Here is a 132553-nt window from a genome sequence, read left to right as displayed (position 1 = left end):
TTTGCACATATTTGGACTTGAAGCTTTACTTCAAATTAAACCGGAATTTGGATTGGATTCAAATTAAACCGGAAATTGGAATTGGACTTGAAGTTTAAGTAGTTTGGACTAGAAGATTTAGACATGAAATTGGTCTTAAAACATAATGTTAAGTTTTTATTTGAAATTGGACATGAAATTTTACTAAAAATTGAAATTGAAATTAAAATTGGATTTGAAATTTAGTTCGAAATTGAACTTAACATTAGCATTGAAATTGAACTTGAAATTTGATGTAAATTAAATTTAAATTTGACTTGAGATTAAGAACTTTTTGGTCATTATTCAACTTACCTTCTTTTTCCTTCCTTCTTTCTACTTCTTTTTCGATCTTCTATCCTTTTGGTGCCCGTTTCATGTTTTTGTTTTTCTTCGTTTTATGTGACATTTTTCTTATTTTCCATGTTGCTTTTGCCCTTGTTTTTCACTCGTTTTTTGTTAGTTTCTTTCCTTTTTTCGTCTTTTCACTTCTTTCCGTTTTCAGCTTTTGTCTCTCTCTACCTCTTTTTATCTATTTCTTTCTCGTTTTAAGTTTCGTTTGTTCCGTTTATCTGCCATTGGATGCCTCGTTTTTCATATTTTCTGTCGCAGTAATTTGGTACTTGCTTCCTTTGTTTTATTTTGCTTTCCGGTTTTCTAGTTTTTATCATTTGTTTTTCCAATTCTACTCTCCCGTTTCACATTATTCTTGGATTCTTTAGAAAATTACAGTTTATTTCTTCTTTTTCTGTCCCCTTTTCCCGTTTTTGTCCCATCTTGCTCCTTTTATATTTCGTTTGATCTCTTTTTCTAGTTTTCCTCGTTTCCTCTACCGGGTTTCTTTTTCTCTCTCGATATGCTTTGCTTTTTTGGTTTCTTTCTTTTCTTTTGTCATGTTTTTTTCTTTTCCTATACCGTCCTTCCTCCATTTTCACTCGTTTTTCTGCTTTTCGGTCAGTTGTTTCCTCTTTCTATCTTTCACTTCCTTTTCTATCTCAATTTCGCTTTGTTCTCCTCTTTACCTTTCGTTTTATTGACATTTTCAATCTTTTTTCTCTTCTCAACTCTTTTTGATTTTTCCTTTTCCGTCTGTTTCGTTCTTATTATTATGTCCACTTTTTTTCTCTTTTTATGTCCCGTTATTCCTCCCAATTTGTCACGTTTTTTCGGTTTTCTTATCTCTTTATTTCAGTTTTTCTTTTTTTTTCGCTCTCTCGCGTTTTCCTCTGTTTTTATTCCGGTTGTTTGGTTTTGGATACATGTTTTCTTTCTTTTTAGTCACGTTCTGTTTCTTTTCCGCTTTCTGCTCTCGTTTCTCCTGCTTTCGAAATTTGTCTTTTTCTGTTTTTACCTTTCTAACCCGTTTTGTCATCTTTTCCGTCAATTTCCTTTGTTTTTTTTTGTCCAGTCTCCTGTTTTTTGCGTCTATTTTCTTGTATTTATTTGTTCCACTTTTTTCTCTTTTTGTGTTTTATTTTCCCCCATTCTGCCATGTTTTTTCTTTGGTTTAAATTATCTTTTTATTCCAGTTTTTCTTCTTTTTCTCTCCAGTTTTATCTTTTTCTTTGATTTCATTATTTTTCTTCTGTCCCATTTCCACATTTCTAGTCTAATCTTTCTCCTTTTATGTCCCGTTTAACATTTATTTCCTGTTTTCTACGTTTCTTTTCTCTTTTGGTTTCACTTGTATTCTATTTTGTCTCCCATTTCTTGTCTCATTTTTCCGCTTTTTCTCTCCCGTTTTTTCACCTTTTTTGTGTGACGAAACCGTCTTCCCTTTATTTGTCTCGTTTTCGCTCCTTTTTCTATCCGCAGTGCTTTTTCTCTCTCGGGTTTCTTTCCATGCCGATTTTTCTCTCATTTTTCCTTTCCGTTTTCTCTCATTTTGGAGCTAGTGTAATCTTTTTTCCTTTTTTGACTTCTTTTCTATTTTTTAGTTATCGTTTATTCCATTCTTACTCATATTATATCCTCCTTTTCTATCACGTTTCCCTTTTCGTTCCTTTTTATCTTCCATTTTCATTTTTTTCTCAATTTTCTTCTGTTCTCATTTCTCCTGCTCCTTTGTCTTCTTATTTCTTTTTTCCTTTTAAGTCCATTTTCATTCTCGTTTTCTGCATCGTTTTTTCTTTTCCTGATTTTGCTTCTTTTCTCTTAACTCTTTTTTGTTCAGTGATCTTTTTTGCCTCTTTTTAGATTTACTTTTGTTCACTTTTTTCTCTTTTTATGATCCCGGGAGGAATCATTTTGTCACGTTTTTTCGGTTTTCTTATCTCTTTATTTTAGTTTTTCTTTTTTTCCGCACTCTCGCGTTTTCTTCTGTTTTTATTCCGGTTGTTTGGTTTTGGATACATGATTTCTTTCTTTTCTGAAGAGCAGCAGGAGATGGTGATCGTATTCACAAGCTAAGAATTTTTTTTAATATATATAGAATGAAAATTTTACTATCAAAAGATTGGAGATTGACAAACAAGAAAAAAATATTCCAAAAATTGCCATCTCCATAATTTTCCGACTTTTCTTTGGAGTTTTCCACTTAACATAATATTGGACTTAAAATTGTAAATGAATATAAGGCCATTACAAATATTTTAAAAAGTTTTTGTCTTATCGGTGTTGGGCTATTGAAAGGGGGTGGGGGAGGTCGAAAAAAAAACAAAGAGAATTTTTTAATCGCGCAAAAAAAATGGATTTTAGGCATTTGTATTTTAAGTTTAACCGTGAAAACCAAATCTATTCTTGCTTTTAATATATAAGTTGTTAATTTCCATGCAAAAATTTACGAAAAAAAAGACAAAAACTAAAGAAAATTTTTTTGGCCGATTTTCGGACATTCCGCTGTTTGAATTTCCATTTCTGTTTCATGCTAGAAGCGTTAACTCAACTCGTACATCCATTTTTAAAGTTTTTCAGGCTGTACAGCCCATAGACAATTGATTTTTTTAATGTAACTCATATCCTACATGTTATTTTTTTGACCCCCGGTTTTTTAAAACCAATTTCCAAGGGGGGGAGGGGGGCGGTTTGACAAAAACTTTTAAAATGATTTGCAATGGCCTAAATTGGATAAAAATGATCTTGAAACGGGATATAAAGTCGGACTCAAGTTGAAGCTTAACTTTGAAAGATTTAAATCTAGACATGAATTCGTACCTGAAATTAAACTTGAAGCTAATCTTGAAATTTAATTTCTAACTGGACTTGAAAAAATAAAACAGGAAATACGGAACATCAAAAGGACAAACGATAGAGAAGAGGAATACGACAAATTAGCGTAAAAACCAAAAAAGACGATAGAAGAAAAAAAGAAAACATGGAATTATTTTTATGCAAATGCAAGTAAATACTTATCACACAAGTAGTGGCAGATTAAATTACAAACTGGTTTACAGTCATTATTTTATTTTATATCTAACTTATATCAGCTACCCCGACAAACTTCGCATCGCCACAAATAAGACTGCGCTGTACATAAATCGTGAATCTCGGAAGACCTTTGCCACAATCTCGAGTTTTGGAAGTTTCTGAGGAGTTCAACCTTAGATGATTCATTTTAGCAGTTTATTTATTTATTTATTTATTTATTAATTTTCTATCCATCCGACCTAATAGGTCTACATGGAGCAATGGTTGAATGGGGAAAAGTCAAGCTGAGGCCATCCTCACGTAGGCATAAAAACCCCATCATCTTCACAAAAATACATAATTACAATTCACATCACATACTACATAATAAATAAACATTAATTGTCAAGTGAGTAACTAACTTAAACTAAATACAAAAAATCATGGTCACTTATAAAATACTAGAATTAGAAATCTTTTGGAAGAATTTGTGCGATGGTTCTCCGAATTCATACATGTGCTCCACTAAAGAAAACGTTCGAATACACGCTGACATAGGTTCATTGAATCCGAAAGTTGGACGGTGCGATAGAGGTTGTAGCAGTCCAGCAGAGCGGAGAGAACGCTGAGGAGCACGGAAGTTCAACGTTGAAAGAATGTTCGTTGAATCAATTTCTCCATTCAATATTTTGGCAATAAACATGGCTTGCTGAATTTTCCTACGGCGTTCTAAGGTGTCAAGCCCAATAAGGCGACAGCGATCAGGATACGGAGGCAGGTTCACAGGATCTCGCCAGGAAAGATTACGTAATGCAAGACGAATGAACCTCTTCTGCACTCGTTCAATTCGTAAATTCCAGGTTAGTTGATATGGAGTCCAGATAGGACAAGCGTTTTCCAATAGAGGTCTCACCAGGGAACAGTATAAAGCCTTCAAGCAGTATGGTTCCTTGAAATCTCGTCCAATTTTCGAAATAAAGCCGAGCTGCCGAGTTGCTTTGGAGATAATAGCCGAGTGATTTAGATTAAAATTAAGTTTGGCATCGAGAATAACGCCAAGATCATTGACATGTTCAACCCTTTCAAGTGCTTGACCATCAATGTTGTATTCGAAAATAACAGGGTTAGCAATGCGATGGAAAGTCCTGACATTTTGAAATACTAACGATCAGCCAGTTCTTGCAACACCAATTCACGTACGTAACTATGAAAGCATGGGTAGTTTTATATAAAACTTTTCAATTCTTCCTCACAGTAAAGTAGAAGTGCGTACGAATGGTTAGACTGGAGGGAGGCAAACTAGATGTGAGATTATCTAATCGTGCACTAATAGTTTAATTGTCAAAACACTTGGGCGCAAACCGAGAGAGTGTGGGTTATAGTCCCAGTCAGTAATTGAACTACGCAATATATTTTTGGCTCCACATCAAAGTTTCGCACTACATATCATCCAGTGCCTCCAAAGTCCCCCACATGCCAAATTTGATTCCATTTATTTGATAAGTACTCGAGTTATGTAGAAATTTGGGAGTATGGGAGTCCCCACTCTTAGAGAGGGGAGGGATATCTAACCATCACAAGAACCTTCCCCGGCCCTAAAAACCCCTGGATATAAGCTTTTGCGCCGATCGGCTCAGTAGTTTACGAGTCTATAGGGAACATACAGACAGACATAAATTCTTTTTTATAGGTAAGTATTGATTTGAAAGCGAAGGTGGGGCAAGTGTCCAGCGTGCCACAGCCTGGAACGCCAGTGATCACAATAATGATTAAGCTGAAACAAGCGCATTCATTTCGCATTTGGCAAAACCTCAGTTAGATTAAATCATCAAAATTTCATGTGCAAAATATCAAAAGTACTTAGTAACAATAAGATATTCCCTTCATTTCCCAAGTAACAATGAGGGAAATTGGTTAACCTAATACCTAAGAGTGCAATAAAACTCAAATTGTTGCTTAGCTTATATCGTATCTTGAACCCAGTATGTGCAGAGATCTGAAAGGCAATTTTTTTGTAAACGAGTGTGGTGTTGATGCACTTGGACGAGCACCTAAACGGTGAGATAGATGGAGATGGTACAAATCCTTACAAATATCTGTGACTATTAGACAAATCTTGAAGAACTCTAAATAAAATGTCTAATGATAATCATTTGAAATGAAATGACCCGAATAAAGAAAGCTTACATTCCTCTGTTTAGTCGCAAAAAAAACTTTTTTGAACTAGAACATTTTTTATTGAGCCATTTTTTGGAGTAATCAAGCCACAGTAGGTACACGTAAGGGAGAAGCGTTAGCCTCGTCTAAAGAAGTAGGTTGCATGACGCTTAGCCAAATTGTCCGCAGTGGCAACCCGTGGTGGAAGGTACTCATTGGACACCAGCGTTGCATCATCCTTCAGTTTCGGTGCATCCGGTGCCACATAATCCAGCGGCAGTTTCGGTTTCTCGTAGTGATACGGTCCTTGATAGTTCACATGGCCGGCCGTCAGCTGAACGGTTTTTATTGCCGGTTCGATCGCTACAAATTCTCCATGAGTTTCGCCATTTAGTGGTAGCACTTCTATCGCGTCCACGATTCCAACTCCATCGTTGATGAGTGCGAACGGCACTCCGGCCGGTTCTTCGACCTGTACGGTTTCATAGAAATGCGGCAGTGTTGCCGGCTCGTGTTCGAATACGGGATTGATGCCGTTCGAGAGTAAACTGTACGGTCTGGCTTCCAAGTGCTCCGGAACCGGTTGGGGACGTTCGGCTTTCGATTCTGTTGGCGATGGTTTCGAGTCCGATTTTGTATCAACAGGCTCGGTAAATGGTTCCGGTTTGTATAGAAGCTCACTTACGTCAGCATAGGCTGTAAAATAGTTAAAATTAGACTAGGGTTCAAATCCTTACTGGAGGGAACTTACCACAACCGAAACACAATACTGTAAGGAATAGATATTTCATTGTGTATATCCGAAATAATTTAAAATAGAAACTAAACCGTTTGGATGAAAAACTTTTTGGAACTGATTTTGAAAATTCAATATCGGCACTACTTATAGTAAACGGACGAAGTTCGTGAACCGTAAAGAAGTGCAAATATTTCTCACCTACCATTCACGGTAAATTGCATAGAATTTAAATTAAACTAGCGTAAATATACTGTACCTACTCAAGAATAAAACCATTAGCCGCTAACCATCAATCGTTCGGCAAATATTAGAACAAACACCCGGCAAAATTAGATCACTCACTGCTTCGGATGCCTAAGGAGTTAATGACCGTCGCCCGCGGAGTGGGAATGCACTATAGAAGTTGTGTGTGAACTATAATACACTTTCGCTTATGGAGTTTGGCTGTTTACTTTAAATAAACTGTGGCAGTCGTCTGCTGTTGAAGGTTATATTATTGTTCAAATAACATTTTGGCATTATGTAATGTTCGGAAATCCTATTATCTGTATGTTTTCGCGCAATTTTTTATTCCATATGATTGGGGCCACTACAGTATTTGTTGCAAATTTATTAGCTTTCCGAACCTTACGTTGTAATTCGCCAATTAGAAATGCGGATCGGAAGTGTTTAATCGATTTATACCTACAGAGCAGCAGCCTCCAAATGAGGGTTCCTCAACGTGTAGATGCTATCAGAGAGTTTGCAAATATTTTTACAGTAATAGTAGACAATTTGATCATCGAAAGGTATCTCTATAAAAATTAATAAAATGAGTCGTAACTCTTCAAGCTTTGACATTACATATTTTTATATAAAATACCATCAAAGAGATCGCGGCAGAAAAAACGTTGAAACCGCTAACCTTTCGCTAACCTAGCGAAACTCATATCTTCGATTTCTGTTATATTGAAACCACGTGGTATAGGTGACTGTTATACAGTGAGACTTTGTTTACGCCTGAAGGTAGATAGTGAAACTACTGTCTCTTCAATACAATACAGTCATTCAGCTTGTAGTATGAGCAATGTTACTTAGTCGGAGGAGGAGGTTTGTTGTAAAAAAGATGAAATTATTAATATAAAAAAATTATTTACATGATAAAACATGTTCAGAACTTTTCACAATAGACGAATTTCTCGTCAACTCAACCGGAGGTTGGCATCACCCTTTGGGAATACAATGAAACTTGATGTGTGTAAAGAGTTCATGTAAACAAGCAACTTACATACTTAGTTTTTCCAAAGCTGGTCAAAACTGGACCTTAACTTCTGGAAATTGGCTTAATCTTTATTTCTCTTTTTTTTATAAAAAATATATAACTTGAAAATTACAGCATTTACAAAAAATGGTGTATGAGTGATTTTTAGAAAATATACTGAGTTTTCATTATTTTCATACATTGCGTTGATGTACGATTTGGTACTAGCTGGAGTAGTTTGATGTTTCTTAAAAGTTTTGATCACTTGAGATTCGGTTAAATGATCGATTCCGAGGTGTTTACCAGTCCAGCGATGAGCCTTAAAACTATTGAAGAGAGTGTCCATTTTTTTTCATTGTACATTTTGTCATGTTTAGAGCAATTTTCCACAACTCTTCAGTAGACACAATTTTAGAACAACAGCTGATTTGATTAAAGATTTTCAAATCGTCGGCGAAAAACAAACGAGGAACTTTCAGTTTAAAATTCACATCATTGACGTGAGATGACTAGTGAGATTCAAACATAACCAACTGATAACTCTGACGCCGAATCCTAGCTTTCCCAATATTGGCTATGGAGATTACAGGGTGAATACTATTAAAGATTGCTGGTAGAACGAAATAAATTGTATTAGTTTGCTTAGAGTGATTAAAGCCATCAAAAGATTGGATACAGTAGAGCGCTGAAGCAACAATCCAAAAATGCGGTCCAATACAGCAAACTCAAAAAGTTTAGCAACCGAGCTCAGGGCAGATATTCCCCGATAATTTTCAATATGCATTTTATTCCCATTTTTATAAACAGGAAACCTAAACAAAGCTTGAGTTACTTATCTGGACGCAAAAAAAGAAACTTTCTCAGAACTTTGCTTGAGTTTCAGCCGAGAACCGGGGTGGCTCTTGCCGTATCAAGATTCCTCTCCAATGTACTCAGTCCTCGGCTACTCGTCACCAATTTGTTGCGCGTATCGACACCTGCAAGTCGGCTGCAACCTGGTCGAGTTATCTAGCACATTGGGCCCCTCTGTTTCTGGTGGCGGTGTGGTTCTTGAACAGAACGGATTTCACTACACCGTCGTTCGGCTTCCTTGCGACGTGGCTGGCCCACCGTAGTCTCCCAACTTTCGCCGGGTGTACGATGGGAATCCCCCCAAGTAGTGCCGGTAGCTCGTGATTCATACGCTTCCACCACTCTTCGCTTTCCGTTTGTGCTCCGCCAAAAATATGTAATGGTTTGTTCAGTGATTATTCACAAGCTTTAAATTTTGTGGACCATTTACCGTCAAGCTTGATATACATCGCATCAAGCAGATCAAGTATCGCCTCAGCAGCTATAAAAGAGAGCGACCGGGCCCGATCGAGGAGAAAGATTTTGACTGCTGATCGAAGAACAGCAAGATAAAAGCCTGCATCCATCAGGACGCAGCACGTAGCCGTTTAAAGTGTAATTTCGAATCAGCGATTGTCATCGCTTAAATCTCGAAGATTGCAAGTCTGCAACCTGCGAGTCGCAGCACAAAGCCTGTAAGTGAAACACCAAGTCAGCGATTTTCATCGCTATAGTACTGAAGACGAAAGTGACCTGTGAACAAATATTATCACCGTAGTAAAACGGTGTCGTGCTTAGAAGAACCAACCGGCCGGTTCGCGGGCTCCAGAAACGCTCTAAATCAAAGGAGCGCACCGTGAAAGCCAGCTAGCTTCGCGAGTGTCAGAGAAACTTTCGTTAATACGCACGTGCAGGGCAGTAGACCAGTGATTCTTGCTAAATTGTGGTGTAAATGAGGTTTTACGGTGCGTCCTGTGTGGAATTTGTTAAGGTAAGTTTGCGAAATTGTTCCTGAACAAAAGTCTCAAGTAAACCCGGTCGTTTCGAACCAACGACAGCCGGCGAGCAAGCTGGGCATCCTCTTAAGAAAACGAAATTTGGCAATCCGTAAGGATTTGGCGCTTAAGTCAAATTTTTAGTAAAGGGTTTTGTTCGGGATCATTTTCTGCTTTCTTTTCGATTTAATATTGCGACCACCGGGAGAACGTTACAAATAGTCCGCAACATTTTTCGTTCAAATACGGCAAGTGCACGTATGTCTTCCGTAAGCAAAATTACTGTCTAAGGTCCGTAGAGGACTTCTGGTCTGAATAGCGTTTTGTACATCTTCAGCTTTGTGCGGCAGCGTATGCTCTATTAATCAAATAGTCTTACGGAGGAACACTAGGCTCGATATCCAGCTCGAATGCGTCGTTGAATCTCCTTACTCGTATTATTATCAGCGGTGACCAAACGGAGATCCCAAACTAATTCGTCAACCACTTCCAGTTCATCGCCGTCAATAGTCACTGTCCATGGGAGGCAAACATTGCTTTCTCGGGAGCCTCCTCCTACCATGAATTTGGTTTTCGACGAATTAATTTGTAACCCTATCCTCCTAGCTTCCGTTTTTAGTCTACGAAGGCTAGGAGTTGGCTACTCTTGCTGAATATCGTACTTCTCGTTTCGATACCCACTCATTGGATCACCGATGTTGAACAGCATAGAGCACAGGCCGTCATCTTGTCTCAACCTTCGCCGCGTGCTAAAGGGATTCTCGAGATGCGCACGACACACATAACTCAATCTCATGTAGCTCTGATTAGTCGGGTCAGTTTGTTCGGAAAACCGTACTCGTGCATTATCTGCCATAGCTGTTCGTGTTCAACTGGATCGTATGCTGCTCTGAAATTTACGAAAATATGATGCGTAGACACGTTGTACTCCCGACATTTCTGGAGGATTTGTCGGAGAGTAAAAATTTGATCCGTAGTAGCACGGGCCCCATAAAACCCGTCTGATTCTGCCCTACGAATACTTTTTTCTTTTTCTTTTTTATTATTAATCAACGGGCTCGATTTGGCCCCAATGATTGTCAGGTTAACATAAAAATAGTCAAGTCGAATTAAGTGAGTAAAATTCTATCAAACGTATACAAACAGATCTTAAAATAATTGTATCTTCTTCGAGGTTTACCTTTCCCGAAAAAATCGAGTGAATCTGCCCTGTAGTAACCGTCGTGGCAGATGAAAGTTGAATAACGACGACACTTGATTAAAGGCCCGCTGCAAACCGCCGATAGCGCCGTTCATACTGTAGTTAGTGCGACGAGGTGGCAATCTCAACATTGCATTGTTCCGCAACGCTCGTGGTTGAACATTTATGTTAATCTGTCCCAGCAGCGCGGGGCAGTCTGTTCTCTCTTGTAAGCTATCCGCGATAAACAGTGCTCTGGAGCTAGCCCGACGAACACGGAGAGGTTCTAGATCGATCGGTTGACAGCGGCTTTCATAGCTAGGAAGACGGAATGGGTTTCTCCATAGCAATTTTCGGCTGTTGTTAGGGTTCCGATCACAACGGAAAACTTCGTAATCGGATCCAAAGACTTGCCTGGAAGTCGTCTGAGAGTTAAGCCACGTATCGCAAATGACAATGATATCATAGCAGCAATCCGATACGACTAGTCGGTAGTCTTCAATATCGAAGTTCATTCCACCGGCGTTTTGATAGAAGACTAGGACATCTTGCTTGCGACTTGGGGTCGGAGTACCATTTTCCTCGATAATTACGAATGTGACGGAAGAATGCTGTCCATTAGCGTAGCTGGAGAAGCCCCCGCCGCCGTCGTTAGGCTGTGTTATCCTCGCGTTAGTAGAAGGCCGTGCCGAGACGGAGCTGTCTACGCTGACATAAACGTTGCCCGCAGTGCTGTGAATTGGATTGACATCAGACAGCGAACGAACTGATTCTCGAGTATACTTGCCAGAGGAAGCAAGTTGGAAGACTCCTGATCCACATCTAGCCACAGTTCTGGGACGACTTAGCTGAATACTGGCGGAAAACGGCAGGACTGAGTTAGAGGAACCAGGAGCTTCCAAAATGCAATCTGATGAGCGTCCCGGAGATGAACAAGGGTAACTCGGGTGGTGAAACGGGTGTTTAGCATCGATGAAGTTATTCGGTTGCGGGTGAGAATTGCACTGCGAACGAGCAAGCTTTCAAAAAGCGAAGCTGTACTGGTATTACACTGATACTTGCCCAATGAAGCAAGTTGGAAACCCCCAACACCGGCACCGACCACTGGAACGGAACGGCTCTGATGGCAGGAACTAATTGCATGATCGAAGTTTAAGCAGCGCTCGACTGTGACGGGCGGGCTGAGAGTTTCCATGATGCTATCTACAGTGCGTTCCGTTGTTGAAGTTGAGCCGGTGATACGGTTAGAGGGTGGCGCAACTATTGCAGAGTCGTTGTTGCAATATCTTGAGGGCTGGTCCGCGGCATCCATAGTACTGAGAACACGGCATGGGTGAGTGGGAGGAATGAGGTAAGCGTAATTGTACTTGCTGGGAAAAGTGTGCTGGAAGCCTCGTTCTCCGTGTGCACACGTAGGACCGGGACGACTGTTGAGCGCTGGTGGCGGTGGCACGACTACGGTGGAGGAGTCAGAGACTTCCATAATACTTTAGTCGTTGCGTCCCAGTGTCCAATCGGAAGATGGTATTGCAGAGGTATCAGTGCCGACTAGTTGAGCTAAGACTCCATTTGTTGAAGGTTCTGTTCCGGAGATACACGGCTCTTGCGATTGGGAATAGCAATGCAATAAAATCTGGCAGAGCACCTTACAGGTGGCGTTTGTAGTGAATAGCATTGGAAATGTAGAATGTGAACAAGTCAATGACGTTCATAAACATAAAATAGAAATGACAATTAAATGTTAGCACTACTCAGGCGCTAATGAAGTCTGGCGTAGTATCTGGCAACCGAGTATATAATTCCTTTGCGTGTGACCAACGTATCCCGTAAGGTTGAATAATGATAGAAATGTCAGAGACGTCATTCTGTGTGCTAATTTTGAGAACGGAAGACGTGATTTAGTTTCGGATACGACATGGCGCAGACGGTAGGTAAGTGAAATGATAATTTAAAATCGAACTCACCCAACTAGGATGAAAAACAAAAGAATAAAAAAATTGTAATTTTGTGGGCGAAGCGGTCCCAATAGTAATGAATGAAAATGAGCGGAGCGATCTCAGCAACAGAAAAAAAAACCTTGAGCGAAGCGGTCTCAGTTGCAAAAAAAAAAAAAGTTGAGCGGAGCGATCTCAACAGAGAGAAAAAAAAAAAGAAATTGAGCGGTGCGGTCTCAATCAATTACTAAATTAGCTGAGCGAAGCGGCCTCAGCAACAGAAAAAAAATAAAACCTTGAGCGAAGCGGTCTCAGTTGCAAAAAAAAGTTGAGCGGAGCGATCTCAACAGAGAAAAAAAAAAGAAATTGAGCGGTGCGGTCTCAATCAATTACTAAATTAGCTGAGCGAAGCGGCCTTAGCATCCAAGAAATGCAAGAAAAATGCTTATTTTGTATTTTGTTCAATAAATGGAGGTAAGACGAACAGTGTAAGTGGTAGGTATGATGCGTGAATTGCCAATTGCAATTGCTGGTTACAGGTCACAGCTGTGGCGGAGGGCAGTGATCGCGAAAAGCAAGAAAACTGCTGATTTTGCTCCATAAATGAAGGGAAGAGTGTGAGTGGTATAACGCGTAAATCGGCAATTGCAAGTGCTGGTTACAGCTGTGGTGGCTGTCTTAGTCTAATACAGTTCGAACTTTGAAGTACGCAAATGTTTAGTGTCGCTAAGTTTGCACCGAGGGAGTCAAAGATCTCGTTCGGCATTGATTATTCAGATTGTTATATTTTACGCAAAGATTTTACGGAGATCGTCGTAGGAGCTTGGATTACCAATCAGCAAGGTAGTAGTTGCAGGAAAGCAAACAGAATACTCATCCATAGCTGCTGGAGGGTTTGTGTATCCTTGATAGACTGATTTTCACTGTTAGTCCTGGATAAGTAGAAAAGGTGTTTTGCACCGAATGTTTCCGTCATCACTGGTGCTGGCACTAACACTAGCATTATTGACGTGGCCGATCTAAATCTTGTATATTTGTCTGCGAGTGATGGCCGGAATTGGTAAACCTTACGATTCCGTTTGGGTATACGAATGAAATGGTTTGAGGCATTGATTGCATATGTTGCATGGATTGTTTCAGAAGGACTATTCTCGCGATTGTGGGGAGTATGACAAGTTTATTGCTTGAACTGGGCGTTCACTTCGGGTTGAGGATGTTTTGGAATTTTGAAACGATTTTGTGTTTGACGTTTACGATGGTGGTGAAATTTGCTTTACTACAGTGGTGTTAGTGGATCCCGGAATGGGAGCTGGATTTTCGTGGCTTACTCGCTGATACCGTTCGTCGGAAACGCGACTACTTAACCAATTGGTAGTCGGTGCGGTGCGCATTTGTATGTCATGCGAGGTCACGATGAAGTGGTCCGATGCATCACGTCTCAGCAATGGGGGAAGTTGAGCAGGACGGTCTCAGCATAACTTAACGGCAAAGAGGGGTTGGCTGGACACCTGAAAAAGGATTGTAAGAGGGTTGCTACGGTTTTGTAACAAGATCATCAACTGGTAGTCGTTGCAGGGTGGTGAGCCTCTCCGCTACGTTGAGTGAATTTGAAATACGTGTTTTCTGGTTTCATGGAGGGCCGCGAGTGTGCATGTTCGTGTGCATGTTGTATTCGAGTCGAAGAGTCTGAATGGTTTCGATACGGTCCATCTGTTTTTTGGTACTGCTGTGAAACCATCGCATGGTTTTACTACTATGCGGTACTAAATGGTAATAACAGTAATAGTTAGTAATTGACTGTCTTAGAACTGAGATCAGGTTCTAATGACCGAACAGTGTTCAGATTCACGACAGCAGGATAAGTCGCAAGGGAGTGAACTGGAGTTGTCCTAAATTACAAGCTGGCACAAGATCTCCATTCGCTGTGATGGGCGGATGTGATAAGGTACGCAATCACCGATGAGCATAATACTTAAAGTAAACACATTAGTTGTTATTGTCAATCAGAAACAGAATAAATTTAGTGTCCAGCGGTGAGTTCATCAGTATAGGTGAAAACGAATTCGGTACACTGAAATAAATTACTAGAGAAAGTATTGGATGACAAAATAAAATTAATTGTGTATAATACGATCGGAATAATGAACACTATTTTAACAGTTTAGTAGCAGATAAAAGATATTCTGATGAGTCAGTATGTGACTCAAGTAGCATATGAAAAGACCAAATATTTTTTTTTGATTTCTTTCGTGCAGTGTGACACCATACCATCATACTAACAAAATTAATGGCACACAAGACAAAACATAAGTTTTTACAAATTGACACCACCATGTTAATGTTTTTTTGCAACTTAGCATTTGCGAGAAAGAGATACCTTGCCATTGCATACTTGTTTTCGGCAATTCGCCTTGACGAACGTAAGCTGCTGCCACCTCCAAAAGTTTACTGTAGGGGTGGAAACGGAATAGGAATTTCATAAAGAGCGCAAGAGATCGAAACATTTTGCCAGATTTTCACCCACACGTGCATACGGGCATTTCTATGAGTGTGCAAGAGATCGTTTAATGCCATCAACGCTAATGTTGGTAGCTCACGATGCATGCTATTTCCAAAAAGGTTCTTTTAGTTAGGTATTGTCAGTTACCTTGACTAAAGATATAGTTCAGTATGATACTAATAGCTTACTTCCGCTTTACGATGATAAGGAATAGAATAAAATTTCTTTCTAACACTCTTAATTTAAGATATTTATGAATAAGTTACAGAGAGTATAGCTGAGGGCGGATGTAGTGAATAGCATTGGAAATGTAGAATGTGAACAAGTCAATGACGTTCATAAACATAAAATAGAAATGACAATTAAATGTTAGCACTACTCAGGCGCTAATGAAGTCTGGCGTAGTATCTGGCAACCGAGTATATAATTCCTTTGCGTGTGACCAACGTATCCCGTAAGGTTGAATAATGATAGAAATGTCAGAGACGTCATTCTGTGTGCTAATTTTGAGAACGGAAGACGTGATTTAGTTTCGGATACGACAGCGTTGACTAACGTTATGCCACGGTAATTACAGCAATCTAGCCGGTCGCGATTTTTGCAGATGGGACAGACTACACCTTCCATCCACTCCTCCGGTAGCTTCTTCTTTTCCCAAAATCCTTGAAATTATCCAGTGAAGTGCCGTTGCCAGCGGTTTTTGGTCATTTTTGTAGAGTTTTGCCGGGAGTCGGTCCTTTCCGGCGGCTCTATTATTTTTCAGCTGGCCGATTTCTCACCGGTTCTCTTCGGGATCAAGAGCCGGCGCGCTATTGTCGTTTGTAGGCACTCCGAGGTTAACTTCCGTTACGTCTCCTTCTGCTATATCGCCGTAGAGGTGCTCATCGAAGAACTGCTTTACCCTGTCGACCACCTCGCGCTCGTTTGTGATTAGATCTCCTCCCTTGACTCTACACTTGTCAAGTTTAGGTGTAGAGCTCTTACAAATTTGGTTCAACTTTTCGTAAAACTTACGCGTGTCATTACCCCAAAATAGTTGTTCCAGCTTGTCACGATCGCTGTCCTCCTTCAGGCGCTTTTTATTCCACTGTTGTGGTCAACTCATTCCGTGTTTTTTCTTCTCTCTCGCTTGTAGGCAGGACCAGAACCATGTTAATGAAATGAAAATGTTGAGTGCTCAAAATGAGGGTCATTTATTGTACTTTAGAGGAAAAATAACGTAAACGTTATTCCGATTTGGTTTTGATGAAATCTGGAACTTTTCTTCGAATACCATACCACCATTTTGGACACTTTAAGCGGCCATTTTGCTTCTCCATCCCTTGATCTCTGTCGCAGTTACCTTTCCACTCTTCTTTAACTTCTGTTAGATAAATGCCCAATATTTTTAATTGGGCGGAATCGAGGGCATTTGGGTAGATTGATGTCCTTTTCGAAGAAATCCACCCCGTTGCCTTAATACCACTGTAGGACTTCTCCGCTGTATTGGCAGCTAGCCAAATCAGGCAAAAAACTGTACGGCTCCATTGTGAGCATAGCATTAATATACGAAAGTATTCGTTTTTTCAGGCAATCCTGCTTGTACATTTTGGATTTCACAGTCTTGTTTGTCACCTGTTTGCCTGATCTCAAAACCGGGCTGCCCGGCTGCCTGATCTCAAAACCGGGGTTTTGGGCAGACGGCGGAGCCACACGGCCTTGCTAATAGGTAAGCCTAATTTAGTTATTTTAATTATATTTTTTCGTTTTAGCTTATGAAGCTCTTGCTATTGCGGATTGGATCTCTTGCTATATAGTAAAAACTTTGGCCAAAACGAGTTTTAATACTGCACATGGATACCAGAAAGAAAAAATTATCAGTATCGTTGGTCAAACAAGTCTCTCTGAAAAAATTAAATTAAGTATTAGAAGCACTTATGGAACTTCAAAGGACGCTATTCTATTTCATACGAAGGACTGCTGTTGAGATTGTTCTATTATAAACCACACTTCATTATAACCCATATATACCACATATCCTCTTAATATCATATTATTAATAGTATTATTATTGCTATCATAAATGTGGAAGGCTGGATGATGGAGTGGATTGCCAACCTGAATCCTTAAAGTCTGAAGCAAATATGGCACTTCACAACTCAAAACAAACAAATCATCACGTGGGTTAAAGTTGGTACAGCGAAATTGATTATTGCATGGAAGGATCCTAATGCTGGAAGGCGACTCTTATAACCCCGGAATGCGCACAAGTGCCTCTGCTTGTGGGTCCGCCCAATCCCTTTTGGCCCTTCTGTAACAGCATTAGTGTGAAATTCATTTGATATTTAAATTTGGATCTACTGTAATTCTACCTACATACATTGGCAAGTCCTTGAACTAATGGTGGCTTTCCCCTACTACTACTACTAGTACTACTGTTTTTTATGTCCGCAACTGTAGGTACTTTGCCAGGTCATAAGCCTTTTTGCGAATTTATCGAAAATCTTTTTTAGGTATGTTTTGTCGTTCTTCGGGGAGCATCCTTCGTATTACGTTGTAGGCATTAAATCCAATCCTTCAATTTTATTACTTGTTTGAATATGTTACGCTAAGAAGCTACGAATTCATGAGCCGATTGTCCCTCTTTTTACATCACCACGTTGCCTTTTTGGAATCCTTCTAATTTGCCGCGAGGAATTGGTCGCCAGATCTTACGCTCAAAAACACCTAGAGCACGTTGGTCACTCTCTTTCAATGTTAACGCTTCATGTCCCTCGAGTACCACCAGAAATGGTAACATCCACACACGAGTTTCGAACGAAGTTGCAAGCTGCTCTATTCGCAGAAGGCTTTATCTCCAGCCGCTATCCGCCTTTTACTTTACGGTTCATATCGTTGAATTTACCAAGAACCATGTTCAAGCAAAAACCTCCATGACTCATGGTGCTTAACTTAATCATACACCGCCTTGAAATCTATTTTAATTAATAATGAGTTTGCAAACTGAATCCTCGAAATTTATCGAGTATCTATCGCAATGTGAGCGTATGGTCCATCGTGAAGCATCCATTTGCCGACAAAAGTTTCCTGCAACGGGGTCATTCTACGAAACAGGACGCGGAAGAGAATTTTGTATACAAGATTAGAGAGACTTATGCCCCGATAATTACTGCATTCGAGTTGATGGCCCCTGTTTTAAGATAGGGTATATAAGACCTTACAAACAATTCGTAGGCGATGAATACAGAGCATAACAGTCGTTCGCTATTGACTTTCAAAAGCTCAGCTGGTATGCCGTCCTTTCCAATTGCTTTGGCGTTGTTTTGGTCTCTACCTTATTTTTCATTTCGTTCAAAAATTGGTGAGTATACAGCTTGTCTATTATTTCTAATCATTATCTAATTTCTGTTGACATTTTTATGTTGTTTATCTATTTACAGCTCATTAAAATGTTGTTTTCATCGCCTGACTACCTCTGATCATTCGATTCAGGTTCTTCTTCTTATCGTTGCGCATAACAGGAAAGAACAGGAAGTAATTCTTCGCATAGTAATGACCGCAACGCCGTGGACGTGCTTTCATTATTGTTCGTTCGGGCCTTTTCCAACTCATTCACTAATCCGCAGCGTTCTGTTTGCGCGAATAACCTTTACCCGTATCGTTCTCTTTGGTTGCGATTTGAATACGTTGAACAGTCGCTCGAGAATCTTGTTTACTATTACATAACGGTCGGAGTTGTCGTTCGGTCCATGAAAGGACCGATTGTCTGTGATATTCGGATGATACCGCCTGTGTTTCGAATACCTGTAAACATAGCTTTCAGTCTCTTATTTAACAACTCCTATCATTACCTCCTGCAGGTATCAGTTGGGATATGAGCAGCTTTAATGGAGGTCATGTATTGATTTCCTAATCCTATTGAGCGTCTGTACTCTAGAGAACGGCTCACGACAACGTCTGAACTGGAGTGCACTACTGAATTAAGAATAGTTTTGCGCACTACCAAAACTTAGACGGTAGGCATGGATATTCAGCCAAGATGCAGGCAACGTAATAAAGATATAGAATGGAAGATAGGTATGGCATACGTATTGTACCTATAGGTTTTGTATTCGATAATTTCACCGAAAAGAATATTCTCGGTCTAGTGGATTTTTCAAATAAAAAAAATACAGTTCCATTCCTTAACTTAGTAATAATTTATTTCAGAAATAAATTTCCTCATTCATTCGTCATATCAGTAAAAATGCAGCTCGGTATCGACGTTTACTTCGAGAATATCACCCAAATCTTACCTCTAAGGTATTCGAAACTAATCGTAATCGTGTGTGTGTGTGTGTGGTCGAAAGTATTTCTCACGGTAACTGGCACTCCCAAAACACGGGAACGAACGTACCATTCCACTAGATCCACCACCCGGGCGTACCACCTCTAACCATTAACATTATCAAACGGACGCAGAATTCCCGGCGGTCCGCCGAAACTTCCGGCAAAGGCTCCTCCTCCGACAGTACTCGAGCTGTGGGTGGGTTTCGAGCTTCCCGTCGTTGCTGGCGTGGGACCGGTTGGAAAACCCGCGGCGACCACTCCCGGTGACGATGGCGGTAGAATGCCTCCGTCAGGTTTTACGTGCGTTCCCGGTTGTTTCTGGTTGCCCAGCAAGCCCGGTGCTCCACCAAAGCTGCCACTGAATTTATTTCCGACGTATTGACCCGGTCGCTGGGTGGTCGGACGTGGTTGCTGCGGTTGTTGCGGTTGCTGCGGAGGCTGTTGATTGTTGTTGCTGACAAAACCAAATCCACCGGTGTAGGTTCCTCCGGGAGGTTTAGTCGGTTGAGGTTGCTGCTGGGGGAAGTTTTGATTGGTCGGTCGTTGTGGTTGAGGGCTGTTGTTGGTGAAACCGAAACCGCCCGTATAGGTTGAGCCTGGGGCTTTCGTAGGTTGAGGTTGTTGGGGAAAGTTTTGTGTGACGGGTCGTTGCGGTTGAGGATTGTTGGTGAATCCAAAGCTGCCCGTGAAGGTTGAACCAGGCGCTTTGGTTGTCAGTTGCGGTTGGGGTTGTGGTTGGAAAGGAGTTGGTGTTTGGGGTAATTGAGGAGGAGCAGGCTGGAAGGAGACTGGTTTTGGGGGAGTCGAAGGTATAGGAGTAGTTGATTTGTATGCTGTTCCGAGGTTTTGCTGGTTGCCAAGAAAACCGGGAGCTCCTCCGAAACCTCCGGTGTACTTTTGCGTCGGTGCCTGTGTTGGTTGTGGTGGTACGGATGGTCGTGGAGGAGCTTGAATTATTTGCGGAGTTTGCTGAGGAGTTTGTACTGGTCCTGAGGGAGGAGTGAAAGGCCGCTGGTTGAAATCAACTGGCGGTTTGTCGTTGGGTAGTCTCAGTTCGGTATCCAGGGGTGCACCACTAAACGGATCTTTTGCGTATGGTGGCGAACGTTCGGTTCCAACTTCGACGTTATACGTCGGTCCTTGTTCTCCGGGGAACAGTGGCGGAAGTAACCCGTTCAAAGGCTTCTGAGCGAAGAGAATTTTTCCTTCTTCCACGGTGGGATATTTCACATTCGGTATAAGTTGAGGTGTTGTACCGCCACCGATTGAAGGTTGTGTGTACTGATTCTGTCCGTTGTTGTAGTTGTTCGGTGGCAGTAAAACCGGTTCTAAAATCCCGGATGCATAGCTGGGAACCTTGAAATTCAAGTTGCTAACTTGATTAGTCTTCGAACTATGCAAATTCTCTTTATTAACATCGGTTAAAAATCCGACCGATTCCAGTCCGGTCGATCCCAGGTCCGTGTAAGGAGTCACCGGATTTCCATAGCTATCTTTTGCCACTGTCGAAGCTAAGGTTACCGGAGGCTTAAAATCCGCATTAGTCAACTCATTGTTTAGCCCTCCGGGGATGGCATTCAGAGAAGCATCCGCTGCGAATCCTAGATTCCTCGCGCCTCTAGACCCGGATATTACCTGCGGCTCAATAGTTTTAATCGATAGCTTAATAATTTTGCTATCCGCTAGCGGTACTCTGTTGGGAGACTTTCCGATTGATCGACCGGAGATCGCTGCAAGTTAGAGGAAAACAATTATTCAACACGAGCTTTCATAACTCATCTCCATCTGGTTCGTATCACTGCAATTAAATTACCTGCTGGCTCGACCGTTTTGCTTGCTTCGTGACCGGTTTTAGTGGGCGTTTGCACATCAGCATCGCTTGCATCCGACGATGACACGGCTGTAATTGAAAGACACGAAAGGAGATGGTTAGAAGCGCAAAAGCCGTCAATTTTATATGATCAATTTATCGCCCGCGAGGTAAGGAGCGGCCCGGACGTTCCCCGACAAATCTGAGCTGAGCTGTAAATTAAGATGTCAGCCTTCGAGCCTTCGAGGGCCATAAAAACTGTAATCAGCAGTAAACAATTTGATTTCGTACGAACTAGCGGTAGATCCATCGGTCAATAACTGGTTTGAGCAAAGCAAAGGTCTGAACTTGACCTTGTCGGTGCTGTCGTGCAGCGGACCTTCGCCCGGGAGGCTGCGTCTAACGACGTTCCTTCGATGTCAATGTACGACTGTACGGAACACGGAATGTTGTACTATTATTAACAGTCTTGTTTTGGCAAAACTTCCTCTCCGTGTTAGGATTCTGTCTGTCTGCACGTTCGGAAACTGTACGCAGCTGTTCGGAGTAACGTTATGAGTAAGACGGTGTAAATTTAGTTTATGATTCATATTCTGTCTAAGAACGCAGTTGTCGTTTTATAGCTGTTTAAAGTTAAGAATGTTTGTTTTGTTGCAATGTGTTGTTTACCATTTGGGAATTGTATAATCCGGAAGTAGACTGTCAAATAAGGATGATTGATTTAGACCTATACAATAGAAGATCAATATTTTCTCGATGTTTGCTACATTTAAAGACAATGTTGAATATATCCTTCCAATGATGTTAAATAATGTGTATTAGTTGCTACCAATTGATTCAATATGATTCTTATCTTATTGTCGTTGATAAACAGGTATTACTTGCATTGCCAACGGTTAAATTTGCAAAGCTCATTACTACGCAGTGTTATCAAAAATCTTTCGTGACATTATTGCGTTTTCACAACTTTATTTCTTTAAAATCAAAAAATTATTGTGCTTAGCAACATTGCCGTTGTCACTTACTGTCGTTCTTACTATGGCGATTTCTTTATGTCGCGCTTTCTAACTACCATTTCTTAATTGTTGATGAAAAAATCTCTACTTTCCAGAAAAATCATAAAAAGTATGAAAACACAAAAAAAACAAATATTTTTGATGTTTTTACGGTCACTGAAAACTTTTAACTCCAGCCCATATTTTGTCTAAAAAGCTTGTGAAACTAGCTTTCAGCCATTGTCAAAATTGTTAAAATCAATTCAGTGCTTCAAAAGTTATGAATTTTTCACAAAAAAAGGGATGACAAAAAGGGTGAATTCGCTAAACACAAACATCCTTAATCATGAGCAACTAATGAAAAGAAAAAATACAGGTGTAAAATTTTTAATAGGGGTGATTACTAAAGTTGGAGCACTTTTAAATTATGATATCATTTTTCATGGAACTGCTCTTGTTTAATATCAATAAAGTATTCTTACATAATTTTATCAAAATTGTATTACTACAGGATAACTTTGAAAAATCTAGGGTTGGGAGTACCGACAGCATTTTTGAGAACCGGTATTTCGGTACCGGAAGGTTCAGTACCGGTAATACCGGTACCAAAAGTTTTTAAAAAGAAATTCCGTGTTCTTAGTAAAACCTGCTAATACTAATTTATTTGAGGCACAATTCTTAGGTCAACTCACCCCACCTTGCTGTCACCATTTCATTTGTACTGTCATTTAGGTACCCGGAGTCACCCAGGGGCAAATTGAAAATCTCTAGGACCTTTCCTTACAAAGTTATCGCTTTTGACTCTTGAAGTTAAGGAAAAAGAAAGCTTACATGTGCGAACATCTACGAACACAACAAAATGGACGTGTGCCGCTCAAGGCTCAGCGAACGCGATACACATAAAACTTATCCACGCCGTACTCTCATTTGGGTGGTTAGGGACAATCGAAACCTATACTAGTTTATAGTACTCGACTTGAGCTTTAATATGAAGTGCTGATTGTATAAATCCGCTTGCCCCATTTTACCCCATGGGCTCGTGAAGCTATGGAAATTTAAAGCTTGAATATGCGATAACTCAGCAAGTAAAGGTCCAAGAGAGTTGCGGTCTTCTGTAAAAATGTGTATTTTGAGAGTTTCGATAATTGCCTAGAACATTGTATTCTTGTAAAATACAACTTAGAAAAGCTAAGTATGAAAAACCAATTTTTAAAGAAGTTTTAAAGAATATGCACTATAGTTCAGCACTCGATAAAGATAGAAATTTTAATTCTTCAGCAAAGTTGCTTATTTGTACAATATTTACAACTTTGCCGAAGAAACTATGTTTATATTTCCTAACCTAACACAAAAAAGTTATTTTTTTATTTTCATTATAGTAAGCGGTGACTAACTTTTGACAGTTTTAGATTAAGGGGATACTGATACGAACAAAAGTGCTGAAGACCATAAATGGTAAAATGAAAACAAAAGACACTAGGAAAAAAGTTCCGCTTTTCGCCCTTTTGGACTAAGACTGTGCACTGTGCTGTGAAATGCCCTGATTGGAACTCAGAAAGCTTTACCGAGGCACTAGATGGCCACTGTGAATCTGTAAGATTGACAGGGTAGGTATTTGAATTATTGTGAATGAAACTTTAAATACAGTTTCTAAAGAGATTTGCAACACTTGAAAATATGTACGTAACATCGAAGTAAATTCTACGTTATATCGAGTGACGTTGTATCGAAGGTACGTTATAACGATGGTACGTTATATCGAAGTTCCCCTGTACCAGTATTAACCAGTAAGACCTATTCTTATGAAATTTCGCAGATATATTCGGAGCGGCCGCCCAGTTGGCTTCGAGGTATGACGCTGGCCTAATAAGCCAGTCGTCGTATGTTCGAATCTCGACTGGGAGATGCAGTTAGTGTCAATAGGATCGTAGCAACTGGCCCTGCAATTGTCCTTCACTCTAACAGCTGGCTACGAAGTCTGTCGTATAAAAACAGGAGGTCAAGTTTCAATAACGGAATGTAGCACCTTGGCTTTGCTTTGCTATTCGGAGCGAGAAGACCTCCCGTTTGATAGCAAAACCATTGAAACAGGTTGTGTGAATTGCGTCGGTTAAAAACAAATTAAGGTAACTATTAAGGTGTCTTTCCAGGGAATCAAAAATCACGAACGCACAGAATGTTTTCTACAAAAAACGTGAAAATGTTTATAGGATTAGTTTTCGCTCTCCGAGTCACAGTTGCGAAACAGTTTAAGCTTTTGTTTAACTTCAATTTCGTTGCGCGCACCCTGGAAGCAACCGGGCCGCGCATTCGGAAGATGTTTTACATTTTTATGCCAACGTTGGTTGTTCCACACCAACGCGGCTGGTTATACTTTGCATGGATTGACCAGGATTTAATCCTCTGGGTTCTGGCTAGATTTCTGAAAACCATTAGACAGAGGGTAGGGTCGTTATCCAAGTCTGGGTACAGTGCTGTGAGGAAAATATTAGATAGATTTTATAGATTTTAAGAATCCCTTCAGGTTGGGTGGAATTTCCCGAGAATTCCAGGTTTTACCAGAGTTAATAACAATCCCTGAGAATTCCCGGTTTTGTAGGTTTTTTCAGGTAATAGACACACTATAATAAACAAACACATGCGACATACATATATTTTATTGCATTTCACCGAAAGTTATCCTGCTCATACCCGTGAGGCAACATTTGTTTGTCTCTGGTATGAATAATGATAATCTGATTCCATGGTCTTTACACTACTGCTCATAACTGAACAGTTGGGAAAGGAAAAATGCTTAATGCGAAACCTTCGCCAAGTCTATATTTTTGGCCTAATATCAAGAATTTTTCAGTTTGCCTGAGTCTACATTTTCGCATTAAGCATTTACTTTTCCCCAACAGAAAGGTAAGCCGTACCCGTTGGATGAGCGCTGTTGACAAGGATGCTAGAACAGCGGGTGTTAGAGACGACTGGAGAGTGGCAGCCCAAGACCGAGTAATGTGGAGACAGCTCCTGAATTTGGCATGGATTCGATAAGCGGATTGTCGCCGAAAAAGTAAAGTAAGTAAGTAAGCGAAGAAACAGGGCCACGAAGCGAAAGTGGACGACGAAGGCTTTCGACAAAGACCTCTTTATTGAAGTTAGCACGTTAGCGAAAACATGCAATGCAACAATTCCGAGGAAACGGGAACCGAGAAATAAGTGACAAACTAGCCTATTGGTGTTGGTGGAACGAAGCACTTAGCGTTCCCATGTCGGAGCGCGTCTCAACAGTTATCGGAGTAGTGCGATGGCACATTCTCCTCCCGAAATTATACTGGGAAGGTAATTTCCGGAAGGGTTGGAAGAAGAAAAACCATGGAGCTTTTAAAGTGGTTAGGCACAAAGCGCAGAATTGTGAATCCCACATAATGTCGCAAAACTACAGGCCGGACTTTTGAAGGTTTTTTTCCTGGATAAAAAAATATACAAAGAGACAGACAATGCTCAACTCTTCGAACCCTACCGATTGGTAGATGACACTTGGTCCTCTGGGGTTGGGATCTATTTTGCGTTTTTCAACCAGTTTCTATACCTTTGATATAAATTATAGCAAAGGTACAAATAATGGTGGTGTTCCAGACATGACCGCGCGGTTGACATAAGATTATGCTTGGCAGGTTTTGCATTGAACTCTTGAAAATTAAGAGATTATCAGATATCTACAGTGTTGGATGGGTTCGCCTACGGCGAGTCTTCGTCTACTTTCTTGACATAGAGTGAAAAAACCAGCATTACAACCGACTTTGATACGATTTCCATTCCAACTTACTGGTCATTAATATTTATGGATTGCAAAAAATCTGTGTCCGCTTGGTTTTCCTACCAATTTTAAGTATGACGAAGAGAATCTGGTGATCGCTCGGAGTAACTACTTGAAGTTTTGAGCTGTGATTCAAAATATTTCCACTTTTTGTGGAAGTTGGATAGCTCGTGCACATGACTCAACGAATACCTAAACAGATTTTTGTAAACGATTGTTGTTTGTCCATGGCTGGCGAAAGAAATCTTAGTTATGATAAAGTGCAGTTTCCGTATGATGAACTCCCGCGCTGGCCTAGTGTTGGGACATAAAAATTGTTTTATTATTTGTACAGGCATGAAGTGTGGAATTCATCTTGTGCCAAAAATTGAGCAGCTGCAGATATAATTCCTTTAAAAACTCGAACGGAAGTGTGGATCGTATTTAACTATGTCGCAGAGGGTCAGTCACCCTAGCTATGTAAAACTGAAATTTATCAGTTCTTTATCAAACTTGGCATACATATTTCTTAACATGACAGAATCAGCACAGGGAGATTAATAAAAAAGGACTTGGTCTCTCTCCCGATTTTTAAGGAAGAAAGCCGTTTTTGCCTACCGCTGTCATCATTCCGTTTGGTAATCTGATGCTTCTTGAACATCTGATTACGTGGGATACGGTTGAGTGTTCGATTCTGAGCTGTTTAGCGCTCCGTCGATGAGAAGCATTTGGCTTTTCGAAGAAAGTACCTAAAGTTTTTGCGTACTTTCTCTTGCTCCAAAGATATTACTGTAATCTCTTAATCTATTTTGGTAAAATTCTACCGACATAAACAACTTTACTTTCAACTATTTTTAGTCAAAATTTCTGTTACGTTTACTCACGCGGCAAAAAGTTACTAACTAATCAGTGCGTCCAGTTTTTTCGAATACAGTTTTGCCTTTCTACTATCTATACCTATAAAGAAGGGTTTCTGTCTGTCTGTCCGTATGTTCCTTATAGAATCGAAAACTACTGAACCAATCGGCATGAAAATATACATGTAGAGGTTTTTTGGGGCCAGGAAAGGTTTTAGTGATGGTTATAAACCCCTCCCCCCACTAAGAGGGGGGGCTCCCATACAAATGAAACACAAATTTCTGCATAACTCGACAACTAATCAAGCAAATAGAACAAAATTTGGCATGTGGGTGTTTTCAGTGACAAGAATTTATTCTATGGTAAATTGAGACCCCTCCCCTCTTTATAAGGGGAATTATAACTCCTCCCCCTATGGAAGGGGGGGCTTCCATACAAATTTCCTCATAACTCGAGAACTAATCAAGCAAATGGAACCAAATTTGGCATGTGAAGGTTTTCGAGGGCAAGAATATTTTCTATAGTAAATTAGGACCCCTTCCCACTTTAAGAGGGGGGGCTCCTGTACCAAAGAAACACAATTTTCCTCATAACTCGAGAAGTAATTAAGCAAATGGAACCAAATTTGGCATGTGGGTGTTTTTGGAGACAAAAATTTTTTCTATGATGAATTGGGACCCTTCCCCACTTTAGGAAGCGGGGCTCCTATACAAATGAAATGCAAATTTCCTCATAACTCGAGAATTAATCAAGCAAATGGAACCAAATTTGGCATGTGAAAGTTTTCGAGGGCAAGAATATTTTCTATGGTGAATAAGGACCCTCCTATACAAATGAAATACAAATTTCCTCATAACTCGAGAACCAATCAAGCAAATGGAACAAAATTTGGCACGTGGGTGTTTTTGGAGACAATTTTTTTTTCTATGATGAATTGGGACCCCTCCCCACTTTAGGAAAGGGGGCTCCTATACAAATGAAATGCAAATTTCCTCATAACTGGAGAATTAATCAAGCAAATGGAACCAAATTTGGCATGTGAAAGTTTTCTAGGGCATGAATATTTTCTATGGTGAATTAAAACCCCTCCCTACTTTAAGAGGGGGAGCTCCTATACAAACGAAATACAAATTTCCTCATAACTCGAAAACTAATCAAGCAAATGGAACCAAATTTGACACGTGGGTGTTTTTGGAGACAAAATTTTTTTCTATGATGAACTGGGACCCTTCCTCACTTTAGGAGGGGTGGCTCCTATACAAATGAAATACAAATTTCCTCATAACTCGAGAGCTTATCAAGCAAATGAAACCAAATTTGGCATGTGAAAGTTTTCGAGGGCAAGAATATTTTCTATGGTGAATTAGGACCCCTCCCCACTTTAGGAAGGCGGGCTCCTATACAAATGAAAAACAACTTTCCTCTTATCTCGAGAACTAATCAATCAAATGGAACCAAATTTAGCATGTGGGAGTTTTAGATGGCAGAAATTTTTTCTATGGTGAATTACGACCCCTTCCCCTTTTAAGAGGGGAGCTCCCATACAAATGAAATTCAAATTTCCTTATAACTTGAGAACTAATCAAGCAAATGGAACCAAATTTGGCATGTGGGAGGTTTTGGAGTCTTGAATTTATTTTACGATAGTTAGCAACCTCTCACCCCTGTGGTAGGGGGATATGGACTCTCATACAAATAAAACAGAAATTTTTGCGAAACTCAAAAACTAATCGAACTCGAGAAATTCGAGACTCTTCCATAAAACATTAGTCAATACAAGACCACAAAAACTATCTATAGTAATACTAGATCATTCAGGACGAGACGGTCGCGAGTGTTGCCGGTGACCCGCCGTCGGAAGCGCCGCCCACTGGGGGGCTTGCAAAACTCGACATTGTGACAAAGATCATCCGAGATTCATGATTTATGTACAACACAGGTTAATTTGTGGCAATACGAAGTTTGTCGGGTCAGCTAGTATAAATATATAGTATAAAGGTATAGCAATCACTCGGAAAACCGAATTTCGAAAGGAGGCTCAGCGGAACGAGTGTCTAGTACTATTCGACTCAGTTTCGAAAACTGACCATTTTCTGTGTGTGTGTGTGTGTGTGTGATTGTGTGTGTGTGTGTGTGTGATTGTGTGTGTGTGTGTGTGATTGTGTGTGTGTGTGTGTGTGTGTGTGTGTGTGTGTGTGTGATTGTGTGTGTGTGTGTGATTGTGTGTGTGTGTGTGTGATTGTGTGTGTGTGTGTGATTGTGTGTGTGTGTGTGATTGTGTGTGTGTGTGTGATTGTGTGTGTGTGTGTGATTGTGTGTGTGTGTGTGTGATTGTGTGTGTGTGTGTGATTGTGTGATTGTGTGTGTGTGTGTGTGTGTGTGTGTATGTGTGTATGTGTGTATGTGTGTGTGTGTGTGTGTGTGTGTGTGTGTGTGTGTGTGTGTGTGTGTGTGTGTGTGTGTGTGTGTGTGTGTGTGTGTGTGTGTGTGTGTGTGTGTGTGTGTGTGTGTGTGTGTGTGTGTGTGTGTGTGTATGTATGTAACGCTTTTTTCTATCCCACTTTTCTCAGAGATGGCTGGACCGATTTAGATGATATTAGTCTCAAATGAAAGGTCTAGTTGTCCTATTGTTCGCTATTGAATTTCGGGATTTTAGTTCAAAAGTTATGTATAAAAATACAAAAAATACGAGACCTTATTTTCTCGGAGGTTCCTCCGTATATCACACGATTCCAGCAATAATGAAAACTACTGTTTACAGCAAGTTTGATTCGCAGACCAAGATCTCTTAATCGTTGGACAAAGTTTCATAAGTTTTTCGCCAAGTGGCGCTAGTATTCGAGTAAATTCTGTTCTGTTTTAGCGTACCTATGAATCTAAATTGGTGCGAATTACGAAAGGTTAAGCGTATATAGTGGCATCTAGATCTAGAAAAGTTGATTTTCCCATATAAATTTATACAACATTCAAATGAATTTCGTGCTTATAGGACCGCTCATGCCATCAAAAAACACTAGCGCTGGGAAAACAATCATTTTTCCCATGCTCAAGCATATTTGTGGCGCTCTTTAATTTCCAATTTTCTACATATATTCATTCGCTCACATAACTCGCTGACAAGCCAAGCTCGAATCTCGACTGTGCGGTCAGTAGGATCGTTGCACTAGCACCGTAATTGTCCTGTACTCTAATAACCGGCTGCGAAGTCTGTCGATAAAGAAGAGTTAAGTTCTTAAAAACGTTTATGTCAATGGATTTGCTTTGCTTTGTTTATATCCATCGATTTGGAATGAATGTGTCATTCTGGTCCACAAAAATTAACGGTAATATTATAAAACTAAATACAGATAAAGTGAATTAAATAACGCTTACAAATAATTACGCACCCTAGGAAAGATACTATAATTATTGCACGCAGTACGTTCTTGTGAATTATACTGTTAAATCCTTAATTTGATAACTGATAATTAAAAATATAGTCAACTTAATTATAAATGATTCTGAGAAACTAAAAAAAATATTGTTACAGTAGAAAGGGCAGGTCACACCACTAGGTGGATTAATTCAGGTTTTTAAAAAACCCACTACTCAAAAGCGAAAGGTTGAATTAATAAAGTGTATTCGGATAAGTTGTTAGAAATTAAATGTAGTTATTAGAAATTTTATAGAAACAGTGGAGCAACTGGAGTACCATGTGAAAAAGACGTGTTTAATATAAAAAATGAAAATAAATCTTACTTTTTCTCTGAATATCTCAAAAACGGCTGCATTTAGAAAAACAATTGTTATGACCAATTTTGTTGTAAATGACATAGGGATGCTTTGTTGTAATTGCCTATTCCCGTCCTATCCAACACAAATTATTAAAAATATCAGCATTTTTATGACACACAATGCAAAACTAGTTATTCCCTAATTTTTTAGTTCGTTGTCTATCATACGCGGTCAATCAAAGTGAGCAGAGATCTATTTAAATGCTTTTTGTCCTTAAAGAAGTCCTATCAGCCCACGTTTTTTTCGTGCGACGAAGAAGAAAATGTCGACTAATCGTTTTAATTTCCGTCATTCATAAATGAAAATAACTCACGCAACGCATTGTCGTTATACTACAGCCAGAAAAACTTGACTGACCTGCAGAAATTTTGCAGAATAACATTTGTCATGCCGTCCTACACAAATACATGCGCGTTAGCATCGTAAACATTGCTGTAATTTTTAGTTCGGACGATGAAAAATTTTGATGGTCCGATTTTAAAACGGTACGACAAATTTAAAAAATAAAGTCAGTTGCGTAATGTCAATAATATGCTTTAATAATCGCTTTTCAGTGATTTCAAAGTTCACGTGTGTTTTAGTCAAATCAGTACAAGAACTTTTGGAGTATTCTTTAAATCCATCCAACAAATAATGAAAATTAAAATGGCTTTACTTACTACGACGGGAACTAGAAATAAATCCTAAAGAATTGTTATTTGTATTACAAATCCATATATTACTTGAAAAATCCCAAGTTGAAAAAAAATCATGAAAGTCGTTCTACGAAGTCCGTCCATGAAAGTTGCTCCATCTCAGAATAACTTTTAAAAAGTTGCAAATTACTTCAAAATGGTATATTTTTGATATCTCGATTTTTATTTTCGAAGTTTTATTTTCAAATTATTGAAAAATTGGTAAAATATTTGTTTCAGTGCATATTTTTTTCATGTTCAGAAATCAATTTTCTAAAACTTTTAATTAGACATAATTTTTGTAAAATCGATAGTTTTCGAGATACAATCTTTCAAACATATACACATGAAAATAAATACGCCCTTCTTAAAAATGAGTCTTGAATCAAAATAGCGCCAAAACCTGTGAAAAGTGCATATTTCTTCGTATCAAACATGCTTGTAAAGTTTAATCTAAATCAGAAAGGTTCATATTTTGTTATTTACCTATTTCACGTGAAACTGCTCAAATGCCTTTAACGCATCTTTTTCGCATCAAACGGTTGTAGGTGTCATAAGCTAGCGAATCGTTAAAAAAAATTACAATGAAAAGCTTCTACGCCACGGTGATAAGCGTAAGAGAGGTGACACGAAGAAAGTTTCCCATATGCAGATAGGACCTACAGTCAACCAAAAAAGTATTCGGACAGCAGCGCATAAATTTTTCTTTTAGTAATTTTGCGCAGTATTTTTGCAAAGAATGGAACCACATATTTTTTAAAACAATGTTTATCTAAAGCATATTTAGATGCACAACCAAAATTCGGATAAAAGCTTTCCGTTTTGAAGATAGAGCACATATACCGTGACCGCTCCGAATTCTGCGCAGCTCCTAATTCTGCGCATTTTTCTTTATATAAGTATTTTTAACATTGTGCATAACTATGATCATTGCATTATTTTTTTTATAAATGTCTGTTGAATATTACGCCATTATTCACAAACGGACCATAATATTTGAGAGCGAAATAATTTAACGTGAAACTGAAAGTACTTTATATGGCAGAAAACATCGTCGTTAGCACCAACGCTAAGATTGTCCTTCTAGCAAATTAACAAATTTATGATCGAAATTCTTTGCAATGATCAAATTACCCAGCATAATTTGAAAGAATAATTAGTTTTAGTCAGGTTTTAGACAAAAAGAGTGATTGCATGCATTGCTTTCCTTAGAAAAATGCGATGCAATAATGCGCAGATTTAGGCACAGATTTTTTATTCATGTTCCAAATTCTGCGCAGTAATGTATCATACGAAGAATTCGCGAAAGAATACGCAACCTCACCCGAATGGTTGAGGTACAGAGGCGTGAAAATTCAAGTAGAATCTTTAACTTGCGTTGATTGGAATCCTGTGCTGTGCCTCGGGGTCCGAACCTTCGAGGGCTAATTCATGAAACCATGTCTTCTATTTTTTTTAATGGGGCTGTCAGAGAGTGGGGAAGTGATTTGTATATTAAAACCCAACTTTTAGTATTAGTCTAAAGTGTAATGTTCAGTATGCAGAAAACCCGAATCAAATTCGCCCTTCACGTCATCCAGAATAAAATATTTAAAATGAGGCAATCAAAATGATAACAATATTCCTTTTCCACCCGGACAGCACAAGAAGGCCGGATCATGGATTTAATTATGGTAGTGGCTAATACCGGATTTTTTGGTGTGCCTTCAGCGTATAAAGACATAAACAGCATGCCAGGAGTATTTACTGTTACTTTTTGAGTGCGCAGAATTGGGAGCAAACATGCGCAGAATTAGAAACATGGGCAATGAAGTGCGCAGAATTAGGCACCGTGGATAAGTTTACAAAATGGAAAATATACTCAATTGTTGGTCGACTAATAATTCCCATATTTTTTACCAGATATTATAGACAGTAGCACTACACGTTGCTGCTATCCACGTTGTTAATTTAAATCTAGTATACTTAGAATAGCGGAAGAATCATAAAAATGTCTTAACTGCGCAGAATATGGTACGTTCCTAACTACCGTGAAACAACAAAAATTCGGATAAAAGCTTTCCGTTTTGAAGATAGAGCACATATAGTTAGAATTGCCCAAAAATGCAGCCAAAAAAAGTATTCGGACAGTTAACTATTAGTTGAAACAAATGTCCTTTCTCGCTCAACTACTACCTTGTAGGACTATTTACATTCTAGATGACCTGTTTTAATCTGTTTGGGATAAAATTAACAATTTTTCAAATATCCCTCTGTGCATTGCTGACCATTTTTTTTTACAAGAGCTCGGTTTAAGTCATTTTGATAAGAAATCGAATGATATCTCATTATAGAAATGAAATTATCTAAAAAGATGTTCAAAAGGGTTCAAATCTAGACTGAATACTGATGTTTCGATAGCGCTAGGACAATTGTATGGTGCCTACCGCTTACAATTGTCGACATTATGTTCAAATGACACTAACCACATTGCGTGTTTACTTGCTGACGAGTGATTTTTCCTCTTGTAGTCCTTCTCTTTTAGTTATTCCTGCATAAGGGTTGTTGGTGTCATACCTTGTTGGGGTGCATGGAAAGCTCCGAGGTAACAAAGATATATATTTTTGGATAGAACTAAGTGTAAACTTAATTATCTGAACAATTTTAGGCAAAATTAAAGCAAAATTGTAATAGTGTGGTACATACTTATTGTACCGGGATGTTGAATCTAAACATACTGTCGATAATTGTATGCGGTAGGCACCATACAATTGTCCTAGCGCTATCGAAACATCAGTATTCAGTCTTGATTTGAACCCTTTTGAACATCTTTTTAGACAATTTCATTTCTATAATGAAAAATCATTTGATTTCATAGTAAAATGACTTAAACCGAGGTCTTGTAAAAAAATGGTCAGCAATTCACAGAGGGATGTTTGAAAAATTGTTAATTTTATCCCAAACAGATTAAAACAGGTCATCTAGAATGTAAATAGTCCTACAAGGTAGTAGTTGAGCGAGAAAGGACATTTGTTTCAACTAATAGTTAACTGTCCGAATACTTTTTTGGCTGCATTTTTAGGCAATTCTAACTATATGTGCTCTATCTTCAAAACGGAAAGCTTTTATCCGAATTTTGGTTGTGCATCTAAATATGTTTTAGTTAAACATGGTTTTAAAAAATATGTGGTTCCATTCTTTGCAAAAATACTGCGCAAAATTACTAAAAGAAAAATTTATTCGCTGCTGTCCGAATACTTTTTTGGTTGACTGTATTGGAAAATCGGGGTTTTGTAAGAGAATTTCGTGTAAGAATTGAAATCCATTTCACTTCAACGACCATCCTCCATTTTTACCATTAGCTGGCACCAGGGCCCCGGGGAGGTAAACGATATCTTTGAAGGTTGTTGTCAAGATAAGATAGGGAGCAATTGATTGAGGAATTATTAATACATAAATTCCTGAAAATTTGAATGGATTATAGCGCCGTAAATTTGATTGAGTAATCCTTTGTATAAGAGAGCGTTTATATTAAAGCAATGGATAAGTATCATATCCGCATCCGTGGAGTTAATTGGGCTCACCTTATTAGTACTGCCTTAAGTAACTGGTATCGCAGGGACCAGTCTGAGTGGTTCAGTTATAAATAAATGAAAGGCAAGCGACCTTTGATACAATGAAACAGTTATCAATTTGCTACAATAATGTCTGCGACGATGACACGTTAATAATCACAACTAGCATGTGATGGATTTATAAGCGATTGTACAATTGTGACAATTATCAATTCATTATCATTACGTTGCCAGCAAAACGACAGTAGCGTTTAGCTTACGAACAAATGGGCAAAAATTAGAAAAAGTCCCGTGTCTTAAGTGGTTCACTAGATCCATGCACGAGTTAGCTCAGGGTATTAGAGCAGATTGAAAACAAAATTTGATATCTTGATGTAACGGATTTTGAATACTCGGTGTGTTTTCATTTTGGTCGACTTAGCGGTTAAAATATCAAAATTGATTGCAAAAATTCCACGCCGTGAAATTAAATTGAATACTACTTTTGCTATCAAAAATATCAAATAGAATACTAATCTTGCTATTACACAATATTAATAGGAAAGCAGAATTAGTTATCATTTTACTATCATATGATCATTATTTTGCTATCATCATATAATTTGAACCAACCATTTTACTAGAAAAAAATTTAAGTGAAAATATATTAATTTAAATAGGGTAGTTGATCCATTAGTTGCGCTACTAAGCACAATATAACTTCATTTTGCTTGTTTATTGAGGTATATGTTTCAATTAATGCTTGTGAGATATAAATTTATCAAATACAAGGTATTTGTCACAAGGCAAGACAATTGCTTTCGTTGTACGAGAAGCTTTATAAAGAAAAAATGAATTTTCCGATTCAATTATATTGTACCAACAGTTGCGCTAATGTTTCCTTCATTAAGTTTGATGTTCCTTTAATTGTGGTATTCCATATACATTGCTAGGTTGCTAAGTGAAAAAACATCGTAGCAAAACTATAGATGAGCGCCTATAGTTGTGCGCTCCAACTGCGCGTTGGATTTTGGAAAATTGGCATTTTAGCAAATAATGCTTTAATTTTAAATTGTGTAGTCTAACTACCAATACTTCCAAAAACCTGTTTTATATAATGAATGTTATTATTTTATCTAAAATGCTACGGTGACGAAAATATGCATTAATAATGAATAGTAGCGTAACTATTGGTACTACCACAACTATTGGATCAAGTACCCTATTGAAGGTTTATTTACATCATATATATATAGAATATTCCAACATATTTTCTTTCAATAAACATGAAAGCAAAATGATAGCAAACTCAGATACATTGGTAACAAAACATGTTTTCTAGTTGATATCAACAGCAGAATATGTAATAATTTTGAAATACTTTTGTTGTCAATCCTTGCTCGGGTAGGTACCTACCTACAATAAAGTAGGGATAATCCTTGCACTTTGGAAAAAACGGAAAAATCCGCGCTTGATCCAACTCAAGTGGTTGTTTAGAACATTCATAAACTTTAGAGTATTTACAAACTTGTTTTCAATTTTTAATAAATGTTTTTTATTAAGACAATATTCTAGAGTACAGGTTTAATCTTATCCACGGACATTTTTCTACTGCTTGGAATGTTACAACCTAACAATTTATAACTCTGCGCTTATCAACAATTTTCACGCGATTTTCCTCCCTATTTACAACTCGATTGGAATGAATGGAATGAGTTGCAAGTGCAACGTACTTCGGCTGTAGGCCACAGTGCAGTTGCTAGCCGCTTTGAACCGAATCAAAAAATCTGGTGACACGGTTTTTGATGGTTTGCTACGATACTGGAGAAAATCTTCTAGAATCTTAACACTCAGCATCTCAACCGAACACTCAGTGTAACTCACTCTAGTTTCGAACTGCGTTTCTACAGTCAGTGCGAACTGTAGAAGGTATATCGGGTGTGAGGGTGAACCGTCGTGACCCGTGGTCCAGAGAGGCATTCCGTCAGGCCTTATTCCGTTATCGGCTGCGTCACTGTCACTCTCGCTTTTCCCACAGTGTTCATAAAGCTCTTATCATTTGATGAATTGGTGTTATTGTCACAGCCGGAGACGTGATAATTTTTAACCAGGTACAACCGTTTAGCAGCTTTCAGTAAGCGGATGGCTCTTTGAGCGACCGGAACGCGTTTTTCTCGTCAGCAAGAGCAAAAAAAGCAGAACAGACACTTTAAAAAAACAGTTACTCTGTTTGGTTAGGCATTGTCTAGGCGTGAAATGGTGATCAGTTTATCGTAGTCAATAAAAACTACAGATAGGCAACGTGAAACATGACGGAGGAGGATTCGAAGAATGGAGGTTAGTGGATGCTGCGTTTACTATTGTTGATGTGAGAGAAAAAAAATGACACCGGCTTCTCAAAGTTGATGCAAGCGAAATGCGTCTTGAACAGTTATTATATATAACTAGATTATATATAACTAGATGTTTGCAAAGATTTATTTCTGGAGATAAGGTGAATTAAACGGAGCAAGTTCCAGTTTAACTCAACCGGTATTTACTGGTTGTTGTTGATCATTCTTAGTGTGCAAACTACATGCAATGATAAACAGTTTTGTTGTAGAATAGATTGGCTTCGGTTCAACTTTGCTCGAGTATTTACGAAATTTTGATCTAAATTCAGAAAGAATTAAGGTAATCAGAAAGAAAGTCGGAAAAGAAATTATACTGTTTAAATCTGGTAAGAGTTATATAATAGAAAAAAAAATTACATTCAGATTTTTAGATAAAAATCAATGAAACTCAACTGAAAGTTTGTTATACTTTTCACTTAGACTGGGTCTTTTCTAGATGATGTATCTTTCAATGAAGTTTTGGCATTTATGAAACCTGTTAAAAGGATTGTAATTTCTAAGAAACTTTAAAATGCACCAACTAAGCTAAAGCAGCTTTTTTCAATCCTGCGGATTAGTTTCAACTACCCATACTACCTCCCTCTTCCTTACTAGAAAGTGGTCGAAAGTAACGCAATCAACTGCAATTAAATTTTATAGCACTCGATGGCTGTATCGTTGGCTACAGTGAAAATTATCACCCTCATTGTGCGCCATTCAAAACCGCGATTGGCCGAGATAGCTTGTACAGGCTGAGAATTGGGTTTCCAGACGATTGTGATAATCTATCATGCTTATCGGTGAGATCCTTCAAAAGGTTATGAGAAAAAAAAATACACTTGCTTGCGGCCGGCCCCGCTCCGATACGACTTTTCCATACACAATAGAATCTATCGGAGCTTTATTGTCACAGATTTGCAGCACACGCATGGAGCGCATTATATCGGGCCAATCAACCGCCCGCCAATCTTATCTTATCGGTCGAAGCTGGAATTTACAGGATTATAGAGCACAAGGTGTCGTATATTCCCGTACACTATCGATAGCGGGTATTTAGAGCTTACCCAAAATTATGCCGGCGGCGAGCAGGCCAGAGGTGATTTACACGTTATTGCCAATTATCGAGATTGACGACGCAATTGATTGGACAGTTTTAGTGAACTTGAACGATCCCCCGAATGTAACTTACAATTCGTCACGGCGCAGTGACGACCTGTTACTAAAAACACAAAAATTATCATCGACCTTGCACTTTATGAAAGTACAATTAAGTGCATTGCGGGCTGCTGTCCGTCGACTAACGTTGATAGGTTAGATGATGATTGATTACTGAATGTGTTGTTTACTGGTTCGACACTGTACATAATACAGCTCAGAAAAAATCGGTTGTCTATGCGGGGGGTTTTCGCAGCTGAGTCAGGTTCTGTTATGAAAAATGTTGTTTGCAATATTGATCTAAAATAATTAGCACTGTGGATCGGAAGAACAAATTTTCGAAAAATAAATATTACGAACATGATCATAATTAATCAATTTGATGTCTCTAACGAAGTTTCTAATGTGTTGAAAATAGAATAAACGTTAATAAGTTACACCAACAGGGAGGTTATTTTTAAACTTCAGCTGAAAATGGGCGAATTTTTCGCCTACATGTTTTAAATGATAACAACACTTCCTTCACACAAAGAGGTTATTGACCGGATCGACTGGAGGATCACCTCAAAATTAAACTTAGTGATTAAAAAGTGTACTCTTACAGCGGAGTCCGAAAGATGGAAAAAGAGCAGTGACTCACAATGGACGATTGTTTGTAGAAACAACATTTTACAAATTTAGAACTCTAAACAATTTATGGCAATTCATCAATTCATTTGTATCATTTTCAACATTTAATCACGTGCAAGCGATAACATTCAAACGTGTATTGTAACGGAACAGTAACGGAATGATTCGCAAAATGAGACATCTCGCACAATGATTCTATCGGGATGGTGACTTAATCCCAGAAAAAGCGATGAGTGTTTCATTTGATTCATCACAGCATTCAGCTAAATATTTACTGGGATCTTTTTATACATTTTCAGCCCGAAATTTCTGTTCGAAAAGGAGTGATTAATAAGCAGTTGAAAAGTATAGGTATCTGAAAGAAAACCTACAAGATGTAAAACACACGAAATTAAACTCCTGTAGTTTTGGCTGGAAACGTGCTTCCAATATTTTTCACGGCCTGCAAAATTGTATTTTCTATTTCGTTCCATTTGTTAATCTTCACAAAAACATTTACTGTTTCCATAAGCTATTTGATATATTTATCGATCTGTTGTAAGAGCATAATCCTTGCGTAACTTTTCAAAACGACCTAAGTAGACTCTGAGAGACTTTCTTTGGTGTCCCCCTCTTCCGATTTCAACGAAAGAGCTTTATAAACATGACCGAGAAATGCTGGCAACGGCTCTGTACTGGGTTATTTCCAAAATTTGTGAGAAAGAGAAACTACCGGAAGGATTTGCGATCTGTTGGCACAAGCGACTTTTGAGCAGTTCCATGCCAAATCGGCCTCAAAAAGTAGAAATCTAAAATGCACCTCTTTGATTTGGATGAAACTTTACAAACGTGTTTGATAGGAGGAAATATGCAGCTTCCACAGGTTTTGGCACCATTTTGATTCAAGACTGATTCTTAAAAAGGGCGTATTTATTTTCATGTGTATTATATTTGAAAGATTGTATCTCGAAAACTATCGGTTTTACAAAAATTATGCCTAAGCCACAGAGAACAGACATCCAAGCGAAAGGTCCCCACTTGGATAAAACTTATGTCAAATTAGTTGGGAAACTATAGTGAAGATGTCGCTAAAGGCGCATAAAATTTTACACTAAACTCACAACAGCTAGCTTCTGGCGCTAGCATAACGCATATAGTCCATATATACTACCGCCAGAGGAGCCAAAGGTTGTCAGTATGCAAATCAGAAGAATCATTTAGTTGGGAAACTATAGTGGTGGTGTCGCTAGCATATTAGGTGATTTTAATTTGAAATTTTATCCAAGAATTCCCGAAAAATTTGTTCCTGAATGGATGTCTGTTCTCTGTGCCTAAGCTACAGTTGTAGAAAATTGATTTCTGAACATGAAAAAAATATGCACTGAAAAAAAATCAAGATATCAAAAATATACCATTTTTAAACAAATTTTTGTTTTAACAAAATTAAGTAATTTGCAAGTTTTTAACAGTTATCCCGAGATGGAGCAATTTTCATGGACGGACTTCGTAGGACAATGACTTTCATGATTTTTTGAAGTAATATTGCAATTTGTAATACAAATAAGAATTCTCTATGTTATTTACAACAAAATTAGTCATAATAATTATTTTTCTAAATGCAGCCGTTTTCGAGATATTCAGAGAAAAAGTTGGATTTATTTTATTTTTTTTTTTGTTAAACACGACTTTTTCATATGTTACTCCAGTTGCTACACTGTTTCTAAGAAGTTGTCAATAACTACATTCAATTTCCTACAATTTAACCGAATATACCTTATTGATTATATCTTTCGCTTTTGAGCTGTGGGTATTTTAAAAACTGTATTCGAAAAATCAGTTAGTAACTTTTGCCGCGTGACGAAACATCAACGCCAGCAACCTTTGAGATATAGAAATTTCTTTTAAAAATCACTTGTGTGCATCATAAAGGTTGAAATAGTAATGAATGACCATCCCACAGATTATTGTATTAAATATGATTATGCGTAGCTTGACATGTTTCAATAATCTTACTTTAACTCGCTTGTGGCCTTTAAAAGGGCTATTTGTTACAAATAACATTAAAGCCAAAGCACGTTCATCGAAAATATGACGTGTCATTCGAGTGTCCTTCTCTTTTGACATGAATGGCAACAGGCACGTAAGTTAACGGCGTCGATTCACTGTCTTTTGCTTCGAGAAGGTTTAACTAGTTTAGTTTCACACCTTACCGTTTGTCACATAGCAGAAAATATGGCACATACACAAAATTTTCTGTTTTATTTGTATGAGAGTCCTTATCCTCTTAGCACAGGGGTGAGGGGTCTCAAACCATCATAAAATAAATTCATGCCTCCTGATTAGTTCTAGAGTTATGAGGAAATTTGTATTTCATTTGTATTGGAGACCCCCCCCCTTTTAGAAGGGGAAGGGGTCTCAGTCAGGGTTGCCACATGCACATATTATTCTGTGTTTAACAGATATTTGAAAGAAATCGCCTGTACAGAATCTTTCGCCAAATTACACAGATTAAACAGATTTTTGAGCTTTTACATGAGAGTGAAACAGACGGAAATAGTCAGCAAAATGACTCCCTATCTCTTTCACTCTCATTTGTTTTGCATTGGACAGATTTTTGTACAGATATTTTTCCTCGCCGTACAGATTGTCAGATTTTTCCAACAAAAAACACAGAATCATATGTGGCATCCTTGGTCTCAGTACACCATGGAAAAAATTCTTACCTCCAAAATCCCTCACATGCCAAATTTGGTTCCTTTTGCTTCATTAGTTCTCGAGCCCCCCCCCCCCCTCTCCTATAGAGGGAAGGGGTCATAATCCACCATAGAAAAAATTCTTACCTTCTGAAACCTCCACTTGCTAAATTTGGTTCCATTTGCTTAATAAGTTCTAGAGTTATGAGGAAATTTGTGTTTCATTTGTATGAGAGCCCCTCCCCCCCCCTCTTAGAAGGGGAAGCGGTCTCAGTACACCATAGAAAAAAATCATGCCTTCTGAAACTTCCACATGCCAAATTTGGTTCCATTTGCTTGATTAGTTCTCGAGTTTTGAGGAAATTTGTGTTTCATTTGCATAAGAGGGGGGGGCTCTTACGCCCTCCTTAACCGTTATGTGTTCGACAGGGTACCCGGGTACCTTTTCAGCTTTCAAAGTACGAAATTCCACAGTTTTCTTTGATCAAGGATACTGAAACTCTATGACATCTCGGAACTAATTAAATTGCAACTTTTCATAAAATAAGTTTTTATGTAGCACTTGTAGACGATAGAACTTTTAATTTCAAGAAACTCTTCCAAAGGTTTCATAAACCTAAAATCAATTTTTCCTACTCAAAACTCTAGGGCGCACATATTTTTGGTTTTGGACAACTGTGAAGCCCCACGGGAATATGTTCCGGAATGGCCATGCCGTGGCAAAATCATCAGACAGAATTAAAACAATGAAAAATGACCTTCTGGAGTATTTTCATGAATTTAGACACCCATATTGCCAGTGTTGCAAACCAAACAGTTTTATGGCCACAGGAGGTCCCACGGGAACTTGTTGTAGCATGGCCATTCCTAGGATATATCATTATATTGTTTTAAAACAATGAAGAATGACCTTTCGGGGTAATTTGAAGAACTTTGGACACCTATATTACTATAATTACATCCAAAAATATAAAAAGTGCTTTAATTCCGGAACACATACTCGGAATGCCGGATTTCCGGCAACCAGATGAACCACGTCCGGCTTTGACCTAACCACACAGGAAGTGGATAAGTTTCTGAATCTTTAGGTGGTAAAAGTGTCCGAATCGGTCAAAGATTGCCAAAGTTACAAGCGTTTCAATATGTGGGTACCCGGGTACCCTTGTCGAGCACTTAAAGGTGTTTTTTTTGTCGAACACATAACGGTTAAAATTGCTCTCTTAAAATTGCTACCCCATAAAATTGCTGGTCAGTTTATCTATCCAACGACATATAAATTGTTCAGTTTCATGCAGTAGTTCAGAAATTATTACAATTTGAAATCTTTCATTCAAACGTTACACTTCTATTTTCGTTTTCACAAAGTGCTACCCAGTCCCAGGATAGTAAGCAAAGACGTAGTCCTACGTCAAAGCAATACAACAACAATTATTGGAACGATTTTAAACCAAACAGCATAGTCGTTGTTTCGTTGTTTGCCCAAACCATCCTCTTATGCGACACCGTCTAACGAGTCGGCAATAAGATAAATGTCACAATCATAAATCATCGTTTGTGTTAGTTTATAGAATATGCGTTCGATTGATGCGTTACCTTCTTCAGTTGATCATTCGATGGATTGGAGATTCTGCCTATCTTAGAGAAATTGCTCAAACAGTACTTGTCGTACTCCCCAAGCGAAGACATCAAATTGGACTAGCTTTAATCGTGGTGTTAAGAAATGTTGTTGAGACAAGAAGACTTTGTTGTTTGTTCTGGCTTACTTCCCAAGCACAGATATCAAATTGGTCTAGGTTCAATCGTCGGAAATAATCTTCGACCTACTGGGACGGGGAGGTTAACTTTTCTTTCTAAAGACAAGTTGAAACTATGATAGCGTCTTTTCCAACCAATCACGAAGCGAAGATTTCAAGTTGGACAATGCTTCTTTATTTACACTTGACGTGTGGATGCGTAGATTTTCTTGCAAGATTAGACTTGCAATTAGGCATGAAATTTGATTGAAATTAAAGTTGAAATAGAACTTAAAATTGGAATGGAAAGTGGATGTAGAAGCGGAAGTGGATGACTTGGAATTTAATTTGAAATCAGACCTGAAATTGGAATTCAAATTGTACTTTGACATTAAATTGGAATTAAATTTGACTTGAAATTGGGCTTAAACTCGGACATGCGATAGGACTTGAAATTGAATTTGCCATTGGACATTAAATTAGACGACCAAAGACCACGGACATTAAATTAGGACACCAAGTTTCACATGAAATTAGGATTGACACATTTCGTCTTATTTTCTCACACTTTTTACCTCTTTTCTGTTTCTTTTTTCTCTTTCCCAGTCCAATTTACCACTTTTTGTTTTGTTTTCTATCCTTTTCTGTACCGTTTTCTTGGGTTTTGCTCTCACTTTTCTTGTTTCTGTTTTGGGTCTTCCATTTCATTGTTCGGGTTTTCCTCGTTTTCTGTCTCGTTTTTCCTAATCTTTAATCCTATTTTTTCTCTTATCTTTCACTTATTTGTTATAATTTTCTATCTCCCTCTCCGTCTTTTCTCCCCCCTTTATTCGTTTCCTGTTTTCGTTTTTTTCTAACTGTCCTTCTCGTTTTGTGTCGTCCGTTCCATTTTTCCTCTTTTAAATGGACCGCAGAATTTCACGCTCAAAAACCCCAAGTGCTCGTCGATCAGATTCCTTTAGCGCCTATGATTTATGTCCGCAAAGGGCCACCGGGAGGATTAGTGTTCTATAGAGCGCCAGTTTTGTGCGAATTTGCAAACTACGGGACTTCAGCTGGCTACGTAATCCGTAGAAAGTCCGATTCGCGGCTGAAACTCGTCGTTTCATTTCGCGGTTTACATAATTGTCAAGGTCTATACATTCCTCCACTACTTCATATCATTCCCCATCTAATTCCACTTCGGCACCAATACCACTTGGTCTCCCACGTTCCCTGCCAGCAATCATGTACTACCTTTTGGTGGTGTTAATGGCAAGCCCCAATCTCGCCGCTTCCCTTTTAAAAGGCCTGAAAGCCCCTTCCACTGCCTTGCGGTTGATTCCGAGGATATCGACGTCATCCTCAAAACCAAGAAGCATGTGAGATTTCGTGATGATAGTTCCATTCCTTTCCACGTATGCTCTTCGTATTGCACCTTCCAAGGCGATATTGAATAGCAGGTTAGCGAGTGCATCCCCTTACTTTGCAGTTCAACGTCACGACAGCGGATGAGGTCTCCCCGCTATTCCAACGCATGATTTGGTCCCATACGTACAAATCAGCGTAACTAGTTTTGTCGGAAAAACATGTTCTAGCATTATCTGCCACAGCTCATATCGTTTGACTGAATCGTACGCCGCCTTAAAGTCCATAAACAAATGGTGTGTCTACAAGTTGTACTCCCGGTACTTGTCTAGCAACTGACGCACGGTAAACATCTCTCACGGAAACCTGCTTGGTACTCGCCGACGAAGAACTCTGCTAACGGTCTCAGTCTGCAGAACAGGATACGGGAGAGCTCCTTATAGGCATAATTGAGCAATGTAATCGATAGTTTTTACACTCCAGTCGATGCCCTTTTAAAAATTGGGAAAATGAGACCGTCCAACCACACCTCCGGCATTTGTTTTTCCTCCCAGATCCTAATAATGATCCGGTGGATAGCATCGTAAAGCCGCTCGCTTCCCGCTTTTTGAAGTTCAGCCGGGATACCGTCCTTCCTAGCAGCCTTACCGTTTTTCAGCTCACTGATTGCCTTCTTAACCTCCTCCTGTGTTGGTGACTCCACAGCTTGGCCATCGTTTACAATTACTATCCTGTCCCTGCTGATCTCCGCGTTTATCTCTCCATTAACCAGTGTCTGGAAGTGCTGCTTCCACCTGGCTACCACCGCTGTTTTGTCACAGACATGGCAAAATAGCTGCATCTCACCGTTTTTTTAAAAACTCCGTGTGCCATTGGTGACGTATCGCTTCTCTGCGCCGGTGAGCACGTGCTCCTCGTACTCGCGTTTGTTCAGACGATGGGTTCTTTTTTCCACAGCTCTAGTCTCTCTGTACCTCTCTCTGTTTTGACGCCTTGCCGCAGTGAGCATGCGACTCCTGGCCTGGTTCTTTTCATCTGTCACTCTCAGGCACTCGGCATCAAACCAGCTGTTACGCTGTCTTCCACGCGTCGTGCGCACCACCCCTACTAGCACAGTTGTTATTAACTAGTTGTGGTAACCGATTAATGACTAAATTCAGTCATAAATAGGTTGCAGCAACCAGAAATGACAAAGGTGTGTTACTTGGGACCTCTCTCGCAGCTGTTCCGATGGCACCATGGATGTTCCTCCACAGCCCATTCATATCTTCTCCTTCTGCCTGCTGTTCTGAGATTCATTTATCAAGCTTCCTTGCGTACTCCACTGCCACACCATCTGCCGTCAACCGCTGGATGTTGAAACGCAGCGTCCTCTCAGTGCAAGCCTTCGCCGTGTTCGACAGCCTCGCACGAATCTTACACACTACGAGATAGTGGTCAGAGTCGATATTTGGTCCCCGAAAAGATCGTACATCGACGACATCCGAAAAGTGTCGACCGTCAATCAAGACATGATCGATCTGAGAGCTAAAGTCTCTATTTGGATGCCCCCAGGTGTGTTTCCGAATATGCAAACGTGGAAAGTAGGTGCTACAGATGGCCATACCTCTGGCCGTGGCCAAATTTATGAGCCTCAGACCGTTATCATTGGTCGACAGATGAAGGCTATGTCTTCCAATGACTGGATGGAAGAATTCCTCCCTCCCGATTTGCGCATTTGCATCTCCGATGATGATTTTGACGTCGTGTTTTGGGCACTCTCCATAGATCCTCTCGAGCCTGTCGTAGAACTCGTCCTTAGCATAATCAGATTTATCGTTTGACGGTGCGTAGACGTTGATTAGACTGTAATTGAAAAATTTGCCCTGAATTCTCAACACACATATACAGTCTTCTACGCGCCTCCACCGAATAACTCGTTGCTTTTGCTTTCCCAACACTACGAAACCGACACCATATTCTGCTTTTCTACCGCCACTGTAGTAGATGTGGAACTGGAAAGAAGTACCTGCAATAGGATCTACTGCACGGAACTCTCTATCTTCGGATTTTGGCCATCGAACTTGCCGTATAGCAGCAATCTCCACTCCGAGTCGATGCAGCTCTCGAGCAAGCAAGCCAGCTCGTTCCGGTTCATGGAGAGTTCGAACATTCCAGGTACTAAGTTTCCAATCTTTAACCATTACTCGTTTCCTTGTTCCTTGCCATGTTCTATTTCGATTATTCCGTACTATATTTCCTTCTTCGTTATTCGTGGTAGGTGAGAGTTTCGATATACTACCTTACCGGGGTCGCGATACCTACATCACTCTGAAGGGTCTGCCATCTTAAATATAGCTTGCGGGATGCTGCATTGCATAATCAGTCGCTCGCTCCGAGACAGACGCGGTGTGAGCCGCCCCTCACCTAGGGAACAGGCGCTGAAATACGCACCTCCTAGCTTCCCAAGTAGCACACTTTTCGCATTTATGGTTGCAGAAACTTATTTATGACTGAAATTAGTCGTCAATCGGTTGCCACAACTGATTTGAAACAACCGTGCTAGCAGGGTGAGCTGCTCCAGTATGTACATCAAGCATTTCCAGGTAAGGCTAATAATCGTCATCATTTGACTGAGACCTGCGTGGAGGCGCCAGGTTGGAGCTTGAGAGAGCCAGAGCTATGACCCAGTGATTCATGATCACTTCACTCAAAGTTGTGTGCCCACCCGCAAATCGCCACGAAAATACAGCAAGCTCCACTGTTCCTTTTCAAAGCGATAGTTTAATGTAGCTCTTTTTGTCTCCCAGTTGGCCCCGAGGTACGATGCTGGTCTAACAAGTCAGTCGTCGTATGTTCGAATCTCGGCTGACAGAGGCTGTTAAAGACAATAGGATCTTAGTACTGGCCCCGTAATTGTCCTGTACTCTAATAGCTGACTGCAAAGTCTTTCATATAAAAACAGAAGGTCAAGGCTTTGCTTTTGCCTATTTTAGCTTAATGTGACTAGCAGTAACAACAGAGCTCAGAATCGATTCCTGATTCCTTACGAATTCAAGCCAAGTAACGTAAAAATTCAGAATAGTTCTGAACGTTCGTGAATTTTAAGAAAAACGAGGTAGAGCTGCCTGTTAACATGTTTCAGGTAGCTGCAGCGCGAAAGCAGGTGAAACAGGTGACCTATTTGCTACTCACTTCGACGACTTTTATTGCATCTGAAATAACAAGTAGCTTCTGCTGTCGGATCAATGAGTGTTAAACTTGAACACTTTCCATGCAACTGACCAACTCGTTAAAACCGCAATCAAAAAGCTTGACTGTTCGCTCGCTACTGGATCAGCAGACGGAATCCGTTCATGTGTTCTGAAGAAATGTACCACAGCTGTTGTATTTCACATATTATGGGAAAAATTCTTCATTATTCCCGTGCATAAAAAGGGAGTTAATAGAAACGTGGAAAATTATCGCGGCATCACGTCACTCTGTGCCAGCTCGAAAGTCTTGGAATTATTGAACAATTTCCAGTAGCAGCTCACATTACGTATACACTTAGATCTGCTCGGTTTTACTGTCAAAAGATCCGTCGCCACGAATCTTAGGCAACGCATGCAAGAAGGCGGGATAGACTGGACATACATAGATTCAAAAGCCGCATTCGACCTTTTCGATCACGAAATATTGTTTAATCGGATGGAGATGTTTGAAATTTCTTCCGCGTTTACTAGATGAATAAGGTCCTACCTTACGGAATTGTTTTGCAATCTAGCCGAAGTTCCTCAAGGAAGCCATTTAGACCCTTAGGCCCTGCTGCAGTAGTTTGGTCCCGTTTTAAGTGAACTGCATTGCATGCAAAACATATGCGTACAAGTGTATTTGCATCGTCGTAATAAGCATAAGAGACTAGACACGAAGGGATTCTCCCATCTGCACACACAACGTTACCTACATATAATTTTGGAACAATTCAACTAACTTCACCATTCCTAATATTGGAAAACGAACCGACAGAGTTACATTCTCACTCTGCTCAGACCGTTATTGATTACGTCAATTTCGTTTAAATTTCGACAATTTTTTTCGGCTAATAATGAATATCGCTTGATAGCAAAAGAGTCATGAGAATATTGTTATCGTTGGACTTTATGATTGCCTAAATAATGCAATTTGATATTTGTAATTTACGACGCTGTTTTAGATTCATTTCATTCTCGATAAATGATAACCAGTATCAATACGAAACACAGTAATATTGTTGGGTTAGAACTTAAAAACTATTTGAATTTCTAGGATTTTAAACAAACTTTGTACAACCCTGTTTGTTGAAACTTCTTTATTTTAAACATTTAATATAACTGCAGCTTAGAACCGTAATGGAAATATGATTCATTGAATACAAATCGCGCTGCAAAGACTATGGCTTACTATTACTGACCATCAACGATAATATAAGCGCATACTTACTAAAGAAGCGGTCTAAGCCGACCTTATCAGTCAAACTGTCTGTCCAATTCGGATCGGACAGGTGACAAACGAGACAATTATTGTCAAATCACTTTCGCTTAAATGGCGATTTAAATTTGCGTACCCATTATCAGTCTACGCAATCAATCATGTGCACACAATACTCCAATTGATGACATAACTTTTATCGAAGCGTTTCACATCCAGACTAACTTGTCAGTGTGGATTTCAAGTACCTACCGTCATTCATTCAACTTTAAATGGGCATGATTTCTAACTCCGAATACCCCCTTCTATCACTCTCCTTTCAGCGATTGCCGCCAACGGTGATAGCACGGATGTTGAAGGTGAACCGAAGGTACGCATAAGCTAATCTTAAGCCCTATGACACAAGTGGCAACGACCTGCAAACTAAGTTTATCTTCCTTTCACAGAAGCTGAAGTACCCACGGGCAATTCCTTTCATTATCAGCAATGAGTTTTGCGAACGTTTTAACTACTATGGAATGCGAAGTAAGTTTAATCCTACTTCTTCTCACTTTTAATGTCACTCAAACCCCCTTAAAAATTTGTAGCAATTTTGGTCCTGTACCTGACCCGGAAGCTGGACTACGATGACGACACGGCAACGGTTATGTACCACTCGTTCACAACGTTGGTGTACTTCATGTGCATCTTCGGTGCAATCATTTCGGACAGCTGGCTCGGTCGATTCCGTACCATCTGGTCACTGTCAATTGTTTACGTGTGCGGAAGTGCACTGATCTCGATTGGAGCCATACCCACGCTGGATGTCAACGCCCCAGCCATGACCATCATCGGTTTGCTGCTGATAGCCGTCGGTTCCGGGGGTATCAAGCCGTGCGTAGCGGCCTTCGGTGGAGAGCAGTTCAGAATGCCGGAACAAGCCCGCTATCTGGCGGTTTTCTTCTCGATGTTCTACTTCTCGATCAATCTGGGTTCGTTTATATCGACTTTGATAACACCGATTCTGCGTGAGGACGTTAAATGCTATGGTGACGATGATTGTTTTTCGCTGGCGTTCGGAATTCCGGCTGTGCTGATGGTGACTTCCATCATTATTTTCCTAGTCGGTAAACCATTGTACAAAATTGTGTCCCCTGCTGGTAATATGTTTGTCAAAGTGTGCAAATGTATTTGGGTAAGTACAGCAAACCAACTTGATTTAAGGTACCATTGTTGATGAACTTCATTTCACAGACCGCTATTCGCACTCGTTCGAAGGAAAAGGCCGTCAATCCCCGTGATCATTGGTTGGACTATTCCGAAAAGCGCTGGGGCCAGCAGTTGGTCGATGAAACAAAAATCCTGATGAACATTCTAAGGCTCTACATTCCTTTGCCCGTTTTCTGGGCGTTGTTCGATCAGCAGGGTTCCCGCTGGACCTTCCAAGCTACCAGAATGGATGGAGATCTGGGTTTCTGGACGATCAAACCCGACCAGATGCAGGTCATCAATCCCCTGCTCATTTTGATCTTCATTCCACTGTACGAAGTTGCGTTCTACCCACTGCTACGGTTGATTGGTATTCGCAGACCACTGCAAAAGATGACTTTGGGTGGAATCCTAGGTGGAGTAGCCTTTTTCATTTCGATGATTGTGGAAATCCAACTGGAAGGCACCTACGCCGTCCTACCAAAAGCTGGCGAGTCCCAGCTTCGCATCTTCAACGGAATGAATTGCGAGTACGCGGTCCAAACCAACATTCCCGATCATTCCAATTTCATACTGAAATCAATGGAAATGTTCGAAGAAAAATACGTCTACGTTGAAGGACAGAAATCGTTTACTTATAGTTTTTCATCAAATACACCCGGCTGTGATGTTCCACCGAACGGTCAGTTTGAACTGAACGAACGCGAACAAATTTCCTACTTTATAAACAATCGTAACGGTCAGATCGGGTTGCTCCGCTACGTGGACGATACGGATAAATCCTCCAAAGGATACCCGCTGTTCCGTGTGCTCGGAAACACGGCCGTTGACCGGTCCTTTGTATTCAAAGACCTGGATCCCTCGAATTCTTTCGATAGACATAAGAATAGTACTTACCACAATGATATTATAGAATCTTACCCCTCGGATTACGAAATTAGTGTAGATGGAAAAGTATTGATGGAGTATACGATGCGACTGGGCGGGGTCTACGCTTTCATACTGACTGAAGAAGGCGATACAATGGTAAGTGAAGGGAATCACCCGATAGCAAATCTTTAAATCTTATTTAATTAATCACTTTTCAACAGACCGCCAAAGTAATCACCGTAACCGAACCGAACTCCATCAACATGCTCTGGTTGATACCGCAATACGTCGTACTAACCCTGGGCGAAGTTATGTACTCGATCACCGGGCTGGAGTTCTCCTTTACCCAAGCACCGGAGAGTATGAAATCGGTACTGCAAGGCTGCTGGCAGCTAACGGTAGCCTTCGGAAATCTGATCGTCGTCATCGTCGCCGAAGCCAAAGCTTTCGACGCGCAAAAGTGGGAATTCCTGCTGTTTGCCGTCCTGATGGTGGTCGACATGGGCCTGTTCGCGCTGCTCGCGTACTACTACAAGCCGATTCCGTTGAAAAAATACGACGAAGATGACGCCAACACGACCCTGCCCGTCGAAGATCAGAAGGAGGAACGGGGCGGACTGGAGAATCCCACGTTCACCAAGAGTGACTGATCGCTAGGAAATGACAACAAAAGTATTCTGTAGATAGGTGTTTCAAGTATGTGCTGTTGTGCAGCCACGTTCTTTGTAAGCTTGTAGCCATAAAGTTGATCAATAACAATGTTGAATAATAACAGAAAAAAATAATAATAATATGGAATGGTTAATTAACTCAGCGAAAGAAAAGCCGAACGCTTCAATGAGCTTGAATATTGGCAGGAAGAACGTTCCCCACTTTTTACCACCACCCGTTGCCGGATGTGTTGTTTCCAATCATTGCAATCAGCGGGTGGTAGTATATCGATTACTGACGATTCAAATGATTTATTGAGGAACCAAATCTCAGAGTTGTTTGACAGCAAAAAAGAGAAAACTGACAAAATGTTATACGAATGTAACATTCTCAACTCAGTTCAGATCGCAAGCAAAGCAATATATTTAAACCTACTGTCAGTTTGTGTGTCTTTTTTTTTGTTTTTATGATAAATGATAGTCACTTTTCGAAATCCATCGAAATTCCCTAATTTAAACAAAACAAAATTGAAAATAGATTTAACATGAATCGCAATTTTGAAATCATTTATTGATGGAAGCAAAAACGACATGTGATCACTCCTTACCTCATTTGTTTCACAGACATTTGAGATGCAGACTGTTGCCCTTGATTTTCGTTCTGCCTTCCATTTTGCGTCGTTGAATTTTTCGTCTGTTATCTTTAACTTTTCAAAATTGCCTTTTAAAATTGTCCTTTTTAAAATTTGTTCTATGTCGCCTTTTGCTGTTGTCTTCTTGTTTTCTTTGGCTTTTTAACATTTGTTAGTTGTTTTCTGTCCAGTTAGCTTCGAAGTACGATGCTAGTCTAACAAGGCAGTCATCGTATGTTCGAATTTCGAGTGGGCGGTACTGCTTTAGTTAGAGTTAGGAGGATCATTGCACTAGCCCTGTAATTGTCCTGTACTTTGATACCTGGCTGCGAAGTCTATCGATAAAGAAGGGTCTTTAAAGACGTTTATACTCTAGGTTTCACTATTTTAAGTTGCTTTCCGCTCTTTTTAACATTTTTTAAATTTTTGGCGTTTTTTCGACGATTTGTAGTTATTTTAATCCTCTATTGTGATGCTTTGTATGCTCTTAGGGGTGTCTTGTTGTCGTCGTCTGTAGTGTTTTTTGGCATTTCTTATCGTTGACTGCAAAGTCTTTTGATCCTCTCTTTACCGTCTTTTTTGTACCAATTTATAGACTTTTCGTCGCTTTTTATTGTCCTTTTTGACAGATTTAGTAGTTTCTTGAGCGTTCTTCGGTAACTTTTCATCGTATTGTTGAGTTCCTTTGTATATTTTCATTGTCTTTTTGCTCACTTGTCATCAGTTTTACATTATCTTTTTGTCGTCTTTTCGCTGCCCTTTCACCGCCTCTACGGCGTCTCTTTGCTATTTTTCGTCGTGTTGCCGTCATCTTTTCCGTTGTTTTTTCGACACCTTTTTGTAGTCCTTTTGTCATCTCTCTGTAGCATTTTTGTCCTTCTTCCATGCTCATTTTTTCTACTTTTCATCACCCGTTCGTCGTTTTTAGATAACTGTTTTTGGCATTTTTGCCACTTTCTTCGACTGTCGTCTTTTTTGTTGCTATTTTGGCGCCTTTTCGACATCATTTTGTCATTTTTTATCATATTTTCTTCATGTTTTCTAGTCATTTCGGCCTGTTTTGCGTCTTCTTGTCACTTTTTGACGTAGGACTACGTCTTTCAGGAAGGTTGTCGGTATAGCGGGTCTTTCCAAAAAATGAAAATATGCGAGCGTCACGAAAAAATGATAGGTTTCGAGCGCTAATATCTTAGATGTTTCCAGATCAATTTTCAATATTTTTGCGTCGATCGATCGGAAAATCTTCTATGCATCAACTCCAATAAAGAAACCTATTGATTTCAAAGTACGAACTGTTGAAAAATTCAAAATAATGAAGTATTGTCCAGCTGAAAATCTTTGCTTCGTGATTGGTTGGAAGACACCATCATCGGTTTGACTCATTATGACTCGGGTATACTTAATTTGGATCAAATTAAGTGAAACTGTGTAATCCATTATAGCTCAAATGTGTCAGGAAACTCGAAATCGTCATTTGAAATGGTTTCCAGGCCAAAACATAGCGGGTTTTATATTTCATACGCTCAATTTCAAACAAAGTACAAAGTTGTTTACATATTTCTTATCAAATTTTGTGATAGACTTTACATAGAAATACTATTTCTTCACAAAATGTAAACTTCTTCGTTTACATTTTAGACAAAGTTTTTTAGACAAAGTATTTTTCGCCATTTTTTCAACTTTTTTCCGCCATTTAAAACAACTTTGCACTGTTGAAAATACAGATGAAATGACAAAAACTGACAGATTATCTCACACACACATCAAATTGATGTCTTATCTCTTCTTTAGTGATATATTTACAATGCTAACTATTGAAATTCAGCAGTAAACAGGTTTTGAAGATGAGGTATGATATATCATACGCTTGAACATAATGGGTTAACGTGTTTCTAAGTACTAACAGGTTGAAGATTCTTTACGACGATTGAACCTAGACCAAATTGATATCTGTGCTTGGGAAGTAAGCGAAAACAAGTGACAAAGTTCTCTCGTCTCAATAACATTTCTTATTACCGCGATTAAACCTAGACCATTTTGATGTCCTTGCTTGGGAAATATGCCAGAAAGAGTGATAAGCGAATAAACCTAGTCCAATTTGATGTCCATATTAGGGAAGTGCCAAAATTAGGTGTCCGTGTTAGAAAAATAACAAAAGTTCCTTGTCACGGCAACACGGCACACGGCAAGGAACACGGCAAGACGATTAAACCTAGACTAATATGACATCTGTGTTGGAAAAGTGCGCTACAGCTATAAAGTTCGGTTTTAATATGATTTTGTACGGATACGTATGTTTGCCGAAAGATGTGCTGTTGATAAAATAGGATTGAATTGGTAAAATACCTTCAACGTGGGGAACCATGGGTAATAAAAAGAATCTTTAATTTCTGTAAGGTAGCAGGAAAGCAATAGTTTGTTTTCTTGATTTTGCTGTTTTGTTGTTTGTCACTGGAGTGCCCAGGCTGGGGCACACTGAAGCACGTGCCCTACCTTCTCTTTAAAATCTAATATTATAGAGCTTTCCAGTTATGTGTGTATTGGTGCTTGAAAATGAGGCAAACAACAACAGTAAACAAAAGATATGCATTCCTTTGTCACCAAGGTACAGAATGAATTTTGTCTTACGCTGACTTAAATACCAGCAAATTCTCAAAATATGTGCTTAAATTTGGAACAGGACGGAAATTTTGACCGAAATATGTGCTCTGCAGTGTGTCAGACGGAGAAACACAACTAGTAATCGCTGTTTTTCGGTTTGTTCCTCTAACATCAGCTGTTCTCCAAAACGAGGTAAACATCATGTATATACACGCGTATTTCTTATTCGCTAGTGTGGGTGCTTGAGCTGTCAGAAAGCTCTATAAGCACTATAACAGATCCCTGTGACGACAGCTGTCAGCTGAAGCCGCCTCCGATAGTGGTGGTAATAGAGGTAGACAACAAATTTTGAAACAAAATTTAAACGGGACAACGCATGTATTTAATGCTGAGCAGTATGATGAATGCAGCGTGTTGTTTCCCCTCTTTTGTTTATTGTAAAAAATAAGACTATCAAAAGTCAGAATTTTTTCTATCTTACGTTGCCGATAACACAAAAAAACGAACATCTTTCACTATCTACATCCTACATGCAACAAATTTTCTGAAGCATAAAACCCCATGGTTGCGTAATTCTTACAGCTGCTGTCAAATTTGACAAAAAATCGAGCCAGCAAGCCTGGCTTAAACGACTTCAAGAAAAATGTATGAGAATGGCGTTCGTGCCAGGGATGTGTGTGGATGTCGTCTGTAATCAATACCAGTACGTCGGACAGAACGCCATATTTTCGTGGTAAGTATCGCATTAAGCAAAAAATCATACCAATTTTGCCACATCAGTAACGTAGGGTTAATTTCTAACTCCCCTCGTAGTAAGTAAAGCCATTTTTAATTCTCACCATTTGTTGGGTGGATTTAATGAATACTCCAAAAGCTCTTGTGCTGATTTGACTAAAACACAATTACCTTCCGATCTGTGAGCTTTGAAATCACTGAAAAGCTATTATTAAAGCATATTATTGAAATTACGCAACTGACTTCATTTCTTAAATTCGTCGTACCGTTTTTCAAATCCGTTCATCAAAATTTTTCTTCGTCCGTACTAAAAATCACAACAATGTTTACGAAGCTAACGCGAAGGAATTTGTGTAGGACGGCATGACAAATGTTATTCTGCGTAGGAAATTTGGCTGGTAGGACTTAATTAATGATAAAAAGCATTTAAATAGATCTCAGCTCACTTTGATTGATCGCGTATGATAGACAACTAACTAAAATATTAGGGACTAACTAGCTTTGCATTGTGTGTCATAAAAATGCTAATATTTTTAATGATTTGTGTTGGATAGGACGGGAATAGGCAATTACGACGAAGCAGCAACATACCCTAGTTGCATCTCATTGAGTTACATTGCATTAGAAGTACATTTAGTCATGCATACCGGTTATCTCCATTATAGTGAAGCTACATTATCCCATCAAAAAAGTGCTTTACGCCGAAATTACAGAAAAATAGGTCGGGTACCTCCGATTCTCTCTCGATTAGATGCGAGGCGACGTACGCGGGTTACAGCTAGTTTAATTTAAAATAAAATAATCTTTGTTACACAAAACCCTCAGTTTTTAATTTAATCTGCCACTATTTTTGCGATAAGTAAATTAATTATGTTGAAATAGTTCCAGTTTCAACTTCAACTTCCAGTCGAGGTATAAATTAAATCTCAAGTTTAGTTTCAAGCCTAATTTAATAAGTCGAATAAGTTACTAAAAATTTTTATTAAATAAGAAAAAAATCCCAGTTTAAGCTCAATTTCAAGCCAAATTTAATTTGCATTTCTTACCCAATTTCAACACTGATTTCCAGTTCAATTTTAAAACCAGATTTAAGTTCAATTCCAAATACAATTCGGGTAGCGATTTGATCCGACTTAAATCCAGTCCAAATCTAATTTCAACTTTGATTTGTAGTCCAACTTCATGTCTGATTTCAAATCCTCTTTGAAAACGTTAGCGAAAAAGAAAACAAGCTGGCGTGAAATATGAAGAACGAAAGAAAAATAATCGTTATACAATTGGATGGAAAACGGGACATAAAAAGAGAAAAAAGTGGAACAAAACAAAAACGAGAAAAAAATGGAAAACTAGGCTAAAAGAGGAGTTGGGCAGAAAAATAGGAAGAGCAAAGAAGAAAAATGGAATAGAAATTAACAAACAAGAACAGAAAAAGAGGAAAGTGGGGAGAAAAATTGGACGAAAAACACGAAAAATGGAACAGAAAAAATAAAATAAGATGAAAATCGAGACTAGAAAGGGTAAAAACCTGGCCAGATAAAGAAAAGAAAAAAGAAAAAACGGGCAGAAAAAGGAAAAACGAGAGCGAAAAGCACTCAAAACGAGATAAATTGAGGAAAGATGGGAACGTAAAGAAAAACAGGAAAAACGAATCAAGAAAGGAAAAATTGAACATGAAACATGAGAAACCAAAAGGGGAAAAAATAACGAGGGAAAAAACGAAACCCGATGGAGGAAACGAGAAAAACGGGAGAAAAACGTGAAACGGGATACAACTGGCGGGAGATGGACAAAATTGAAATGTAATGGGAAAATGGAACAGAAAAGAAGGAAAGATAAACAGGAAAACCAACCAAAGAAAGAGGTAAAACTGGCAAAAAGGGAATAAAGGTAAAAGAAAAGAAAAACTAAGCATCTAAAACAGAAAAAACGGAGCATATAAACGCATAATCCATCATAAAATCCAATTTTAAGTCCAATTTCTGCTGTAATTTCTAGTCCAGTCCTACGTCTGATTACTAGTCTTATTTCAACTTTGATATTAAATCCTACTTCAGTTGATAGTCCGAAGGTTTCAGCCTAATCGGTCGGTATTTTTGTGATATGCAATAATAAATTCGCCATCCTACGATTACTCGATTTGTCAGACTAAAACATTCTCCTGAAAGATCGCCGGATGCTACACCTTTTGTTTATGTCTGGGCCAGTGCTGGAAAAAAATCACTTTATCGAAACTCAAATTGATTGAATTTGAGTCAATGCAATATTAAACCCTTTTTTTCAGAAGGAATATGAATACCTTTGAAATAAAATTTCTTTGATAACTATATGATAACCGAGCAAAATTTGACGAAGTTACGCATGGGACATTTGTAAAACTAGTTGTTATCTACAATTTTGGCGAAAAAAGGTTTTTCTGTTTCTTTTGTTGTTACGATGCCACAATGCTAGTACCTCATTGGTTACTAAGTGAACGTTCATTTGGTTACTAATGAGGTACTAGCATTGTAGCTCCGTAACTACAAAAAATACAGCAAAAATGTAAATAATAACTAGTTCTACAAATGTCCCATACCTAACTTTGTCAAATTTTGCGCACAGTGGGACGGCTTAAAAAAAAGGCGGGCAAACGCTGATGCGTAGAAACTACTAAGTTTTCTGCATTTATGTCTTCACAAAAATTTCTTGATTTTGATGTACTATTTTGATAAACCAAAACAAATTTGCATTAAGGGGGTGGGTCAATAATCAATTTAACTTTTTTATTTAAAGGCAAAAATAAAGAAAACCCAAGAAAAAGCTGTACAAAATGTTATTTAAGTAAGTTTTTGTCGAAAAAAGAAAACTTCTATCTCTTAAGAGAAAGAAGTTATAGTCCTACCAAATGGCTGAAACACAAATGACCGAATCACGACTAGCCGAAATTCAAATGGCCGAATTTCAACAACTGTCACAGAAGGCTGAATCATGAAAGGCCGAATCACGAAAGGCCGAGTTTTTTCGGAATGTCTAAATAACTATTCAATAAAAACATGAATTGGCAAGCAGCTAACTTTAATCAAACCCTTTTGTGATTCGGCCATCAGGTATATTATGCCATTTGTTATTTCGGCCATTTGTGTTTCGGCGATTTGTGATTCGGCCATTCGTGATTCGGCCATTTGTGTTTCGGCCATTCATAGGTAATCCGTCCTACAAACTAATGTATCCCCTTAATACCAGTTTTTCCCATTTTTTCTGGTTATTTAGACTTCTACGCAGTTTTGATGTTCCACGAAGTTTAAGATACTATGAAAATACACCTTTTTGCTGAAAGAAGTGCAGCTCTACCTTTCTTGGTTTTTGAGCTATTCCAGCTTTGCCTAATTTTCAATCAATTTTAAGGGGCTTTATTTTAAAAGGGCGCAAATATGCGCAGCCAATCTTAGCCACTTTACGTACTGCAATGTAGTGTGTTTCATTTCATGTGTATGTCACGCGGTGGATCACGGTGGAACAGTTGAGAAAACTATGCAAATGAAATTCCCAATTTTGCATGATTTCTTTGTTCTGAATCAAAATATGCAAGAAAAAATGTTGCGAAAAATAATCAACAATCTCGTAGCAAGGCTTGCGGTGCTTGTTTGAGACACTCACATCCGAGCATTTTTGTTTTTGACATACTTAGGCATTTGCGCCTAGCGTATTTCGATTTCAAAGCAAAAAAAATCGTACGAAATTGGTAATTTCATTTACAGTTTTCTTAATTGTTACACCGTGGTCCACCGTGACATACATATGAAATGAAACTCACTATATTGCAGTACGTAAAGCGCTGAGATTGGCTGCGCATACCTGCGCCGTTTTAAAATAAAGCCCCTTAAAGATTGATTGAAAAGTAGACAAAAGCTGGAATAGCTCAAAAACCAAGAAAGGTAGAGCTGCATTTCTTCCAGCAAAAAGGTGTATTTTTATAGCATGTTGAACTTCGTAGAATGTCAAAACTGCGTAGAAGTCGAAATAACCAGAAAAAATTAGAAAAACTGGTATTAAGGGGATACATTAGTTTGTAGCAATTAACTTCTTTCCTTTATAAGATAAAAGTTTTCTTTCGCGACGGTACTGTCAAATGAATCAAAATTGAGTCAAAGTGTTCGGACCGTCCCTGTTCGGGACATATATTCTTAGACATGAAAGAATCAGCGAGAGGTTGACAGAATGGGGGGCAGTCTCTTACAAGGGCGGAGGAAGGTTCAAATGGGTAAAGGAGTCCGTTTCTCTTGCGTTTGGACCGATAGCAATTGTACAAGTGGCTGAAAGACGAATGGGGGTTTTTGAAAGAGAGGATAGGTTGGCCATTGAAAAGAGGGATGTTCAAAAACATAAAAAAGGCTTTGTCTCTGGCCAGTGGACAACAGGGGAGAAAAGTGACAAAGGAAATAGACACATTCATTTTATAAAGAAAAAGGGTTTGGTTGCATGCATTCTGAGAGTAGATGAGAGACAAAGGAGCCCCGAGTAAGATCGAGCAATCAGCTAGTAATATATAATTATAATGAAGAGATGAGCATATTTTCTTTTCCGTTTTGTTTAATATTTACTGATCACACTAGTCAACAAAAGTTTTACAACCGACATCTAACCATCGAAAATAAATTGCACGTTAGAAACAGTGCTGTCTTCCATTGCTCATAACATGACTAAAATCAATAACCTATGATGCTCCCATTTTTAAGCAACCGTGCAACTAATACATATACTTAAAAATTGATATTTGCATGTTCTATGCAGAATTATTGGGCACGCGTGAAAAAACCGTTAATTTTTGTTTAGATAATATATTATAAACTATAGTTATAGTAAAAGCGCTAATTATACATCTACATACTAAGGATAGGACTTCTTTCAAGAAGGTTATTTGAATTCAGCGCTCACTGAAAGCTGAAAATAAATTATTATATAAACTTTAAACTGGTCTTATTTGATCGAGGCACAATATTTTTATTCTATTCTGTTGGCTCGTGTTGCACACACAACATTGGTGTTAATTTCAACAATAAATATTACTAAATAGCCCACATTCTGTACGATAACCTTTCCCACGCAGTATACATACTAGATACGTAAACACAGTCGTTGAAAAGCATAGCCCATATGCGTACATGATGCATGGGTGGGTTATTTGGTAATCGTACCGCGCGAAAACCACTAAACCAAGTGATGCCTGCGGGTCGTGGCAGTCAAGGTGAGATGAACTTCACCGCTATCTGTAGGTATACAGTTGAAAGCGAAAAAACTACGTAAGCGAGCTATCATAGTATGTAAAACAGCAACAAGACCCCTTTTGATGCAGCGTTGGCTTGATTTATAGCAAACAAGCTCATATAGTTATTCGGAACTGGATTCTGAAACATTATAAAATGTTCTTCGAAATAATTTCTTCTGCCATCCGTCTCAGGTTACCTTAGCCCGAAACCGGTTGACATTTTCTCGAGTTATTGGCCAGTTAATGTCGCCAGCTAAGTGGGTCACCAATCACCCATAAGGAACAGCTGGCTCCAATTCGGCTCGCCGGCCGACCGACTCTGGGCTAATTTGATCATACATTACAGATGTAAAATCCGCCAAACCGAGCACCGTTTAGGCCACCCATGCTGGCGTGCCACCAGTCAGTACGGTGACGGTGAAATAATTGTGCTCCCCATGATACGACGAGAGAGCCTGCCGGCCGCCTTTGGGCTTCAGTCACCCAATGCCCAATTGTTTCGAACTCGAACATGTGAAGCACGGTATCAGTATAGGCAGTATGTAGTTGGGTGGCGAAGCGTTCGCGCGAAAGTTGCTGTTCTTGACCGACAGCGGCATTTTGGCATACGATCAAAGCCGATCGTCCGTGATCGTAGCGGCGATTGTCGTCGCCGCAGAAAAAGCCATCCACCGCCCGCTGGCGGTTTTTGATAATTGGCGATCGATCGGTGGGTGATTCAGGCTTTTGGATGCGAAGCGTGCGAAATCGAACCGATCGATTCTCGGGAGGTTAACGTTCTCATTGATATGCATTGGATTTTGAATAAGTTGTTTGAGATTTCGGATGCATTTTAAACACGAATGTGAGAGGATTAACCATTCTAGCGAATGCCGATACTCTGTCACGTGATAGTAACTATTGTTTCGGATTTCTGTTGAACTAGCGTGCTCTGCTGTCTTAGTTAAGATATAGCATAATCTACTAAAGTTTAATAACTTCTCTATTCAATTCTGAGTCAAATAAGATAGAAGAATAAGAAGTGCGTGATTTAAGAAGATGTAAAAATACTAGGGTTTTTTTCATATGGGGATTATTATAAACTATTTGACACGTTTTTCGCATCACAAAAATCAAATCATTGTTGATAACCAACAGGAACCGCAGCGATTCAAAATTGCCACTTTGAGGGACATCAAATTTATTCAAACTCCAACAGAATTTTACCCTCGGTAACTTAAGATTTTAACTAAGTTCAACAGATTACTCAGTTTGACGTAAAACCCCACACATTTATGGTAACCGATCGTCGTTATCAATTTTAAAACATTTGAAAGCCTTGTGACACGTCGAAAGTTAACTACACTGTTGCGGTCACCGCGATAGGGTGTCATAAACAAATGTATCCGGATGGCAGGATTTTTTTGTCGAAATGATCGTTTCACGAATGAATGGAGCAATCGGACGCTTGCAGCCGCATGTAAACAAGCTGATTAAGCCGATTAATGGACATCAAATTGAGCTGCTCTTTTATGTGCTGTCGGTTTTGCAGAATTTTTTTTGCTGAGATTAATTACCGCTCTCGAAAAAAATGGTCAAACCACGGATTTGCTAAGGTTTTTATGTAGTGATCATGTGGATGCGGAGAGTAGATACGGCAAAACAAGCGTATTGAATGTTGTTTTCCACAAAAATGCAGAGCTGCAGAAAAATTTCTTAGGTGAGACATAAACATCTTGTCTTCAAATATTCGTTTTAACGCTACTAAAGAGGCAATAAAAGTCATTCAGCAAGTGGATATTAGGAAAGTACAATGTACAACGTTGCACTGCATCTCATTAATGACAAAAAATCACTACAGTCCACTCCTATTTATTTTTTGCATTCAAAAAAGCGTGACTGCAGACCATAATATATTCACATTAATACTGTTATTTTGCTGGTCGGAGTACGCAAAAAAGGCGACATATTTTCGTTTCGTTTCGTTTCGCACATTTTGCCAGTTCCTAATATGATTTCCATAGCGTGTTAGAGGCATGAAAACCCTTTACTATTTTCATAAAAATAAGATTTTACTTTTTAACTAAGTAGCTAGAATCCTTTATCTAAGTAGCTAGAACTATGTAGCTAGTAGCCCTTTTTGCATTAATTACGCGATAATTAAAAACCAATGTTGCGAATCGAGCGAGAAGTTAACGATGCCTATTCACACGCGAAAGAGTATCCCAGCTAGCACCAACTCGTATATCAATGTACGAAAACTATCGTAAATATCTCCTAACAAACTCGAAATCGTAACTAAAGCTGGATAAAGTGGGATCAAATTGATTTTTTGTCGTATATAATGATAATGACTGACATACATACAATTTTCAGCACAAAATCGTAGAGTAGTATGGAGCGACTCGCGCTTAATCGGATATTATAGTATATAAATACTTATATAGTCGTAACGCTCAAAATTATTCGCAATCACGTATATCGCCTCCAAAACAGTACGGATATGCCAATTTTGCGCATGAAATTCGATTTATTTAGCATGTATATCTGTACGTAATGCTAATTTTTACCTTTTTTATACATATGAAAATGCTAGCTGGGATGAGAAACATGGCATTCATCGCCTACACCGCACTCACAGGCGTAACAGAAACAGCCGCCGTTGCTGTGTTCAGACATTCTGCTACCCATACACTCGCGCACGCACATTCTCACATCGTCTTCCTACATAGCTTATTCGCGAGTCGAAAAACTCGTGAGGATTCAGCTGCCCGTGAGGCTGGTGGCGCACTGAAATACAAATTTTGCATTACTTTTTCTTTTCTTTTTCATCTTCGCCCTCGATTCTACTCACGGGCGGGAGTGCAAACCTTCGCGAGTAATTAATCGATTTCAGCAGCTCGGGCTGCAACGAAGAACGCAACAGAAAGGCAATGAAAATGATTACTAAAATGCAAAGTAAAGAGAACAAAGAGACAACCGCAAAACAGCACAAAGACGACGAAAATACAATGAAAATATGGCGAAAACACGATGAAAATTTGACGGTTTGGTGAATGACCCTTTGGGTTAAAACCACTCTAAATAAAAAAAAGTTGACGGTTAAATTCCAAAACAGCGAAAAAATGAAGATAAAGCAAAAAACACAACTAAGAGATGTTTACAAAGCGTCGAAAAGGGATCCAAACTTGCGAACAAATGATGAAGATAAAAATCAGAGGGGCTGTGTACAACACACGACCGCATATATAGGTGACGCAGAACTACGTAAACCTCTTTATAATCATTCGATTCTTCACGTATATATGCTATATGCAACATATATACATGCTACATGCGTTGTATGTAACATTTATCAAAGTAGTAACATTACATACGTTCAATCCTCAAAAGATTTCAGAGTTATTTCTATGTGCATTTGGAAACAATTTAACAAAATCAAGAACACAAACTATTGCTTTCCTGCTACCTTACAGAAATTAAAGATTGTTTTTATTACCCATGGTTCCCCACGTTGAAGGGATTTTACCAATTCAATCCTATTTTATCAGCAGCACATCTTTTCACTACGGCAAGCATGCGTATTCATACAGAGTCATATTATAACTGAGTAGCTGTAGCACATTTTTCCAACGCAGATATCAAATTCGCCTAAGTTTAATCGTCTCGCAGTAAAGAATTTGCGATCTGTTGGGAGAACGAACTTGTGTCATTTTTTCTGGCACACTTCCCTAACACAGACATCAAATTGGACTAGGTTTAATCGCGTTCGTAAGAAATCTGTTGGCACGAGGGGGTTTTGTCACTCTTTCTGACGTACTTCCCAATCAAGGACATCAAAATGGTCTAGGTTTAACCGCGGTGTTTTGTAAGAAATATTGTTGAAATGAGGCAACTTCGTCACTTGTTTTGGCTTACTTCCCAAGCACAGATATCAAATTGGTATAGGCTTAGATCATCGTAAAGAATCTTCCAACCAATCACGAAGCGAGAATTCTGGTAAAACATAGGTTCATTATTTTCAATTTTTCAATAGTTCAACATCAAGAATCCATACTTTTCTTCATTTGGGTCAATTCTTAGAAGATTTTCCGATCGATTGGTGTAAGAATATTGAAAATCGTTCGGAAAACCGCTGAGCTATTGGCACTCAAAACCTTTCATTTTTCGTGACGCTCGCATTTTTCGATTTTTTGGAATGACACCCTATCTCAAAACTTGCCGTAAGACGTAGTCCTACGTCAAAAATAAGGTTTTCGTTTCAGATGTTTTTTCGCTCGATATTAATAGGTACGGGGCAAAAGTGCCACTATGGCGGGGAAAATGACCACAAGTAGAGAAATGTTGAATTTTAACTTCTATCTATAGGAATTAGATCTAGGGTAAGGAACGAGTTAAGCAGTGCTACCTATTTTAATCAGTTGAACATAAATGATCCGAAAATGCACTTTTTTATTCATATTTTCAAAATCTTTTGATAGGATCATCTTCACAAATCACTTAACCATACATTTGATTCACACAAACACAATTTACTGGGTTTCCGACAAGAAATATGATGAATTAAAAATTGTTGTCCAAAAACGTACATTTTTCAGCTGCTCTACAGCAATCGCCACCTCGCTACTAACGAATTCATCAAATTTTCAGCACTGATTACAACCACTCTGAAAGTCAAGCACTCAATTGTCACATACCATATTATTCACTCTCTTTTTCTATTATCTAAGGCTTTGTCACTAGCCAAAAGTTTGATTATTTTCTAACCAAACTGAAAACAAATTCTGAATTGACGGAACCTGTTCACCAGTAGCAGCAGTTGCAGCACAACTGATGAACCATCGTGTTGCCAAGACACTGTTTCGGTTCTGGAAATAAGAATTTTAAGTTTGAAATTAACTGAAACCTCCTATGGTGAAAACGTGGTTCAATACTTTCAAGAGAAATGTATGTTCATAATTAATTTTTCTTTATTAAAAACAGAACACAAAAACACAAAAGACAGCTTTTCCAATAATTTTCGAAGATTTTCTCAGTGATTTAATAAAGCAACGATGTGTTTCAATGTTATTTGCTTTGACAACACTGTTCTGAGTCGGATCGTTTGTACTGCTATATGTTTACCTCTTTTGTTCTCCCACCATCCTTATGAACAGCGAGTGAGACGTCAAACTCGCAGTTTCCCATAAGAACACCAGAGAATAAAAGAAACGACGAATACCGTTTGCCGAACGGTGCGGTGAGTGTATGCCCCGATAAACAATTTAGACAGATGGAATTTTACGCATCTATGCCGATACGCTATGCCGATTACGCATCAGATGCTGATTAGTAGGTCGCGGATAGGAACGCGAACTTACTGAATAGGGGGAAAAGTTCGAGGGATTTTTTAAGGGGACGTAAAAAAATTCAGATTTCAGTATTGCTTAAAAAAGCACCTTCCGGGTGAAAATGGGTTCGATCTGTTCAAAATTAGTTCCGCCGCTCCAACTTTTAAAGCGAAAAATCAAAAGTTTAGCTCAACAATAGTGTCATCCAATGGTAACAGCTTGAAGAACTAAAGATAGCAAGAAGATTGGCATGCTGATATCCCCCACTTAGTCAACCCATCGCTTGTAATAAGGTAAAACAATCAGTGACCCGCTTAGACTGCTTAAAACTAGTTCTTTACCCTAGTTAATGTGTTAGGACAAAAATAATACACATAAAGATAAATAAGATTTCAGTATGCTTGTTTTCGGCATAGTCATTATCATTTTGTGCAATTTTCAAACAGTAAAATTTTAAAATCATTTTAATTTCTGAGTTTATATTTTTTATCGATGAATTTTCCTATGGTATATTGTAGGACACTTTAGAAACCATAAAAATAACCATATTAAAATTCTTCATTGTTTTAATGGAAAACTGAAGAGTGGCACTTTTGCCCCGGGTGGTCGTCTTGTCCCTTGTTCCCCTACTACTCGACCCGACTGCTCGACTTAACTGCATGATTGAACTGCACGACTGGACTGTTCGATTCGACTGCTCGACTGGACTGCTTGACTGGACAGCATGATTCATCTGCTCGACTAGACCACTCGATTTGATTGCTCTACTCAACTGACAGCTTGATTCAACAGCTCGACTAGACTGCTCGACTTAGCCACTCAACCCGACTGCTCGATTCAACTGCTTGAGTTAACTGTTTGATTCGACAGCTCGACTTAACTGCTCGATTCAACTGCTCGACTCGACTGCTCGACTCAGCTGCTCAACTGAACTACTCGACTCAACTGCTCGGATAAACTATTCGATTGGACTACTCGACTCAACTGCTCGACTTGACTGCTCGAATGAACTGCTCGACTTGCCCGCTCTACCCGACTGCTTGACTAAACCATTCGATTCGACTGCTCGACTCAAGTGCTTGACTAGACTACTCGATTCAACCGCTCGACTGCTCTACTCGATTTAACTGCTCGACTTGCCTGCTCGCCCACTCGATTCAACTGCTCGACTCGACTGCTCGACCGGACTGATTCGCTGAACAGCTTGAAGTAACTGCTCGACTAGACTGCTTGATTTGACTGCTCGACTTGACTGTTCGACTCGACTGCTCGACCCAACTGCTTGACTCGATTGCTTGATTCGACTGTTCGACTCGCCTGCTCAACTCGATTGCTTTTCGCGATATCGTATGGTCGGTGTTAAATCAGACCGGACTAAGTCGCAAAATTTTAAAAAATGAGTTAATGATAGCAAACGATCAAGAATTTTCAAAGCAACATTTTACTCTCATCAGAATACATAAATGTTGCGAACAGCCAGAAGTTTTTATTCAGTTAAATAAAATCCAATACGACCATAAAAACTATTTGTTTCAGTTTCCGGCTATGACTCTTTTACAACATCTTAGAGCTATATTATACAATATAAGAACTTAAAGAACTAATACAAAGATTAGAAATCTTCGCAAACACTGGCCTATGGAATGTATCCGCAGTTTTCGGATTTCCAAACAGACATTTATATTTTCCGGATCGTAAGATTCGTACTCAACTAGTATTAAGGGGAAACCGAAAGTGGCTCAAAGATGGCTGGATAAATGGCTACCATTCGAAGCATGTATTGTTTTGCACCTTAAAAATGCATCTGTATTGGCAAAGCACGCTTTCGCTACGTAATCAGTGCTTCCAGCGCTGTTATAATTTCCTACAACTTGTAATTCAATTTATCGATCTGGTGTGTATCAATAAACGCTCAGCAAAACATAATTGCTTATGGAAAATAAATTTAACTGAACATATCGATCATTAGGTGTTCATAAAAGCGACCAATGTATAATTTGGAATTAGTTAATAGATATTTGGTTACGCACATATTTCGTTGAACTAGCGATTTCCGAAAAAGCAGCAACACGGTATCAAACTTTCGTCACATCAATGAGCTTTTAAAGAGCTTTCAACTTTCGCCGCATCGATGAGCTTAGAGTGAAGTAAACAAACAAAACGCAAACGCAGGAATCAAAAACGCAATCCGATGCAAGCGGATTAATTAAACATCCTAGTGATCCTACGCATTATTCAGTTGCTGCTGTTAATTTTGATTGAATCGGAATGCCTTGATAAAGAAAACAAACCCTTTTTCGGGATGTTTGTAGTCAGTGCGGTTGGCTGCGGATCAGCTGTTTATGTTTGCAAGCTCCGCTATTTGACATATATTACTAATACTAATGCAATATTCAAATAAACGTTTAGGTTTTTAACGAACACATGAGATGTACAGTACAGTGTTTGTCGCACTAACACAATAACGTTAGCCACTTTCGGTTCCGCCTTAATATAAATGCCTGACCACATTTCAAGGTCAAGACTAAAAACACACGAGGTTTGGTCTATTTCATGGGAACGGAGCCTTTCTCCGAAAACCCACGCTGAGAATCGCGACTAACACGCTGACAGACGAACAGCGTCACACGCAGTACCTTGTAAGTCGCAAGGGCCTGCATAGTGTCGTCATCCCGTCAGTAAAAACAAGGTTAGACTAAACTTCTCGGTCGGTGGTTTCTACAGTAGACGGAGGGAGAGGGACAATCTGTGTCTACCCAACCCATGTCGCTAGCTTAATAAGGGGGGTTGCGCAGTCTCCTTTTGTTCAGCGCCTCTATGGTCCAAAGGTACAAGTACCAGCGAGCCACATGCCCTGGCGGGTGTTGTGGGTTCGAATTCGGTTATAATCTTAGATTATAACTTGGTTCGACCCATGCACCTTCCAGCATTGGACAAAAGGTAGGAGTCACAACGACAACTTATTAAGCGTAGCTACCAATAACACCCCCCCTCACCTTTCCACTCTTTCCCCTCCATTCAAAACTTCTTCATTACTTTTCCCTACCGTCCCTTCATCAATTGTAGAACCACGGTTTGGAGGTTTATCAGCTTGCTGACAAAATGGCAGCAATGGTCAGAAAGAAGAAGCATTTCCAGACGATGTTGAGTGGAGAAGTAACATGGAGCAGGACATGATTTGTAAGCAAGCGATGGTAAAGCAGTGGACCCAAGCAACAATGTGAGTTTTATTGTACTTTTATAATACAGGCATACCTCGATATAGAACAACCTCGTTATAGAACCTCGATATAAGACAATTCGATATAAGACAAATTTTACCTCGATATAAGACAAATCCCTTTGACAAAGTTGGTAACGACACCAGAGCAAATTTCCCATTCCAAAAGCGGCGCCATAAAGATGTTTATTATTTCAAAATAATCCTAAAAATTATAATAAACTAATAGCTCAAACAATAATAAATAGTTCAAAAAACGTAAACAAACAACACAAAGCAAAATTGACTACTGCTAATGCAAAAATTTTGAGAAAAAATCAAGTTTCGATATAAAACAACTTTTTGAAATTATTAGTTGTCTTATATCGAGGTATCCCTGTAAAACCCAAATTGCTACTTGGGGAGTCACCAATACAGAAGGAGGTTATGATGGCAATTAGTGAACTGAAAAACGGGTAGGCTTAAGGGAAGGACGGTATCATGGCTGATCTTTTTTTTTTTTTTTGCTGTCTTGCTTCAAGCACATGAAGGCTAAGACCAGACTTGGTCCATCTCGCCATGGCTGATCTTATAAAAGAAGGGAGCAAGCGGCAATCCGAAGCACTCCACCAGATCATTGTCAGGCCCTATTTTTGAAAAAGGACATCGACTAATGTATAAGTATCTATCGAGACATAACAGTGTCCAATTTAGCCTATAAGATACTTTCCCATATCGTGATCTATAGACCATAGACCGACGGATCAAATATTTACCCTGCATCAGTATTACTGGACAAATTGCGGGAGTAAAACTTGCAGATTTATCATCTGTCTATGGACTGTAAGGCTGCATACGATTCCGTCAAACGAAATGAGGTGTGGAAGATAATGCTAGAACGTGGTTTTGCGAGTAAAATAGTTGAACTAGTCAACATCAGGCACCAAAATGACCTTAGCAGGTGATCTCAGTCGCTTTCCTGACGTTGGATGGACTGAAGCAAGGAGATGCACTAGTTTACAAATTCGCACGAAACTGGCACTATACATAATCTTAATTCTCTCAGTGCCCTTTACGGCCATGAACCATGAGCACTAAAAGAAGCTGATCGACAAGTCCTTGAGTTTTTCTTCTTATTACTTTTGTTCTAATTCGTCTCTAGTTTTTTGAGCGTCTTAGTGGAATACGAAACTTGAAACTGAAGAATAATTTTTCACGATTCAATTCCACTATTAATTTTATTAACGACATTTCCAAATGAAATATACAATTGAAATCACAAAATTAATATTTCATATCAATGCAATTGCAATGATAAATTCAGAATTGAAAATATCTTACTTTAAATTCAAATACATTTGTTGTTTGAAACTACAATATTTTTAGGTTGTTAAAAAATATTTTATTGAGACTTAAAACAACTATCATATTGTTTGAAACAAACTGGGTATTTTCCTCTCCGTGAGGACTGTTACCGTTTGTAATTGTATGCACCATTTTCACTATTCGATGCATGAGTTATTAAGTTTTGAACGAGTTGAGGCCTGAGCAAATAGTATAAATATCTTTTGTTTGTTCGAATTCCCATACATTTTTATTCTATCTATGGGAAAACTCGAAAATTAACTACCAGTATACAACGGTACTATCTAACTCAAAAACAGCTTTTTATAAATGATGATGATGATGATTAATCTACATTTCATTTGAATATAGGGTTTCACCGAAGACCCCATAATTAACTTATTGTGGAGTCTTCGGTTTCACGCAGTCCAATTCAATTTGCAACAGACGATAATCACAATTCTGCGCTTGTCTAATCACGTTTCTCTAATTCACTAGTTAACACACTTGGAAGAATTTTGAATGAAGCCACAAATTGCTACCTACAATCGCTCTGCATTTCGGCCACTATAATATATATCCCGTTTGTCCGTTTCGCATCAACGCCCGCTTCGCAATTTGCGCACCCAAACCCAACAACAACAACAACAACAAAAAAGTCGCATGATGACGCAGATCAGCGCCAGTGGTCGGTGAGTGGATTGTGCTTTGTGCTGCTTACTGATCGCGGCTGACGACTTGAATGCATTGCAATCACGGCAAGCGAGAAACCTTTTCGAGAACCATTTATTGCTCATCAACCATCAAGCCATGACTGATTGCGTTGTGTCGCGCGAATCGCATCGGTTCGATCAACCGAAACCCCAAGATTGGGGCAGCCTTCATTTAAAATTTCAAATCGAATGCTTTTAATTTGATAATAATTGCTTTGTTTTTAAATCCAATATCAAAATGTATTGCAAAACTTTCAACCTCTCGGGTATTTTGTAATAAAGAACCCAATGCTTCCAGGAAGTAATAAATCTTATCAAGATCACCATCTGACAGATGGAATGAATCAACTAAAACTTTCCGGTTGGATGATTTGTTCCCATGACGATTCAGAATACCATTCCTCTTCTGCTAATCAACCAGCCGGAGCAGTAATTCTCATCCAGACGCTCCGCACCGCTTCCTTATTATATATCAAAATGTCAGAAGAAACGCCACAAAAAAAAACAACAGCAACAAAAAAATCAAATCACGCAACAAACATAAATTTAATTACATTTCACGCCGGTATACTGCTGTCCAGGAACTGCGACCACCGCTAGCAGAACAAAGAGCAGGATTCTCTCCATATATCGTAAAGTCATGTTGGTTGGACACAGAACGTTGCGGAACTTCGACACTTTCACGCTTCTACGCTAGTGCGCACCTTTGGCGTTTACTGTTCTACACGCAACCTCGGAAGGATTTCACACGTTAACTCCACCTAACGGCCCCGCTGCGCCATAACAATGTGCGAACACTTCACAAACTGTCGTTAACGAGTCGCTCGTTTTTTCTTATTTGTTCGAGATTACACTTCTGATTCTCCGATCGAGAGCGCTTAAGGAACTTTCGCGCGCGCCAATGTGCAAATAGTAACTGAGCTGGTTGCAGTGTTGAAATCATGTTTTAAAACATAAACAAGGTCCAGACTCTCATCCGCCGAAAAGCTCGCGCGAAGTGCGAGGTACACTTACACATCGGAAAACGCCAGCCCATTCGCTCTCCTCATCGCCGTCGTCGGTTGCGAAGTTCTCTTGTTCAAGCGTTCTTTACTCGGCGTTGAAAAAAAATCGTGTCTGATCTACGAGATCAAGCCGAGATTGCGGGGACCGGCTTCCCCACGCCCGGGGCGGGATGCGGCTGATGCTTATCAGATGCAGGTTTCTGAACGACCGTCGCATATTCTCTAACTCACACTGGCTACCTGCAAAGCTAATCTGCATTTGTTCAATGTGCATTCGCCTTTCTAATGAGCTACCTCACGGATCAATGCTGCTGGAATTTGATGACATCGCCGGTTCTCGGAATACCGTTCGCTGAAACCTGTTTGCAATCTGCTCGTGCAGTTGTGATCCTCCTCCTCCTCATGGACCTTTCGAAGGGATATCGGATATTTTTTGATGAAATATGAAATGCAGTATAAGAATTAATTTAAAGTCAATCACTTCATTCAGGATTGAAGTCTGACTTGTTTTAGCGGCACACATTCGCCAAGAAGTGCGGCTGAAGGTCGCACCCAATGTCGTACAATTCCGTGATTGCAAAACAAGTCGCCGGTCGCCGAGCGTAATAAATATGCGTCATTAAAATGCAGTACGAAAACTAACTAGTCCCATATGACATCATAGACATGAAACAGTTCCACCAGACAGATAAATCTCCGTGAGTACAGAACTGTGTTTTTACAACACGAACCGAAGGACCTAACGGGCGATCCCAGGTGATCTCACGTTTCGAAATACACGCCAACAACAACGGTCGCTCTAATAAAATGACTAACTGTGTGACCTCTAAAATGCAAGTTAATATAATTCATTGACTTCTTTCTTAAATTGTGCTGAGATCAACCCATTTCAGATAGAAATTCCCCCTAACTATTGTTCCTAATTCGATCAACGGTGTCTTGGGCGGTTTTCCCACTTGTTCATAAGCTGTGTTGATGCAACAACGGTAGCTGATCCAATAACCTCGAAAAGAATGGCGCTGTTAAAGTACAATGCTTAGTGGCAAATTTGGATCATTTCCCAAGGGAACTTGCTGTGCAGATTTCAGCTTAATTAATGAATATGTATTAACAAATGTTGCAAAATTAATGCCTTTGCCGTTTGGTTCGAGTCGTGCTTTTGAACTTTTCCGAAGAGTCGTACTCAGTTCGAGTTCACGTGACTACTATAGTCACAATCCGCGGTTATACCGGGGCTTTTCATATCATATGCATCCCCTTAGCGTGCACGTTGTGAGTTGAGCGCAACATACACCATGCAGATGCGTCAGTTCTTTGGAAAATCACTGAAAGTGAGAAGCAAACATTCTTTTCTTTCTTTCTGCTTGCGTATAACAATTCATTTCGTATGGCAAAGTTCTGAATATTATGAAAACAATTTTAATTTTTATCATTCTATTTTAATTTGTTTGTTCTTACAATTGAATGCATGCCGGGGTGGCTCTTACCGTATCAAGAATTCCTCTCCATTGTACTCGGTCCAAGGTTATTCGTCGCCAATTCGCTGCGTGTCTCGACACACGCAAGTCGGCTTTCCCCTGGTCGAGCCATCTAGCACGTTGGGTCCCTTTATTCCTGGTGCCGGTGAGGTTCTTGAAGAGAACGGATTTCACTGCACAGTTGTCCGGCATCCTTGCAGTGTGGCCGACTCACCGTAGTCTCCCAACTTTCACCAGGTGTACGATGGGGTTCTCTCCAAGTGGTGCCTGCCACTCGTGGTTCATAAGCCACCCTCTGCGATCCATTTGTATTCCGTCAAAAATAGTCCGCTACACCTTTCATTCAAATACTGTACCATACATGCCTGTCTTCCGTAAGCAAAGTTGCTGTCGCAAGTCTGTAGAGGACTACCGGTCCGATTAGCGTCGGTTACATTTACGTAACGCTCATTCCACCCTTATTTCACTATTATTCCAGACTTGCTCTCTATAATGGCTGGCTGTAATGCACTGTTATGGCATTTTTATGGTAGCCTTTAAGCTAGAAAATATATTGGATATTACGTTTAAACAACACGTACTTCAGCAAAATCGCTTATTCAGCATTGGATGCTACTACACAACACTTATTCCACACCTGCTCTTTTAAGTGCTGCCGTGATTGTTCTTTGGGGTGTCCGGGCATAGAGGCCTGTCCGGCTATACACAACTTCCCTCTACTTACTAGCTAAATTATCGCATATTCAGGCTTTACTTTTCCATATCTTCATGAGCCTGTGAGGAAAACTGGGGCAAGTGCATTTAGAAATCACTGGTTCACCTTAAAGCTTAGGTAAAGTACTCTAAACTTTTAAAGGTGCCGCTGGTCCCCAAGTGTCCATATGAGAGTTCAGCAAGCATAAAGGATTTCATAAATCCCCTTGCCCCATTTTACCCCATAGGCTCGTCGAGAAATGGAAAAGTAAAGCTTGAATATGCGATAACTTAGCAAATAAAGGTCCAAAAGATTTGCGATCTTCTGCACAAACGTGTGTTTTTAGTGTTTTGATAACTGCCTAGAACAATGTATTCTTGTAAAACGCGTCTAAGAAAAGCTAAGTATGAAAAACTAATTTTTAAAGAACTTTTAAAGAAAATGCTTTACAGTTCTGCACTCGGCAGAGATAAAAATTTTATTCCTTCAGCAAAGTTGCTTGTTTTTACATTGTTTACAATTTTGCCGAAGAAACAATGTCTATATTTTCTAATACAGAAAGTTATTTTTATATTTTTATCATAGTAAGAGATGACCACTTTTCGACCTCAGATAATGGGGGGTAAGGTTCGATTATGTTCCTCTTCAGCTGATCTGCAAAATTAAACAATGTTTACATTTTTACACTCGAACAACAAACAATCAAGAATGTTTCCATAGTAACTCCGTCAGGGCGAACTAGACGCTCCTGCAATGAATGTAAAAAGATTGTGCCCATCACTTGTGCTCAATAGCCGCCATTATCGCTCATGGAAAGCTGGATACACTGATAACACGAAAACGTTTGTTATTTCTTCCAAAAATTTGTGTTTATTCAGTGGTCTGGTTGGAACTAACACAGGTTAAAAAACAAATGCTCTATCACCCAAGTAACCATAAGCATTAACCCAAAACCGAATATTGAGAATAAATAAGCATGCCTGGTGCTAAACTGCTGTATATAAACAATCTTAATGTTTATAAAACTTATATTGACACTGTTAATGCATAAAAGCATTGACGCAAATCAACATTAAAGAAAGCATTATTTGCGCATATAATGATACAAAACAATGCATATAGACAAATGCATTAAAACAAGCCGTAAGTGTTAATAAAGGGCTTGTGTTTGACTTCTTATGTAGCTTTTCTAAAGCGAATATTTCTGCTCTTTTCCACTTAATGTATGCTGTCTTTTTCTACTCCATTAGTTTTGCATGACAGGTAGTAATGATATGAGAAGGAAAAGCACCAAGCTTTATACACAGACAAACAGACGAGACACTCGCGTAAATTCCATCGTCCAATCAAAAACCACTCATTTTTCAAAAAAGCATGTTTCGCAACATGACCACAACGCGGCGCGCGAGTGTTGCTTCGAGATTTCAGTATAAAACCATTCAAATGTAAAAACCCTACAGCATAAAACCGTGCAAATGCAAGCTACTCCGCGACATGCATAACAGAGGGTGCTAGTGTGCGCAAAATCTGTAGGACGATGGTTTTTAAAGGATTTTCTTCTATGTGTCATTTCAGTTCGTCAGTGCTTTAAATATGATTAATTTCAACCCGCTCTCTTATATCAGCTGTGGTTGAGATAGCAAAGGCGCAAGGAAACGAATGAGGTTGCAGGATTGGCTCCGGTTCGAGCCCTGTCTAGGAGGTAACATTATTCAGAAGTTTAACAAATGTCCCGCATTTATCCACATAAATAAAACTAATAAAACTATCCCGCAAAAAAATCCGCCGGCGTAAATGCAAGAAATTACTTTTTGTGTTGTCCTTTTTGTTTTGGTTTTTCACCGACCGAATAAAAAGTTAACGATATGCCGTCGATATTTTTTCGATACGTCGATAATGTAGGCAAAGTGACATTTTGATGAAGCCTCAAACAAACACTAATAACGTTTATTAAATGCTTGCGGCGTAGCATTTTAATAACTCGCTATTTCGCCTTTTTGGCGTTATATAAGCTCTACAGAAGTATATAAAGAATAATAAGCTTTTAATCGTAGTTCTGTATGCTTATACAATGTTGTCATAGGACAAATGTTTAGTGCTTACTGGTTACTTGGGCAGTTAGGTCTTTGCAAGTGACACTCAAGTCGCTTTTTACGCGAAAGATACGTTCTGCGTAAATCAAAATCGCGTAAACAACCGCGTAAATTCCGAAATTCGCGTAAAAAACGCGTAAATTCCGCAATTCGCGTAAAAAAGTCGCGTAATAAACAAACCGCGTAATAAGCGATTTCAGTGTATTTTTAAAATGTTTGTCACCCATCCCTTTGAAATTGGCTTGAAAAATCGAGGGGCGAAAAAATAATGTGTGGGCTTTTTTTTTTAAAATGAATTGTCTGTTGGCACTACAGCCTGAAAAACTCCAAAAATGAGCGTACGGAGTGTCAGCACTTCTAGCATGAAACAGAAATGGAAATTCGAACAATAAAATTTCCGAAAATCAGCAAAAAAATCTTTCCATTTTGTGTTTCTTTTCACATATTTTTGCGTGGAAAATTGTAACGCATATTTTTTTTGCTCGATTAAAAGAATCTCTTTGTTTTTTATTCGCAAATTATTGAAATGGGAGCACTGCCAGCTGTCAAAATCATTTCGCACGGTTGCCAGATCTATCAGATTATCATGAATTTAACCAATCCTGCAGTTCGGCACTTTAGGTACCGTATCGCCACAGTTCGGCTCGTTCCAAGCTACGGGGTGAAGTGGCTGTCAAATTCATACATTTTCGATGTTCAACGCATAGGTACCAAAATGTTAATTTTGACAGGAACCAAAAAATTGACTGGGAATTCTCCTTTACCGAGGACCATTTGAAAGTTGCTCCCTTCACTCCTACATGAGAAAGAGATAGCAACACACCATGCCCTTGGTTTCAAGTCGCCTAACATAAAAACGGCTTACCGACCCCTTATGATTACCTAAGAAAAGATACGTATACACTCAACCCCCGCTAATATAAAAAACAGCTCGTTCAGATTGGGCGAGTTCATTTTTAATATGAATATTTGGTAACTCTATTCATTTTCACACACGCGCAAGACGCGCACCCTATGAACTTGTTAATTTGATTTGACGAAAACAAACGTTTTGAAAACATTTCAAACATGCGCGAATTCTAAAGGTTCGGTTTGTATAAGACGAAATTGGCTCGGCAGTTTCGACTAAAATGGTCTATTTTGAGTGCTGGAGAGAGGAAAGTTGCATATGAGTTATATTGCCAACGCTCCTGAGCAAGAGGAAACACATTAAGATTTTTTGCTTTTTTTTAATTTACCGGTGAACTTTAACGTCAATTTTTGTGTGACGCTTGATCGGTTTTTAATGTGAACGCATTCATACCACCGGGGTACAGATTAAAAATGTTCAGATTAAAGAAGGTCCTACCAACGGGGGTACACGGTATATATTCGCTATGACGGCGCCGCAGTGGAGACACCTACATTAGTGTCAAGTATGCGTGAAGCAGAATAGCGATTTGTTAAAGAGTGCAAAAGACAGAAACATGTCGGAAATAATTTTCACGCATTCAGCTACGGGCAGTTCTGTAAGTGGAAAAGAGGTCGTGCGGTGCCGTCATTGCGAGTTGAGATTACAGAAGTGATCTCTGATTACTACGCATTTCTTTTCCTTACAGTATTCTGAGAAACCCCTTGGCATCAATTGGCAGATCTCACCTTTGTATAATCATTGTACTTTGAACTTTTGAGTTTGACAGTACTTCCAAGAAGGTTTTCAAATTTAGGTGGCAACACTGCCGAACAGCACCTTGTATAAAAAAGAGTGAAAGGAGAAAGTTTTGCAGACGCGTCCTTAGCAATAGTGAAAAATCTGTTTTTCTGCGTAAAACAGTAAGTAAATCGTGCAGTTCTGTTCTCATTTTATATTGGTTGGTATTTTAATCAGTTTTATATTGTATGCCATGTATTTTACTGCTGACAATTGAGGATTTTACGATGTGTTAAAATCTTAAAAATGTGAAAAATTGTCGCGATTAAGCTGACTTCTGTTACCTACAGTAATAATGCCGATGTTAAGTGTGTTGGATTCACTAAAATTAAGTTCTTAAGCATAACTATTAGGCCCATTTAGGAATTTTATACGAACAAAGCCATAATGTTTCAAGTGAAAAGTCATTGACTGATTGAGGTTATGTTTCTCTTTTGTAGCGGTGCGAATTGAGTAAAAGATGGCAGACTCTGACGATGAGTACGACCGTAAGCGTCGGGATAAGTTTCGTGGTGAACGCAGTGCTGGCGGAGACAGCTATCCCCGGGGTGTGGATCGATCGGATCGGTCCCGTGGTCGGGATGACTGGGCTGAACGGTAAGTGCTCGCTCATCTAATGAGCGGTAGAATCTTAGTTTTTAATTGTTACCTATAATTTCAGCGGCAGGCCAAGACAGGATTACCGTGACTATCGGCCTCCGCCAAGGGATCGTGGATACTCGCCGTCCCGGGAAGGTCCCCCGATGAAGCGTATGCGCGGTGACGGTTGGGGTGACGACGGAAGGCAGCGATATGGTGGTGAGTGTTGATTGTGCAAATTATCACGTTTTACAAATGGGTAAATGTTATTGCAAATTTTAACAACTTTTAGGTCATGATGGTTATGGAATGTACGGCTATGGCCATGACCATTTTAGCATGCATCCCAGTGCTGGATACGGGCATCAAGCCCCTATGCATCAAAGGTAAATATATCCGAACATGTTTGGATTTTAATTAACTAGAATCACTAAAAGTCAAATCACTCTTCGTAGAGAACCGCAATCTTCCGCTGATATGCAAACACAGCCTTGCATGATGTCGCTGAAACAATTTTTGGCAATCCAGGACGATACCATTTCGGATTCCGAAGCAATTCAGAAGCACAATGAATACAAGCTGGAATTCAGGCGACAGCAATTGAATGAATTCTTTGTGGCTCACAAGGATGAGGAATGGTAAGATATTATTGGGTAAAATCGTCGAGAGTGTTCGTTTCCATGCTGTCTCTCCATGCTATTAGTCAACAGAAAACCATGAGGATGGTGATGAAACTCGCGTGCACACTTCTAGTCCAAGGTTGATAACGAGTCACTTTTTAGTGACTTGGTCACTTTTTTTGGTGCTGGTTACTAAAAAGTGACATTTTTTTTATCATATAAAAGCATTTTTTAAGATCTCAACAGTCAATAGGTCAAAATTTATCTGGGATTTTTGTAATCGACAATTTTTTCCCTAGCTTTTAAAAAATAAGGAAGTCAGATTAGCTAACTTAAAAGCTTTCGGGAGCGTTCTGTCACTCTTTCCAGTTTTCGGTATGAATATTAACCTTGTTTGTCCCCAAAAGGTGGGTATATGATTCAATATAAAACTGGCCCTAAAATGTCAATAATGGGATAGTTAACTGCTTGTTGCTCGACAATATCTTGCAGTACTATCTTCTCGCATAACGTCTTCAATCGTGTGTGTCACAACGGCTTTGTGAAAATAGCTCCTCTTGATCTCGATACCTAGAAAATGCTTTACGTTACGGCAAACGTGTTACATTTCTTTCGGATGTAGAAACATGAATCCGCTGTGGTTTGAATCCCATCTCCCGGAAAACTGCACAGCTAGTTTGGTTCCAGACACGAGCGGATTACTTGAGTCCATACAATTTTTTAGCATGCATACTCTGTTTGGATCTCCTATGGTGTAATCTGGCCGGTTCATCCATCCCGTATGAGTTGCCGTATGGAAAGTTTGTGAAGATTTGTGCAAAGTATTGTTTATCCTTTGCATTCAACAAATTTCTATTCATCTTCACAAATCGAACAAACTTGGGCAGGTGGCAGCGCCGTTTTGCGCACATAAGCGAATGGTAATGGCGTCCAGAGAGTCACTTGCTTGACGATGGGAGCGTACACCTCATCAAAGTTTACGCCGAACTTCTCCGTGAATCCTTCAGCCACTAGTCCAGCCTTGTGACGTACTACGCTCGCCTTTTTGCACTCCTTCGTTTCGAATATCCACTTGTAATCAATGTTCATGCGGTTCGGCAGCAGTTCAACCTAGTCCCATGTATCGTTCTCAATCAAAGACTTTCTCGTCGTCGAACGCGTCCTTCCAGAGTTTCGCTTTTGGTCCTATAAGGTTTTCGGATGCATATCGTGTATTTCTGTTGGCCAATGGTTGGCGTCTGGCTGATAGCCCGTGCGCATGCTTCAGGTTCAAGACGATCGCAGTTTCTTCCCAGTACCCTCGTTGGTATCAAGCTCGGATTGGTTAGATGAAAATTGATCGGAGGGTAATCCTTTGCTCGAAGAGAAAAATCTTTTAACGCCTCTCAAATAGCACTCCCTTCCGCTTCTCTTCAACACCAGCGACTCTGGTGGATTGAAAGATTTTTGTTTTTACTGGTACTGACTTTTTCGCGGTCGAACGTAAACTCTTTTTTGATTAAAGCAGAGGAGCGTTTGGTGCGAAAAATGTTAGGCTGAATACTGGGCAAGTTTCGATCTGCGGCTAAAAATATATTGGTTTTAGTTCGTGGCACTGGGACTCCAACCCAGAATTTCTCGATTAGTACTCGAGTGCTTTACGCATTTAAACTATACCACACCCATGTATTAATTAGTCTCAGATCTAGTTTTTGCCCTACCAGTCCAAGCATCCCAGTCCGGGGGAAGCGCAGGGATGATTACGTTCCTTGCTGGGTCGTCGTAATCTTTATCAGTGCTTGATTCGTTGTCTTCTATCGGTTCATCAGCTTCGATATCGTTTGCGTTTTCTTCTTTGTGTGATAGAGACCTCGTCTAACGAAAAGGATGCAGTTGTTGCCGTTTACCATTGAGCAATTAGAAAAATCGCCAAAGGAAGCCTGCAATTGAAGCCTAATTGCTGTCCAGATGATCTTATCGTGGTCATTGGTGTGCAGGTGATTCCAGAACTTTTGACAGCTTTACTTTCAGTGAATCAGATTGTTAAGCGTGGTCATATGGATGCGTTCAGCAAGGATGGCATTAAAGCTGTAAACCCGGATGGGGAAATGATGACCACTGGAAGTAGGAAACGTGACCTGTTCAAGCTGGATCAGCTGCAGACGTCAGAAGTCCTGGTGTGTTCAACTCTAGAGAGTGCAGAGATGGGGCATAATTTCCGGAGTGGAGTGTGATTCGTCTTCCAGGATGAGCGAAAAATGGAAGATATGTGCTATGGGCAAGCAAACACGCTTGTCTTTCAGCAAGTCGCGATCACGAGCATCAGATCTGTCGGAAGTCGTTCACTTGGATGTTTGTGGATCTATGGAGGAAGAATTGCTGAGAAGAAACCGATACTCTTTGACGATCACGGACTTGATAAAGTGATAAGAAGCACCTGAATCAAAATTCCAGTCATTGTCGTCTTCCTCGAATGGGGCAAGCACCATACACCACACATTACCCGTCTTGGAAGGACAGTAAAAAGATTTCTTCGCAATCTGGCCAAATTCATGGCATTCAGCAAAGGACCGCCTATATTTTGGTCCTTTGCTGGATGACGGAGTCGGTTCTACGTTCTTCTTGATTGGTTTCTTCCACGGCCTGTTACCGACGTATGCGTTCTATGATGCCTCCGGTAATTGCCAGTCTGGAATTCTCGGGCGCCATTATAATTGCTCAGTGTTCTTCAGGCAATCCGGCTAGTAGTAGAGTTTCGATCCACTCATCGCTGATTGTAAAACCACTTCCTCATACCTGGTGTACCGTTTCTATGATACCGTTGATGAACGATTCCTTCGAATCGCTGGTAGTTGCGGATGTTATTAATTTTCTCGAACAGTCCGACGCTGCTTCCAATCAGGCGTCCTTCACAGAAGTAGCTTCCCTCACATGTACGTAATTTACCGCATCCAGTAGAAGGATGATTTTTGCTTTGGCTTTTCGGTCCTTCAATACATCCACAATCGCTGGAGTTCCGTCTTCATTCAGCTTCGGCTTGAATGACTGTTCTTCAAGGATCTTTCCATTTCCAGAACCTCTGAACCGCAAATTTCTACGTACCTCGATCAGTTCTCAAGGTCTAGCAGAAGTGGTACATATGTATGGCAGACTTTACTAACCGTACATACGGATCGGTGCGGTATCTCCTCCGCCTGTCTGAGAACTTGTCGTTGGAGTGAGTGGTCATGTTCGTTTTTCAATAGTTTGAATTTTGAAATGATCAGGCGGTTCAAAAGCTCTGCTTAAAAATGTGCTTTTTGAAAGTGTCAATTAGTCGAACGTTTCTCAGAGATGTGGAAACCGATTTCTGCGCTATTAGTCTTGTTTGACAGATAATCTAGCCTCATAGATCACTATTCATTGTTTTTTTTATCAGAGGATTAGTTTGAAAGTTAAGAGTAATTGTGTAAAGACACATTACTTACTTTTTCGGTGACAATCCGGCTACCGAATATGGGCCGAAGTTAAGAGTCGTCCCCCCGCTTCTCGGTCTTTCTTTGGCTGCCACTCTCCAGTCGCCCCTAACACTCGCTCCTGTTGGGTTCTCTGCAGAATATGGCTTTCACTGGTCTCAACCGGCATCCGGCTAACCCACTGTAGCTTGCCGTGTTTTATTCGCTTCATATTATCCGCATCTTTGTATATACGTTGGTAAATTTCGTGGTTCATGCGCCACTCTATTTTCTAATATGCCACCAAGAATTGATCGCATCAAGAGATCACCGACCGCTCTCTTTCAAAGTCGACGCTTCATGGCCGTAGAGTACCGTCGGGAGAATTAGCACCTTATAGAGCGCAAGTTTAGGTACGAAGTTGTAGGCTACAGAACTTCAGCTGGCGTAGTCCGTAGAAGGCCCTATTGATAGCAGCTGCCTTTTTACTTGACGGCTCACATCGTCATGTGTCACTAACGTTCCAACATCCGAAGAGCTATCACGCTCTCTACCAGCCATCATATGCTTCGTTTTGGCAGAGTTTATGATAAGCCTTATCCTCGCAGCTTCCTCCTAAAGATGCGCGTACACTTTTTCTACAGCTCTACGGTTAACACCGATGATATCGATGTCATTCGCGAACTCTAGGGGCATTTGAGATTTCCTGATGATGGTAGCGCTTCTTTGCAAGCCTGCTCTTCCAATGCAATGTTGAATAGCAAATTCGATAGCCCCTCACCTTGCTTCAATCCATTTGACGTCACAAACGAGTCCGATGTGTCGCCCCCTATCTCAACGTTTGACTTTGAACCATCAAGTGTCACGTACTTTTCGATGACAATTTGCTTATCGAATCCATGCCGAATTCAGGATCCTCGGTCTTGAGTTGCCGCTCTCCAGTCGCCCCTAACAGCCCCTAACATCCAACGGGTACGGAGTCTACCCGGAGTCTTGCTACGTGGTGAGCCCATTGTTGCCTGCCGTGTTTTAGTCGTTTCACATTATCCGCATCTTTGTATACTTGGTATTTCATGATTCATGGACCTGCGCCACATTCTTGTGTCTTGTGTCTAACATGCCGCCAAGAATTGATCGCCGGATCTTACGCTAAAAAACACCAAGAGGTCGTCGGTCGTCCCTTTCAACGTCCACGCTTCGTGGCCGTAGAGTACCATCGGGAAATTGGCGTCTTATAGAGCGCGAGTTTTGTACAGAGTTGCAGGTTTCTGGACCTCAGCTGGCTACGTAATCCGTAGAAAGCCCTGTTGGCAGCCGCTATTCGCCTTTCTACTTCACGGCTCAAATCGTTGTCACATGTCACTAACGTACCAAGGTAAACATATTCGTCGACCACTTCAAAGGTATCTCCATCTATAACCACCGTAGTTCCAACACCCAAAGGCTACCCTGCTCTCTACCAGCCACCATATACTTTGTTTTGGTAGAATTTCTGATGAGCCCTATTCTCGCAGCTTCCTCCTTAAGATGCGTGTTTACTTCTTCCACAGCTCTATGGTTAACACCGATGATATCGATATTGTCCGCAAACGTATGAGCATATGAGATTTCGTGATGATGGTACCGCTTCTCTGCACGCCTGCCCTTCGAATAGCACCTTCCAATGCAACGCTGCTTCACGTTGCTTCAAACCGTCTAACGTCACAAACGAGTCCGATGTTTCACTATTCTGATTCTGACGCTTGATTTTGAACCATTAAATTTGTCGCAAGGTAAACATTCGGCCGTCGTGGAGCGTCCCTCTCGAAAACCGCGCAGGTATTTGCCAACAAAGGTTTCCTGCAACGGCCTCAGTCTAAGAAACAGAATGCGGGAGAGAATTTTGTATGCAGAATTGAGGAGAGTAATGTCGCGATAATTGCTGCATTCGATTCGATGACCCTTTTTGTAAATAGGACATATGAGACCATCCAATCAGTCCGTAGATAGTTTCTCCTCAGTCTATAACTTTAGTATATCCTGATGGATTGCACAATACAGCCGTTCGCTCCCGATTTTTAAAAATTCGGCGGAGATGCCGTCTTCTCCATCCGCTTTGTTTTTCAGCCCTCTCGCTGCTTATTTGACTACGTCTAAAGTTGGTAGATCCACTTGTCCATCATTCTCAATTATCATATTTCTGTTGACTGCTCCTTGTTTACCATTCAACAATACATCGAAGTGTTGTTTCCAACGCCTAGCCACCTCCGATCGTTCGGTAATCAAGTTTCCCTCCATGTCGTTGCACAGAAAAGCAATGCTCCGCTTACGCCGCACTGAATCGTATGCTGCTTGCAAGTCCATAAACATTTCCGGTACTTAACTGACATAGGTAGTAACTGGTAGTAACTGACATAGGCTAAATATCTGATCCGTTGATGAACGACTTTCACGAAAACCAGCTTAGTACGTGTCGTCGAAGGGCTCCGCTAACGGTCTCAGTCTACAGAACAGGATACGAATGAGCATATTATAGGGCAAATTAAGTGAAGTAATACCTCGACAGTTTTTACACTCGAATTGATGTGCTTTTTAAAAATGGAAATATGGAACCAAAGCGGACCCTAAAACAAGAAGCATCGATCATATCTAGAGTACAAAAGCTGTACGATACGATGATTGCTCCGAATTCGTTGCGCATAATAATGGACGACGAAACATATGAGAATTTCAATTTAAATCCTCGCCAGGGCCACAGTATTCTACGGTGCGAGAAGGGCAAGTATTAGATCAGGCAGTCTGGTAGGCTATTTGTTGCTGCAGTAACCGTTTGCAACCGTCCCTTATAAATGCTTCGATGATCAGCGAAGTGTACGTTAAGGAGCGTTTACAAAAACAGCTACTACCGATAATCTGTAGCCGGAAGGATTTTGTTGTCTTCTGGTCAGGTTTAGTGTCTTGCCATTACGCGAAATCGATGTAAAATTCATTCCAAAGAACCTCCCAATTGCCCGCAAAGTCGCACATCTTAGGAAACATGGGTCAAAACTTGTCGCTAACAAGTCTGTGCTGAAACTTAAGAATGTTCGCAAGAAGGTGCGTCAGCTTCGATAATAGAAATCGAAAAATCGATTAAAAATAGAATTTCCTACACTTGTATTTCATTTTTACAAAAATTTGGATGCAAAGGTTGGACTGGGACAGTCTTTAGTCACGGAGTTTTTTTTGGCTCCACAGTCAAATTGCTTACTAAAACGGATGTCAAATGTAAAGGAAATCGAAACGTTGGAAGTAGAGGAAAAATAATCATCATTTTGATAAACTCCATCGCAGGCCAAGAAGTAAGATAATAAGCTATTGATATAAGCACCAAAAGTTGAAAATTTCCAACTTTGAAGCGAATTAAATGTTCTCATGTACTTGCCGACAGGTGATGATCGTGCGGGTCCCTGATCTGCATGTAAGTGTACACTGGAAAACAGGAGCGAGTGGCGAATTGAAACACATCCAAGAATGGCGTGCACGTATGTTCAATTTTTGTGTACGGAAACGAAACAAGCCTAGTCAGTCTCATTGGAAAATCATGTACAAGTTAATGTTACAGTTAATTTCGTTTAACCGAATCGTATGCTGCCTTGCAGTCTATAAACAAATTGTGTGTTTGTGAGTTGAATTCCTGAAGTTTATCGAGGATTTGTCGCTAGGGGAACATTTTACACGGGCAGAACAGGAGTTGGCACAGTCGGGTTTCTTATTTCGTTGATCGTTTTGAAGAAGCTTGTCGTATCGTGCCTTTTCGAAACAATTCTCCGTCTCCCCAAGAACGCGATCCCAGTGCTGGCGTTTCTTACGGCGGTGAAGTCTCTTTTCGACAGCTCTACTAGCATCTCGGTATCTCTCTCTGCGCTGGCGTGTCTCAGTTACAGCCAATATGTGACTTCTGACTCGATTCTTCTCATCAGTCACCCGTTGGCAGTCTGCGTCAAGCTACTCACTAGAATTAAAACTACTGATTGCATCGTGGATGTGCTTCCACTGCTCGTTCGGATTCTTTTCAATTTATTCGCCGATCCGCGCATCAGTTTTCCGAAAGCACTCTGCAGCAACCCCTTCCGCTGATAACCGCCGAATGTTTAGTCGTTGGTCTCGATTTGAATACATTGGATAAGCGGACACGAATCTTGCTTACTACAAAATAGTGGTCTGAGTCGACGGTTGGTCCCCGGAAGGATCGCATGTCTGCGACATCAAAAAAGTGCCGGCCATCAACCAGAATGTGGTTGATCTGAGAGCATGTTTTCAGGTGTGCTTCCGAGTGTTCCATCGTGCAAAATAGGTACTACAGATAACCATTCCTCTAGCTGCAGCGAAGTTGATAAGCCTCAGAAAGAGAAGGGAAAGAGTGTCTGGTGCGATGAATGGTAATTGGATAAACTGAAAATTTTTCGATATGGCAGACCAAAAACTTTCCTACTTTAAAAATGATTAATTTTTAAACCACTGAACTGACTTCAAGGATTTTGGCATTAAATGAAAGTCAAACAAAAAGAAACAATTGAATTATGTTCCGATGTTATGTCGATTTGTATCTCAAATAATAAGTAAGTTGGGGTCCTTCCACTACCAGGTGGATTAAATCGGGTTTTTTTTGCGTACCTCGCTGGCTATCAGCCCTGGATTTTAGGATGTGTGCGCGTAGTTACATCGGATGGTTGTGCGCCTGCATTCCAACATGCATGACATCTGCGGGGCACCCAGCAGCAGCGGATTTTATCATTGTACATATATAATTATTTAATAACAATTCTTCTCCTTGACAGCGCTAGGAAATGGGTACAGCTTTCGAGCGGTGCCGTGCTTATCATGCACACACACAATGCCTTTCTATTCTTCACCGTCATATGCCGGCTTAGAGTTTTCCCCCACTTTCGCGTAACTTTTAAACCCGTTAAAGTGCCCCTCGCGCGTTGTCTTGTTTAGGGACTTTAAGGCCTAGCCACTATCGAACGCCTGGCGAGCAAATGAGTCGTTCAAATGAGACAGAGTCGGAGAGGTATTTACAATTTTTCTAGAATAATGGGTAACAAACTATAACGCAAATCTGCCAGTGATTGACCAAATGACCAAATGATTCTTGTTAGCATTGTTAACTTGTTAACTGTTATTGAACTCTATGACCTACTATGAAACTGGCAGCTGGGTAAGATTGCCCTCTTGAAGCTGTGAATATTAAGTTTATTTATTAAAACTTGATTGCTTGTCTGTTAAACTTTTTACGCCCTCCCTTTTTTTTTGTTGACACATTCAGTAATGAGATGTTATTTTCGTCTTTTTCTTGTTTCCTTTTAAATGTTCTTTTTCCGGCCAGGTTCAAGATCAAATACCATCCGGAGGAATCGATGCGGCGAAAGGAAGAGCAATTGGGTTTCCTAAAGGTAGGTCAATTTAATCCTGTCATGATATTGAAGGCTAATGTTCGTTTTTTTTTGTCCCAAACAGAAACGCTGCGATGTTTTCTGCGAACTTCTGGAAGCGAAAGAGGTCACTAAGGTTTCGGTGGACACGTCCAATTCGGAGCCGTTGCTTCGCTTGCTCGATACGGTGGTTATTAAGCTGGAAGGAGGTACCGAGGAGGATCTCAAGGCGTTGGACGAAAAACCGCCTGAACCGGTTGTTGTAACATTACCGAAGCCTAGGTTCGAGGTCAAACGAGAACCACTGGACGACGGGATTAAGAAGGAGAAATTTAGTATTAAGGAGGAGAAGTTTGACTATTCCGAGCCCACGCCGATGGAGAAGCCGATTGATCCGGAGAAGGACGTGATTGGTGGTGGCGAGTGGGACGATGAGGAGCCCATAGTACCACCGAAGCCAGCACCCGTCGAAAATGAACCGGAACCGGAAAGAGAACCAGAGCCTGACTCGGCTAAAGAACAGGAACCCGAGCCGGAAGATGATTCGTCTTCGAGAAAGAAGGGTCGCAGAAAGAGAAGCCGCTCGGATTCGGGCTCCAGTTCGTCCTCTTCGTCGTCCAGTAGCTCCAGTGATTCAGAAGATGAAAAAGAAAAGGAAAAGAAGGACGACGAGGATGAAGAAAAAACAGCAGAACCGGAGGAGGCAGCAAACACTCCGCCATTGCCCGAAACACGGGAAGAACGCGCTAAGAGCAACGGGCACAAGAGCGCCGGCGAGGATGAAGTGGAGACAGAAAATAAAGACTCGGAGGAAGCCGATGGAAAAATGGATACTGAAGAGGCTGCTGGTGCTACACAGGAGCCTGAGGCCAGCGCGGAAAAAGAACAACCAGAAAAGCAAACCGAGAACAGTGAACAGCAGGAGCTTGCGAACAAAGAAACCGAAGGCGAACAGGACGCAGAACGTGCAGAGACTATCGATTTGATCAAAGAAAACACCACTGCAGTAGCTCCTCGTGCGCTGCATAGAACCAGCTCTATTTTCCTTCGCAATTTAGCGCCGTCGATTACGAAAGCCGAAGTGGAAGCGATGTGCAAGCGCTACAATGGCTTCCTGCGAGTTGCCATTGCCGATCCGTTGCTAGAGAGAAGATGGTTCCGCCGTGGTTGGGTGACATTCCGTCGAGACGTGAATATCAAGGAAATTTGCTGGAACCTTAACAACATTCGCCTGCGGGACTGCGAATTGGGTGCAATCGTGAACAAAGACTTGAGCAGACGTGTTCGTCCGATCAACGGAATCACCTGCCACAAGACGATAGTTCGAAGCGATATCAAGCTTTGCGCTAAAATCACTCATAACTTAGATGATAAAGCCAATCTGTGGAAAGAACCGGACAGCGATAACGGCGAACGAAATGGCGAGTTCTTTGGACTGAACTCTAGAAACCCTGTGCTGCAAAACATCACCGATTACCTGATCGAGGAAGCTTCCGCCGAAGAGGACGAGTTGCTTGGGCTTTCTTCGGAGAACAACAAAGGCATCGACGGTGAAATGGTTGAACGTGACGCCCAGTTGATTGAGGTTCTGGACAAACTTATTCTGTACCTGCGAGTGGTCCATTCGGTCGATTTCTACAATCACTGCGAGTATCCGTACGAGGATGAAATGCCCAACCGCTGTGGAATCATCCACGCCCGTGGTCCTATGCCGCAGAACAAAGTAAGCTCCAATGAAATTCAGGAATACATTCGCACGTTCGAGGGCAAAATGGGATCCTTCCTTGCTCGCGTCTCCGAACTGGATGAAGAGGAACTGAAGAAAATGGGCGCAAAAGATGCCGAAGCCGAGGTGGAAAAGTTCATTCAGGCTAACACGCAGGAGTTAGCCAAGGACAAGTGGCTCTGTCCACTGTCCGGAAAGAAGTTCAAGGGACCAGATTTCGTACGCAAGCACATCTTCAACAAGCATGGTGAGAAGGTCGACGAAGTACGCAAGGAGGTCGAATACTTTAACAACTATCTTAAGGACACCAAGCGACCCCAGTTACCCGAACATCCGGGTAATACCAAGAAGGCGCCGGTCGAAGCGCCACCACCGTCGGCTGGGTAAGATGAGCGAATTTTTTTTCTTATTTTTTAACTAACCTAATTTGTTTTGCAGCTATCGTTCCGCGTACGGAATGTCCCACGGGTATGCTCCGATGTATGCCCCATATGCACCGCCAATGATGGCACCAACTGGTCGCGGCCGTCCGGGATACGGGCGTGGTGGACGGTAAGTAGAATATATTGTTTATTTAACCTTCTCCTTCCTTCTTTTTTATCATGAGCTTTTCATAGTAAGTAGTGTAACAAATGCAGTTTAGAAATTTGGGAAAACGTGAAATTTCCAAACTGAATTAGTACATTTGCTCTGCTTCGCACGCCTTCTTCCATTGACTCGTTAGACGAGTAGTTTCAATCCCGATGCTACTGATCTAATGGTCTAAACCAAAAAGAAACAGTATTTTTACCTTCTAGAAGCCCCCTTCTAAAGAGTTTCTATTCGACCCCGTTACACTTTCCAGAGAATCGACGACACAAACTCGCAGGCCCATAGTAGCGTACAGCGATTTGGATATGCCCAATTTTAACGACAGCTTTCTTTGAAACATGCGCGCTAAGTGTTCTAGGAGCTTTGACGAACTTTCCGAACTTCTTTAGTTTGAAAGGCTAGGACTCTTCATTCAGGACAAATTGTATTCGACGACCCGACTACCTAACCTCTAATTGCGTGTAATAAACTAGGGCGAACAATAGGAAATACTTTGTTTGATTTGTCGTGAGCTCTAGAATCCGAAAACTGTTTCGATTACGTTACGTACTGTTGCCACACCAAAACCACACACCTTTCCTGCGGTTTATCATATCTTGTTTACACCCCGATCTATTGAAATCGTTCCAGAATGGCACCGGCAGTGATTCACTACCGCGATCTGGACGCACCCCGTGAACCGGATGAGTTTATCTAAATCACTTCGATCGTATACATATATATATATAGAAGAATTCATACAATAGCAACACCGTACATTATATAGCGTTATGTGTATCCAAAATTCAACTTCATTTTAGATATAATGGCTTTTCATAATTTGACTCCATTTAAGAAGAAGACTAGTTAACATACTGTCAGAGTTCAAAGGTGTAATGACAAATGAAATAAAGCGTAAGAATATGTACGTTAATTGGATCAGATAATAGATCCATCTTTTTCGCCTTACATCCGAAAATAACCCTATCATAAAGTTCGAAAACAGACACTGAGGAAGCCTGCAAGTCGTAGGCGAAATACGTATCTGTCAAGAATTAAATATATATACCTAGTAGATTTAAATTGGATAATGTTTTTTTATTTAATTTCCAAGTTTCGTATTCTACTAAGACGCTCCAAAAACTTTCATAAATGTAAAGTTAAATTAATATAATTCATTGGCGTTGAAAAGTTGCCACTTGTAATTGGATACACCCCCCTGGAGTGGGGCCTCCAGCTTCTATACTTGTCGCTATCAATCCCAAGGGTCAAACACCTTACAGATTTACAGCTTTTGAACGGAAAACTACGTTTTTGTTTCCTATATTGGGGTGCACTTTAGAAGTACGAGAAATGAGAATGTAACGAAAAGTGGTTGTGATTTGCACGCTTATAACTCAGCTATTTTTCAATGGATTTTAGAGATTTATGCATCAATCGATGAAATTTTTTCTAAAAATTGATTAATATAGAAAATTGATTAATATAGAAAATGTATAAATAATTTATCAAACCACTATTGAAAAAAGCATAAATGATAGGCATTGTCAAAAACAAACGAATCAGCCAATCACATGGAAGCGCTCTTTTGCTTCCCAGGCAGGGTAAAACAATCTTATACCTACACCTGCGGTTTCGTTTACTTCGATTCTGAAAAACAGTAACCGAGCCTTTGCTTACCAACAGGACAGGAATTATTCATTACTAGTGATGTCCGATTACTTCTCGATTAATCGAACTAATCGATTATCCGCTAAAATAATCGATTAATTTTTAATCGATTGCTTTATGTTCCGATTATTAGATAATCGATTAACTGGCCGATCGATTATGCCGGATTATTTAAAATTTTATTGTTTGACAATTTCCAACAAATTTAATTATTACAGTGGCAGTCGCTTACCTTCTAAATTAACCACACGCAATCAGTCAGTTCGTTGGTTTCGAGATACGATGCTGATCTAAGAAACCAGTAGTCGTATGTTCAAATCTCAGCTAGGCGGTGCTCCTAGATAGAGTCAGTAGGATTGATTGCAATAGCCCCGTAACTGTCTTGTACTCTAATAGCTCGCTGTGAAGTCTGTCGATAAAGATGGGTCAAACCTTAGAAAGGATGTTTAACCCCAAGGCTTTGCTTTTAATCATCCAGTTTGCACGCAGTAGGTCGGTTTAAATACCACGCTGAAGCCTAAAAACCAAACTAAACTTAATCTAGGTATTAACCGTGCCACCGTCAAAAGATAACTGGAAATTTGTCAGTCTGTCAGACACGGAATTTTGTGAGGAATTTTTAGAAGACTGAGTAATACCCTTCATCTTTTTCTATACAAAAAACAAAAAATGCCGTCTCCTCGATTTCTATGTAACTAGCCTAAGTCTGACTGCACATTCCAAAACACTCGTGGACAGTACTACGGGACGCAAAGCTATTTTTTGGTGTCGGGGACTGTACGAGGTTACAAAATAAATAAGGTAACAAACCCTATTGTCCAATCCCACACACAACCTTCACTAAAAGCCTGTTCGCGTTACTTGCCGTTATCCCCGAAAAAAGGTTAGGGTACCGCGACAGTAAACAAACCCTGCTAATGCCAACCGGATGGAACCTGGCGAGACTAGCCGAAGCTGAATCGTCGGTCCCGTCGTAAAGTCCTGTGCTTGACAGGCAAATCAGTCTGGGGAATGAGCGATTTTTAAGACAACCACCTAAGAGACGACACGCAAGATTGGAAAGAGCTAGAAATTAGAAGACGCAAAGTGATACATGAGAAGACGAAAAGTGAAGTAAACTAGTATTCGGAAAAGATACAATAAGTAGAAGTAAAGTGGAAAAAACACGGGTTGAAAATATAGGCGCTAAAGCGAGGTTAGATTACCTAGTGGAACGAAGCAAAAGACCACCAGCACCCTCGTTCAAACGGAGGTCTTCCCTTAGGGCTTGAGATTGCGACCGTCGTCAGTCGGTAACGTGTCCTTAACACGTGTCGACCATGAGTGCGTGATCCGATCCGTGGCCCTATACACCATCGATCGTAGCAACCGATCGCCGAAGAGCCAACCGTATGCTATACTCACCACATAAGCAATCGTTACTAAAACATTCGATTCACCATTTGTCACCCATCCCGTATCTGGTACGGGCTATCTGTAAGCGGTCTACGAAACCGCTAGTCTATCACAGTCACCTGTTCATCGGAACATCAGAGACCTTTCGTCGACAAGAAGCAGCAGGCCGTAAGAAAAACTGAAGAAAACTAACCACTAGATTAAGCCAAACGTGTAAATGAAGATCTGTTAGCCCTCGAAATGGTGTTTGCTACGATATGTGTCCTCGGAAAGTGTGAGTCCCCGAATATGCTCCCCCCCTCAGATCGGTTCGCGAGTTAGCCCCCGGTAGGTTAGTGTAGGACGCCTAGGGGACACTGCACTAGCCGATAGTTGCTCTTGCCCCCTGTTGAGTCGGCCGAACGGATTCGTTTCGTCGGCATTTCGTTCGTTAGTTGAGCGTTTGCTGGACCTGCCCTGAGTTATTCTAGCCGGACCGGGATTGTATCGCTAAACACGCTCATTCACGGCAAGTTAATCCTTGCCTGGCGCTCAAGTGAAGGTGCTCCCTGCGCCAAAACCCATCCCGCCCCGTTACAAGACGTAAAGGTTATAATCAATCGATTATTTCGATTAATCGATGTTGATTATTGGCCGCTTAAAAAGTAATCGATTAACTGAAAAAATCCCGGATTTCGTTAACGGATGACACTCTCCGTCATCATCTTTCCTGACCGTATGCATCAGGTCATATGGCGCTTTGGTGCTCGGTTTGAATTCCGTGGCAAGTGTGTACGGGAGCTTTTATCTTTGCAATACTCGCAGGTTGCCTTCACTCCGCTTATTCGGGAAATCGCGTTCAAGTTCCGGTGGTCGAATATCTGATACCACCCATGTGCCTTGTGGCTCCGACCGGCCAGCAGAGTGACCACTTTCGGTTGCATCAGATAACAGAGGCCTTGTTTGAGCGTTATTTACTATGGCTGTCGTTTTGTTGCCACAACAAAGGACTGGTCATTGTAGCATTGGATCACACTGGGGTCCTGTCTTTCGACGATTGCTCACTTCCTATCGGCAAGTGTGACATGTTTCACCTCGCTTTCGTGGATCTTCTTGAAAAAAACCTTGGTTTGCAACGGTGTGGCTACTCGCTTCTAAGCCCACGATACGAACTTCGATCCTTGTGTCGATGTTCAGAAATGCAAACGAAACGGAATTGTAATTTACTTCTTTTTTGGATGATAATAGCTTTCCCGGTTTTCCGGGCTTCCATTTCTTCTTGTTGTCCCGGGCAACAATTTTCATCTTCTTCTTCAGCATAGAGCCGGGGTGGCTCGTGCTGTTTCAAGCACTCGTCTCCATTCAACTTGGTCTTGGGCCACTCGTCGCCAATTTCCTAGTCGTCTCAGAAGTCGCAAATCGCTTTCGATCTGGTCGAGCCATCGTACACGTTGGGCCCCCCTGTTCCTGTTCTGATTTTCATATCCTGTCCGATTTTCATCGCCGAACCCGTCACGGAGCCCTGCCGTCGGGCGGTTTCGTCCAGGAGCCTTCGCTTGGAAAGTTTCTGGGTCAAGTCCTCGTCCGACTGCGTCTCCAGAGCGGTGGTGAGGGTTTCGACCGAGCTGGGAAGGCTTCACAAGATCATAAGATTTCCTTGCAGCTTTTGTCCGCTGCTGAACAGTTCCTCCTTGACGAAAACGTGCACCGCCATGTCCTCTCCTTCCAAATCTTCCACATGATTGTGAGGAACGTGCTGCTCGAGCCAAAGATGCTGATACCTCTCCTTCCGACAAACGTTTCTCGTAGATCCGGTTCAACTACGAGGCCTTTGACGTGAGGCTTACCTTCTGATGATGGTTCTAGAGCGCTTTCCAGACTTTTTTCGCGATCTTCGTTCACTCAAAACAAAACATCGAACTTTAACAACATATAAAGTCCTCTTCCGAATCTTGTTCAGAAAATTGCAGCGCAAGGGCGGATCAAACGTTTACTCTGTTATAAATCCTAGACAGGTCTACGAAGTACAACCTGCAGACTCTTCCTCTGCTTGTATATTTCCAGACGGTATACGATCCAGTTAAACGTAATGAGCTATGGCAGATAATGCTTTAAAATGGCTTTTCGTCGAGACTGCTTTCGAAAGCTGATTCGAATGTTATTAAAAATTAAAAATTAAATCCGTTTGGAAGTGAAGAGCGCCTTAGAACTTGGACGCTTTTGTGACGGTGGATGAACGGAAAAGCAGAAGGAATATCTCTCTTAAGCTGCAGCACGAAGTTACTCTTCAATAAAAAATGGCATCTTTCTCAAAAAATAATATCTATTTACATCTTTCCCCTCCTTTCCCAAAAATTTTCATTACTTTCCCCTACCGGTTCTCCATCAACTGTAGAACCATCGTTTAAAAAAATATTAATATTAATGCCTGACCGCATTTCAAGGTCAAAAACTAAAAACACGGGTTTGGTCAACATCTATTTAATTGTTCTGTGAATGACATCGATGTAATCGGGATTTACCGAAAGGCTGTGGAAGAGATTTAAGAGCAACCAACATTATTTTCAGCCAAAAACCAGGAAGAGGCTAATGGCCTCGCTGCCAGTAACCGTAAGATCAGCTGTTATTCGAGGTGATTGGAGATCGGCTGGTCACCTAGGACCTGTCAATTTGTTCGGTGGTAAAGCTGCAAAAGTTCGTTGCAACGAAATTAGAAGTGAATATTCACTTGCAGAGAATTTTGTAAGACAGTCACTAGAAAACAAACACAAAAATTTTATTCTTGAATAACATCACCAATAACAAATCAACAACGCATGGCACTTTCGACCCTTTCGGTCGCTTTCCGGATCTCCTCCAGGAGTTTCTTACCCTGCTGGGTGCCCATTTCGTTCTCCAGAACCTGCTTCGCTCGCATCAAGCAGTGCAGTGCTTCGTTGTAGTTCTTCCGCACGGAAGTGTCCTCTTCCGACGACTTCCCGGATTGCAGTGCTCTGGCATTCATCTCCACCAACGCCGATTGCTGTTCGAAGAAAATAACGGCCGCATACAGGCTCAGCCGGAACGAGTCCGGGTCGAGGCGGTCGACTACCTTCATCATGTCCCGACACATGGTAATCTTTTCGGCGAGGATCTGATCCGTCAATTGATGTGTTAGATAACCGCTGACGTGACCGTACATTTGAATCAGTGAATGTTTCAGCGTAAATAGCAGGTAATGATTTGGATGTAGAAAGGTCGACAGTTTGAAGATCAAATCTTGCATGTGTTTGACGGACGATTTTTCCATAGCGCCATCGACCTCTTCGCCGATTTTCGATAGTAGAAAATTCACCTGATCCGATTGAATTGTGATGGCACACTGATCACATTTCCAGTCGCTGTTATCGTCCAGTGCATCCACCGGCAGTTGGAAACCGTTGCAGACGTTGCCATCATCACCCATGCACTTGAGAGCACTCAAGTAGGTTCCGAGTTCGGTAGGATCCGCACAACGCGGACAAGTGCAGGTGAAGTATTTGTTGGCTCTCAGGTGATCGCGTCGTTGTTGAGTTCCCCACAGGGAATGGGTATAGGTCGTCGATAGATGTTCGTCTGCAAAATTGTATGGAAGTTAAACTTGATAATCATTTGATAGAAAACTTACTCTTCTCAATATCTCTGCCAGCTTTGAAGGTTAGCTTCATTCCCTTGTCGCAGTTGAAAGTGTAGTGGCAATTGGGCATACAGCAGTGCTCCAGCATACAACCTATTGGGTAAAGGCCGCAGATTTCTCGGCCATTGCTGAGTGGAATAACCATGGCGTTTACCTCCAAAATACCACTAATTTTGTGGAGCGTTTTGGCATCACACACTGGTAGTACTGTTTTCCCCTGCTGCTCTTCCAACTTTTTCAGAGGATTGAGGAAATTTTTCAACAAATATTGCACAGTCCGCTCATCAGCTTCCTGATAGAATTGGGTTCCCTTTCGAGCCGCATAGTGACTTTCCAGCTGCATCATCTGGTCGAATCGCTTTCGGTCAGTGATCTGCAGGGCAAGGCATTTCAGTACCAGCAGCGAATCGTACCGAAAATAGTCGACGATCGCCTCCGGATCATCTCGGGACTTCGGCCCTCCACCAAGCCGCAGAATACCGCATTCCAGCGCGTGAAGGTTCGCATTGATCAACCCCGGACAGTCCGGTTTACAGGCGGGCCAACGGCAGCCTTCGCACCGGTGCAATCCAATCTGGCAATCGGCAAAGCATCCCACGCAGGGTACGATCGACGACCGTTGCTCGTACTCGTTCAGGTTCCATTTCGGACCGATGACCAGCGGAGTTTCCACGAAGAGCGTTGTGCCCTTTGGGATGTTCTCCGTCGCCAGAAAGAAGCGGCCCACTTCTTCGTTGCGGGCAAGCTGGTTAAGGACAAGCAAGACTTTAGCGGGCCAATATCTTACAAATGGATGGTCAATGGAACAAGTTGCGTGCACTATACAGGTTAGTAGCGGTTAGTGCAAGCTGTGTACGACGCATATACAGAGATAAACGATCAACGGTGACAAACGTAGATGGTGTGCACTCATAGATTTATAGTACAGAAAATTCGACCGAATGATCGGACGATCACAGGACAATAACACTGACACTGACGGTGCTTACAGTAGTAAACGCAGAGAAAGTAGAGAAATACCTTGGCGCTTTCGGTGTTCTGCACAATCTGCACTGGGAACGGTTAATGGTGGTTAATTTCTAATCTTAAAAGCTAAGAGTTTTTTTGGAAAATTTAGATTGGCTGTAAAGAATCTTTTTGGAGATATTTTAACTAAACTATCGGTAAGGTGTAGGTATGTCATAATGCAATACTATACAATGAGTAGGAGAAACAGAACATATTTACAACAGTTTTGGAACAATTCTACTGGTCGTAATTGTGGTAAGATTAGTTCAAGGTAACAATACTTTTGAACGATAACACATTGCAAACACCAATATATACAACGAAAATACATAATAAATAGGTAGCACATGTAAGCTGGTGCTACTATGGTGCGACTAACGATGCAGGAGGAATTTGGGTGTAGATATTGTCTTTGGTTCTGAAGGCGCGTATTAACAGCTTTAATTTCCGTGTTTCTACAAACTATTTCAAATGAATTTTCCTAAAAGTTTCTTAAATATTCAGCTGGTTAATTTGACGTACTGTTAAAATTTGGTTTTTACCATTGATACGCACATTTCCGTACAAAGATCCTTCACAGCACGTTTTCTACTCAATTGTTCCGTTAAAAGTTAAAGCTAAAGGCAAAGATGTTGAATTAGATCATTGGATTTTTCATTATTGTTTTCATGGTAATGGAAGCCTTTTTTGACTATGTTTGGAATACCATTTAAAATACGTTCGGTAGCTATTTGATGATCGACGAATTCAATAATGCAACCTGGAATTAAATGTGTTAAAACAGAGAAGTCCAATTGAATTGCAACAAACTTCACACTTGTATAATTTCCAAAATACTGTAGCCACTGCTTCCCAATTTCACAAAGACAACTAATTGTTCACAAGCGTTCCAAACAATTTCCGTCTCTGTTGTGTGAATAAAGAAAGACTTACAGTTCAATTGGGCCACCCTGTGCAATAAGCTGTAGGAAATGGATACCAAGATTCAGCGACCTAGGCAGATAGAAAGGATTCTTGCTGAACTTAGGATACTCCGGGAGCGGAAAGTTGTGTAATGCAATATTTCTCGTCAGACTAAGAATGTATACCGAGATAGAACTTCCTGTTGGACTAGTTAATCACTGTGATAACCAGGGGCGGACTGGCCCACCGGGCAACCAGGCAAATGCCCGGTGGGCCCCAGTAAAAATTTCGTTGTTACACAAAATGAGATTTTCCAAAATTTTTATTTCAGTTAAACTCTTTCTACGACTCTCGAATGTTCAATTCCTGGGGCCCCATGATTCATGAAATCAACCGATTTGATGATGTAAAATTCAGCTACGAATGGGACTGTTGGGGCCCCGAACTTTCCAAAATTTCTATTTCAAGTAAACTTTTTCTATGACTCACGAATGTTCGATTGCTGGGGCCCATGATTCATGAAATCATTTAAGTTGAGCTGTTGGGGTCCAAGCTCCGAAAAGCTGGTAATCTTCAATTCTGAGTATTTAAAAGTAGAATTAGTATTTCATCCGCAGTTATTTGACTACTTATAAATATTGAACTGTCGGCTTAAGCTCCATACTCAGTTTACTTCAGTGGCGACGGTCCGTTATCGATCCTGCGCCGAATGAATTATGGTCCTCCAGTACTCAATCTTGGGCTATCTTTCTTCAAACCCCTCAAACACCAGCTGAACGTGCATCATCCTCGATAGCGCACATCTATCAGTGCGATGTCTACTCCGAAGTCTACGGCCTCTTCTTGATTCTCTGCTTAAAATAATTTTGGCTACTCTTTCGTCGGGCCTCCTAGACACGTGACCAATCCAGCGCAGACTACCACACTGTGCTATCTTCATTATAACAGCATATTTGCATTCTTAATATAGCTCGTGGTTCATGCGTCTGCGCTACACTCCATTTTGGATTTTGCCAAATTTTACGCTAAAACCCCAAGCATTCGTCGATCAGCTTCTTTTAGCGTCCATGATTCATGTCCGCAAAGGGCCACCGAGAGGATCAGTGTTCTCTAGAACGTCTGTTTTACGCGAATTTGCAAGCTACGGGACTTCAGTTACAAAATGTAAAGGCCAATTCGCAGCTGTAATTAGTCGTTTTATTTTGCGACTTACATCGTTGTCACATGTCACGAGCATACCAAAATATATTCAGTTCCTCTTCGACACCAACACCATTTGGATTTCCACGCCATGTACTTCGTTTTGGCGGTGTTGATGGTAAGTCCCAATTTCTCAATAAATGACCTAAAGGCTTCTTTCGCTGCTCTACTTTTGATTTTGGTATATCGACGTCATCCGCAAAATCAAAAAGCACGTGAGGTCTCATCTGCTATTCTGACTCATAATTTTTACTCATCCAGCGTCACACGAATCAACGTAACTAGTCCTGTGGGAAAACCATGTCCTAGCGTTAACTGTCACAGCTCATTTCGTTTGACTGAATCGTATGCCGCCTTGAAATCCATAAAAATATTATGAGTCTGCAAGTTGTACTCCCGGAACTCGTCAGTTACTAGACGCATGGTAAATATCTGATCCATCGTGAAGCGACCCTCATGAAAACCAGCTTGATACTCGCCAACGAAGAACTCAGCTAACGGACTCTGTCTAAAACACAAAATAGGGAGAGCACCTTATAGGCAAAATTGAGTAACGTAATGCCTCGATAGTTTTTACTCTCATGTCGATGTCCGTTTTTAAAATTATGGGAAATGAGGCCAATCAACCTCCGATATTTATTTCCCTTCCATATTCTGTTCGTGACAAGGAGGTGGCGAATTGTTTCGTACAACTGCTCGCTCCCCGTTTTTAGAAGTTCAGCCAGGATACCATCCTTTACAACAACCTTACCGTTTTTCAGCTCACTGATTGCTCTTTTGACCTCCTCCTGTGTTGGTGGCTCCACAGTTTGGCCTTCGCTCAAAATTCTTATCCTGTAGCTGCTGATCTTCGTGTTTACTTCTCTATTCAACAGCGTCTTGAAATACTCTTCCACCTGGCTGCTACCGTCGTTTGGTCAGTGAGCAGGTTGCCAGCGCTATCATTGCACATCACAGGCATGGCAAAATTCTTGCACCTAACCGTTTTGTGGAAACTCCGTGTGTCGTTGCTGACGAACCTCTCCTCTGGACTGGCGAGTACGTGCTCTTCGTACTGGCGTTTTTAGACGGTGGGTTCTTTTTTCCGCAGCTCTACCAGAATGAACCAAAAAGATTCGCGCAGAGTCTCGGGCATTCCTCACATTGAAATCGTGTGAAGAAATTCTACAGAGAATTCGCACAGAATACCTTGCTTATAGAAGCATGATTCTTATAGGAGAATCCAAGAGTTGAATCCCAGGGATAGCTATAACTCGGCACGGGAATCGCCTGCACTATTCTGTTCACTGTTCTGTTCTGACGTGTAGACGCAGTTAGCTACTCATATATATTGAACTATTGACATCATATCATTTATCACGCAAATCAAATCTAATATTCACGCTGCGGCAGATCCTCCAAAAAGTCCATGAATAGAGAATTCAACGGACAATTATTTCATTGATTTCAAAGTTGCGTATGATACCATCGACCGTAAAATCATGGCCATTCTAACCTCGCAGGGGACTTTATCAACGTAATGGTTCCTCATGTGGGCTGTTCAACATGCCGTTACAGGATGTTATGAAAGGAGCAACACACAGGCCCAATCTTCAGCAAGTTCTAGTTCTAGTTAGTTCGTCTGCTTTGCCAATGAAATGGATATTGTCGATAGAACAACATCTGTGGTGGTGGCTGAACAAACTAAAACTCAAAGTAGCGAAGATTGGGTTGAAGAAAAATGCGTCCAGTACCGTGAACCGCTAATATGACGCACATGCTAAAAGCTGGTAACTCGGTCCTAATAACGACTGAGTTTGTTTTGTTTTGAGCATCGAGCCGCCATGCTGCCCGTTCTCCCGATACTCGACACTCGACAGTGCCTGAATCGAGTTGAGTTGCACGACATGACTTACAAAATAGAGCCCATATTCATTCGATTTACTGTCCTTGTAACGCCTTGTCTGTCCTTGTCTTTTGAGTAGATGTCTTTTTTTGTGTTAATTTACTATCATGAGAATATTGCAAACTGGGGCCCCTAATATCAAATGTCCGCTGGGCCCTTTCGCTCCCAGTCCGCCCCTGGTGATAACTATACGTCTGATAACTGTGATGGTCCAACTACTAAGGTAGTCGCAAAAAAAAAAAAGAATGCAAAGAGTCTCACGATTCAGCGGAAGCTGCAAATAATTTCGGAGTACGAAAAAGGAAGTCAAAACATTATTTTCCCCTAAATCACATGGTTTTGAAGCTATAGTGAAAGCCCCGATTTTTGGGGTTCCGTCATGAAAGACGCCTAATATCTCAAAAACTGTGATACTTAGAGGAATAATGTTTCCAGCAAAAAGCTCCATAATAAGATTATCTAAAACTTTCTAGAACTTTCTACTATAGCTCTATATCATCAAATTAGAAATTTAAATTTTGCAGCGCCACCTGTGTTTTAGTTCCGAACTAATACTAACAATCAGTCGTTGCGTGTTGCGTCCATTGATATACAGCCTGAATTCGTTAATTGGGCCACGATTGCACTCCAGCTGATTCGCTAATTGGGCCGACTGACAGTTGTTAGAAATTTCTAAACTCGAAAATTCCATACAATTTTGACATTCAAGTTGTCACATAGCCCAATTAGCGAACACCCAATTAACGAACCGCCCAATTAACGAACCACCAATTAACGAAACTTTGCTGTATAGAAATTTTTCCGAAGACGCCGTATTGAAAAAAAAAACACTATGGAAAGAGTTATTTTAAAAAGTTCACAATTCAGAGCAATCAAACCACTGTACAGTTGTTGATTCGCTCCAAAAAATTCGAAAAGGTAATGTATGGAACATTTGTAGAAGTTATTAGAATCCATAATATTGCTTGGACCTTGCGCACTGGGCATAAAATAGACTCCGTACTGTAACTCCGCCTGCAAATGATGGATCTCGGTAGAAGAATGTTCGATGAACCTGAAAATACTGAGAACCGGAGCAGAGGGTCCAAAGCCCCCAAAGGAGGATGATTTTAATAGCTGTTATCCATGGCTAAAAGTAAAAACGTGAATGGATAAACCCCTAATCCAAGGTGTCACGCAGCAATGAACGGCCCGTCGCTAATAAGTGGCAAGAAAGAGAAACAAGCTACCAAGAGTGGCAGCGGCGTCTCAACAGCTCGACACCATTGTCGAGTTCGTGGCAGGTCGCAGCACCCCAGCGAAGGACCTGTAACAAAGTCTGCTCATGCTTCGGATCACCATGCGTGCTGCGACGCAGGAGCACAGCGAACTCGAAGCGCGAGTAAAAGTGGCAGAGAAAGAGACCGAGAAGGCGTTTGAATCAAGGTCTGCGCAAACGGATGCCTGCCCGTCAATGACACCGTGGCCCTCGCAATTACGGTGCAGTCCAACGACAACAAGGCAACCACCAAACGCGTAATGCAGGCCCCCGGGGGAAGAAACCCCCACGGGCCCGAAGAAGCGCCTGATAGCAAAGGGTCGCTCGTAAGCCAACCGAAGAACCCACTGAGGGTAACAAAACGCTGTTAGCGTCCGACAACCAGTGGGAGTTGGTCAAAAAGAAGAAGGCCAGGAAGAAAGAGGAGGATCGAGCTCCACCGAAAGTGGCCAGAAAAGAGAGGAGCAAAGGCGGAAGTTTTAAAGACCATGAGAGGGGATGATCAGTTGAAGGGTCTTGGCGCGGATGTGCGGAGTATCCGCCGCTCTCGCACAGGCGACATGATCCTTGAGTTCAAAAAGAATGCCACTGAAAAGGGTTCTGCTTACAAAGTGCTGGCAGAGAAGGTCCTTGGCGATAGCGTACAGATCCGCGCACTACCGCCCGAGATGACTCTGCAGCCTAAAAACCTGGACGAGATCACTCAAGCGGGCGAACTAGCATGGGCTCTCAAGGAGCAATGTAACGTGGTGGTGACTACCGAGGTAGTTCGTTAGCGCAAGGGACCGGCGGGAACCCAGGTAGCAACTATAAGACTTCCCCTGGCAGACGGAAATGCAGCCCTGAAAGTGGCTTAGCTGAAGGTGGGATGGTCCGTATGCACACTGAGTCTGTAAGGGTCCAGATCGAAGCCACCTGTGTAGGAGATGTGGCGGTACGGGCCATATAGCGAGAGACTGTACTACGCCGCCCAAGTGCCTGATATGTACCGGCCAACGGGACGCTATTCACACAACAGGAGGCCCAAAGGGCCCGGCAGGCGTGCCGGTGATTAAAACACGGGCGTAGTGCAGGCAACGCAACTAAACATGAATCACAGCTACGCGGGCTAGCAGCTGTTATACCAAACAGTTACTGAGTCGTTGACGGACATTGCCATCATCTCGGACCCATACCGCATCTCAGCCGGAAACGGTAACTGGGTCTCGGATAGATCCGGGACGGCGGCTATATGGACGACAAGCAGGTTCCCGGTTCAGGAGGTTGTGTCAACTGCAGACATGGGATTTGCGGTTGCCAAAGTGGGTGGAGTGTTCTACTGCAGCTGTTATGCTCCGCCGAGATGGTCTATCGAGCAGTTTACGCGGATGGTAGACCGAGTATCAGTTGTGCTGACTGGTCTAAGGCCGGTGGTTGTGGCGGGCGACTTCAACGCTTGGGCGGTAGAGTGGGGAAGTCGTCGCACGTACCATAGGGATCGGATTCTGCTTGAGGCTCTGGCAAAGCTCAACGTAGATTTGGCCAACGTCGGCACCACAAGTACCTTCAGTAGGAACGGTGCGGAGTCTATCATCGACGTGACATTCGGCAGTCCTGGTCTGATAGGAGACTGGAGGGTAGACAATGGCTACACTCACAGTGACCATCAGGTGGTCCGCTATGGTGTCGGTCAGATAACGAGGCGGCAGGTAGCGAGTAGAGCCAACACTCCACCCAGCCGTGGATGGAAGACATCATACTTCGATCCCGAAGTATTTGTGGAAGCAATCCGGAGAGAGTGCGGTGATCGCGGTATGCCCGATCCGAGCGCTGATCATTTGGTTGAGGTACTGTCGCGAGCATGTGACGCTACCATGCCTAGGAAAGGTCGACATAGGTATGGCAGGTCACCGCCTTACTGGTGGACAGATGAAATTGTGGAACTTCGCGGAGCGTGCTTTCGTGCGAGGAGAACTGTGCAAAGAGCTCGTTCGGACGAAGGCAGGGCTGAATGTCGAGTAGCACTTGCTGCTGCACGCGCAGCGCTTAAGAGTGGGATAAAAGCTAATAAACGAGCCTGCTTTGTAAGGTTATGTGCTAGTGCCAATGCGAACCCGTGGCTCGTAATGGTAAAGACCAAGGGCGTGATGGCGCCCGCAGAGCAATCGCCAGACATGCTGGAGCAGATCATCGAGGGCCTCTTTCTGCGTCAGGAGCCAAGGTCATGGCCTCAGGCTGCTGAGTAGTCCCACGGTCGACGTTCCAGTATCTCAGATCGAAACGTAGGATGGTCGGTCTCCCAGCCGAATATCCAAGGTAACGTGGGCGACGGCGGCTTAGAGGTCGGGGAGGAAGTGACGGTTACGAACGAGGAACTCATTGAGATCGCTAAATCCCAAAGTGAGCAAGCCACCGGGGCCAGACGGAATCCCGAATATGGCAATTAAAGCGGCTATTTTAGAGGCTCCCGAATTATTCGAGGCAGTAATAAGAAGATGCTTGGAAGTTGGCCACTTCCCGGACAGATGGAAGCGACAGAATCTGGTCCTATTGCTGAAGCCGGGAAAACCTCCGGGTGTACGCTCGTCATATAGGCTGATCTGTCTGCTCGATACTGCCGGCAAGGTGATGGAGAGGGTTATCCTTAACAGACTCGTACAGTACATGGAGGGTACAAACGGTCTGTCAAGGAACCAATTCGGCATGCGAAAAGCAAATCTACGGTGGATGCCATCTTGTCGGTCACTAAGACAACCGAGGTGGTAATCCAGCGCAAGAGAACAGGAATCCGCTATTGTGCAGTTGTCACGCACGACGCGAGAAATGCGTTTAATAGCGCTAGCTGGGACTCCTTAGCCAACTCGCTTCGGAACGTCCAAGTGCCGGTGTCGCTGTATCTACAGGATTCTGGAAAATTATTTCCAGAATCGTGTGCTATGCTACAACACGGAGGAGGGTCAGAAGTGCGTTCCAATCACCGCAGGGGTTCCGCAAAGTTCCATACTAGGCTCGGTGTTGTGGAACGTCATGTATGACGAGGTGTTGAAGCTTAAGTTCCCGGTAGGGGTGGTGATTGTTGGCTTTGCGGACGATATCACCTTGGAAGTCCAAGGGGGATCTATCAGAGAGGTTGAGTTGACGGCTGCCCACTCTATAAACATTGTTGTAGATTGGATGCGATCCAGGAAACTGGACCTAGCGCATCATAAATCGGAGGTTATCGTGGTGAACAACCGCAAGTCGGTGCAGCAAGCAAATATCAGCGTCGGGGACTGCACTATTTCGTCAACGCGGTCCTTAAAACTCCTGGGAGTCATGGTCAACGACAAGCTCAAGTTCGGGAGCCACGTCGACTATGGCTGCAAGAAGGCTTCCACAGTTATTTCGGTATTGTCTCGTATGATGTCTAATAGCTAACGTGGTCTAGTCCATACTCAGGTATGGCCGGCCGGTATGGTCATAGGCGTTAGGTACCAAAAGCTATCTAGCAAAGCTGGAAAGCATCCAACCCCGCAGAAGTCACGAATGACCCAAGCTGTTAAATTGACTATAATCAAACAAAAAAGGCCATGTCCTATTAAAGAGTTTTAACAAAATTTTATAGCTAATCAACTTGAAAAAATTAGAAATTTTGGTAACTTCTTCTAGTCGTTTTGATTGGAAAAAAGTCAATTTGAAAATATAACTTTTTTGAAAATTAGCATTCAACAATAAGTTTGATTTTCAACGAAAAAAAGTACTTTAAAAAATTGGCACCATATTTCAATATATTCCGCAAATTTTATTAATTTGTTTGTATTGAGTTTTTTAACCCTTCACTGAATCACATTCACGAAGAATAAAAATAAATTAATCAAACCAATCTCGAATTTGATACGATAAACTTGATGACGTTAATCTTTAGCATAAACTGACGCATGCGCTTGGTTACGTATAAATAATTGTGCGCTATGACCTGTTGTCAACCACTTATCATTAAAATTAAAACTCATTTTCCGTTCTGTCACAGCCGAGTCCGCCCGTGCACGATTAACGACATCAATAAATACATCTAGAATTAGTAAACAGTGAAAGCTGCACGAGGAGGAAAACATCAAAGGCCACCACCAATCACGCACGCACGGTTCATTTGCTGTCTCGCACACACTAGCAACACTCATTCACCATCGAATGCACTCAATACACGATGCACGAAATGCGATGCACCGATGCTCGAATGCACGAGCTCGTTCGGTCGAGCGCCGCTAAGTACACGGCCAAATACGTTGCTAATAATAACCATAGCCATACATAGATTGCGAAAGTACAGAGATGTTACACATAGAGAAAGAGCAACAGTGCGCGAAGAGAAATTCACGAAAAGTGTAAAATCGGCCACTAAAACGGAATGATCCGTCGGATGTGCCGTGCGTGCCAGCAGCCATCCATATCGAGAAAGCGTGCGTGTTGCTGAAACACGCGGCATTAGCTATGAAAGGTATAGATGGATAGATGAATCCGTCGGAACATTAGCTTTTCGCTAGTTGGTTGACTGCTCGTTGAATGCTGAGCCTAGCTTCACCTCATATGGCTTAGCGCACTCGTTCTTGTGCTGCAACCGCCAGTGTTTCTTCTGATGCACCGGACTGCAATAGGCCACCAGCTTGCAACCGGCGCACTTCAGGCTGGACTGCACTCCACAAAGGGCGCACTTCATCGCTTCCGTATTCATTTTTTGCAGATTTTCCTATTTGATAAACAAGTTGGCAAACTTTGAACTAATTAAAAATAGAGATTAAAGAACTACACAAGTTAGCAGCAACGAAACCACTGCCACTCCGACTGAGATAGTGCTGAAAACTGCCAGATTGACGATATTTTAGGGAATGAACTAAGGCAAGCCGAGTTTTCTGCGCATGCGAAAGCCACTTTCGGTTCACCGAAGGTTTATTGACCACAGACTGACTTTTCGATTTTCAATGTGTGCATATTGTTTTTATTCGCTACGCGAACATAAATCATTACATTTCACCCCAATTATGTCGACGAGAGATAGCATTAATAACCGACACGACAATCCAATAACAAATTCTGGTAAATTTTGAAGGGTACATAAATTAAGAGGCGCATTCATTCAGTGCCCTCTGAATGGATGGCATGGCAGAATGATGTTGATGTTTCCGTTGCTTCTGGCTCTGGGGCTGGATTCATCATTATTCATACACCGACGATGGCTGCTGGGGGTGCTCTGTATAAGCTGGATCAAACCATGAGCTTTCAACGAACGAGTGGATCAACCACTGCCACTGTCGGGTGTTTTGGTTGGAATTTGTTCAGCATTGGGGGGGGGGGGGGGAGGGGGTGTAATGTTTTCGTTGCCGGTGGGCAGATTATTTACTCCTATGTATCGGGCGCCTCCCAATGCTTTACTTTTTCAACGGAGGCGCCCGGTTGGGGGCGACTGGAAAATGTTTTCGGTGCTATTACGAAGATAAATTATTAATGGTTTTTTCCAACCACTTTGTGAATTTTATCCGAGCGCCTGAGGTTTACGAGCGTTAATTTCTTAGTCTTGGGGCATAATTTCACGCTCAACTGAATCGAAGTTTCATTCAGAATAAACTTAAACCGATAGAAATTTTAAAATAGACGGCAGACATATGTTGCTGAACTGCTCGTTCCTGTAAATATATTTATATCGTGCCGCAATGGATATCAGCTTTTATTTTATTAACCATTTTTGTGTATACGAAGAAACAAAGAGGTTGAGAACAATTTACGGGAACGAAAATTAATTTCGAAAGCAAGTGATAACATAATTTTACAACGGAAAAAATACGGGGAAACTCCAACCGCACAGCAAGCACAAAAGGATGACTGGAATTTATAAATGCCTGTAATTCGTAGCTTTGAACAAAGAGTGAGAAATGTGAGTTGAAATGATATAGATAATGGAATAAAGCTGGGAAAGGAAGAAAAGTTAACGTCTATAAATACAGGTATTTATGGGGGTATGAAATGGGGAAGGCAAATGAGGAGCGTCCAATATAGCTCTAGCCATCCCAAGCCCCTACCTAGCGCCTCCACGTGGCCATACCTGGTAATGCTCCTTTGAGTAGCCAAGCTAGGAGGTGCGATGCTGGGTGGTTCTCGGCTGCCTGATCTCAAAACCGGGGTTTTGGGCAGACGGCGGAGCCACACGGCCTTGCTAATAGGTAAGCCTAATTTAGTTATTTTAATTATTTTTTTTCGTTTTAGCTTATGAAGCATCTCTTGCTATATAGTAAAAACTTTGGCCAAAACGAGTTTTAATACGGCACATGGATACCAGAATGAAAAAATTAAATTAAGTATTAGAAGCACTTATGGAACTTCAAAGGACGCTATTCTATTTCATACGAAGGACTGCTGGTGAGATTCTTCTATTATATACCACACTTCATTATATACCCATATATACTACATTTCATCTTAATATCATATTATTAATAGTATTATTATTGATATCATAAACTACTACTACTACTACTACTACTACTACTACTACTACTACTACTACTACTACTACTACTACTACTACTACTACTACTACTACTACTACTACTACTACTACTACTACTACTACTACTACTACTACTACTACTACTACTACTACTACTACTACTACTACTACTACTACTACTACTACTACTACTACTACTACTACTACTACTACTACTACTACTACTACTACTACTACTACTACTACTACTACTACTACTACTACTACTACTACTACTACTACTACTACTACTACTACTACTACTACTACTACTACTACTACTACTACTACTACTACTACTACTACTACTACTACTACTACTACTACTACTACTACTACTACTACTACTACTACTACTACTACTACTACTACTACTACTACTACTACTACTACTACTACTACTACTACTACTACTACTACTACTACTACTACTACTACTACTACTACTACTACTACTACTACTACTACTACTACTACTACTACTACTACTACTACTACTACTACTACTACTACTACTACTACTACTACTACTACTACTACTACTACTACTACTACTACTACTACTACTACTACTACTACTACTACTACTACTACTACTACTACTACTACTACTACTACTACTACTACTACTACTACTACTACTACTACTACTACTACTACTACTACTACTACTACTACTACTACTACTACTACTACTACTACTACTACTACTACTACTACTACTACTACTACTACTACTACTACTACTACTACTACTACTACTACTACTACTACTACTACTACTACTACTACTACTACTACTACTACTACTACTACTACTACTACTACTACTACTACTACTACTACTACTACTACTACTACTACTACTACTACTACTACTACTACTACTACTACTACTACTACTACTACTACTACTACTACTACTACTACTACTACTACTACTACTACTACTACTACTACTACTACTACTACTACTACTACTACTACTACTACTACTACTACTACTACTACTACTACTACTACTACTACTACTACTACTACTACTACTACTACTACTACTACTACTACTACTACTACTACTACTACTACTACTACTACTACTACTACTACTACTACTACTACTACTACTACTACTACTACTACTACTACTACTACTACTACTACTACTACTACTACTACTACTACTACTACTACTACTACTACTACTACTACTACTACTACTACTACTACTACTACTACTACTACTACTACTACTACTACTACTACTACTACTACTACTACTACTACTACTACTATAAATACAGGTATTTACGGTGACACGGTTTGGGTAGAAAACCTTAAGATAATTATGAGAACTCATCGTTGTGTGACATGTACTAAATGAAATTGTTCGGACTTCTTTGTACAAACGATTTCTTTCCTCAACCTACCTTATACTGTTGTGGATTAATGTTATATTTTTGAAAGAAATTCTATGTAAAAAATTTTTTCGTCTTTTGTCTATAATTTTTTGTCTTTTTTGCTATGTGTACTCTTCACCTATAGTTGTCGGCTTCTTGTTTTGTTTTTTTAATTTGGTTATAGTCACTTTAACAGCTAGAGTTATTCGTGACTTCTTTGGGGTTGGGATTTGGACCCGTGTCCTAGGCGTGAATGTTAACGGGAATGACCAGTCGTTTCTAATTGTCTTTTTTTAGTAAAGTTAGTTGGTAAAGTTAATCGTTTTTCGTTATTTTTAACATCCAGCTCTCTGGCATCTGTACATCGTATTTTAGACTCTTTTCAGCATTGCTCTGCATTGCTTTTTCTGCATTCATTTATAGTCTTTATGACGTTTTATATTGTTTTTTCTTTTTCATCGCTATTTTAGCGTTTTTCTGTATCTTTTCATCGTATTTTTGTCGTCTTTCGTCGTCTTTTCGCTTATTTGTTTTCACTTCTTCGTCATATTTCCGTCGTCTTTTCATTGTCTATTCATCGCGTGTTCGTCGTCTTTTTGTCGTCTTTTTGTCGTTTATTTGCTGTTCTTTTGTCGTTCTTCCGTCGTCCTTTTGCCATCGTATCGATGTTTCTTCGTCATATTATCTTTGGAATTTCTCCGTCTTTTTGTTTTGTTTGTCTTCTGTTTTATTGTCTTATTATCTTTTTTGTTATCTGTTTTTTCTTCATATTCGTCGTCTCTTTGACATCCCTCTGTCATCATTTAGTTGTCTATTCATGGACTTTTGGCCATCTTTCCATCGTATTTTCGTCATTTTTTAGTCTATTTTTTGCATTTATATTATTTATTTTCGATGGCTTGTTGTTGTTTCTTTGTTACTGCTAAGCGTCTTTTCGTCGTCATATTACCACCTGTTCTTCTTTTTTGTCATCTTTTCGTCATCTTTCGTGGCGCAAAAATGTTGTCTCTTACTTGTCTTTTTGTCGTAGTTTGACGCTTTTGTTGTCGCCGTTTTGGCGTCTGTTTGTCGTGTTTTCATCGTATTTTTACGATATTCCCATCGCCGACCGCCTTTCTCATTTTTCTTTTCTCTGATTTCTTTCTGTTTATCTCTTCTTCTCTGTTTTCTTGTATTTCTATTCGGGTTTTCTTCATTTTCTGGTCCTTTTTTTGAGCTCGTTTTTTGTTTTCTGTTCCAATAACCTTTTTTCCATTTTTATATGTTTTCTGTCTGTTATGTTTTGTTACCTCGTTTGTTACGTTCCGTTTTCAAATTTCTATCCTTTTTCCTTCTTTTCTATTCTTTTTCCTCAATTTTCCTGCTCCCATATTTTCTCCTTCTCTATACCGTGTTTTCCTCTTTTGTTTCATTTTTGCTCCTTTTCTGACCAGTTAGCTCTCATTTTCTCCATTTTTTCTATATTTTTTTTCCTTTTCTCTCTTTTTTATTTTCTTTTCCGTTCTCCCACTTTTTCTGTCCAGTCGGCCCTTTCTAGCTCGTTTTTCCATTTTTCTCCCATTTTTTCGTTTTCCATTTTTTTCATCAGGTTTTCTTACCCATTGCGTCACGATGTTTCTTTCCGTTTTCTTTTTTTTGAAGTCAGTTTTTCCTTCTAATATCTTTTGCGTTATGCAGTTTTTGTCACGTTCTCCCACTTACCGGAAAAGAATTTTTTCTCCTGTCAATATGAAGTGAATGTTAATATGCTAAGAAAATTTAATTTTATTTTCATTAGAAACTGTTTGTTCGTACAGCGTACTGTTTGGTTCGCGGGATATCAATTTTTGAATTAGGAAAATTGTTGAATGACTAACGGGTTAAAACCACATTAAAAATATAATAAAAAAAATTAGGAAAATATTCACGCGATCCGAGTTTTTCGGCCATAACTCAGTAACAAAGAAAAATATTATCATGAAAATTTTATCATTAAAAGATTGAAAATTTACCAAAAGAAAGATATTTAAAAAAAATCTATGTGACAGAACATAATTTTCCGATTTTTCTTCGAATCTTTTTCACAATCATTTAACTTAAAATTTAAAATGAATTTAAGACCTAATAAATAGGTTTTAAACTGGACTGGGTTGAAACTGGGTTTGGAATTAGACTTCTAGTTTCCTTCATTTGAAAGCATTTAAAATTGGACACGAAATCGGACTTGAAATTGTACTTGAAGTTGGACTCAAAATCAAATACACGTCATAAATATAAGACGCTTATGTCTATCGCCAAACGAGGGGCGCGATATGTATTTTCGTGGTAATAATCGCCCACATTAAGCAAAGACTCAAACCAATCATGCCAGATTACATTCAAGATAAGCAAAAGTGCCGCAGTTGCACCTCATAGAGTTACATAGCGTTAGCGTTACACAGCGTACCACCAAGTTGCTCTCAATTAGACGCAAGGCGACGCGCGGGGGTTACAGCTAGTCTATTTATATAAGAGGCTTATGTCTGTACCGAAAACCAGGACTCTAACAGGACGTCATAAGAGGCTAATCGGTAACTAAAAACTGGTCCCTGACAGGCCGTCATGCTTTCGTAGCAATGGGTTGTATTCTCAGTCATCTCACTGGTCGACTGCTGGCCTGCTCGATTGCTCAACTGGTTGACTAAACTGCTCGACTGGACTGGTCGATTAGACTGCTCGATTTGATTGCTTCACTGGACTGCTTAACTGAACTGCTCGACTGAACTGTTCGATACGACTGCTCGACTCAACTGCTTGAATGGACAGATCGACTTGACTGCTTGACTGAACAGCTCGATTTAATTGATCGAGTGGAGTACTCAATTCGACTGCTTGACACATTTGCTTGATTAGACTTAACTGCACAATTGAACTGCTCGACTGGACTGTTCGATTCGACGCTCGACTCAACTGCTCGATCCAACTGCTTGATTCCACTGCTCGACTGGACTACTCGACTCAACTGCTCGACTCGACTGCTCGATTGAACTGCTTGACTCAACTATTCGATTGGACTATTCGAATCGGCTGCTCTACTCAACTGCTCAACCCGATTGCTCGATTCAATTGCTCGACTAGGCTACTCGATTTGATTGCTCGACTCAACTGACAGGTTGATTCAACAGCTCGACTTAGCCACTCAACCCGATTGCTCGACTCAACTGCTTGACTTAACTGTGTGATTCGGCAGCTCGACTTAACTGCTCGACTGGACTGCTCGACTAGACTGCTCGGTTCAACTGCCCAACTCGACTGTTCGACTCAACTGCTCGGTTGGACTTCTTGACTGAACACCTTGATTTAACTGCTCGATTTAACTGCTCCATTCAACTGCTCGCCTGGATTAGTACTTCATAAGCGTTGACTCTCTTTTTCCCTATTTAGCGCTCTTTCCGCTTCACATCTTGTTCCAATCTGTTTGGAAACTATAAACACCTTTGTTGCATTACTTTCTTCTTAAATTTTTCGATTGTTAAAAGAAATTAAGTCAAAGTTGAAATAAGACTGGACAATGGAAATGAAATTCGACTTAAAGCAGGAATTGAAATTGGACTTGAAATTGGATTCAAATTGCACTTGAAATTGCATTTGAAATTGAACTTAAAACTAGACTTAAAATTGGACTTGAATATCAGTATTGAAATTGGGGGTGAAGTAAGAAAATTGAATTTGAACCTTTTTTTTTGTTTGATTATAGTCACTTTAACAGCTTAGGTCATTTGTGACTTCTGCGGGGTTGGGATTTGAACCCGGGTTCTCGGCGTGACGCCGGGATTAACCCCCACGAATTTGGACTTGAAATAAAGTTTAAATTAGGGTTGAAACTACACTGGAAATTTAATTCATAACTGGACTTGGATTTGAAAAATTGAAAGTAAGATTATTTTTCCCAGCTGTATCAACTAAGCAAGCGAAAACTACCTGCGCAAAATGGTAAATTGCCCTTGACCATATAATGCTATTCGTCATTGTTTTCGAACGGATGATGTGGATGACCGCGAGCTCTAAACTCTGGATTGATACGTTCATTCCGTTCTAGAGAGGCCAACTGCTCCATATCGGCTTTGTCCAACCGGAAACGGAACACGTCAAAGTTGGAAGCGATCCGTGCTTTAGTCACTGACTTTGGAACTACCACATGGCCGCGTTCAAGCTGATAGCGGATCAGCACCTGCGCCGGTTCTTTTCCATGCTTTCTGGCGATCGCCTTCAATTTTTTATCCTCCAACAGAACAATGTCACCTTCCTTCACCCACGGTCTTGCCGGAGAGCCCAGAGGACTATACGCGGTGACAAGAATCTTATTTTCAGCACAAAATTTCGTCAGTTTAGACTGATGCAAATAAGGATGGTTCTCGATCTGGTTGGTGACCGGTTTGATACGAGCTGCGTCAAGCACCCGCCGAATCTGTTTCGAGTTAAAATTCGATAGACCAATGTTTTTGACAAGCCGAGCATCAACCAGCTTTTCCATCGCCTTCCACGTATCCACGTAATCTACATCGGAAAAGATACAGGTTTTACCGTCAGGACTGAGCGGAGCAAGCTCATCACCCTCCTTGTAGGCTACCGGCCAGTGAATCAGATAGAGATCCAAATAGTCCAGCTTAAGGTTCGTTAGTGACGTACGCACAGCTCCTTCGACCAGGTCCGGCCGATGGAAGGTGTTCCATAGTTTGCTGGTGACGAACAAATCCTCCCTGCATCGATTGAATTAGAACAGTTAAAATCACCACTTCCTTAAAAATTCCATTCCTACTTAACCTTTTAATCACACCTTCCTTAATCTTTGCCGTGATTGCATCTCCAACTTCGTGCTCATTCCGGTAAATGTGAGCGCAGTCAATGTGCCGATAACCTATATCGATCGCATCCTGAACGGCTTGCCTGACCTGACCAGGAGGAGACTTTTCGACACAAAAATCAATCTATTGGAATGGAATGAAATAGAAAATAACATCTACTTACCCTCCAGGTACCCAGTCCGATCATTGGGATACTGTTTTCTTTATCCAAAAACACGCGTGGAACGTCCGTTGGCGCCATACCGCTTCCTCAAATGCAATATTGCGCGTTATGTCAAGAAGAACTTCCAGCCTCCCAGGGCACGGTTGAAAATAGACTGAAATACGCTTCACCGTAGGTGAACAGCTGATCTCTGTCGAGTCGAATATATACCCTCGAGAAAGGAATTGAAATAATGTAAAGCCACTATTTTCTACTTGATAAGCTGAGAAAGTGTATTGTTGATGCAAAGCGTGATAAGAGTGTGAGTAATGAGTGGCGTTGGCACTGCATTAGCATGACTTTTACTTGTTTTATTCTTGCTAGTCTTACTAGTATCTTACATTACTATCAATTTACTTGGAAAAATCACGACATTCATAACAGACAGCTTCTCTGGAATTTTTGGCCAAATCGTCACATTTACACGAAAGCTATTTATTGAATTTTCTCCACTGATCGTTACATCTTTCTTATTCCTAGCGTACAAGAATAGTTCGCTTTGTATCAGTTCATACTGTTTCGTATGCAGATGTAATACATTCCACACAATGACGTTAGTCAACCGTTTGCGAGTACGTAATAAAATATCAACAATATGTTTAATTTAATAGCATCATTAGAAACACAATTATATCAACTGCACTGGAAACTAAAAAAACGCGACTAGCAACCGATTAGCAACTACGTCGAAGAAGATCGTGGCCCTGTAGATGTCAGTAGAAACATCGGAGGCACCCACGTCATCCAGTACACAAATTATGATCAATTTGCTGACATATTTTCCTCAGCTGACGGTGCTGACTCGCACCAGGTCGCAGGTGTAGAGTCACTACGACAGCAGGCATCACATCGGAGGCATCCTCCTGCTCTGTAGAAAGGGAACTGGGTTTTGTGGTTCTGTTGCAGCTGATCGTTTTCTATCACGGTCATTTCTGGTTGTTGGTACGTAATTTAAGGTCGTTGAACTATTTTTTGGAGCCATGTAAAGTCTCTGGTTTACACTGCTTAGCTGCTTAGCATACGATTGACGCCTTGGAAAACAATATTCGCCGTATTATCGATAACATACGGCCTCCATTGGTGCAAAAAGGGCTCGAAGTTAAGTCTGGAGTAGATTACCTCCGCCGTCCCAATAGCGTGTCGAGCTCATCTACGCAGTCTAGGAATAAGCTACTTTTGTTGAAAATCGTTAGGGGAATTGTGTATAACGTGCCCCCCTGGCCAATGTGCTCCCCCTTCGGTTTTCGCTAAACAAGCGAAATGAAAATGCAAAACCACCCAGAAACCATAGTATTTGATGGAACTAGCCTACTATGCAAGTATGACAGTTGTCACATGCTTTTTTTTTTTTTTTTTTTTTTTTTTTGAGTGGTTTTAACCCAAAGGGTCATTCACCATTGTCACATGCTGTAAAAACAAAACAAAACTAAATTTGTTTTTGAGCAGCTTCCGATGTAACTTTTGGCGTCATTTCCATAAGCTATTTTCTTGTGAAAATCTGTAAATAACCAGTTGTTGCGATTCGATTGCGTAAAGTGAACTTCAAAAAGACATCCCTGCCAAAAATAATGGTATGAAACGCTTGATTTGCTTTAGCATTTAATATTTTTTCAAATAAGTAAAAGCAGGCCAATATGCCCCACTTGCGGTGGTGCAATTTGCCCCCCTTGCAAATGTGGCTATAAACATAGGTAAACAGATCTAAGTTGAAGCCAATTGCCATTATTTAATTCAATTAGCATTGTAGAGCAACCGTGGTGGGAATAATTTATGACCAACGTCCAAATTCTAGGTAATTCAACTACCCGGTACAAAACGCCACAGCTGCAGTATAATGTGCCCCATGCAGAAAAGAAAAAGTGCACCAGACGGCCAAAACTAGGTTTATTTTACATAAAATAACGATATTTTGCAAAACAAAGGAAATAGTTTTACTTTCTACAAAATAGAGTTGGTCTGTCACTGGTAGAAATACTCAAATTACCGCATTGGGCATATTGTACCGCAGGTGGGGCATTTTACCCCGCGTAGACGAGAAACACAACATTTAGGTGCTTTTATTGAATAATTCCTAGCATGTTTATTCCACAATACTAAATGAAATAAACAATTGCAATTGGTTGTCAGCTTAAATACCAACATATACACGTAGTTGTAACGTTAATTTGGGGAAGTATAACGGAGATACATCCATTTATTCTTAGGGGGGACACATTATACACATTTCCCCTACCCTTATCTCAATGCCCATTTGCCGGATCACACCTTCTTCAGTAGCGATGTTTAATGACATACCGAACAGTCTATGTTCTCGCCGCAGGCTTCTAGAATATTCGCTGGAACGCGACAGGGAGCTTCTTACACGCTTCCTACACAGGTTACAGAATCTGCAAACACGAGGAAATGGTCATGAGTTCGCAACTCAGTCAAATTAACGGGAAATTAGCAATCATTTACTTTTCGTCGGAGAACCCGTATGTAGTCACTGCATTTTTTTGCCAATCTGAACACAGCGAATATGTTTTCATGAGCAGAATTTTTGTTTCAAATAAAAAAACTGCTTTTGAAATTGGCAAAATCGATGACGACTAATTTAAGTGAAGTTAAGTGAGTTAGTGTACCGGGCAGAGTGAAAATAGTGCCCTCAAGAGCAATGTTGAACAGCTTGCAGCATAAGCCGTCACCTTGTCTCAACCCTCGTCACGTCTCAAAGCGACTCGAGAGCGTCCCCGAAATGCGCACGAAACACATCACTCGATCCAATGTAGCTCTGATCAGTCGCGTCAGTTTATCCGGAAAACCGTGTTCGTGCGTCATCTGCCATAAATTTAGTTGGTCTCGATCGACTGTATCGTATGCTGCGTTGAAATAAATAAAGATGTGATGCGTTGATGCTCCCGACATTCTTCTTTCCGATCCCCACTTCTTCCATCCATTTCTCCGGTAGCTTCCCCTGCTCCTAAATTTTGAAAATAATCCAGTGTACAGCGTTTTTGGCCATGTTTATAAAGCTTTGCCGATGAGCGGTCCTTACCAGCGGCTGTGTTGGTCTTCGGCAACCCGATTTCTCGTTTGACTTCTTGGAGATCAGGTGCTGGAACATTACAATCTTCCATGGTCACTGAAACTTTGTCATTGAGGTGTTCACCGAAGAACTGCTTTCACTTATCGGCCACCGCGTGCTCGTTTGTAATTAGATTCTGTTCCTCGTCCCTGGACCGGCCAGGTTTCGATGTGTAACCCTTACCTGTTTGGTTCACCTTCTCGTAAAACTTGCGCGTGTCATTAGCCCGGAATAGTTGTTCTAATTCGTTACCATATCTGTTCTCCTTTCAGCGCTTTTTATTTCTCAGGTTCGTGGTCTTCTGGCTCCTTGCAAGTCGGTATTTGGCTAAGTTCTCCCTAGTGGTAATGCTCAGATAATCTTTCTAAGCAATATTTTTTCTCTCCACCGCTTGTTGGCATTTATCATAGGAGCTCTTCACCTAGTGCCGCGGCAGCAGCCTCTCTGTTGGCCGAGCGTATTCTGCCCCAACCGTCTTCAAGGTTTAGTATTCTTGGCAGATTGCGGGTTATCCAGCTGCCTCATGTTCAGTCAAAGAAGACGGGTTTAACGTGTCTGATATACGGTTGACAGTTTTGAGAGAACGTATACTGTTACTAGATGAGGGGAATGTCAATATCCGCAACCCGTAGGGAACATATGTTCGTGATGTTAGAGAAGAACCGGCCATCTATGTGAACGTAGTCCATTTGGTTCATTGTACGTTGGTCAAGTAATCTCCAGGTGGTTCTCCTCCTTCCAGGTTATCCTCAATAGACACTTTCTCTTTGACTGCCTTCCAATCTATCGAGCAATCCTGCATTCTGCCTATTGTCGTCGTCCTGCATTTTGCATATCGTCATATAAACTTTGAGGCACTTGATGAATACCTTTCTTCCCTGGACTGGGCTACATTTTTGAGCGAGATGGCATTGCAGTTTTGCGATGCGGTCTGCACTTGGCTGAACGGAAGTCTACCTAGAGTTTTACCCTGCCTGGAGTAACAGTCAGTGAGTAACAGAGACTACTTCGTAAGCAACGGACACCGCTAAATAAACGCGCTTTTAAAGATGCCAGTGACGCTTACCGTAGGCGGAATAATTCTCTCTACAAATCCCATATACTGCGGGTGCAATTTGGTTTGCGAAATAATCTTAAAAACATTCGTAAACTCGTGATATGACCACAGTCGATGATTTGTTGAAAAAATCAGCATGTTTCCAACAAATTTCAAATACAGTAGAGATTTGTATAACGCGGATTTGTAGAACGCGGATTTCTATAGCGCGGGTACCATGATATTTCTATAACGCGGTTTTCCGCGTATAACAAATACACGTAGCATATGGATATTGAGTTAATTGGGGCTAAACTCGAATTTTGAGCGATTTTGAACAGATACGACCGTGGTGTCTTTTAAGAAGTTGTAGGACACATAACAGTTGACTCTCTAAGTGATATACAGAAACCACAAAGTTACGGGTTGGCCTGCTGGAGATTCCGGAATATCTGTCGAAATTTTCGTATTGGTAAAGTTGGTTATAATTGGTGAAATATTTTTGAATTAACTAATGTCGGGTAATTGATACGAATTAAAAAAAAGTAATAAATAAACGATCTTAGAAATCCATAAGGTGGTCCTCCGGAAAATTCAAAACATATCGTGAATATTTTGAGTGTAATTTGACTACACTAGAAGTATATTACGACTATTTGTGATTCAATTTGGCCATTAGATGGTTTATCGGGAGAAAATTCAAAGCTTGCCAATTTCGGTCACTGGAAATGCAAATGTTTTTAATTTGTAACAGATCAAAATGAAACGGAATATCAGCAATCCTCAACTAAATAGGACGCTCACGACTCGACATGGCCGCCAAAACGTTCACTGGAAAATTAGGATTTGTCGTCAAAGTGAATAATAAGTGAAAATTCATGTTGAAGTCCGCGTTACAATTTGAAAAAGGTTTGATATAAACCATTTCGGATTCAGAAACAGAAATGATGCGAATACTGCAAATGTTCGCTGACTATTTGTTTAAAACGAGGTTATTTCGCAAGTTTGTTGAAATTACCAATTTTGCTAGTGTAATTTGATAGTAGAATCAATATATATAGAATGCCAGTGTCGCTGCAGTGCTCGTGATAAACATCACACATTTGAAAATTATGTATTTACGTTGTATGCGCATATGTGTGAGTGCTCGATTCGAAACGAGAATCTCATTGTCAAACTGAAAAGGCAACCCAATAAAAAATCCTTCTGCTTTTCCGTAAATCACGTAGGATAAACCACCCGATTTGGTCGTTTTGGGGTATTTCGTCGGCAGGAAAATTTTCTATTGAGCAATTTGACAATGTTGTTCCCGTATCCAAGACACGAACCACCAACATGTTTGCCACCAAAATTTCCATGAAACACCAGCGACACTGGCATTCTATATATATTGATTATACTAATTTGATAGATGTGGTATAGTGAACTGAACTACCGGTAACATTTACTGTACTTACAAATCTAATGGCAAATATATCAACTTTTGTATAAGCTCTTTACCAGGTATTGTGCTCTTCTGGGAAAATTTTAACATAAATCTAACCATCGTAGTTAGTCATGTCATGGCCATTCCGAAATCCGCGTAGACGGTATCACCTTTTCCTGGACAATTCAGAATGGGGCTTCTTGTAAGACCGTACAGGCTACGAAAACTTTATTGCTTTCGTCAACGCGATAAGTAGTTCGATGCCCTTGATCATCAAATTTAATCATTTAATATCGGATCTTTTGATGCATTTCATAATGGCCAGGTTGAGTCATAAACCGCTGAGTTTATATTCCTATTTCACATTGTTCAATTCGAGGTTGAATGAAGATAATTGTGAACTCAAAGAACAATTTTCGCTCGTTGACCACTATTACGGATGTTCCGTATTTGTCGGAGAATCGTATGTTGGCTTCTCAATAGTACGGATTGTTTACTTTACTTATTTTACGCCAAATAATAAGCCATAGGAACTTTAAAAAGAATTTGGAAGCTATGAGAACACTTCACAGAAATGAAAATTTACCGGATGTTCCGGAAGCTCTGGAAGACCAAGAGGCGATTTTTTCTGTCTCACCAAGCATCTGTAAGATGAAAAAATATATACTTAACATCTTTCCCAAAGGAACCATGGTCGTGTTGATTCAAAATTTCGTAAAACTCAGGTATAGCCCCAATTAACTCAATTTTCATATGCTACGTGTACTTGTATAACGCGCTTCTTATAACGCGGTCCCAATTACCCGCGTTATACAAATATCGACTGTATTTAGCAACATTATTTAAAAAACCTATGTCGCAGTCCCCCAATGAACACCGGAACAACTCCGGAACCATGTGGCATATGGATATGATTGGAAGATATTGTAGTGAATAGCAATGACATGGTTGAATGTAAGCAAATGTTTATGATCAAATCAAGAGTAATCATAGCTAGCTTAGTTATGAACTTAAATATAAAACAATAATGTCACTTTCAAAATGTTAGCACTGCCCAAACTTTGAGTCGATATTGTTTCTCGCAGCCATGTATATACCGTGTACCCCCGTTGGTATGACCTTCTTTAATCTGAACATCTGTACCCCGGTGGTATGAATGCGTTCACATTAAAAACCGATCAAGCGTCACATACAATTGACGTTAAAGGTAAATTAAAAAAAAAGCAAAAAATCTTAATGCGTTTCCTCTTGCTCCGGAGCTTTGGCAATGTAGCTCATATGCAACTTACCTCTCTCCAGCACTCAAAATAGACCATTTTAGTCGAAACTACCGAGCCAATTTCGTCTTCTACAAATCGAACCTTTAGAATTCGCGCATGTTTGAAATGTTTTCAAAACGTTTGTTTTCGTCAAATCAAAACAACAAGTTCATAGGGTGCGCGTCTTGCGCGTATGTGAAAATGAATAGAGTTACCAAATATTCAGATTAAAAATGAACTCGCCCAATCTGAACGAGCTGTTTTTCATATTAGCGGGGGTTGAGTGTAGTCCTATTGAGTGGGACAACGTTTCCCGTAAGGTCGAGGAACGCGAGAATAACGAGCATTCTGTGTCATTCTGTGTGCTATTTTCGAGAACCAAGAATGTGTTTTGGATTCGGATACGACAGATATCAGGAAAGTAGAAAAGATTTTCGGGAAGATTCCCAAATTTAGTGAAAAAATATTGAAAGATAAAATAATTACGGCCACTTTAGCAAATTTTCAGATGCTAAAACTGATGTAGACCTTAGAAGGGTTAATATTAAGAATTCTAATTCACGAGTTCAACAGGTTGATAGTTACGACTTTACGTATTCTGAGGTAACACACAAGCAGTGTAATACGGAAAATTTGTTCAATTGTGGATGTTTCTTTGGATGGATTGCAAACTGTAGGGAGAGACGTCATTATTGCATAGAAGTGGCACTTACGTCAAATGGTTTTTCCATTATTGCCGCAATCTGTTCAAACAAACCATGTTTATTTTTATGTGTATTTTGTGTATCATATAGTAAAGCATGTGTTGGAACGAAAAAGTAGATTTTGGTGAAATTGGTTTTTACGTCAACTATGCATCCATGGGCAGTGTAGCCCTGCCCTTCAGTTAGATTTTAAACAAAAATTTTGAACAGCGGAAGTTTCCAATGCTGTGGAAACAGTTCAATTTGTATAAAAGTTTTAGATTTGCGTAAACTAGAGAATCGTCGGAAGAACTGACAAGCGGCGACTGTTGTAGTCAAGCTTCTCAATAATGAACTTGATGCCCCGTTTTTGCCGTCTCAAATTGATTTTCGAGCTTCACGTAGACAGCTTCGTTCATCGAGTCTATTGACAGGGCCGGCGCTTCCCTTAAGCAAAACAAGCAGCTGCTTGGATCGCCACTTCGAGGGGGCGCCATTTCGCCTACATTAAAAAACTGTAGCAATAAATAAATAAGTGGGTAATATAAAACTGTCTTCCTTCTCCTTTAGCAGCATAAAGCCGGGATGGCAAGTGGTGTATCTAGAGTTCCTCTCCGCTGTATTGGGTCCTGGGTTATTTGCACCCAATTCGTCGAGCAAATCGGCTTCAATCTGGTCGTGCCATCTAGTAAGTTGGGTCTCTCTATCCCTAATACGTACGAATATGTTAGCCGAAAATGTTGGTGAATTCATGTTCGGTCAACACTTTCGCCTGTGTACGAGCGCCACGAACCAAGCAAGCAAAAGAAGTTATTGGGCTTGTCGCTCGACCTGAATTACGCGTCAACATTTTATTCGTTTCCAACTCAACATATGCCTACGTGTATAGTTATGAGGCCGAAGTTTCTGAAGTAACAGGAAATATGAACCGAAATTTTTCGTTCTTGGAGGTTTATCATTCTAATAATGGGTTTCAAGAACCCGACAATTTTTCAAAAGAAATGGCGGTTGACTGTGACCAGTGTTGTGAAGCCCGCACTTGTGTGGGCTACTAATTTTCTCACACACGCGTACTCGTTCTAATGAACACACCGGCATAAGCATTCATTACGGACTCCCGCTCTTGTTTATTCAGGCACTGCAGACTTTTGCGAGTGTGTATTTAGCTAACAGCCACGGTCGTCGCTCTCGCACGTCATTGCAGCCTGACCCTGAGCAACTGATAGCGATAATTCGCGAGGACTCATACTCCCACCCGCGTGTAGAATCGAGGGCGTAAGATGAAGAAGAAAACAAAAAGTAATGCAAAATTTGAATACCAGTGTGCCGCTAGCCATCACGGACAGCTGGCTGCTCACGAGTTGTTTGCCTCCTTAGTGGTTATGCAGAAAGACGCCACGAGATTGTGCGTTTTCGAGTATGTAGGTAGTAAAATGTTTGCACACAGCAACGCCGGCTGTTTTTCGTTTATTCTGGGGGCGCCATTTTGCGAATTTGCGTGGAGCGACAAATTGGCTAGCGCCGGCCCTGTCTATTGACAACTAGATTCCATCGGATCATACTCGAATTTTATGAAGCACTGACGTCATGCACTAGCACCTTCACGCTGGTCGAAGACTTATTTGACTTTGGAAATGTTGCCTCACGTGCTTTCAGCAGAAGAATAACAAGGTCCAGGATGCTGCAATAGGCTTAATTTTAGATTAAATTTTCATGTAGATAATCGACTGAAGTTTTTGGAGCGTCTTAGTACAATACGAAATCCAGGGAAGCCACATATAATTCTGTGTTTTTTGTTGGAAAAATCCGGCCATCTGTACAGCGAAGAAAAATATCTGTGCAAAAATCTGTACAATGCAAAACAATGAGAGTGAGAGAGACGGAGAGTCATTTTGCTATTTCCGACTCTTTCACTCTCATGTAAAAGCTCAAAAATCTGTTAAATCATGTGACAACCGTGACGAAACCTGGAAATTAAATAAAAAATCAGAGGGGCTGAGCACAAGACATTTAATAGTTCGATTCTACGAGAATATATGCTATATGCAGCATATATCCATGCTACATGCGATGTAGCACCCTCACCCCTATTCTGTATTTCGAACGAATCTTTATTTCGTTCGACTTGTTTCGAACGAAATGTTTTGCCCATTAGATTTTGCTGGCGGAAATTTCGTTCGAAAAAAGTTTCGTTCGAAAAATCAATCTGTCTGAAATACACTCAAGTCGCTTTTTACGTGAATCCCGCGTAAATCAAAACCGCGTATAAAAAACCGCGTAAATTCCGAAATTCGCGTTAAAAAACCGCGTAAATTCCGAAATTCGCGTTGAAAAAACCGCGTAAATTCCGAAATTTGCGTTAAAAAAACCGCGTAAATTCCGAAATTCGCGTAAAAAAACGCGTAAATTCCGAAATTCGCGTTAAAAAACCGCGTAAATTCCGAAACTCGCGTAAAAAAACTCGTAAATTCCGAAATTCGCGTTAAAAAAAACCGCGTAAATTCCGAAACTCGCGTAAAAAAAACCACGTCAATTCCGAAATTCGCGTAAAAACCCGATTTAATCCACCTAGTGGTGAAAGGAATCTTTGTTATACGGTCTTACTTGGTATTTGAGATAGAAATCGACACGTTTTCGGAACATCATTCATCTATTGGTTAACGTTGCGTAATGCGTTGGTTTACATAAAATTTTTGAAAATTGAATAAGTTTACAAATTTTGAACAAAATAGGAACACTTTTAAATTTTGATAGATCCTTTTTTCATGTAATTGCTGAGTAAGGATAAGTAAGTTGTTATTAATTTGAGTAAGTGCAAATAAAAGTAAGTTGTAAGAGGAAATCTTATTCTTTAACATATACATTGCCTAGTAAAGGTCTAGTTTATAGGTTTTTAAACTATGCATAATTTCCTGTAATGCCATTCTATTTGATTCACGTCAATAGAGTTTTCTTGAATAATTTTAATCAATTTTTATTAACCTTCGGTTACTCACGCTGTTGTATTTTGTACAACACGTGTAGGTTTTTCAACGCCATATTGTTATAAAGTTACAAATCGTTGTTTAACTAACGAATATTCTTCAATAAACTTATTCTGAGCAAAATGTCATAATTATTCAATGCATTAATAATTTAAATTGTTTGAAAAATAGATCAGCATAAACCGCCATCACAGAAACGAAACAATCAGCATGCGAGGTGTACCGCAATTGACCCCAAGTGGAATTTTCTCTCGTTTCTTCATATGGAAAAATGGTGTCTGTATGCAGCAAAACTAGCCAATGTAAAATGTTTAAAATGTATCCGTCTGCTGGTAGTCGAGTAATTCGTAGTCAAAATTAAGGTATTTTTTTATAATCAAAGTTCTACAGTTCCTAAACAAGCAAACATAGAGGTATAGTATATTCAGCAAAGTTGTGTATTTTTATCATTTGTACAATTTTGTAATAGATGAAAAAGTCATACAACAATTACAAAAAGAGTAAAAATATAAAAACTGAGTTTACAAATTCATATACAATAAATAAGATTTTTCTATCTTAGCTGTAGAGATGAAAGGTTACTGTCTCTAGCAAAATTTCTTGTAATAATATGCTCTATAACTTTGCAGAGCACATCAATGTGTTATATTGACACTGAAGAAAAATAATTTTTTTTATTTCACTTTTAGGGGAATTAGTCAAAATTTAGATTCCACCAGACGATAGAGCTTTTAATTTCAAGAAACTATTCTAAAGGTTCGATAAACCTAAAACCAAGTTTTCCCAGTCAAACCTCTAGTGCGCACGTTTTCTTTGGTTTGGGGTTATAGTGCGCGCGAGTAACTGTGTTGCAAAAGTTGGCGCGAGTGTTCGAGGGTTAATATCTTTTGACCGGTAAAACCAATTCTTATGAAATTTTGCATATATATTCGTAGTGTTAAAACCTCTCGTTTGATATTAAAATAATTGAAATTAGGTAAATTATCTTGGTTAAAATCATTATAAATTATTGTTAATTTTGGTGTGGTGTATACGGTTGCTCATAACTTTCAAATTAAACGTCCAATCAAAAAACCATTCAATAGTGATCTATTAGCATATATTATCTTTCAAATGAGACTAATAGCGCATAAATCGGTTTGGCCATCTCTAAGAAACAGGCGATAATTATTACCTTGTCAAAACAGGTTTTTTAAGCATAACTTTTAAACTACTTGTTTGTTTTCAATTAAAAATTTCTAAATAATTTAGCTTTAATAAGGGCTTTCATTTGATACTAAGATCGTTGAAATCGGTCATGTAGTTCTAGAGAAACAAGTGTCACGTATTTTTCACATTTTTGTTTATAACTTTTAAACGAAACGTCGTGTCACGAAGCAACTCAATAGTGATCTACTAGACAATAATACCTTTCAAACAAAAGTAATAGCGAACGATTCGGTTCAGCCATCTCTGAGAAACAGGCGATAGAAAAAATCATTACATACATACACACACACACACACACACACAGACATTGCTCAAATCGTCGAACCCTATCGATTGGTATATGTGACTTGGCCCTCCGGGCCTCGGATCAATTTCGTGTTTTTCGACCAATTTTTAAACCTTTGTTATAGTATAACAAAGGTAAAAACGCGTAAATTCCGAAATTCGCGTTAAAAAACCGCGTAAATTCCGAAATTCGCGTTGAAAAAACCGCGTCAATTCCGAAATTTGCGTTTAAAAAACCGCGTAAATTCCGAAACTCGCGTAAAAAAAAATTCCGTAAATTCCGCAATTCGCGTAAAAACTGCGTAAATTCCGAAATTCGCGTTAAAAAAAACCGCGTAAATTCCGAAACTCGCGTAAAAAAACCGCGTAAAATCCGAAATTCGCGTAAAAACTGCGTAAATTCCGAAATTCGCGTAAAAAACGCGTAAATTCCGAAATTCGCGTTGAAAAAAACCGCGTAAATTCCGAAATTCGCGTAAAAACGCGTAAATTCCGAAATTCGCGTTAAAATAGTCACGTAAAAAACGCGTAAAAATCGACTTCAGTGTATAGAATAACGGTGCCTATCCCAAACATTCGAACGCTGACCGGTTTAATAGTTTCCGAGTCTATAAGGAACATACAAACAGACGGATATGTTTGTATGATCCGCCATTAGACGATCATTAAGACTGTCGCAGTGGCCTTTTAACCCAATGCCCTTCTTGCATACAAAAAAAATGTTCCGCCATAACTCCAGAATGCCTCGACTGTTGTCTACCAAACTTGGCACATATGTTACTTGATATAAAAGAATTAACACTAAAGATTGACAAATAAGAGTAGGTTCCAAATAAACATAACAGGGTTGCGTTTCTCTTGCATTTAGGCCAAACCCAGTTGCGCAAATGGCTGAAAGACAGGAAAGCGGTGAGGATGGGCTAGGAGGGATATGTAAAAAAGGATTTGTTTCTCTTCCGTTACAGCGATTTTCGGAAAGCAAACAGATGTATAATTGGCTACGTGACAGAAGGGGGAGTTGACTGAGAAGAATCCAACAGGGGGGACGGGGAACGTGAGTATGAATGTATGTTTCGCCATAACTCCGTAACGCTTAAACGGTTCTTCAGCAAATTTGACTCACATGGTTTTTGTATAAAATAATCCGCGCAGGAGATTTAGCAAAAGGGGAAGACGGTCTCTTGCAAGGGAGAGGAAGGTTTAAATAGGTAAAGGAGTGTGTTTCTCTTGTATTCGGAACGATAGCAGTTGTACAAGTGGACAACAAGGTATTTTTGGAAAAGCGAAATAAGTTGGCCATCGATAATGGGGAGGTTCAAAAACGAAAAAAAGCCTTTGTCTCGATTTATAGGGATAACCGAAGAGAAGACAGATTTACAAGTGGCTGGGGGATAATAGGAGAGGAGCTGACACAGGGAGTAGACACTGTCAAATGAAGAAAGAGGGTTTTGTTTCATGCATTATGAGAATTTTCGTTACAATATCAAATGCACAAGTGACTGAGAGACAATGTGGCCCCGAGTAAGATCGGGTAATCAACTAGTTTTCTATCAATATCAATTATGCGTAATCCCAGGCAGGATTCGACTTTTGAGCAATTTGTTTATTTCAGTAGAACCTCTTTAGATTATTTACTGCATGTGAATTCTTCGAATTCGTCGAATTCCCAGACAGGAGCATACTGAGTCCAATTTCATCAGGGAGTCCAATTTCCAGTTTAACTTTTATTTCAACACCAATTTAACGTCCCATTCCCCGTTATCCGGTAACGGGCTCAATTCGTAGGATCGAGCTTCCATAAATTAGAATCAAATCACAATCAGTAAAAATTTCAATCGTTAAACTAAATCCATAGGACGGTATATTGCTCGTTACTTCACTAGCTGCATAGGAGACTCTTCCACAAAGAATCACAAGCAACCTCTCGGTCTAATACAGCAAATAAATTACTGACAGGACGCTCATCAACCGTTTGTGAACGTTAAATTGCGTTGGTTTCAACTCGCACACCGTTATCATTTATCAAGACACCAGCGAACGCATCAGAACAGTACTCGTTCGTCCTGGTTCTCATATGTTCGTAGCTAAGAACCATGGAATCCAACCAACCGCCAACATCAACCCACACTTTACTGGGGACGCAGTCGTTTTTCAGTTCCGTTTAGGATCATTCTGTTTTCCTTTCGAGCCACAAGCATGGCACGGAATGTGAAACTTTGCGTAGGTTAGGTATACTCACCTTTTGAAATGCCAGAGACTACTGATGACTGTTTCAAGAATCCTCTTAAGCAAGCGGTAAATTTAAAATAGATGGAATTATCTCGTTCTACGATAAGAGCATACAGTTAGGTGCAATTGCTGGTAGTTTCAGCGGTGGTGGCAGTTATCCCACTGTTTGTAAAATTTCCTTGGTTTCATCAAATGTCAAACATTTCACTCCTCTTTTTTTAACTTTTTTTGTTCACTGATAAATACAAACAAATAAACAAATGGTTCACCAAACGGAAGCAGCTCCAAAGCCAATTATTTATGCTCGCTGAAGCTGAAAACTCTACTGCACTAAACATTAACCCAACCGAGCAAATTGAACAATGGTAAACCACATAAGTGGAGCAACATCCAGCAACGAAGTATGCTCGCTGAGTACTTCCTACTGCTACCGAACCGTTTTACATATCCTACACATCACTCAGCTTTCCCATTTCCATTACATTCTTCAAACATCCTTCCCGGTTGCCGGTATTGGGGAGCCATTTGTTACGTTGTCGGAGCGTTTTTGAGCTTGAAAAAGTGGCAATATTATCGCATCACAATAGAGTTCTTTCCCCGAAAGCTGTCTGTTTCGGAGGGGATGCGCGATGAAGTTGTACTTGTTTGTCGTTACACAATGCTGCTGCGAAGTCTGTCGTACTTCATAGTAGCAATATGTAGTTTAAAGATAATTTTAAATTATTTTACTACAGCAAAGTTTTAGGAACAGCTGGTACCGTACTAGTGCAATATTTTTTTCCAGTTTGCAATACATCACCAAAAGGGCAAGCTCATCACTATCTCGTGTGAACGAACTAATCTCAAACCGCTGGCTGACATCGTAAACGATTACAGCAACATTATCGTTACCATTATTACAGCTATCATCGTCTACCAGTCCATTATTGGAGACATCTGTTATATGCCCTACATTCCAACTTGTTCTCTCAAAAAAGGGGATGAACGTGCTTCAAACGATCCGTTCGAGTAAGATAAGAGGACACATGGCATTCAGCGTTAGTAGTAGTAGTAGTTTAGCCACTAAACTGCTCAGCTTAGCAGTGGGACCAGTCTCTCATCCCGGATCCGGGTGGATTTCTGCATGCCCATCCAGCTGGTAACTGAACTTGAAACTAAAGCACTCCGTATGCTCCAGTGGATAGTTTCCACAACCTACACTGAGCTAAATAATACAAGGTGTCTCCGGTTTAATCCCTCGTGTCGAGGATAAAACCAGCTCATTATCCTTTAGTCTGTTAAGCTCAGGTAATTCAACCAACCGTTGCTGGTGCTGATGTTGGTTTCCAGCCGGAACCACACACGTCATCTTATCATCTTCTGGTGGATATTTTCCCACGAACGACAGAGACCCGGTACCGCCGGTACCTGGTTAGGTATGATATTTACGAGGTTCCACGGTGCCAGCAGCACACGATACATGTAACGACGAAAGCTTTCTGTCGTCCACTGTTGATGGATATAATCTTCGCCGTAATTAAGTTCTGCTCTTTTCCTCAACTATGTTCTTCCGGTGAAGCGGTGAAGAGTGATTTGCAAGTAATAATCATACGAAGGGATGAGTGGCGCGCACAAGGCAGTAGCACTATATATGCAGTCAAATAGTTCTGAAATATGGTGAACACAACTTATAATTCTTTTTCCTATAGAATCATTATTCTAAAAAGATCGTATCGCTTTTTAAAGTGAGCAGTGAAAACACACTGTTG

At 40.4% G+C, this 132553-nt stretch overlaps 5 protein-coding genes across 8 annotated transcripts; 2 read left to right on the top strand and 3 right to left on the bottom strand.

Annotated features, from left to right (window-relative positions):
- Window positions 1-19152: 19152 nt before the first annotated feature.
- Window positions 19153-72124, bottom strand: LOC128733930 (protein piccolo-like). Its single transcript, XM_053827806.1, has 3 exons — window positions 72047-72124; window positions 21061-21147; window positions 19153-20977 (listed from the first exon to the last, which is right to left on the bottom strand). The coding sequence occupies exons 1-3, from the start codon at window positions 72117-72119 to the stop codon at window positions 19350-19352; spliced, it is 1788 nt and encodes a 595-aa protein (XP_053683781.1). The 5' UTR covers window positions 72120-72124; the 3' UTR covers window positions 19153-19349.
- LOC128733929 (peptide transporter family 1) lies at window positions 36820-51800 on the top strand. Its single transcript, XM_053827805.1, has 6 exons — window positions 36820-37009; window positions 49333-49379; window positions 49456-49534; window positions 49597-50183; window positions 50243-51223; window positions 51289-51800. The coding sequence occupies exons 1-6, from the start codon at window positions 36982-36984 to the stop codon at window positions 51715-51717; spliced, it is 2151 nt and encodes a 716-aa protein (XP_053683780.1). The 5' UTR covers window positions 36820-36981; the 3' UTR covers window positions 51718-51800.
- Window positions 72125-78483: 6359 nt separating the features above from the next.
- Window positions 78484-91666, top strand: LOC128738970 (serrate RNA effector molecule homolog). 4 transcript variants are annotated; one of them, XM_053834495.1, is made up of 9 exons: window positions 78484-78573; window positions 78892-79048; window positions 79113-79249; window positions 79323-79416; window positions 79486-79668; window positions 88411-88477; window positions 88542-90565; window positions 90621-90734; window positions 91404-91666. In XM_053834495.1, the coding sequence occupies exons 2-9, from the start codon at window positions 78912-78914 to the stop codon at window positions 91468-91470; spliced, it is 2823 nt and encodes a 940-aa protein (XP_053690470.1). In that variant the 5' UTR covers window positions 78484-78573; window positions 78892-78911; the 3' UTR covers window positions 91471-91666. The 4 variants fall into 4 exon arrangements, with proteins under 4 accessions (XP_053690470.1, XP_053690468.1, XP_053690469.1 ...); XM_053834493.1 differs by having other exon boundaries at window positions 91027-91666; XM_053834494.1 differs by lacking the exon at window positions 78484-78573 and adding an exon at window positions 78655-78759 and having other exon boundaries at window positions 91027-91666.
- Window positions 91667-96603: 4937 nt separating this feature from the next.
- LOC128735206 (SET domain-containing protein SmydA-8) lies at window positions 96604-108396 on the bottom strand. The gene is made up of 4 exons (XM_053829700.1): window positions 108247-108396; window positions 98473-98499; window positions 97444-98197; window positions 96604-97391 (listed from the first exon to the last, which is right to left on the bottom strand). Exons 1-4 carry the CDS (start codon window positions 108394-108396, stop codon window positions 96604-96606), a joined length of 1719 nt encoding a protein of 572 aa, XP_053685675.1.
- Window positions 108397-115221: 6825 nt separating this feature from the next.
- LOC128738962 (aldo-keto reductase family 1 member B1-like) lies at window positions 115222-117282 on the bottom strand. Its single transcript, XM_053834470.1, has 4 exons — window positions 116988-117282; window positions 116592-116802; window positions 116388-116530; window positions 115222-116323 (listed from the first exon to the last, which is right to left on the bottom strand). Exons 2-4 carry the CDS (start codon window positions 116667-116669, stop codon window positions 115582-115584), a joined length of 963 nt encoding a protein of 320 aa, XP_053690445.1. The 5' UTR covers window positions 116670-116802; window positions 116988-117282; the 3' UTR covers window positions 115222-115581.
- Between the last annotated feature and the right edge of the window lie 15271 nt (window positions 117283-132553).

The sequence above is a fragment of the Sabethes cyaneus genome, chromosome 2 (genome assembly GCF_943734655.1).
Source record: "Sabethes cyaneus chromosome 2, idSabCyanKW18_F2, whole genome shotgun sequence".
Classification (NCBI taxonomy): Eukaryota; Metazoa; Arthropoda; class Insecta; order Diptera; family Culicidae; genus Sabethes; species Sabethes cyaneus.
Note: the sequence above shows the minus strand (reverse complement) of the source record. Positions and strands in the feature narration are given on the sequence as shown.

Excerpts from the sequence above, each read along its gene's own strand:
- LOC128733929 (XM_053827805.1), top strand. The coding sequence starts at position 36,982 with ATGACGGAGGAGGATTCGAAGAATGGAG. Across the intron at positions 37,010-49,332 it reads GGAGGATTCGAAGAATGGAG|CGATTGCCGCCAACGGTGAT; the intron begins GTTAGTGGATGC and ends CTCTCCTTTCAG. Across the intron at positions 51,224-51,288 it reads CTGAAGAAGGCGATACAATG|ACCGCCAAAGTAATCACCGT; the intron begins GTAAGTGAAGGG and ends ACTTTTCAACAG.
- LOC128733930 (XM_053827806.1), bottom strand. The coding sequence starts at position 72,119 with ATGGAGAGAATCCTGCTCTTTGTTCTGCTAGCGGTGGTCGCAGTTCCT. Across the intron at positions 21,148-72,046 it reads GCAGTATACCGGCGTGAAAT|CCGTGTCATCGTCGGATGCA; the intron begins GTAATTAAATTT and ends TTTCAATTACAG. Across the intron at positions 20,978-21,060 it reads CAAAACGGTCGAGCCAGCAG|CGATCTCCGGTCGATCAATC; the intron begins GTAATTTAATTG and ends TCTAACTTGCAG.
- LOC128738970 (XM_053834493.1), top strand. The coding sequence starts at position 78,912 with ATGGCAGACTCTGACGATGAGTACGACCGTAAGCGTCGGGATAAGTTT. Across the intron at positions 79,250-79,322 it reads CGGAAGGCAGCGATATGGTG|GTCATGATGGTTATGGAATG; the intron begins GTGAGTGTTGAT and ends AACAACTTTTAG. Across the intron at positions 79,669-88,410 it reads GCTCACAAGGATGAGGAATG|GTTCAAGATCAAATACCATC; the intron begins GTAAGATATTAT and ends TTTTCCGGCCAG.
- LOC128735206 (XM_053829700.1), bottom strand. The coding sequence starts at position 108,396 with ATGAATACGGAAGCGATGAAGTGCGCCCTTTGTGGAGTGCAGTCCAGC. Across the intron at positions 98,198-98,472 it reads AGAACACCGAAAGCGCCAAG|CTTGCCCGCAACGAAGAAGT; the intron begins GTATTTCTCTAC and ends GTCCTTAACCAG. Across the intron at positions 97,392-97,443 it reads TGGCAGAGATATTGAGAAGA|ACGAACATCTATCGACGACC; the intron begins GTAAGTTTTCTA and ends ACAATTTTGCAG.
- LOC128738962 (XM_053834470.1), bottom strand. The coding sequence starts at position 116,669 with ATGGCGCCAACGGACGTTCCACGCGTGTTTTTGGATAAAGAAAACAGT. Across the intron at positions 116,531-116,591 it reads TCGGACTGGGTACCTGGAGG|TCTCCTCCTGGTCAGGTCAG; the intron begins GTAAGTAGATGT and ends TGTGTCGAAAAG. Across the intron at positions 116,324-116,387 it reads AAGGAAGGTGTGATTAAAAG|GGAGGATTTGTTCGTCACCA; the intron begins GTTAAGTAGGAA and ends CAATCGATGCAG.